The sequence below is a fragment of the Alligator mississippiensis genome, chromosome 3, assembly GCF_030867095.1.
Source record: "Alligator mississippiensis isolate rAllMis1 chromosome 3, rAllMis1, whole genome shotgun sequence".
Lineage (NCBI taxonomy): Eukaryota > Metazoa > Chordata > Crocodylia > Alligatoridae > Alligator > Alligator mississippiensis.
Window position 1 is genome coordinate 49,993,542 of NC_081826.1, and position 121,896 is coordinate 50,115,437.

The following is a 121,896-nucleotide window of genomic DNA, read 5'->3' on the forward strand; positions in this document are numbered from 1 at the left end:
GAGTTCAGTGTTATTTGTACCCATATCTGTGAAGACTATTTACCATCTGTGCATTTAGGAACTTATGTCCAAATCCTATTAAAGCCAACCTAACAGAGTTGAGAAGGAGAATTACATGTCTTCTTATAGAAAAGAAAATATTCTGAGTCATGTTCACCAGTACACACAGGATGCTGATGTAGGGCCAAAGGTACAGCCAGAATAGACTGTCATATCTGGCCCTCTAATTTTCATTTCTGCTGATACTCTGTTTACCTAATACAATGCAACCTCTTTTATTACCTTTGTCTTGATAGATTCCATTTCTTCAAGAATTCTTTTCATTTCTCGTTTAAGAGTTTTCCCTACCTGTAATGCAGAAAGCATGAGCTGAACAAGTAGTTTTGTCAGATGATGTATTTGTTCACCATATCTTACAACTGCATTAAAACAGAATGTAAATTGTATCTCTTGTAAGTTTAATTAGCAACATTCTCAGAACATCTTGTATGAAGAAACAAAAGTATATCTGATACTGGGGAAAACATCCTGAATAATATTAAAGTGAATTAACTTAATTCTAACAGTATTTGCTAAATATTCATATAAGACTCAAATATGCTACAACATGACACCCATTGGCTTCAGTGGGAGAAAGTGATTCTACGTTGTAAATAGGATTAGAATATAAATATAAATAGGATACAGAAGAAAAAATGTGATTATTTACAAAAAATGTACTTTATATCTCTCAATTTTTTCTTAGGAAAGATAGAAAATGTATGGTTTGTTTAGCATGCATCTGTGCCATTGAATGGTAGCATTCCTGCAAAGTGTATACTTTGGCCCTTATACAGTTGCCTCATTTTATGAAAGAATAAAACGATATGTTGTACTGGTGTCCAGGGCAGATACAAGCAGAAAGTCGATAGCTTAGCAAAGGATATCATCTCAGGAAAGTAAAAAAGGAGAAGAGCAAAGGAGGATGGTATCACAGCTGTATACAGTACAAAAGAAGGCCCTTAGCAACAGCATCTAAAAATAAGATAGCTGCTCACTAGGGTTGTGCAAAGCTTCAGTCCCTGATTCGGTGGCCAAATCTCCAAATCCAAACTGAATCAGAGGACCCTTTAATCTCTCCAAATCAAACTGGAACCCTCTGAATCGATTCAGAGAGATTCAGAAAGATTCAGCAATTCAGACATAAACACAGTTTTAAAAGTTTTTTCTATATACCTCAAGGTAGCAGGTGGCTCATGAATGCAGCAATGCTGGGGCAGATGGCCCCCATAGAAGTGTAGGGGGCTCCCCAGCACACTTGGCAGTGCGATGGGCTAGCTGGCAGTGACTTAGCCCAGGGGTTTTGAAGGGGTAAAAGGTGATTGGAGGACTTGGGATTCCCTTTCCTCACCAATCAGACCCCAAAGACTCACCCTTCATGACCCCTGATTGGCCCCTTGGGTCACCTGGAGGGGGATAAAAGGGGCAGTGCAGCTGACTCAGGAGAGACCAGCAAGGGACCACAAGGAAGAAGCTTAAAAGAGCTGGTAAGAGCAGGGCCAGTGGGATGGGAGCAGTTGCCCCAGAAGCACCTGAAGGAGTGGGACCTGCAGGCAGCAGTTGGACCCTCAGCAGCACGGCATGCGGCCAGTAGGAGAGGCTCCTCAGCTCCAGCAAGGATCTGAGCAGCGACCTGAGAGGTTCCCAGCCCTGCTTCTAGCTCCTCCAATAAGAGGCCAGGAAGCTCAACATGAACCCCGAGCAATTTTACATAGTATTAACACTGATAGCTGTGTGGTAGAGTTTCTGCCTACCATGTGAGAGCTCTAAATTCAAATCCCAGCTGGGGTGGCTTGGGATGAATGATGTAACAGCATAAAATTCTTGTTGCAGTGGAAAGGGGTCATTGTGTTTTCCTCTTTTCTCCTCCTCCAGGCACCTAGGCTCTATATTCCTTGTTATTTGACATTCTGTATTTTGTGCCTTTTATATTTCACCAACCAGTATTGCTTGTTCTCCTGTTTGTTTTATATTTTGTTAACCCTGTCTTTTGTCAACTGGATGAATATGTCTATGTAACTGTGAGGCACAAACAGTGGAAGTTGTGACCTCTCTCTAGTCTTCTTTTTTATATCAGCACCATGCCAGGCAGCCTGATCACAGCCCATTCTGCCCCCCTGAGCAGCATCTCCAAGCCACCCCGCTGCCGTGAGCATCCAGCCCAGACTTGCAGCTCGCCCCCGCCACTCTGTTCTGCCACAGTCTCTGTGCTTTCCCAGGATCAGCATTTCTCAACCCACAGCTCATGAGCCTCTGAAATCTTCTTGAGACCCACTTTTGGGTTGTGATCCACGGGTTGAGAAATGCTGCTCTAAAGTGACCTTTGTTCACAAGTTACTAAATGCTGGAGATGAGGCACACAGGAATGAGTGCATTTTAAGAGTCTCTCTGCATACAACAAATTATAAGGGGACCAGGTCTCATAAAAACTTCAGCCTATGCAATGTCTTCCTATAATGCAAAGCAATGCAAGGCTGTACAACAGAAACAGCTTTCCCCCAAATGGGCTACAGTATATGTACCGTACTACCAAAAATAAACTTACTTGCAGAAAAACACCCACTATAGCCACTCCATCACGTTGTTTCAAAGCTGGAGCAAAATTACCATGTTTTGGATTCCAGTGCACCATGTGAAGCTGGGAACAAAAAGAAGCTGGATGTTATCAATTCTGTTATGCAATATAAAGCTATCAATGACACTACCATGCATTTCTCATGCACCCCACTGAAACCTGAGTGCACAGAGAATGCAGAAAATATGAATAAAGTACATCCAATCCCTGCTACAGTTTTTTCTTATGCTTCCCATAAGTTATATGTTAACAATTTGCTTTTTAAATGTAGCATAAAAAATTGACCATGGAGCAATGCAGAGAATAATAGAAAACTTGCTTAAAATTAGACATATAATGCAAAAGAGAAAATATTACAGATGCATGTAATATTCATACATGTAACATTGGAGTTTCCTATTGACATGTTTTTTTCCTTAGACAGATTTTCAGGTTAGAGAAATTCCAACCAAAGACTCTTGATTAAGCAGTGCCTTATAAAATACTGTGCTACAGCTCCTGATTCTACTCCATCCCCACTGGCAGGGAATTAACAAGATAACAATTCTCTCTCATCTCTGCTCAGGGCATTTTTCAGAACATTTTTTTTTTCTAGAGCAGCAGTTCTCAACCTTTTTTGTACCAGGACCCACTTGTAAACATTGATGTCCAGTCCTGACCCAGTAAATAGTTTAAGTAGAAAACAGCTCCCTGGCCCTGCCAGTGCCTGTCACTCCCAATCTGCTGCCCCTCATCCCAAGCGGCAAGACTTATTGCTGCTGCCACCACTGCTGGGACCCCTGTGCCAGCTGCACCATCAGCAGCTTGAGGGGTAACAGATGCAGGAAGGGGGACCATACTGCCCTCACTTCCTCCTGCCACCAGCTGCTTGGGCACGGGGCTGCAACTCTACCCTGCCGCCATGGCCCAGCTGCCATCACCACTCCTCTCAGGCCACCTGTGCTGCCTGCCACCCCAGCTCCTCTCTGGGATAGAGCTGTGTCCTGAGGTGTGTGGCAGCAGCAGCTGGTCCATGGAGGCAGGGTAGAGCCACAGCCCAGCATATGAGTGGCTGGCATTAGGAGGAGGTGAGGGCAGCATGGACCCCCTCTCCTCCCCAATTCATTGCTCCTCATGCTGCTGGTGGTGCAGCTGGTGCAGGGTCCTGCCGATGACAGCATTGAGGCTTGCTGCCCCACTCTGCCCTCCCACACTGGGTCCTACCCGCTGGGCAGCAGAGGCAGATCCCACCTGTGTCAATCTGGCCAGGCTGCAGACCCATGCCTGCACATGCCTCCACCGTACCCCTGCAACACCTTGCCTGTGAGCCCCCATCCTGCTGATGCTTTGTCTATGCCCCACACCTCCCCCCACCCCATAGACTTACCTGGAGCTGCTCTCCATGCTGCCTGGCTGCCACATGAATGTGGCATCCCATGCCTGACCACCCTCCTCTCACTCCCCCCAGCCCCAAGCAGTCCCTTGGAGGCTAGAACTCTGCCAGCTTGCAAAGGGAAACCCATTGTTTCCCACATTTTCCTCCTTTAAAGGACAATCCATTTTTTTAAGTTTATAGATCCATTTTTGAAGTTTCTTCACAACCCTTTCATTATATTCTTGCGATCCACTTTTGGGTCGCGACCTACAGGTTGAGAAATGCTGTTCTAGAGGACCTGTCTGTATAATGATTAATACAACAAGTGTCCCTGGGAAATACCTGAACATATGTGGAATTTGTACATATTTGCATGGACTATTAGCATGGTATTATTGCATTTAGACTGTAATCTTGCAGGAGACTCTCCAATAGTTTCATTCAATTTAGTCAGTGTAACCATTATCATAAAGTAATGAAAAAAGGCCCAACATTCTCTCTAAATATGCAACATAGAATACTGCTTTTTGTCAGTGCCAAGCTACATGACACTGTTAAGGATAAAAGCAGCCTAGCCTCAGATCTCCAAATGAATTTAAAAAACATCATACATTCCATGTGTTCTATCTTCTGTACAGAAGACAAGGGCCAAGTCTTATTTCTGCAAGTAAAGGTCAAAGAAAAGGACTCTCACTGATGGAAACAAGGAGATATTTGGGGAAATTGAATTAATTGGTTCAAGCAGCAAATAGGAAGTAGGTTGACTATGGTTGATACTTTCAGAATGACTATGGTTGATATTTTCACACAGGGGAGGAGAGAGGAAATCATTCACAGCCTTTTCCACAACATTTTATAAACCAACCTGAAAAATGAACTTGGGCAGTTTGCCCAGCTGCACCACACCACACTTAAATTTGCATTATATGTTAACAGAGAAAAATTAGAAAGGGCCCTACCTCTGCTGCATATTTCACTCCATCCACAATGTGCTCTGAGCCATGGTCATCAGAAGAACCCCAGTGAAAATGAAGTTGTCGCAGCCTGTAGGCTCCTTGAATAGGTCCACCTCTCAGAACTGCAAATGATAACATACCTCAATGGTAGGCCTTTTTCAAGAAGATTTGCATGCATTTCCTGCATCTTCAGGCCCCCCAAACCTGAAAAGGTATTGAGAACCTTCAAAAATGAATTCAGTGAGAGTTGAGGGCACTTTGCAAATCTAGTAGGATTTGTCTTGTATGGTCCTATACATAAGGATGACGCAGTAAATATGGATTAGACTCAATAGGTATAAAAAGTCACAAATACAGTCAAACCATAGAATTAGTTACTGGCTGAAGAACAGGTCAGATTTCTCTAACAGTAGCACATAGAGCTTGTGGAGGAAAGGTGCTCATTATTCTTCAACAACGATCATGTCATGAAGTTCTAAAGACATAATAGGAATATGTCTAAAATCAGCTTAAAAGGTGTGTAAAGTACTAAAAGCTATGTGCCTCATCCAACTTATTTATTAGGTAAGAACCTGCATTCTGAATAGATAAGGAATAAGTCTACTTTCATCTTTTTTACTGAAATATTTAAAACAAAGTATTGGAAAGATGCCTATTTTAATGCATTTTTATGGACATATAATACAGGGTATTTCTAAACTGTAATAAAAATACCTGCTAAGGCCATTAATTTGCCATTAAAATAAATAGACAGACCAAGTTATACTTTTCTAACACTTCATTTTAACTTATGGGCTACTACAACTTATTTAAAATCTGTCATGAGGTGAGGTTAGAAGGCCTCAAGAAAAAACAATCATGTTTCCCTCATCTATAAATATGGCTTGACTTGTACCTGGTTTTCAGACCCAACAACATAAAAAAACTAAGGTATCTGTAAAATGTAGAAAGAACTTCCAACTGGATTCCTTCTGTCATCTTGATTTTGTTTAGAAAGCATGGTCCAAGACACACACATGTATACCGTGAGCGCACAGAAACCCTGAAGGCAAATGATACAACTTTCTATGCTCTCATCAGGAAAACATTAAAGTTTACCTGTTTCGCAGCCCAAATTCCAAGGATAAAACAAAGGGTCCAGAACAATCTACAAAGTAGACCTGGCTCAAAAGTAGTGAAGAGGGACCCTTATTTTGTTTCTGCTTGTAACTGAACCCAAGGTCTTTGAAGCAGTTTTCTATTATTTGAGGTAGAAATGAAAAGGAAGCTCAGTTTTATTAAGAGTAAGGACTAGTGATCAATGGTTGCAAAAGAAACATATGTAACATGTCCCTTGATATTGGATGTGAGGAAGAGAATGAACAGTTTTTAAAGTCCAGTGTAGTCTGTTTTTATACATTTTATACTCAGAGCCTCCAAGCTATATTTGGCTACATGCAGCAGTCCTGTCAAATAAGTGGGTGATAACATCTCCACTATGTGAAAGGCTGTGTTTAAGTCTAGATAGATTAGATCATTGCCCTTGTGTAGGAAGTAAGTTATACTTCATAGGAGGATATTAGATTGGTCTGATATAATCTTTCTTGGATAAATTTATGTTGTGTTTTCTCCCATTATCTTGTTATTCTGGGATGCAGATTATCCAATTCTGTAGCAACAGCAAACTGAGATTTACTTTTACCTCAGATATAACAGACTCTTTTCCACCCCACTCACATGCCACTTAATTAAGCTCAACTAGAAGCCATGGCAGGCAAGCTCCTGAGTAACAAATGCTTCTAGTAGACTCTCAAAAAAAAAAAAAAATCCCAGTGATTTCTATACCATCGGAGGCAACAAAATACATATTACCACCATGCAGACACAACAGCAAATACACAAATTCATTGATCCTGTGTAAACAGGAGCTGTTCCTCCATCACCAAAACACTCCAAATCAAATGTCCCTGTTAGCTGTCCTGTTTGCTAGCTCACACTAGTCTTTGGCTCCCAATGGTTGCTGGTATTCTTTTAAGCTGGAGGGGATACAGGGCATGACTACATGTGCACTTTACTGTGCAGTAGTATATTCTACTGTGCATTAAAGTGGTGCATAAAAAACAACGCTAATATGCTAATGTGCAGTAGAATAGGCTACTGCATATTAAGCATTACCTAAAAAGCATGCACTTGCGCTACTACACATTAGCACAACCTAATGCGTATTTATTTAGTACCTCATAGTATCTCATATTGGAGGTACTAAATGTAATGCACATTAATAAAAGTGCATCAATGCATGTGTAGACACATCCAGTGACTTCTTTGTTTTGTCATCTATAAACCAAAGAGTAGAACAAGACTGCAATCTATTTGTCAAACTCCAAAACAGAAGAATTTCACACACTTTAGGCTTCTCTTCCTCCACAGCTCCTTCCTTTTAAATACTTAACTCTAATATTCTGGTGGCTCAGCAAAGGGCTAAGGAAGATGCTACTGTTTCTGGTATTAGAGGGAACTTAGATTTGAGCTGTATGGATTTGGTTGGAGAGGTCAGCCTATGCCAAGTTCCCTGGTCTTAGTTGTCCCAGGAAAACAGAGACAGAAAAGTATATTTTGGATAGGGGTGATCCTGCCTTGGATAGGAATGATCCTGCCTGAGGCAGGATATTTGGCTAGATGACCTATGGAAGTTCCTTCCAGCCCTACTTCTCTATGATTATGGCCTTAGTGGTCCCCTTGACATTTTCCACCTAGAGAGGAAATTTTTCCCTTTCTGCAAATAATTTTACCTGATGTTAGCTATTGAGCAAGCCCTCTTTTGTCCCTCTCAAGTACACTCTTAAGATGACAAACCTGGCACCTTCTTCTCTTTCTGGTTGAAAACACCTGCCCAGCTACTCCAGTGATAAAAACAGCTACAGCCCAGATTTCCAAATGTATAAACCAGGGACGTCAAACTCATCTGGGTCCACAAGCCGGATGAGTGGTACACAGGTGGTCCACTGGCTGAACTGGGCCTGTGGACCTCTTCCCCACCCCCAGCATACCTGTTCCAACAGCTGTTCCAGCTTGTCTGGGACCTGTGGTGTGTGCAGTGTGGATACTGCAGTGGCTGGAATGGGCACCATGTACAGCACAGAGTGGTAAGCGCTGCACACAGTGGCCACCCAGCAGCTCTGGGACAGCACCACACACGACCCTTGCTCCAGCCAGTGCTTTGGCCTTCCTAATTTCATCCCTGCTGGGAGCAATACTCTTATCCTAGTTGCTTGTTCAAGTTTCCACTTCTTGTAAGCTTCCTTTTTGTGTTTTAGCTCATTGAAGAGTTCCCTGCTAAGCCAAGCCAAGATAGTCTTTTGCCATACTTGCTAGTCTTTCTGTGCACTGGGATAGTTTATTCCTGCACAGGACCAAGCTGAGTTTGTTCTATGAAACTAATTTCTTCCAGGAGTCTGTGATACTGGCTGTGACAGGCTTCTTTACACACAAAATATTTTTTTATTTTGTCCAAAAGGAACATAATACACAGAGCAGAGGGGGAAAGCCACAAATAATCCTGTAGGTCTACTTCCCCAACCCGGGCCCTTCATCTTTTCTAACAAACAATTATAAACTCCTTTCCACTGAGAAAACCCCTATTCCTGGCTCAGAGAAACTGACTGTTTGCAGCAGAATCTCTCTGCATCTCTCTTGCATGCCTGTCAAAACTAACTTATCCCCTTTGATTCTAGACTTAGCCTTGGAAAGAGTAACTCATTCTTAGCCTGGAAAGCTAAGTCACAGGTATTCCCAGTCTTCCCTGTTGTTTCCTGAAGGATTCCTGTTTGCATCTGTGTGGCCTTTCCCACTTGACTCTTAACAATCTCTTTGGTCCCTGGCAGACGCTACACTTCAGACTCAATCAACCTATTAATTCTGTCTTAAATAGTAACATAGCCACACATTCAGACAAGTAATGGCAAAACAAAATGGAAAGCCAGCCACAATATTATTCCACAAACTGTGTAATATTTTTGTGGTCGATTTTCATTGTGCCTTAAACTGAACATGTGGAAGGGTCCTCACCAGGCAACCTCATGTCAGCTGCATGGTGAGGCTTGGGTGACAGTTCCCCATGTTGGCAGGCTGACAGCCATGGCATGCAGTCCTGCATGCACCCTGCTGTTTTCAGCCATGGCTCCCTGCAATCAGGAAAGTTGACTGCCTTGCTCCACAGCTCCTACATCCTAGCTGCAGGAATCCTGGCATTGTGGAGAGGTTCCTTGATCCCAGGGTTCTCATCCACTGGGATCTTAAAAAACTGCATATGCAGCGGGGCTGCAGATGAGGTTTTCTGACATCCAGGCAAATGGGCTCTGAGATGAGCCCCAGGGCAGTCACAGGGCTTGGACCCACAATCACCTGATTGTGGGTCCCAGCCCCAAAACTGCACTGGAGTTTCCTGCCAGCTCCAGTGTGGCTAAAACTATTAAGCAAATGATTGTTAGTCCCAGCCCTGAGACTGCAATAGTTCACACCAGGCTGTAGACGCCCAGCTTTCATCTTACCAGTACAGGGGGAGGCATAATTATGTCCCCAGGCTCTCCCTGCACTGGGAAATGCAGGATACAGTTGTGACCTGTCTCCATTCCTGAAGTCATGCTTCCTGCAATGTACACGACATGGCAGGAGGTACAAGTTGTTGAGACTGGCAATCAGATCACAGTGCCATTAATAGAACGTGTACCAGGGGTCTTTAATGTTTTAGCTCTTTGCATTCACACAAGAGAATATCATACAAGATAACTTGAGGAGCATTAAAGGTAAAAAAATTCTACACTCAACTCTATAATTCTCCCTATTTTCTGTGTCTGATTTTTCCCACAACACGAAATTCCTATTAAAGGCTGGTTTAGTTGTATTCAATCAGCCTGAAACCAAGAGTTTGACAGCATGTAGCTGGAGTCCTATAGAGACATTGTGCGGCCAAAATATTCAGCTAGAAGAACTGTAGACTTGCCATAAATCAATATAGCGTGTAAGGACCAGACTGTGAATATACTTCGACAGGAATGAAAGAAACTATGTGCATAAATTTGTTTTTTTAGACAAATCCTTGCCTCCAATTCTGGGCCTTTGGCCTACAGGCTACTATCAGCCAAGCTCTCAAATTCACTTTCATTTGTGACCCAAGGCAGAAATGAAACCTATGTCTCTAGGCAGAAAGCTAACAATCCACTCCAAAAGTACAGCCCCAGAGGCTTGCTCTGAATACCATGCGAGTTTTAAACACCAACAACAGCATGGAAGTTCAAAGTTAACATTAATGCAGTTCTTAAATCCTCCTGTGCCTAAGGATTGCTGGACCTAAATTAATGCTTGAGATCATGCATGTTGGATTACCCAGGGATAAAAGATGCACTAAACCCGGAGTGGAAGGCTTAACTTTGTTGTTTCTATCTTTAGTTGACATGTGTCATTGCTATAGGGAACATTAGCAAAAATGTACCGGGTTTTAATTGTGGGATTCTTGAAACTGTAAGAGCCTTTATTAATAAATTAATCAGCATAAATAATTTAGTTATATAATAATATAATATAATAATAATATAAGTTCATCACGGGGGCACAGAAGGGAATTGGTGAGTATTTATTCACCAAGGCGCCCCCGGGGGTTACAAGAAATAATGGCCACAAGCTAGCAGAGAGCAGATTTAGATTGGACATTAGGAGGAACTTCTTCACAGTTAGAGTGGCCAAGGTCTGGAACGGGCTCCCAAGGGAGGTGGTGCTCTCCCCTACCCTGGGGGTTTTCAAGAGGAGGTTAGATGAGCATCTAGCTGGGGTCATCTAGACCCAGCACTCTTTCCTGCTTATGCAGGGGGTCGGACTCGATGATCTATTGAGGTCCCTTCCGACCCTAACATCTATGAATCTATGAATATTCTAACAAAAGCCTCTTAAAAAGTGACACACAAAGGTAGATAAATATTTTCATAATTTCCATTTAATTTTCCTTATGGGGAAATTCAGGAAGAAAAACTAAAATATCTCAATGCCTTTGATGACCTGGGTGTAAGGAACTTACTGAAAATGTAACAAACCAAATAAATGGAAAAGTTGGAAAATCTGCTGGCACTGTTTCCTAACTAATACAGCTGGACCATGCCACCTGTTTGTAATGTGAGTTGTGAGGGCAGGTTAAATAGCAGGAGTTTAAAGGATACTTTTTTAATGATTTGGGATTTGTCCAATATAAAAATAAAGTTATCTTAACACTCAAAACTTTATGGAGGATTAGACCAAAATGAAAGCTTTTGGTTGAGTTTGGTTTCTCTTCCCAAAGAAGAGATGTTACTATTATTTTTTCCCTTGGACAACAGAAACATATACAATTAAACAGCTGCTTAAGCTTTTAGGTACACACTACTTCCAAAAAAGAACACTGCTACAAAAAGCTTTGGTGAGGCAGTGGAAGATCCTACAGGAAGATAGAGGGATACTTACAGGAAATGTGTCTGCACTGTGGAGATCCAAACTCCTATCCTGTAGCTGTCAAAGTCAATGGCAGGAGGGTGGGAAGGACAACTGGCAAGAGAATTTCCACCTGGGATATCAGGGGAGAAACCAGAGGTGACTGCTGGAGTGAGGACATTACAAGAGGGTGCCTACACAGGGCAGTGCCAAGCTTGGCAAAATCAGGATCTCTGATAATATGAATTTCAGTGGGCATCTTCGTAAGCTGCTTTTATTCAAGTTTGGTGGTTTAGTCCAGAAGGGCGCAACTCAGATCAGCAGTGTAAGGGAAGGGTGGGAAAAAAAATCTACATCTTCTACCCATTTCCACAGCTCTCCTATTGACTGAGCCACAGTGGGTGCATCTACATGTGTGCTTTACTGCATGGTTGACTAATTAGCTCCACAGAAAAGTTTCATAGTCTACACATGTACTGCTGTTAGGACACAGTAAATTAAGTCCTCCATAGGATAGTACTGTCTGGGACAACACTATCTTACAGCGGAGTAAGTTACTCCACCAAAATGCATGTGTAGATGGTGACCAGGGCTGGCTGGGGCACAAGGGTACTACAGTGCTGGGGCTGCCTGCCAGCTAGCCCCACACTGTAGCTCCCTCATGCCCCAGCCAGCCCCTATGCCCCTTGTTGCCACCACCCAGAGCCCGGGGCTGATTCCCCAAGTTCCCTTGCTAGCCTGGAGCTGTTCCATCCTGGCTCAAAGTGCTGCTGTACTGGGCACATGTGCAGACATTACGCCCAGGAGCAGCTGACTCTGGGGTGAATGGCACACATCGCCTTAATAGCACATGTAGATGCACCCAGAAAGACAGATTCCTTCATCCCAGCCCCTCCCTCACCATCCTCGCCAGCAAAGCCTGATGATTAGTCATTGAAACATTACATAAAATCAATAGCTTATTTAACTTACTAATGCTACAATAACATCTCATCTCAGGTAAAAACTACATTGACCTATAGATTCAAGCCTTTCTTATAAATCCAGTACGGCTGTGCGAAACAGCACCATTTCGTTCAACTTCTGTTTTGCCATTTCGAAGGGACAGCGTTTTGTTTCACTGTTTTGAAGCGCTGTTCCACTTCGTTGCGTCGAAACTGCTTTGTTGTTTCGACGCGTTTTGACATTTCACCCATAGGCTATAATGGGGAATCATGAAAATGCCTATAACTTTGTCATTTCTTTCATGATTAGAATGAAAACAGCAGGGATGGTAGCCCCTGCTGAGGCTACAAAGCCTGTCAAGTTTCAAGGAGATAGGTGTGGGGGTTTCAGGGAAACTTTACCTCAGACTACTGACAAGCAAAACTCATGCCACGTGTGTATATTAAGGCAGAGCGGGATGAAAACAGCAGGCATAGCATTACCTGCTGAGGCCATGAAGTCTGCCAGGTTTCAAGGAGATAGGTGCAGTGGTTTTAAAGAGATAGGTACATAGGTGCTGATGCTGCTGAGCTGCTGGAAGACACAGCTCAGTAAGCTGACTCCCAAGGCACAAAGAAAGCTCAATTCAAACAATAGGACATAAAAAAACTAGAACTCTTGGTTCCAAAATGATACCTTTTATTAGACTCAATGGAAAATGGCAAGAAAATTGTTTATTTCCTGCCTATGGGACTTTTTACCATCTTGTACCATCTACACTTTTCCCAGAGCCTGACAAAGGGACTTTGATCACGAAAGCTTGTAGAAAAGGACAATTTTCTTGCCATTTTCCAGTTGGCCTAATAAAAGGCATCATTTTGGAACCAAGAGTTCTAGTTTGTTATATGTCTTTTTGTCTCAGACCAACACGGCTACCAAGTACACCCCCAATTCAAACAATGTTTATTATGCTGTTTTTCTGTCCCTCCCCCTGAGCACTAGGATTGGAAAGGACCTCAGGGAAGGATCACAGTCACTGGCCAGCCATACAAACAATATCAGAGCAGTCCTACACCCCCTCCCTCCCCACTTCCCCTCTCCCTCTCCTTAGTTTCTGTTTAGCTTCAGGCAAGCCCAGCTTCAAGTGCCCTCATTTAGTTTTGAAGCTGTTTCAAAGCCTTTTGTTTCATTTCAATTTTGCTGTTTTGAGCTCAAAACGCATGGAAACAGCTTCAAAATGAAACACCAGTCGAAATTTTGCCTAGGCCTAATATCCAGTAGCACAGTGGTTACAATTGGTTTTCAAAATGGACAACTTTCATACCGTTCATAAAATGACTTATTCAAGTTCAGCACCTACTTCAGATACTTAGAGAGAACATAGTGAAATTATATAAAATAGGAACAGGTACTTTTTTTGTCAGATCTGGATTTTGTAATTGAAAAAATGCAATCTGTCAAGGCAATGTTTTCATCAACATGAAAATTGCTTTTCCCCTTGAATGCAATGCTTGACTGGACTGCAGCAGAGACAGCACAACTGACCTTTAGTTTCTCTTATTTCTACATTTCACACTTGTCATCCATGTCATTCTGCTGTTACCTTATAATTGTTCAGAAAATCTTACATATCCTAAACCCTACTGTTTATCACCTATAAACCAGGGATGGGCAAAATGAGGCCCGCAGGCTGGATGCGGCCCACTTGGCCATTCTATCCGGCCCGTGGAGCACCTAAAAAATGTAGAAAAGTATTATTTATCTGCCCCTGGCTGCCTGTCATGTGGCCCTCGATAGCCTGCCAAAACTCAGTAAGCAGCCCTCCGCCCGAAATAATTGACCACCCCTGCTATAAACTTTCAGGCTCTTATCTTTAGGAATGCTCCAAAAACTGGGTATTGGTTTATCCAGAACCCCCCAAACAAACAAACAAACAAACAAACAAAAACTAGGGGTTTTTTTTAATTATTATTATTTAGGTTTATTCATTTGCTCAACAACATTAATAACTTACTGATACTTATTTTATCATCACTTTTTCAGGTGGCACAATTACTACTTTGCTGTTACATTTGCAAATTGAAGGAAATGGGTACTATTTAAAAACACTATAAAAATTATTCAGTTTGTTGTGATAAATAAAGCGCCTCCGAGAGATCAAATCTATCATAAACATTAAGGACTTGTAGCTTACTCCAAACAATTCATCAGGTATTTTCATTAACATTTGTAAATTTCCTGCAAAACAAAATCCAAAATTAAAGGATTTGAATGAATCTTTCTGCTGAAATTCAAAATATAAAAGTTGATTATTAAAAAGACTGTTTTGAAAGATATTCAGGAAAATGATGATGTCAAGTTCTTTTGCCTAAAATATGACACTTTTAGGGGACACTGGGAATGTAGACTATTTACCCACAATTTTACGTTACTGTTGTTGATGGCAAACCCAATCAAAGACTTACTGAAGTTGCCTGATTACACAGCATCATTATGAAAGAAACAAAAGAACAAATTTTGAAATATTGCTAAAAAATGGGTCTTGACCTTCAGAATATTCACTATTCTTGCTTTGATGGGAAAGTCATATCAGGGTAAAGGTATACAAATGCTTTTAGAAGAGAAATTAAGCCAACAAATCTGCCAAGTGCTTGAATCACCAGTTACACCTGGGTTACTCACCTCTCTGAGAGGAACTCAGCAGTGAGATATGCTCTTAATTTGTAACTACATTTTTTTTGCAGGCATGATGTGAGTGTCCTGTACAAAAGGTAGCACCTGTAAAGACTCATAGGGTAAGGTTACACCAGTGGTTTGCAACCTTTTTAGACTCAAGACATCCCTCCTTAGATTCAAGGCACCCCTTGAGAATTAAAGCTAAGAGCTGGTATTTTGCTTTTGACTAATGGAAAAATAATAAACCAATTCTTCTGTTGCAAAAAATTCAGAAAGACAACAACAGGTCAGAATGGTTTTGACAATATGGATTCCCATTTGAAACCACTGGATTTATCCTACAAATACATGTAGGTGTTTGCATGCCTAACAGTGCTAATACTGTGTAGCACCCCACAGCATGCTTTAAAGTATCTCATGGCACCCCAGGGTGCTACAGAACCATGGTTGAGAATTGTTGGTTAACACTGTTTTCAGGAAAGGGCAGGATATCCCTGAACCTGTCCTACCCATCCACTCCTGCTAGCATTCACCAAATCTGGAAATACAGTAGTGAAGCTACTCCTGTGGTGTCTTTCACAGATGCTCTTGACTTTTATATGCAGCATACTTGAGAGCATCTCATAGGGGTGGCTTCCCTATTGCATTTGTGCGCGTGCAAGTGGAAGGCAGTGGACAGTGCTTTGGTTCTTGAAGGAACCACAGAAGCATAGAAACAAAGAGATCAGCCACCAGGGAACCTTGGAAAGAATCCTCAGTAATTTGGAAGAGATTCAAAGGATCCTGTCACATTTTTTTGAATGGATATGGCAATCTATTGAAGAAAGAGGGCTGTTGAAAGTTATGGTATCACCCAAAATCTTGTTCTTATTTGAGATTATAGGAATGAAAGGCTTTGCTTCCATGAACAGCTACCTTCAAAAGGAATAATGCACATTGCTAAAGGAGCTGAACTGACTGTTGATACCTGCAATGAGATTTGACAAGAGAGAAGCTTTAAGATTTTTTTTTCTCAGAGATTTTATCTAAGTACCTTGTTTTGAAAGATTTATGTGCGGAAGCATCAACTGCATGATGCGCCACCTGGAGAGCCAAGGTAATACCCCCAAAATTTCAAGATCCCATAGATGTTCCCATAAATGAACATCACTGATCCCAGATTTATCATGAACAAATAAAACTAGCGATGAATTACAACAGAGATTTTTCTAAAAATTCCAACTTATACAAAAGCTTGGCAGAAATCTCTTGCACTAGTTCTTCAGACTTCTTGAAACAGGAATCACTACATACTTTTACTTGTTGGAATTAGATGTTGAGAAAGAAAATTGAAATGATTGCCTTTATACCATCGATACATAGGAGAAACTGCAAAGAATCCAAAGAAATTATTGGTGCCGCCATTAAATTAAATGTGTCTTCCCCACATTTTTTAAAATGTCTCTTGTGGTCTTGTTGTTTGTAGCATTAATTGCAATTTAGGAGATATTTTCCCTCCTGACAGCAAAAGATGAGCCTGATCTCCTGAAAAAGGGTAACCTCATTCACCTGTCACATGAAAGTGATTTTATTTCAAAACTGAACCTAAGTGACTTTATGGAAGTTTTTAGAGGACATTACTAAGAAGGTTCCAGCTGTAGTTTCAAGAACCATCCTTACATTAGGCAGTACTGTCCTGTTAAAATCTCTAGTTTTATACTTCAATATCTTGCATTTAAAAAAACACCAGCTTGAGTATTTCTTTAATTGAACGAATCACAAACCTGTAAATTATTTTTCTTATTTCATAAAAATAAAATTTAAAATGACTTCTCGTCAAAACTACATTTTCATTAAGTGCCTCCAAAATACAAGCACAACTACTCAATTCGTGTGTTAACATCTTAACTGTGGACACAGCAAAGAGGAATGCAAGATTCATAAAGTGTGAGAGAATGAATCTATATTCCAGGTCTGAAACTACTCCTATGAAAATGAGAAATCTTAGGCTCCAGCTCCTGCTTAATGGACAGTTTATGCATGTTGCCTTAAATAAACCATTAGATAAAATGTATAAACAGTTTTGGGAGCAGGAATTATAATCCAGGCTTCCTTTCTCCCAGGTGAATTCCCTCATGGCTGGACTAAAGAGTATAAATCTTTCTTCCATGCTCCACAAGTCCAGCATTTTATTGCTGCACAGTGGCATAGCTTCAAGAAGGATAGAGACTACAGCCTCACCAGACCACATTTGTCTATATCTTTATACTTAGGGTACTAGGAAACACAGGTTTGAACCTCCTCAGGGTGAGGAGGGCTTTGAACCTAGACTTCCTCCTTCCATAGATAAGTGCTCTTGATGCTAGCCCAGTGGTTCTCAAACATTTTTATACTCAAGGAACACCTCCGAAAATGCCAGCTCCTAGTTTTGACTTGTCTTTCAACTACAGAAAAATAAAGCAATTTTTCTATTGCAAAGACTCAGAAAGACCCCCAACAAGTTAGCAATCTTTTTAATGCCATTGATTCTTATTTGAAATATCTGGATTTATCATGTGAATCATGTTTGCACACCTAATAATGCTAAACATCATGTGACACCCTGCAGCACCCTTGAAAGGATCTCAAGGCATCTCAGGGTGCCATAGCACCCTGGTTGAGATTGCTGTATTAGACTACAGGTTTCCCTTGATTTATGTGGTACATGCGTTCCTGGAGAATGGCACATAAATCGAATTCGCATAAAGCAAACCCACTTTACAGTGTAACAAATAGGGATGGTGGTGAGGGAGGGAGGGAAGGATGGAGTGAGGCTGACAGCCTTTTTTGAATGAAAGATCCTATGCTTTGTGTTAAAAATAATAATAATAATAATCAGCGCTCTCACTGTTAAGTGTGCTCAGGACCAGAACAAGCCCTCAGGGGCTTGAGGTGCAGGGATACCTAAGTTATGAATCCCAACCTGTGAGATTGACACCAAGATGACAGTGGATTTTGGGTCTGTCAATGCAGCCGGTTCCCTGTGTCACAAATAATAAGTTTGCAGCTTTCAAAAAAGATACTCATTTTAAATGTGTTGTGGGACACAGTGCCAGGGGCTTTAATTGGCAAGCTACACTAAAAGCGCTTGTGCATCATGTGCATCAGTGTCCCTGCACATCCCTATGAGGAAAAAGTGGTGGTGGGGTGCTTTGAACTAAAACTCATTGAACGTGTTTTATTTCAAAGCACCTGCCTCCATTTTTTCAGCGTGGAGAAGCACAGGGATGCTGATACATGTGACATGCGAGGCAGCCGGAGTGCATCTATTTCTGTACTGCAGCAGACTCTATTAATTGAGTCTGCTCCAATGCGCTGGATTTCCAGCATGTCGAAGCAGGCTCCACACATGTATATAGGAGCTTATGTTTGTACAGGTGTTCCAGCTGTGTGCCTCAAAGCCCAGTGCATGAAAGTTGCTTCTCATGCAGACAGCCTGAGGATTTCGGCTCAGTGTGCATGTAGCGTACCCAAGGAAGTAAAAACCCATTCCCAACTTGGGGCCAGGATTCTTTTGCTGCTCTCCCACCCTGATATTCCCTACCCACTGGAAGGATATCGGCATTGACTGTGCATCCCCTGCTCTGCCTTCTCATCTGCTTAGGACAATATTTCTCAAAAACCTTTGCTACCCACATCACACTTTTGTTCTGGATTCAACCTGCCGGCACCCTTCACTCTTACACCTGCAAAGGGGTGTGTGCATATATGCGCGCACATGTGCATACAAGACTTGCATGGTGGTGCCCAAGTTCTGTGGCCGCACACAGCTGAAGAGTGGTGCCAGGCGGGTCTGCAGGCTGGGGACAGTGTGTGGGCCCAACCCTGCCCCTGGGGCTGGCCCAGCTGGGGCCAGGTCCCTCTTCCAGGGGCTGGCACAGCCAGAGCCTGCCCTGGCCGCTAGGAGCGCAGCCATCTGGCAAGGTGGGAAACCATGTCCGTGTGGGTGGCTACCCCTCCGCACTGCCGGGCTCCCTGGGGTGCCCCAATATGGCAGCCTCTCACTTCCCGCGGGGGCTTGCAGGGGCGCTGGAGCGGGCAGGCTAGCCCCGACCCCGGCCCCGGCCCCGGCCCCGGCCCCGGGCCGACCTGAGCGGTCGAAGGTGTCGTCGAAGACCACGCGGCAGGTGCGCCCGTTGTTGAGGATGCTCTTGGCCGCGCCCGGGTCGTAGCTGGCGAACCAGGGCGGCAGCGCGGGGTCGTGCTGCACCTCCTCGCTTCGGATCTCCACCGGGGACTGCCGCTCGCCGCGCGCCACCGGGTACTGCTCGTGCCAGCGCGCCGGGCCTACGGGACGGGACGGGACGGGGCGGGCGGTCAGCGCCCGCCGCAGCGCCCCGCGCCCCCAGCTGCGCCCGCCGCCCCCGGCCCCGCTCACCGTTGTGGCTCTCGTAGCCCCAGGGCGAGGGCGGCTGCGCCATGGCCTCGGGCTGCGGTGGCGACTCTCGCAGGCAGGCAGGCACTGCCCTGGCCCGGCCCCAGCCCCCGCACCCGCCCTTTTGTAGCCCGGCGGTGGTGCCGGGCGGGGCGGGGCGGGGCGGGGCGGGGGCGCCGCCGGTCCCGCCCCGCGCCCTGCCCGAGCACCGCTGTGCGGGGGGAGGGCCCGCTGCGTTAATACCTGCAATAAACTCCGGCAGTTTCCATGGGATGGTGCCCCGCACCCTCTGCGCCCCTTTTCGAAATCCTAGCTCTGCTCCGGCAGCTGAGCCGTCAGAAGCGCCCCGGCACACGGCTGCGCTCTGCACGGCCTCCTGGCAGCTGGCACAAGTTACAGAAGACACCGTGTTTTGAAACATCTTCATCTGACCAGCCACAAGGCGGTCCCCTGGTGACGCAGAGGGGCGCACGCGGATGCACGTGCACCCGAGATTGGCGGTGCACCCCTGAAAGAAGCGCTGCAACGCTGCTCGCCCCCCCGCCCCTCACTGCCGCTGTCTGGGCAGTTGCCGATCGCCACTGGCCACCACCACCACTACTAGCAGCGTCTGCAGGTGGTCACCAACTGCTGGTGGGCGCTCACCACCGCCACCAACACCAGCACGTCTGCCTGCAGGAGCTCCCTGCTTGCCCTCACCACACCCCACCGCCGACACCGCCACCACCGTGCCCCGCCAGCCTCCAGTGGCACACATCATTCTTGAAGCGGTCTGCAGCGATGTACCTGTGTTTTGTCACAGGTATAAATTGCTTTCTATGGCCAGATCAGGCAAAAATTGTCATTTCTGTCTGCACCTGTGGTGTTTTGCATGGTAAGAAACTCCAAGCTTCCCTGTTCTGCTGGGAATGGGACAGAAGACAGCTACAGTCCTTCCCGGAGGTTAGATCACATTTTTTAAAGGGCTGCCCAAGTTATCTTAGTTCGCCCCGGTGTGGACCTTACACTTAGGATGCAGACAGAAGTGCTGCTCCCAGCTGTGACTCAGAACACTTTGCTGGGGCCAGGCCTCTCTGCCAGTGCTCCTTGTTTTCAGACTGGGGAAGGGGAAAGGCAGCAGAGCTCATCGTTGGGGCTCCCCAGCTGGTGCTGAAGGATGAGGTGGGTGAACTGGAGCTCTCCCCACACCTAGGGGGTTCCAATACACCCACTCCACCCTCGGATGATCCAGGCTGACCTGGACAGGCTCAGCAAGTGGGCAGACGAGAATCTGATGGTGTTCAACGCCGATAAATGCAAGGTTCTCCACCTTGGGGAAAAAAAACCTGCAGCATCTTTATAGGCTCGGCAGTGCTATGTTGGCTAGCACTATGGAAGAAAGAGACTTGGGGGTCATCATTGACCACAAGATGAACATGAGCCTGCAGTGCGATGCTGCAGCTAGTAAAGCGACCAAAACGCTGGCTTGCATCCATAGATGCTTCTCAAGCAAATCCCGGGAGGTCATTCTCCCCCTGTACTCGGCCTTAGTGAGGCCGCAGCTGGAGTACTGTGTCCAGTTTTGGGCTCCACAATTCAAAAAGGATGTGGAGAAGCTTGAGAGAGTCCAGAGAAGAGCCACACGCATGATCAGAGGTCAGGGAAGCAGACCCTACGATGACAGGCTGAGAGCCCTGGGGCTCTTTAGCCTGGAAAAGCGCAAGCTCAGGGGTGATCTGATGGCCACCTACAAGTTTATCAGGGGTGACCACCAGTATCTGGGGGAACGTTTGTTCACCAGAGCGCCCCAAGGGATGACGAGGACGAATGGTCACAAACTACTACAAGATCGTTTCAGGCTGGACATAAGGAAGAATTTCTTTACTGTCCGAGCCCCCAAGGTCTGGAACAGCCTGCCACCGGAGGTCGTTCAAGCGCCTTCATTGAACACCTTCAAGATGTAACTGGATGCTTATCTTGCTGGGATCCTATGACCCCAGCTGACTTCCTGCCCTTTGGGCAGGGGGCTGGACTCGATGATCTTCCGAGGTCCCTTCCAAACCTAATGTCTATGAAATCTAGTGCAAGGGGCTAAAAAGGCCCCAAACTGAACTCCCTCCGCTCCCTTTCCCCCCTCCCACTCTGAAAACAGTGACAGGCTTGGAGCTCCCCAGACACAAGTTGCAGAACACACTACATTTTGAAATGTCATTGTCTGATACCTCATGCAATAAGGGGTCAGATTTTCACCCAATCTGCCATTTTTGAAGCTGTTTGCAGCCATGCACTTGTGTTTGGTCACAGCTATAGAGTGCTTTCTGCAGCCACATCAGGCAAAAATTGTCACTTCTGTGTGCACCCGAAGATCCCTAGTTAGATGCATCTCAGTATTAACTGTACAGCAGTTCAGGAAGGTTAGATCAGCCTAAAAATGGCTGACTGAATCTAAATTAACTGTACTTTGGAGGTAGTTTAACTTAGATCAGGTCTGGCAAGATCAATCTAATTGAACTAATGTACCATTCCCAGCGCAGTCCTAGAACTGGGAAAATGTAGTCCCCAGTCCTGGGGCTGCGCTTTTCCTACCATTCCCCCCACCCCATGCTATATATAGCCCCCTGTCCCTGCACCCCACCCCCCAGACAAACAGCTCCCCTGTGGACCAGCCGCCCCCTCCCAGCTCACCAAACCCCCCATTCTGCAAGCCACTCCCAGCGCCAGTTTTACCAGTGTTTGCCAGTGCTAGAAGCCAAGGAAGTAAGTCAGGAGGACAAGTGGAATTTGGGGGTTGGTTCACTGGGGGTTTCTAAAAATAGCCCATAGTCCTGAGGGGTGAGGAAAAAAGAGCTCCTGCATCCTCCCAAGCTCTACTGAAGACCCTGCTAACCCCCGCAATTCCCCCAACTTCCCCATGAATCCCACTTGCCCTCCCAATCCCCACCAACCCCCTCCCCCCTGTAGACCCTACTAGCCCCCTGAGCCACCCAAGTCCCCTCCTAGGCTCCCCATCCCAACTTATCTTAGATTGGGTGGTCATTTTTAACTCAATCTAACCTCCCTGAATGTCTGTATGTACCCAGAGCCGTTACCAAAGGTACCAGCCAGAAGCTGAACCTCACTGTTCCATGAAAGCAACACATCTTCCAGCTTGGCAGTGAAATGGGATGTAGTGACAGCTAATTTACTCCAGACCTGACACTGAAAATGCAGAGGAAACAACTGGAAACAATGGACCACATTACGTGATGGAGATTACATGAAGGAGAAAAGATTACATGAAGAGATTTATGCCTACTAGAAATTGTATTAGTAACGTTCAATATGCTTTACAACAAATGAATGAAGATGTGCAATAAAAAAACTCCCTCAAAGCTCTCCAATCTAAAGACAAAGTGGTGAAACACTGCAGAAGGTGGGAGGTCTTCACAGCTAAAATGTTTTGCAGGGCAGGTGAATTTTCATAAGCTTATGAAGGACCAGAGCATATAGACCAGAGGGGAAGCTTAGAGACAGTGACCATGAATTGGTCACCTTCTTAGTTCACCGAAGAGCAGGCAAACCCCTCAGTAATACAGAAGTCCTTAACTTTGGGAAGGTTGACTTTTGCAAACTGAGAGAATTGGTCAGTCAGGCAATTAGAGGCCATACCCCTCCCCCCCAAAAAAGGGAGTACACGAGGAATGGTCATCTCTTAAAAACATCATCCTTGAAGCACAGAGGATAGCCATACCATCTCACAAGAAATGGAGGAAGCCCTCATGGCTGAATAAGGAACTGTTGGACCTCATTAAGCTCAAAAGAGTAGCTTATACCAGCTGGAAAACAGGAAGCATTACCAAAGAGGATTACTCTGCACTTGCCTGCACCTGTACAGAGCAGTCAAGAAAAGCCAAGGCACAAACCAAACTCAGGCTAGCTATGGGAATCAAGGACAACAAAAAGTTCTTCTTCAGATATATGGGAAGTCAGAAAAAGAACAAAGATAGCATTTGGCCCTTGCAAGGTCCAACAGGACAACTGACATCAGACGCCCAAGAAAGGGCCAATCTCCTAAATGCCTTCTTTGCATTGTTTTTTCACCCTCCCAGGAGGATCACACTGTCAGGAATGGGTACTAACTAATCTGGGAGTGGGTGACAGGCCCAAAATCAATGTGGATCAGGTGAGGGAACATCTTGTGAAACTGGGTATTCACAAGTCTTTGGGCCCAGACGGAATGCACCTGAGAGTCTTGAAGGAGCTGGCAGACATCATTGCATCCCCCTTGGCAGAGATATTTGAAAATTCGTGATGCTCGGGCAAGGTCCTGGACAACTAGAAAAGAGCCAACGTGGTCCCTATCTACAAGAAAGGAAGGAGGGATGACCCAGGGAACTATAGACCAATTAATCTGACATCTGTCCCTGGAAAAATCCTGGGGAAAATTGTCAAGGGGTCCATCAACACTATACTAACGGAAGGCAGGCTTCTGAATGCCAGCCAACATGGCTTTATGACTGGTAGGTCTTGCCTGACCAACCTCATCTTCTTCTATGACCAGGTAACACGTGCCCTGGACAAGGGAGATCATGTGGATGTCATATCTGGATTTCAAGAAAGCCTTTGACCTAATTCCCCATGATGTCCTCATGGTTAAGCTGAGGAACTGCGGCCTTGATCATCATATGGTCCGATGGCTAGGCAGTTGGCTATGGGGCCAGACCCATAGAATACTAGTTGAAAGGTGTAAATCAACATGGCGCAGGGTGACCAGTGGAGTCCCTCAAGGCTCGGTACTTGGGCCGGTACTCTTTAACATCCTCATCAGTGATCTGGATTTGGGAGTCAGATGTGAACTGGCCAAGTTCGCGGATGATATCAAATTATGGGGGAGGGCGGTCACACCACAGGACAGGCTATGGAGACAGGCCGACTTGGACACACTCTCAAGGTGGGCTGACCAAAACCTGGTGGCTTTCAATGTAGAGAACTGTAAGGTGCTGCACCTCAGTAGGAAGAACCCCTAGCATACTTACAGGCTCAGCAGTGCTTTGCTCGCTAGCACCATGACCGAAAGGGACTTGCGGGTCTTGATTGACCACAAGATGAATATGAGCCACCAATGTGATGTGGTGGCAGACAAAGCTAACCCTACTCTGGCATGCATCCACCGATGCATCTCAAGCAAAACCAGGCAAGTCATCCTCCCTCTTTACTTGGCCCTGGTGAGACTGCAGCTGGAGTACTGCATCTTGGGGCCCCCACTTCAGGAAGGATGTGGAGAAGCTTGAGAGAGTCCAGAGGAGAGCCACTTGTATGATCCAAGGCCTGGAGGGAAGGCCGTGTGAAAAGAAGCTGAGGGACTTGGGACTTTTCAGTCTGGAGAAGAGAAGGCTCAGGGGAGACTTGGTGGCAGCCTACAACTACATAAGAGGGGTACATCAGGACCTGGGAGAACAGCTGTTCACCAGAGCTCCCAAAGGGATACCAAGGTCTAACTGCCATAGACTCCAGGAAGGCCAATTTAAACTAGACATAAGAAAAAAAGTTCTTTACGGTGCATGTGTCCAGGGTCTGGAACAAACTCTCCCCAGAGGTGGTGCAAGCACCTACTCTGGACTCTTTCAAAAGACAGGTGGATATATTTCTTGCTGGGTCACTTGATCCCAGCTGACTTCCCACCTATGGTGGGGGGGGGCTGGACCTGATGATGTCATGAGGTCCCTTCCAGTCCCTAATGTCTATGAAATTTATGAAATTGATAGGCCATCTTTAGGAGCATAAGTAGTGTCGGTGGTACAGTATAGAATTGGGAATAAATATTAAAAGCATTTAAAGTCAGAGAGACTTAGCTATTTCTCAGTCAATCTTGAACATGAGAGCAGATTACTGGACATAATTAAATGCCTAGTGAGGTTTTCAAAAGTGCCTAAGATATTTGGGATAACTAAGGCCATAACAGGCACATGAATGCACTGGTGGCACTGACAACCAGAAGTTACCCCTACCCTGGAGACCCAGCTGCCCTGGTTAGGCATTTTTATAAATCCTAGTAAGCACCAATTTGCACTTCAGACACGCAAATACCATCACTTTTAAGCACTTAGGGAAATTCTATCAACAGTGGGAAAGAAGTGGAAAGGCACTGTAGGCCATTGGGAATGTTTCCTCCCTAGCAGACAGCTGGACTGGCCAGTTCGAAAAAGCCACAGGATAGAAACAAAAATAGAAATAGACATCCGTAAGTATGGATTTGAGAGTGATAATATATGGCCATAATATAGGATACAGAAATTCTATCACAGCCAGATCTGTACGTGCATGACTCCCAAAATAAACAAAAGAATGTGTAGATTATGCTGACCTCTAACAGCATAAAGATATATTTAATATTCCATGTTATTCACCTTTTTTCAGAGAGGTCAGAAGCAAGTCCTAGCAGAACAGCTGTTCAGACCCTTTCATCTCTGGCCACAGAAACTTCCCACACCATTCCCAGACTGCAGCTTACAAGTTTGACAAGGGACAATGGGGCTACAGAAATGCATTTCACTATCTCACTTGGATTATACATGAACATTTTAACTACACATTGCCATATGCTTTTTCATTGAAAAGTAAAGGTTGGGTGCCCTTGTGATACAGATGCATCAATACTATCACTTGAATTTATTCCACATAGCTGGAATGTGGTCCCCTACTAAAAATTATATTGCTTAGGTATTTACTATTTTGCAAATATCAAACAACAAGTATTAAATCCTCTTAACATTCCTTATATGCTCCTTTGAGAGAATGAAAAAATAAGACCACCAAGATCAAGATAAATAGGCAACGATTAAAAAAAACTCCGTATTGCAAAGAAATACATTGCTTCTAGTTTGAAACTAAAGCACTTGTATTATTATACAACTTCTTATACAACATCATTGAAGACTTAAATGATAAGCAGTATTATTTCACTTTTGTGTTTTAGCACATTCATATACAATTTACACCTCAATTGCAATTTTAATTAATAAATCTTAGCACAAGAATGAATCCCTCAGGCTACTTCCTCATATGGTCAGGGGCCAGAAAGATTCGAGATGATCATATTCCATTTAGAACAGTTCAAAATTTTTCAGTCCTCAAAAACTAACAGCTTTGGAAGTCTGGGAAGGCTCAAAGAAATACTTAAGAAAAAAGGACACATTTTTAGTTCTAGAAAGAAGAGTGGAATCATTCACTGATTTGGGGCTTTTTAGCCATTTACATTTTTAAAGGCTCTGAATAATCTCCTCCTACAACCACAGGGCACCCTTAAAATACAATTTATAGGAAAGCATGTACACGATCCCTTTGCAGTTCCAGAGGTGCTTGGTCTGGACTCTCAAAGCCCACCTATAGTTCATCCAGCTCTCAGTTGGCACCATTTATTAATTTAAAAACATCTTAAATACCAATTATGTGACATGGAAACTGCTTGTTTTTTGTGTTTTTTTTTATGCTAATGTTGGATCATATAAGAGAGTTATTGAAAAATTGATCCATTCTGCTCTTATATCTGCATGTGCAAGGCATCAAAAAATGAAAGAATCCAAGCACATTAGTTTTTAATATCAGTTTTGGTAGCATACTACAACAATCATTCATACACAGATCATGTACACAGATCATCAAAATAAGATTAAGTATATTTTGGCCAAACACGTGGTTTTAGTTGTGCGCCATTTATTTACTTACCTCTGTCTGAAATCGGTATATGAGAAGAAATCACAGTGCAGCAATATGTGTCAGGAACTTGTTGGAACAACACACACTGGCCTCCTCAGATGTCGACTTGATAAGGAAGTGTCCAGCAAAATGGGATTTTACACTTCTGTCATCTAAATTAAAGTTTCAAATAAAAGAGCCAGCACTAATTAACATTGCGTGGATATGAGACTTGCCAATGGATTTTCAGGCCACATGCAATTTTCTCCTCCAGCAGAGTTGCAACAAGAAAATCCTACATATCTTAGTCATACAAATAGCTTTACAGAAGTCCTTGGGGCCATTGATCAGGGGAGTGAGAGTGGCTAGGACTGAACATTTGAAATTCTGGGTATTGTTTGGGGAGTTTGTTTTTTTTATATTATCTTTTAATATTTTATTCTGTTTTTATAAGTTATTTTGTCTTTGATTGTAAGCTGCCCTGAGCCTTCTGAGGAAGGGTGACATACATTTTTTTTTAATTAAAAGAAAAAGAACAACAACAACAAATTGTGCAAGATTTGACAGAATTTGAATTGCAGTCCAGGTCTCTGGCTGTAAAGAGCAACACACCGTAGAGAAGAGGAAGGAGTGCAGAAGTGGCTCTAAAAGTCTTTACTCTCCCCCCTGTCATGTATCTGGTGTATTCTGGTTCAATTCTTTAGCAGGCCAAAGGCTAAACTAAATTGCCAATAGTCTCCAGGCCACAACAAGGCAGGTGAGACTGGCTTAGCCATATCCTCTTATGCATCAAGCAGAGGCCATGTACCATTCAAGAATACATTTACAGTGGGGTGAACTTTTCATGACCAGCCACACTGATTTTAAAGCTACTATTTTAGAGTTGTGGTGCAAAGTAGCTGTACTACCATGCAGAATGTAACCCTGTATTTTCTAGTGTAGTTATAATAATAAAATACTAACTGTAAATAAAAATATAAAATACCTCTAGTAGAAAGAGAAGAGAGAAGGAAGCACAACAGGGTACAGAGTAGAGTACTGAGATTACAAAATGTTGTAGTATTTCTGTAGTCCAAGGGGCATATCACAACCAAAAACTTGATGCATGTAGGATATAAAAAGCATAGTAGACACGCATAGAAATTCCATCAATGCCCAAATCCTTTCAGGAAGATTTGACAAAACAAAAAGCTCAGTATATACCGATAAGTTTTGCTGTTTCACAACATACAGATTTACCACATTTTCTTTACTGGACATAAGAGCAAGAGCAGAATCCAGTGGGAGAGCTGGGGCACCAGCTCTAAGGGAGCACTAGGATGCCCCTCACCTCCCTTCCCCTGGTGTCCATGCCACGAGAAGTACAAAGTCTGGCCATAGCAGCTGGACAGGTGCAGCCTCACACCCAGCAGTGTTTCTGGGGATAGGAGGGTGAGTGAGGCGAGTAAAATGGCACTCTCCCCAGGGAGTCTTTGCCACAGCATTCATAGCTTTGTGTCCAACAGCATAACTGGGGGAGCGTGAGGAAGAAACAAACAGGGCAGCTTCCGGGGAGCCCGCATTGCAAAGCTGCTGCAGTCAGCCCACACTGCTACAACTGCAGCTGCCTTCAGAGTGTGGAAAGGTGTGCAGGCAAGACACCACAGGGCCCTCCCTCTCCGTTTCCCGCCTTCCAGTGGTTGGCATATTACCTTTCCCCATGAGTGCTGAATCATCATCCAAAAGCAAAGCTACAATATACCTTTTTACAACTTTTTTGATTCATTAGAAGTACAGTACAGCAACACGCCTTCAGCAGCGCACACAGCAAAAGACTTGCAAAATCCCATTGGAGTTATGCTGTAGGTCAAAATTTTAGGCCACTACTTTCATTACTTAATATCTAGGATACTGCGTAGTTTGCTAATCAATTCTATAGAGCTTCTGCAGCACAAGTTTTCTGTCTTTTTAAAACACAGCTTTCAGATACAATAATAGATTGAACTGCCTGATCTCTGTGAATAGGTGACTATTAAACTTTTGTCATGGGGATTTCTTTGTACGACATGCACATTGTAATCTAAATCTCTATTTAGTGGTGAAAATCTAGCTAGGCTATCTGGTTTAATACATTCTGGCACACACTGACTCTGAATAATCCAGGAATGAGAGGCTGATCTAAGCTGTTTGCTTTTATAAGCTCCGGATGTGACTGCTCTGAAATTCCAGCAGATTGGCAACTCTTCTCTACCAAGGTACAGCTTTATGTCTGACCTTGATCCAGTGTGTTGGAGGCTGACAAGAACACAGTGTACTGTATTGTTAAAACAGAATGCATAGCCTCAGGACCACCACTGCTCTCCTCCCAACGCCCCCCCCCCAACCAAAACCAAAACCAAAACCTATTACATGTACTTGTAGGTACTTTTTCCAACTTCAGCAATGCTTGTTAAGTATACAGTGCAGTGAGATTAGCAGCCCCCAGACTGATAGTTCCCACAGTTTTCCAGTACTTTTGGAAACCTTGAAAATGAGATGAGCTGGTCAATTTTGGGTCTGCTCTTAGAAGTCTTGACAATAGAGGAATGGGGATAAGCAGTCAGGATACACACTGTTTCCTATCATTTCCAGGCTTTGAGAGTGGTCCTTTGACAGCTGCTTGCACTTCATGATTTCTGACAAGGTTAGAGAATACAACTAAGTCACAAAATAGACATTGGGTTTATGCATTTAAACAATATGCAGTTAACTAGAGTTTGTTACAAAATAAGCAATAGGGACTGTCTGTGTGTTATGCAGTTAGATGGATTATATACTTAGAGTGTACTGTACTCAAACACTTGAGTGTTATTCTAACCAACTAAACATACTAGATAAGGCCAGAAAGACTAAAAAGATATGAATCCAGAGCTTCTTCCAAAACAGGGAAAAGTATACTTTGCAGCATATTCACTAAGGCGACAGATTAGAAACGTTTCTATTTCCACAATACCTAAACAAACTCAAGTTACATCAGACAGGGAAAATATCACAATAAAACACCACATGTGAGGTGATGCCCACCACCATATTCTCCTCTTGTAAGATTTTTTCTGGGGTGAGAGTTGGAGTTTGATTCTCCACAAGCTCTCTAGAAATTACTAATTGCAAGAGGGAAGGTCAATGGTGCTCCTCTACCCACTCTTTCTATGAATGACACTCCCTGTTCATTCTTCCTGCAAGACAAAATGCAGCCCCAAATTCAGAACTGTGTCTACATGGAAAACTTACTAGGCATGTCTACATGTGAATATTATTGCAATGCAATAAGCTCTGGCACAGTTTGTGTCCAAGTTGATTGCTTGCAGGTGCAATGTTTACATATGTGCCTTGGAACACAGCATGTTGAGCTGGGGCGAGGCAGCCCTGGCTGGCAAGGAGTCTGGGTCATCAGCCTGCCAGCCCAGGACTGCTCCCTCCCAGCTAAACATGCTGCAGAGGGGCTGGCTGGGGCGCAAGGGTGTTTCACTGTGGGGCTAGCCAGCAGACAGCCCTTGCACTGAAGCACCCTAGCACCCCAGCCAGCTGGAGCAGTGTCTATAAATGCATTGTGGTGGAGCAAATAACTGCCAAAGGATAGTACTTTTATCTGGCAGTTCTGACCTATGGCAGAGTTAATTAGTTTGCTCTGGTCTAATAGCTCCACACATGTAGACTGGCAATGCTTAACTGCAAAGCTAATTAAGCAACTGTAGTTAGCGTCTCATGTAGATACACCCACTATGTCCTACAGTGTCTTCAAAACACACTTCTCAACTACAAACAGTACAAACGCCTCCATGTGGCAATATAAATAGATCAATTACCATGGGGTGAGCTAATTGGCACTGTCACTCCATAGAGATAACTAGCTTTCCCGCAGTGTTTGTCATATATGGCTATGTTGTTTCTGCTACTGACATTGCCCTACATGCCATAGCCACTGAGTTTGCTCAAGTATTTTGTTATGCCTCTGCCCTATCTGAACATGCCTTAGCTATCCACTGGCAGGCCAGAGTCCCCTCCCATTTGCCTTGACATGACTTAATTAAACCAGATCCTACTCCCTCTTACTAAACCAGACAGACTGAAAGATAAAGAGATCCAGGGGGCTGGCAGTTCATAAAGGGCATCATAGTATTGGAAGCTCAACAAGAAGCAGTTCCAACATAATGGAAACAAAAAATGTCAGGAGGCCAAAACAGCCACACAAGGAGCTTCTTGGTGACTCAAAATCAAAAGGAAAATATGTGGAGGCAATGAAAAGAATGGCGAGTCACTAAGGAAGCATATGAGAAAACAGCTAAATGTAAAAGGGAGAAAGTCAGGAAGGCAAATTAAAAAAAAAAATGCACCTGGTGAAGGAAGTTAAAGACAAGGAATTCCTATAACTGTGTTGGACAGAAAAGAAAGAACAAAGAAGCTATGGGTCTACTACTAAATTGTCAGGAAGAACTATTAACAGAAGATTCAAACCAGGCAGAGCTGGTTAACTGCTACTTTGCTTTGGACCTAGCCAAAAAAAACCAAAATGTTGCAACAAGACAGCTAACAAAAGTGATACAAATAAAGAAGAGGAACGATTGAGGTTCCTGACAACTAAATACAATATCCAGGAGCTTTTGATTAATTTGAATAAATTTTAGCTTGATTAATTTAAGGTTAAGTTCATCCCAGGGTGCTGAAGGAACTGACAAAAGGGATCTTGGAGTCTTTGTCAATTATATTTATGTAGTAGTGGGAGACAGGTGAGGTTCCAGAGGATGGGAAGAAGGCTAACATAGTGCCCAGATTCAAAAAAGTCTAGAAGGAGGACCCAGGGAATTTATATACTAGTCAGCCTGACTTCAATACCTGGGAAGTTACTGGAGCAATAATAAATAAGTCAATGTAAACATCTGGAGCAGCACTGTAAAACTGGCAGTCTATGGGTCACATGTGGCCTGCAAAGGGCTGCATGGGATCTCCAGCCTACAGCTAGCTCAGGGGTACCCTACTGTCCTGGTCCTCCAGGAAGTGCTACATTCAAAATAAAAGTTCTTCCCTTTCTGAGAAAGCCAGGCAACTGGTTTGGACACGCCGTCAATTGAGGTGCACACCAAACACCAATATGGTATGCGTTAGTACAGAGGTGTAGCAAAGTAGGTTCACTCCACAGCAGCAGCATGCCCATTGTGGTGACAGCTGCTTTTGAAGCTTCCCACAAAGACATTTATATACTTACAGCAGGACAGTTCCATTGTGTCCAAGTCCAATCTCATTCTGTTCTCCAATGCTAAAATAAGATGGGCTCAGAATTGGGGAGTCCTTCTGCATGGGCTCAGCTGTCCCACTGGCTCTATCCTGACCTAAGGCCCTTCTCCCCTTTCCCCTCATTCATCATGAACACACGCCAAAGTGATGGCACAACCTTAGTCTCTGCTTTCTAGTTGCACTCTCCCAGTAGCTTATTCACTCGTGATCTTGCAGGTGATATACAACCAATCCCATACCTTTGTTCTGGAATGGTGTGCCCTCTGTACCAATGTGACTCATTCTTCTTGCCTTCTGGAGGGATGGTTACTACCGCTATGAGGGTCAGGAATGCCATAGGTAATAACTCACAGCCACCCTAGCTCCATGTTTGTTTTAAACCAAAATGGGAGCTCTGAAGGAGATTTATTATCAAAAGCATTAGTGACCATGGACCAAGGTCAGTAGGTTGCACCCAGGTTATCTTAAGCGCTGGTTTTGTGAACTCCTGTGGGATGTTCTCTCCATAAAGAGCAAAGATAAAATGTTGAGGGAAAAGCATTTTTAGGAAATAAAGTCAAATGGCTAGGCGCTGAGATTGAATTTTTTCATGAAGCAAACATTGGAATGAAAGGCTCAATTTCAATTTCAGAAAAAATGAAACTATACTAAGGCTGCTAATCTGAATAAATTGAGAGTAATGAGATGCTCCTCACTGAATTGAGTGGAAGTGAAAATTTTCCTATAGTAGAAACAACGTATTATTCCAGGTAAGTTGTATTGAAAGCTGAAAGTGAAGAGTTACAGAAAAATCTTACAAAACTGAGTGGGCAATAAATTGATCATTGAAATTCAGCATAGATAAATGCTAAGTAATGCATGGGAGGAAAAATAAGCCTAAATATATAAACACAGTGATTGATGTGCTCTCAGTTAGCTATTCCTTTTCAGGAAAGAACTCTCAATCATTGTAGATCAGTGGTTTTCAACCTTTTTTCATTTGCAGACCATTAAAACATTTTGAATACAGAGAAGGGCTACAAAGAAGATCAGGATGGTTTCCACTCTATGGGCACGTCCACAAATGCAAGCACGTGCTTGCAGCAGCTCAAATAGAAGCAGTGCAAGTTTCAGCCGGGGCTTTTTGCCTCAGTGCACATGCTTGGACATGCACTTTGGTGTGGAGCAAATTGGCCACTTGGGGCAAAATAACCCTGCCTGGCTCCTCCCGGATCTGAAGGCAGGGGGAGCCAGAGCCCAGGGCCAGCACCTGTTCTGTCCCTGGCAGTATAAAAAGCTGCCTTGTCCTGGCCTCAGCAGTATAAAAAGCCACCCTGGCAAGTAGCTCAGGGCTACTATCTCTCAGGAGCTTCTGGGGCCTGGCCAGTTGGTACCTGGGGACACTACCCCTTGTGCCAGCTGGACTGCTGAAGCATCCCTGAGAGTTCCCTGCATCCTCTACCCACTGCATTAGTCTGGCAGTAGGGACTGCTGCCTGGCTGTGACCTGCTGTGCATCTGCCAGACCCAGATGGAGACCGCACAGCCAGTAGAGGCATCTGCCCCTCTAGGCCAGCTGTCAGTGGACTGCGGTTGCAGGCTTGGCTTCTATGCAGCACTACTGCCATGTGTGTCCCCTGCCCGGCCATCTGGGCAGCTATCACCCAGAAGATGTTCATAGATTCATAGATGTTAGGGCCGGAAGAGACCTCAATAGATCATCGAGTCCGACCCCCTGTATAGGCAGGAAAGAGTGCTGGGTCTAGATGACCCCAGCTAGATGGTTATCTAACCTCCTCTTGAAGACCCCCAGGGTAGGGGAGAGCACCACCTCCCTTGGGAGCCCGTTCCAGACCCTGGCCACTCGAACTGTGAAAAAGTTCTTCCTAATGTCCAATCTAAATCTGCTCTCTGCTAGCTTGTGGCCATTATTTCTTGTAACCCCCGGGGGCGCCTTGGTGAATAAATACTCACCAATTCCCTTCTGTGCCCCCTTGATGAACTTATAGGCAGCCACAAGGTTGCCTCTCAACCTTCTCTTGCGGAGGCTGAAAAGGTCCAGTTTCTCTAGTCTCTCCTCGTAGGGCTTGGTCTGCAGGCCCTTAAACATACAAGTTCTGAGTGTTCTGAGTGTGGTGGCCTGCTTTGAACTGTCAAAGCATGTCCTCCTGGCCCCATTTGTCCAGGAGGTCAGCCACAGCCAGCTGGGTCCAAGGTGCCAGCTCTGAGCAGGCAGGGTCCTGCCACTGGCCTCCCTAGCAGGAATTCTGGTTTTCCCTATTGGAAAACTGAAAAATCCCTGATAAAAAAAATCACAAAGTCACTCTGTAAAATACCCCCAAATCCATGTTCCTCCACAAGTAAAACAAAAGAACACTGTAAAGAGAGAGTGAGACAGAGACAGCAATCAGTTGGACAATGTTTTATTGATATATCTTAGTGTTAAAGCAAGTCTCTTATCATAAAAATAAAGTGAACTGTAAATACATGTTTCCTGAATACATATTTTGCTGCCCTCCCACAGGGCGATGGCCCCCACACAAGGATTTTGGCCCCCCAACAGGGGGTTCAGCCCCTACACAAGGGATATGGCACCCACACAAGGGGTTTGGCCCCTCAACAGGGGCTACCACCCCCCTGCAAGGCCCACATGCCCCACCCCAGCCCCTCAATTGCTGCCCCACCTGGCCCCATCCCCCACTAGCTGCTGCAGCCCCCCACCCAGCCCCAGTCCCACTCCCCCAGACCCCCAAATGGCTGCCCCACCCAGCCTCACCCCCCAGCTTGCACCCCCAGGCCCCCAAAGCTACCCCCACAACCCCAGGCACCATCACTTAAAAAAAAAACAAACCCAGAAAAAGAACAGAAAAAAAAAGGGAAAAAAAAGCCTTTGCAGAGCCCCCCCAGGCAGTACAGGACAGCAGGGGCAGAAGGGCCCAGGCTGGGGCTGTCAGCCTGCCCGGCACTGTGCAGACAGGGCCCCAGTCACCTGACGGCAGTTGGTAAGTGCCAAGTTTTTTTTTTTGGTTGTTTTTTTTAAAACTATGTGGGGGGGGGGAATGGGGTGGCTTGGGGGGATGGGGCTGACCAGGGCAGGGGTCAGGGGCTCGGGGGGGCAGCCAGGGCAGGGGTTGGGGGGGCTGGGCCATCAGGGTCCCCCCGCATGGTCCCCTCCCCCTTCCTCCAGCACCCCCAACCCCTTACTCACCAGCACCGGAGCCCTACGCTGAAACATGCGGCCTGGCAGGCTGCGTGTTTCAGCACCAGGGCGAGGGGCCAACCATAGAGACGCTCTGGCTCCAAGGAGGACGCAGCCTCCGGTTGCCTCAGGGCACAATCCGGGATGATGCCCTGCTCTGCTTTTTTAAACTTCAGTTTTTTTAGACCTCTGGATATCCAGGGGTCTAATTTTCTCCCCACACTGCAAACTTGCACTTATGACCAGGTCACAAAGTCCTTGGATGTGGGCATTGAGGTGGATGTTTAAAGGGTTACATGGGATGCTGTGCAATATTATTGCTCTGGCCAGGTCCCCTCTATGCAGCATTGGTCAGACCACAGTTGGAGTACAGCTTCTAGTTCTGGGCGCCGCACTTCAAGAGGGATGTGGCTAACCTTGAGAGGGTCCAGATGTTTTACTACCCTCCTAGTGAGAGCATTCTTCATAATATCAAACCTAAACTTCCCTTGCTGCAAGTTGAGACAGTTGCTCCTTGTTTTATCTCCCACCACAGAGAAAAGTCTAGCTCCATCCACTTTTGAACCCCGCTTCAGGTGGTTGAAGGCTGCTATTAAGTCCCCTCAGTCTCCTCGATTAAATAAGCCCAGTTCCCTCAGTCTTTCCTTATAAGTCATGTGCCCCGGCCTCCTCACCATTTTTGTTGCCCTCCTCTGAACTTTTTCCAATTTGTCCGCATCCTTTCTGTAGTGGAGGACCCAGAACTGAACACAGTACTGCAGATGTGGCCTCACCAATGCTGAATAGAGGGGAATAATCACTTCCCTTGACCTACTAGCAACACACCTACCAATGCAGTCCAGTATCCTGTTAGCCTTCTTGGCAACAAGGGCACACTGCTGGCTCATATTCAGCTTATTGTCCACTGTAACCCCCAGGGCCTTTTCTGCCGAGCTGCTGTCCAGCCAGTCAGTCCCAGCCTGTACTGGTGCATGGGATTGCTCCATCCTAAGTGCAGGACTTTGCACTTGTCCTTGTTGAACCTCATGAGATTCCTTTTCTCCAATTGATCTAAATCACTCTGAATCCTAGCCCTACCCTCCAGTGTGTCTATTACTCCCCCTGCTTGGTGTCATCTGCAAGCTTGCTGAGGGTGCACTTTATGCCATCTTCCAGGACACTGATGAACACATAGAACAAAACCAGCCCAAGGACTGACCCCTAGGGCACTCCACTTGATACCAGCTGCCAACTAGACATGGAGCCATTGATTACTACCCTCTGAGCTCAATGCTTCAGCCAGTTTTCTATCCACCTTACAGTCCATTCATCCAGCTCATACTTCCTTAGCTTGCCTGTGAGAATATTGTGGGAGACTGTATCAAAAACCTTGATAAAAATCAAGGTACACCACTCCTGTCAGTCTCCCTGCATCCACAGAGCCAGTCTTCTCATCATAGAAGACAATCAGGTTCATCAGGCATGACTTGCCCTTGGTGAAGCTGACTCTTCCTAATCACCTTCTTTTCCTCCAAGTGCTTAGAAATGGCTTCCTTGAGGATCTGCTCCATGATTTTTCCAGGGACTGAGGCAAGGCTGACTCGTCTGTAGTGCCCTGCATCCTTCTTTTTCTCTTTCTTAAATATGGGCACTATGTTTATCCTTTTCCAGTCATCTGGGACCTCTCCTGATCACCATGAGTTTTCAAAGATGATGGAGAATGGCTCTGCAATCACATCAGCCAACTACTTCAGCACCCTCAGGTGCATCCCATCCAGCCCCATAGACTTGTATACACCCAGCTTTTCTAGGTAGTTCCTAACCTGTGTTATCAACACTGAGGGCTGCTCACCTCCTCCCCAAACTGTGCTGCCCAGTGCAGTAGTCTGGGAGCTGACCTTGCCTGTGAAGACTGAAGCAAAAGTGGCATTGAGCCTTTTCTGCATCCTCTGTCACAAGGTTGCTTCCTCCATTCAGTAAGGGACCCCCACTTTCCCTGATCTTCCTCTTGCTACTAACATACTTGTAGAAACCCTTCTTGTTACCCTTCACATCCCATGCTAGCTGCAACTCCAATTGCACTTTAGCCTTCCTGATTTCATCCCTGCATGCCCAAGCAATGCTTTTATATTCTTTCCTAGTTAATTGTTCAGGTTTCCACTTCTTATAAGCTTCCTTTTTGTTATTTAGTATACTGAAGAGTTTTCTGCTAAGCCAAGCTGGTTTTCTGCCATGCTTGCTAGTCTTCCTGTTCATTGGGATGGTTTATTTCTGTACTCTCAGTAAGGCTTCTTTAAAGTACAGCCAGCTCTCCTGAACTCCTCTCTCCCTCAGACTGACTTCCCAGGGGATCCTACCCATGAGTTCCCTGAGCGAGCTGAAATCTGCTTTTCTAAAGTCCAGGGTCCTTACTCTGTTGCTCCCCATCCTTCCTTTTCTCAGAATCCTGAAGTCTATCATCTCTTGGTCACTGCTGCCCAAGTTGTCATCCACAATTTCATTCCCCACCAATTCATTCATTTGTGAGCAGCAAGTCAAGAAGAGCATAGCCCCTACTTGGCCACTTCAGCACTTGCACCAGGAAGTTGTCCCTAGTACTCTCCAAAAGCTTCCTGGTGTGCGGGCCAGGAGCGGTCCGAGGCTTTCAGGGGCGCGCGGTGGGCTGTGGCCAGGAGCCCGCAATGGTAGGGCGGGTACTTTTGCACGACGGACTAGAATTAGGCATGGACTCGTAGCGGTTAATTAAAGATTGTTTTACTTACACCGTAGGTGGTCGCGGTGCAGGCAGGAAAAACTTTCTTGAGTTGCAGTTACAGACAAACACAAGTGGAGTTTGCTAGGCTCCACTGAAGACACACGCATGGAGTTTGCTAGGCTCCGCAAAACAAACATGACAGAGCTCTGGATACCCTTGACAAGCGCGCAAAACCATAGATACGTCTTAAGAATTTAGCGAACGAGACGGGAAAAGGTTGGTGGTTGATCAGGCCGCCGAACTCCTCTGAGACACACAGAAAGTTTCTATTACTCTGCCGCATGCTCAGAGTCCCCACGAGATGGTTGTGGAGTCCTCTATCAACTTGGGCGGAAACTGCTCAAACCTCTTATACGACTAGCAAGCCAATCGCTAGCCGCCACGTGGGAATAATTTAGAAACAGCCAATAGTGGGAAACAAATTTACATACGGGTGGTGGGAACTCCTTTGCACCGGGGTTTTCTCTCTGCAGCTGAGAATTGCACCGTGCAAAGAAAGCTCCATGTGGCGGGAAATAATTCTGCAGTGCCGAAGCGCACACACACAATCATTGGGTCATGACACCTGGATTGCCTGTGCACTGCTGTATTGTCCTCCCAGCAGATGTCAGGGTGACTGAAGTCCCCATGAGAACCAGAGCTTCCTCTAGCTGTTTGAAGAAAGCATCATCTACCACTTCCTCCTGGTCTGGTGGTCTACAACAGACCCCCACCACGACATCACCCTTGTTGTTCTCCCCTCTGAGCCTAACCCAGAGACTTTCAACAGGCCTATCTCCAGCTTCATACTGAGCTCTAAGCAATGATATGGCTCTTTAACATAAAGTCCTCTTTAGGCAACTTATTAGAAGTTACTTACGACCTTGGCTACAAGTCTCCAGCTTTTATGCTGGTGAAGAAAATCCTGGAGTACAGAACAAGTAAAACCATGCAGAGTGATCGCTTCTGAGTTTGCAGGAGACAAACTTACCAGCACACTTATAAGCTGGGAAACTCCCTTCTTGAGAGCACGGTGGCAGAAAGAGATCTTGGTGTCATTATTGACTCCAAGATGAACATGAGCCGACAATGCGAGGTCACGGTCAGTAGGGCTAACCGTACCTTGTCGTGCATCCAGAGGTGCATCTCAAGCAGGGCCAAGGAGGTGATCCTCCCCCTATGTGACACTGGTCAGGCCGCAGTTGGAGTACTGCATCCAGTTCTGGGCGCTGCACTTCAGGAGGGATGTGGACAGCATTGAGAGGGTCCAGAGGAGGGCCACCCACATGATCCAGGGACAGCAGGGCAGACCCTATGAAGAGAGGCTACAGGACCTTAATCTGTTCAGCTTTCACAAGAGAAGGCTGAGGGGGGACCTGGTAGCCATCTATAAACTCACCAGGGGGGGCCAGCAGGGTTTGGGAAAGACCCTGTTCCCCCTAGCGCCCCCCCGGGGTAACAAGGAATAACGGCCACAAATTGTTAGAGTGTAAGTTTAGACTAGACATCCAAAGGCACTACTTCGCAGCCAGGGCGGCTAGGATCTGGAACCAACTTCCAAGGGAAATGGTGATGGCTCCTACCCTGGGGGTCTTTAAGTGGAGGCTTGATATCTACCTGGCTGGGGTCATTTTAGCCCAGTTCTCTCTCCGGCCCAGGGCAGGGGGTCGGACTTGATGATCTACAAGGTCCCTTCCAAACCTACTTCTATGAATCTGTGAACTCCAGCTCTGAGACGTAAACAGCCCCATTCATTTTAATAGATGCTAACTTCGGCTTTGTCTGGGCTGAAGACTGCAATAGTGTTAAGATATCCTCCTTTTTGTAGGGCAAATTAGTCTGTGTTGAGCTCTGTACTGCCACAGTACATACATGTACAGTGTGATGCACTTAAACCACAAAAATAGCCAATTTTCACCATATGTACAAGTGCTCTTAAGTGTTAACTGCTCTTTCACTGCCTGAAGGATGCAAATAGAAGTAAAAGTGTGCTTGCTGAAATAGGAAGGATATGAAAGATTTGAGTGTCACAGGATAGTAGGGTCCTTGCCTTACCTTTCCACCCTTGACCTCATCTTGGATAGAGCCTGCCTTTGTTCCAGTGCCTGTCATGCAGTTTTGGTTCAGATGAGTTGGTGATTTGGGAAGGGAGGCTGCTCACCACTCATGAGGATGTTACCTGGAGTGCACCTGTCTCTTGCTCTGTAGTCCTCTTATTTCTTTAGTCCAAAACACAGTCTGTGAGCACCAAAATATCCCTGTCTTTGGAGTTCTCATCTCTATCAGCAGGATATGGCTGTACCCTGCCTCTCTAGGTGGGCTCTGTCCTAGGTGCCTATTGGGCTTCTGCCTCCTTGCTCTGAATTCCTTAACTATCAATAGTCTTCCTGCTTTGAAGCTCCTGGAGGGACCTCCTCTTCACTCCTTATTAGTCCCCCACTCCTCCAGGAAGTAAATAAAAATCAGGCACTTCTAGCCCTCTAAATAAAAGATACTTCCTTTTGAAGCATGTTGTCCCTTTAAGGCTAGGATTTTCCCAGGCCTTTCCCTGTCTGACCAGCACAGACACCCTTAAGCATCTTTCTCAGCTCTAGCTTTTCCTCTTAATTCCTGTAACTGTTTTATCAGCCCTGGAACAGCTGCTAATCAATCTGCCCAGGTGTCCCTCCTTAACCAGGCGGTCCTGAGGCAGTTTCCCACTCTCTGCTTGTTAATCCCCTAATCCAGGGGTTCTCAAATGTTGTGAAACCGCGACCCCATAATATAATGTATAAATTTATGCAACCCCCTCCCCCCCATGTTTAAAGCTATTGATTAAAACCACGGGTTCTCAACCTTGGCTGGTGTACCCCCAGCAGTTGATCGATGAGCAGGGGTGGGGAGAGGTGTCCCCAGGCGGGAGGTTAACAAGTGGGGGGGAGGGAGTCACTTGTGCAGTGTGGCAGTGAAAGCAGAAGCACCAGTGGCACATGGCAGCAGAAGTGGTGCAAAGTGCTAGATGGTGGGAGGGAAAAGAAGTTTGCAACCCCCTTTTAGTTGCTCCCCCCCCCAGTTTGAGAACCCCTGCCCTAATCTACCCTACAGGGTTGTTTGTCTTGCCCTCCCCTCCTCATATTCTGCTCCCTGCCACAGAGAGGGACTGAAGTGGAGTATAGACCACTGGGCAAACATAAAATTGGGGGTCCTCTCTAGATGTGCACTGATATAGTGGTTGCATACTGGAATGGCACCAAAAAAAGGAAAAGGCACTATTTTTGGCCAGTGTAGCAAATTAATAATATCACCAATAAATGCCATGTGCAAGTGGCCAGGAATACAGCTAGGCAGTGTGGAGAGCAGTGTCCTGCCAATAAGTCTGTGGAGTAGGGGAATGGGGGAGGGAAGGGACTTTGTGGACCAGATGGAGGCCCCCATGGTAAGGGAAGGAATGGGGCAGGGGTAGGGGCTGGGGCAGATGGAGGCACAGCTCAGCCAAGTAAATGCATGGGCAGTTAGTCCTGGGATGGCAGGGGGTGCAGAAGGGGAGTGGCTCCCCACTGCTGTAGGCACCCTGGAGGAGGCATGAGGGGATGTGCCCCCCAGATTTGTGCATGGGGTAAGGGTGGGCTGCCCACTGTAGGCTAGGGGCTGCACCAGCTTTTTCCCAGGAGGGGGGCTGAGCCAAGCAGCGATGGGGCTTGCAGGGGTGGCTATGGGGAATTTTCGAATGGCCATAGCCCCTTGAGCTCCACCTAGTGCCACCCCTGTTTGGGGCTCCTTCTGCAGCCTTTCCCTTAGAAGCCCCATGAAGAGCGCTCCAAGCAGGAAGTGCCTGCTAGCCTTTATCCTCGTGGCAGGGGAGGGGTGCAGCTATAATGCATTCTATGGCTACTGCTAATAGGGCCAGACACAGTCAGGGGTCAACCAGATGACCACCTGGGGCCTGGACTGAAAGGGGGCCCAAAAGTGGTAATTATCAAATTATTATCATTATCTCTGGCAACAGAGGGCCCTGTATTTAAAGTCTGCCCAGGGCTGCCAGGAATTTAAGTATGATGCTGACTGTTAAGGCAACATATCTTAGGGTGCTTTAGTATGAGCATTGAATGAAACAGACCTAAGGAGATTGTTAATGTGAATGTGAGCACTTCCACTTAAACTACTCCAGTTTCTTGAAGTACTCCAGTTGCAGTGTAGGTTTACAAGAACCTAGTTTGAATAAGGGAAGTGGCTGAGAGAAACTGAGGAATGGTAAATATACACTTCCATTTATCACCTGGGTGTATGCTAGGTGATCCTTGAGCCCACTTAATTGGACACTGCTAAGGCATGAAACTTTTGGTTAAGGGCTCAGGACATGACATGCATGCACAGTAGGAACATGTATACAGACAATTACTGGTATAGGAAGACCTGATATTTCAGGAAGACTTATGTGAGCCACTACACATGATTATGAGCATCAAGTAGCTCAAGGATGCCCAAGATTTGTGTTAAATCCAGAAAAAGGTGGAAAGAAGTATCCAGTTTTATGCTAAGCTACTAGAAAGTAGGAACAACTAATAATCAAACAGGCATTAGAGTGTCATGACATTATTTACAGTGACGTAATTTGATTACTGATCACCATCCATTAACATGATTAAATCAGATGAAAAACGAAAGAAAAAAAACAAAAACTATTTTTGTAAACAAGAATCTTATTTTAATTTGACAAGAAAGCTAGAATGTGCTCTGGACAACACCTGCCCCTGATTAGAACACTTTGCTAGGAAGTGTAAGACAAAGGTTCAAGTCCCTTCCGAGATTTGAACATGGATTTCCCACTCTGTTGGCTAGTACCCTAGCTGTTAGTCCCTTGAGCTAAAAGGTTAGAGGACCCTCCATTTTTTTGCCTTTGGGCCATTATCCATATCCCCATGGAACCCTCTTCTGCCAAAAGTAGAAATATAATGCAAAATCTGCACAAGTACCAAAACTTGTATTTATACAACCACATAAAAGTGTTATTTAAGTGTATAAGGGTGAACAAGATTTGTCCCTGTGGGTTCAAAACTAAGTGATTCAAGAGAATTAGCAACTCTTTCCTGTTGTATTAACAATCTATTCACTATACAAACTTAAACTGTAAAGCAGTATTTGACTGTTTCAGGCAAAATTGGATGAAGTTTGTAAAATTATTAAGTTTGAGATTTCCCTCCCAAACTGCAAGATTGACAAGTGAAGTAGAAATAGCCCAAAAACTAATCAGGAAAAAGGAATCACAGAATCAGTGCAGCATGCTTCTACCTGTCCACCGGCACCCCTTGGAACTAGTGCGACATAACCAAGGATCATGAGACTGGAGATTCATTAGAGGGTTGGGGAAAGAAGTAGCTGCTTTACTCTTCCATTAACAACAAAAAAGTTTTAATTCTCTTTCTGTACCATTTACTTGGAGGGGTCAGAATACACTTCCCTCTCAGAAGGGAAAGTGGCAGGCCAGGATGGGTGTTAGATACATTGAGAATTAACAGAAGCAGCAGACAGGCTTCATTTGTGCCAGAAAAAACAATCAATGTGTTTGGGACCATTTTTTTTTTTTAGGACTACTTCATTAGAGAGTTGTACATAGTCACTTCTGCCATACCGTGGTATGGAAGGGGAGAAAGCAGGTTGATCAGCAACAGTGCTAGCTTGGAGCTGTCACACCCTTAGCACTCCACCTGCACAGCTATACCTTGCCACTAAGTGCCTGGTGAGCAGAGGCAGGACTAGGAGCTGGAGCTGTGAGTTGCCAACAGAGGTCTAGTGAGTCAGCACAGGCTTCTATCCCTGGTCTACAGGTAACAGTGAGAGAGATCCTGGGATACTGGAAAACTTCAGCTTGGGTGGCACATCCATGGGGAGTAGCCACACCTTAATGAAACAGGAGCTGGGTAGCATAGATCAGAGATGATCCTTCCCTGGAGTGGCATTAACTTTGAACCACATAATCAAGTGCTTGGAACCACTTTAAAGGTTTTAATATGCAGAAATCCAGGGGTTAAGAACTCCAGGAGTGGCCCAAAATTACTGTGAACAAGGCCTTGACAAAATCTGCATGCAGAATTCTTGTCCTATCACTTCTCACAGTTTTCCAACATTAGAAATGAAGACAAGACCACTATTTCTATGAGTATTTATTGGTTCTCTTAAGCTGGATATGCTCTTACTTTAAGTGCAAACAGATAATCCTATTTTACTGTTTGAACAAACAAGAGATAAGAACATCACAGTCAGTTGCATTTATAGAATAGGAGTCAAGTTTTGATCTCACCACTTGCATTCAAAGCTCAATGACACTAGGACCAACTGCATCTACACTTGAGGACAGAATTTGGCTTTGCCATGTAAGACGTGTTACAGTAGAAAAATGAGCTTAAACAGCTCTCATGTTAAAGCCATTTTCATTCATTAAGGGGAGACAGGGATTTGGGAAACTAAAGAAAACTTAGGATTTCACAAAGTTTGCTATACTAAATTGAAATGATGCAACTGAAGAGTTCATCCAGTTGCCAGAACAAGTCAGTTGTTAAAATAACTGGGGGGGGGGAAACTCTCCACAGTGCCACTCTCTTTATTTAAACACCTTAGTTTCCACTTTTCAGCATAAAAGTTATTCAACCTTAAATATATTTGGGCCATTAAAATCCCTTGCTTAATTAAATCAGTTTGATTAGGTATGTGGAAAGGAAACTGATAAATGGAACAGCACAAATCTGCCTTCAGTTATATCCAGGATTCCTGGGATTCTAGTGGTACACCCAAGAGCAGGATTTAGTCTATAATAAATTCAGCAACTCAGTTTTGTCAGTTGGAAGCCTTGATGCTCTGGTGAAGAATATAAGGATAATAAAGGAAACTTATTTCTGCCTATTTGTAACCAGACCTTCCCCCTTCCCTCATTTTTAGACATAATCAGGCATACTACCATAGCAACTTGGCAGAAGGCACCCTCTTTGCCATCTGTCAGTAAAGTGGAGGGAGAGACAGGATAAGCAGATCTCATTTGCATAGGCAATCCCAACACCTCCAAGGTGATCATTTTTGGACATCTGGGTTACAAATTAAAAATTTGAAGTCTTGGCTGTTGAGGCACTGAAAAGTTATCCTTACTGCATGACTAGACATAGCAGATTTGTACTCTGCTTGCCCTGTGAAACCATACCCATGTCAAATTGCTGGAAAGAGAGTCAAGAGGCAAGTGCTCCTATTTAGTAAACAGCTGTTTTATCTACATGCCATTTGAACACTGTATCCCTAACAAAAGGGCCTAAATGGGCAGAGAGTCACAATAAAGCTCAGCAGATCCCATTGGAGATAGTGCTTGGATGATGAGAGACTTAAAATCAAAGTTGCCAATAAATGGGCAGAACTTCAGGCCTGAGCTTGGAAACAGCAGTGAGGTTGATAAATGATACAGTGACAATAGGAAAGTTCCTCCCAAGCAGTTAAATACCTATTATTTGAAATTACTAAAAGCAACCACTTTAGTGGAGTCTCAAAAATTTGGACTCTGCATTGTACTTGGAAACTGTGGTGCTGAGAGGCAATACAGAAGCAGCAGCAAGCTGCATCCTGTGCAGAGCAGTAGAATTTTAAGTCACTAAACTGGGGTGGTGGGAAATGCTACTGCTGCTATTCCAAGACAAGAAAAAAAAAAAAAAAGGTAATAGATTTAGCAGAAGCAGCAAGAAAGCAGCAGCAAGGCAAGAGAGATAGGGATCTGATGCAGAAATGGCAGCAAGGCATCTTTTCAAAGCCAGGCAACACTTTATCCTTGCTTCACCCCCAGAGCTGGGGGTGATGAACCCACCTGAATGCACACCCAGGCTTTAGTACTTTGCTAGTCTAACAATGAGGTGCAGAGGAAAAGGGAAGTGGCATATGTTCTCCACATTACAAGCAGGTAAGGAGCACAAGGAAAAGGATGACTGAAAAAAAAAAAAAAAAAATGCCCTGAAGGGTGCTTTACTGTTTGCAAGCCATTGATCCACTGTTGCTGCTTTTTCCTGAAGGAACAGTGCTCCTCCCCTGAATAAGCTGTCATTCTATATATAGACCGTGCTTCTGTGTGGGGAAACTATCATCATCTAGTGCTTGTGGGGGATCAGAGGACAATACTAGCTAGGCTTTGGCATCTGGGGATTTCCTCACTGAAACCTCTGCTGAAATTGGATGTTTCTATTTGAAGGAGGCTCTCAAGACCCTGCCCTTCAGAGGCTGTGGAGGACGCCAGTTATCCACCAGGGGGCAAAAAGGTTCATTCTCAGCATTCATGGAAAGGCTCCGCAGCTTTGCCATCTACAAAAACCCAAAAGAAAAAGGTTTGCATGGAAACATGGAACATATTTGGGGCAAATCTAGACCATAACATCTCAACCTGGTGATTAGGGAAGAATTTTCCTAGGAAAAAAAAAAGTCATAGGAGAAGAGAGCTGAAGCCTCACAGCTTGAGAAGCCCTTGTGGATCTTTACATATGGCAAGTCACTTAGCAGAGGATACTGCTTCTGGCTGCTTCTTTGTAAAGACTGTATGAGGGTTATGAGTAGTCCAGTGTACATAGGATGATCATGCCTCGTGTAACTCTGGTGCTTCAGTCAAGTTGTTTGCCATGAGACTACCCACCATGCAAGAGGTAGAGGCCAGTGTATATAGGATGACACTACTTGTGTAAATATCATACTCGCACAATTAGCAATGAAGTGTGCACCAATTGGATTATTAATCTGAATTAGTGATGAACCCAATCGTTTTTACTAACACTTCCAGTGAAGGGATGAAATGCCATTGAATTGGCTACAGACTGGTTCCAGTTTGTGCAAGATCTGTCCAAGGAGGCATAAAAGGAGGTAGCTACTTGACTAGATGGGGTAGATATTTCTGGCCTTGTATCTCAATACATTTAACCAGGATTTAGCATAAATCACCTGGTTTCTGCATTAAGGCTCTTGCAGGGGTTTCTGGAGGAAGAATGTTTTGTAAATTTAGAGAACTACAAAGACCCTTGTGGCCAGCATGCAATTTTAGAGAGCATTTCAAACTTCCAAAGTTTGGGTTTAGTCCAATATGGAAAAAGAACCCCACAACAATAGCTTGGGGAACATCCTCTTTAGAAAAGAAAGTTTAAGCTTTTTCCACATGCTCCTAATTCTGTCAACTGATCTTACTGCAGAAGTATCTAGGCTAGTGGCTGGGTATAGGCTGTAGCCTTGTTGGTTTAAGGACATAGGCAGACTAAGGGTATGTGTACCCAAAAGTTTGCAAGGAAGAATTTTTCCAACCATTTGAGTTAATCTAAAAAGATACCAGATTTACCCAAGGAACCTCATCTGCCTAAGCTACCGACTCACAGTAGCCAAGATGCTGAAGATGTATCTATTGTTATTAGAGTATAGCTTTTGGTTTTGTAAAGCCCATGTGAAATAATGCATCTGAGCCATATCCAGGACCATCCTTGCCAACAATCAGGGAAGAAAGGGAAAGAAGAGCTAGCACCCTTTGAGGTGGTGCAAGTCCCATTCATCTTATTCCTCAGCCTGCACTTATTCCCCACCACATTGCCATGCCACCAAAACCCAAACCTTTATTCCCTGGTTGTCTCCTGGCACCCTGTGATACCCTCCTACCCCCAAACTATTTACCTTCACTAAATATGGAGCTCCCTGGCCTCTAAGTGACCTGATCTTTCCTACCAACACGGCCTAGGAAGCCAGAAGCTGGAACCAAGAGTTTTCAGAGGCAGCTCAGGGTTATAGTCTCAGGGGCCACCCATTCAAGTCAGAGAAAGATTGAACTGGGGCACGTGAGCAAAGTGGACATGAGAGATGCTGTGCCCATAGAAGACTGAAGTCCCATGCAGCACTTTTAGGGTCCCAGTCATGCTCTAATCAAGTCAATAAGATTTTTCCATCAGAAGGACTCAATCAAAAGTTCCCACCCCCACTACTCTATTTCAACTCAGTTGACTCATGCAGTACTACAGCTCTAATGGACCTTTTCCTTACTGGAAGAGCAGTCAGGATGTGTCATGTACATCATCTGCCTAAGTGTCATGAAAGCGAGTGAATCTCTAGTGGCAGTTTACCTGATCTGGGCTGACAACAATAGGCTCCCTTAGAAGAATCCAGGTGATACACTCTTCACAAGGAGGTGTAGTGAAGGAGCCCTCATAGGTCCAGTAGTCCCGAGACTTGGGGAAAAGGATTGATGGATCAAAGTGATGGAAAGGAGCCTCTTTCCCCTTAAAGAGAGAAGACAGAAGTCTCTTCAGTAACCAATGGAGATCCCAATCCTTCTCAAATGGGGAGTCAAGTTACCAAAGGAAAAAAAAAACAAACAACATCTGTATACAAGGAGAATGTCTCCATCTGCTGTCACACAACTGCTCTGTAATTGTGGCTATGCAAATAAGTGATGTTTCTTGGTTCAGCTGGCACATTTTAGTGGCGTGCCCTAACCACCAAGCTACCAGGCAAACTTGAACAGTCATTGCCTTAAGGACTATTTTCACCCCCCCATGATTATCAAAACCATGCTTTTAGTGAAGAGAATCTGGACAGTGTCAGCAGTCAGGGTAGTGGTGCTCAAGTTTCCAGGCTTTCCTCCTTTGACAGCTTCTGTTTTCTGCTCCTGGGCACAAGGTGGGGTGGCACAGGCAAGGGAGCATTGAGGACCTGGGACTCTGTACAGTACAGAAGCACCAGCATGGTGAGGAGGAGTGGGGTGGGTGGGCGGGAAAGAGAAGAGATAACATGCAGCATGGGGGTGGGGGTGGAGGCAGGGACCACAGTGCAGTGCTGCACAGACAACCAGCCACTTAGGAAGTTGGATAGCCCTACACTAACCTATCCTATAACTACATCAGCACTTACAGCTGTTTGCTTACAGACATGCAGCTCCCCACTAACTCATGGCACTTCACAAAGTGCCATGAGCTACAGCAACCCCTCCTCCCCCCACTGGACCCATAAATGTTCACTGCTGGGGTAGGGGAAATTGAGGTCCGCTTTGGAGCCAATCTAGGAGAAGCTGCAGGTCTGTAATCTCTCTCCACTAGTCCTGCTGCCCCCCCACCCCCCTTCCCAACTGCAGTGCTAGCTTCAGGATGGGAATGGGGTTCTAGTTTGGGGGTTGCACAGCCTGCACTGGAAGGTGGTGGGGGGCTCCAATCAACCCCCTCCTGCGCTGCTTGGGAAAACCTCAGACCAGAGCTCCCTTCCCTCCCTTCTCCCCATCCCATTCTGCAGACCGTCCTGGGGCCAGAGCTCAGCAACATCAGTCCAGCCCTACTTGTGCACAGGGATAAACAGAAATTAATGAAGGAGCACTAGATGATGGTTCATGTGTCATGTGATCGATCACTTTTTAAAAGCACTCTGCAACCATGCACTTCTGTTAAGGCACAGCTGTGGAATGCTTTCAAGGGACCAATCATGCAACAAATATCATGTCCGTCAGTGCCCTTTTTTCAAAATCATTGTCACATAGCATCTCACATTTTAATTCTCAGTTCAAGATCCAGTCTCTCTGCTTGTCTCAAATGGTTTCTCTCAGAAGAGCTACAACCCCAGTTTCCATTTGTGACATAGAAGTAGTAACTAGATTCCACTATCCAAAACTGAGTAGTTATTTTTTAGTTCATACTAAAACAAAGTATAACATCTGATGGCTAAAACATGCATCAGATGCCACATCAGAATGGAGAAATGTTTGGGGGGGGGGGGGAGGGGTGGTTGGAGAGAGAGAGAGAGAGAGAGAGAGAGTTAATATCATACGTACACTGAAGTGTAAATTGTTTAAGCGTAGAAGAGAAAGGATCCTGAACTTGGTCATGGACTACTAACTTAGGCAAACATCCAGGGAGTACATTTCATTCTACTATGAAAAGAAAAAAGCCCGATACTGTAACATTGCTACAAACCCCCTGCCATAGGAGTTCTGCCTCCATAATGGGAATGGAACTAGTTTCTTAGACAATGAAAAACACTTTAACCTAGGGATAGCGATGACATTTGTGCTGATATGAAAGAGCTGGAAGTCTCCAGCTGGTCCTTTTCATAAACTCCATCTTAAAACTGGTTAGATTGGCTGCCCCTAGGATTATTGAGAGATTGTTCTGAAGGAACCCACTGATCTGATAGTTAAAAGCCTTCTAAGTTTCAGGCTACATTTATTTCATGGGTGACTTGCATGCATTTGTTATGCCAATATTATCCTTTTGTTTAATCAGCTCATCTCCCTCCCCCCCCTCCCCATTTGCTTCCTAGATTGTACATCAGAGGGCAATTTCAATACTGGCTACTTGACAGTCGATGAATCCAAAGCCATCATGAAAACCATTAGGGGAGGAAAAGAGGAATTAAGTGTCCACCTGAAGAGAAGAGACTCCAGTCCATGTTCCCCAGAATGGTTTAGCTGCTTACACATTGTTGCAACAGTGCAAAGCTGCTAGACAACCAAATCCTGTATCTAATATAGTTCTGCTACTATCCAGTTAACCTACTGTAAAGCCATTTACTGTTACCTTTGTCTTAACAGTATCTATGTCTTCAAGAATTCTCTTCAGCTCTGGTTTGGGCGTATTCCCCACCTGTAAATATAGAAAGCACAAGAATGTAGTTATGCCAGATTATTTTTCTTCATCTCTCAGCTACACAAACAAATGAACTGGACACATCCCTTTAACTGGTTTAGCTGGCAACATTCTCAGAAATCTCATACCAAACAGAATGTTTCTAGGATGGAGAGAAGATCCTGACTGTGGTCTTGTATTATAGGTTGACCTCCCTCTGCCCACACCAAAAATCACAAGTCTCAGTTGGATCATACAAGTCAACGTGCAGAATCATTAATGCCATATTCTGTGTAGCAGGGGTTTAGGTTGTAGCTGTGTTGGTCTAAGGATATAGGCAGACAAGTTTCCTTGGGTGAATTTGATATCTTTTATTAGACCAGCCTAAATGGTTGGAGAATAGTTATAGGAAGTTTGCTTCTGGTGGTGAGGTTGGCAAGGTTCGGTGCTTGTCTGAAGGCTAGGATGGGTGGCAAACTTCCTCAACCCTAGAACACACCGAAAGGATCCAGACCGTGCCATGACAAGAAATGCAAAACCTGCCCCCACATCTCCACCACCTCCACTATTACTACACCCCACAACAGAGCCATCAGCATCCCAGGATCTTACAGCTGCACCTCCAGGAATGTAGTATACCTCATCCAATGCACCAAATGCCCTGATGGAAGATATGTAGGAGAGACCAGACAACAACTGCGCACCAGAATGAATGCACACTGGAAATCCATCAAACACAGAAACACCCAATTACCAGTGGGGGCACATTTCTCACAGGAGGGCCACTCTCTCTCCCCAATTTCTCAGTCCTGATCCTCAAGGGAAACATACACAACACATCCCAGAGACGAGCCTATGAGCTCCATTTCATCAACCTGCTGGATACTAGAGATCAGGGACTAAACATAGACATTGGATTTTTGATACATTACAATCTGCTGGCAACTGACTCCCCAGCCCAGCCCAGCCCCTGGCTTCTTTACGTTTCATTCCATCCAGGAAGAGCACGCAGCAACTGCTGCAGCGTCCTTAGCCTGACGAAGGGTTTTTGAACCCGAAAACTTGCTTAGTAACTATTCCCCAACCATTTGGGTTGGTCTAATAAAAGATATCAAGTTCACCCAAGGAACCTTGTCTGCCTATATTCTGTGTATGGGTTCTGTAGGAAAGCTAATGTGGCCAGTACACACAAAGTCAAGTAGTATGGGCTCTTCTGTTTTCCCACTCTTAAAAAGAAATGCACAGGGTCATCTGCTCTGCTACCATCATACCACAGCAAAGTGGTCCTGCATAGCACCCTTAGGGGTAGTGGAGCAAGTGACCTTGCACCAGACTGGGAGCCACTGCAAAAAGCCTAAAGCAACAAAAAGCCTTGAGCACCCAGCTCTTGGTAGTCCATCTGGCAGGATCCTATCCTTAGTTATTTAGTTCTCCCATGGGATTTTGGGAGGCCAACAATGGTTAAAGGACATTTCCCCCCCACCCCATATAAGTGGATAATGACAGACAGAGCAAAGAAATACTATAACCATGGGATTCTGTGTTTCAGAAGAAGATAGCAATTCATGGGAAGGCTTGGGCAGCAGTGTCTAGACAAGCAAGTTGAAATATTGCACTGTCATAGCATAAATAAGACCTCCAGGGTGATCAACTCCAGTACTGTGCTATTACAGGCACCCACATCACATAGCCCCTTTTGTACATTTATGAAGCCAATTCATCCAAGCCTTCCTCTTACAATTCTTATATAAAGCCAACCAATGAAGCTTGGCAAAAGAAACTACAGCCTTAGGTTTCTTCTCCCAAGTCCACCACAATTTGGCTGGTCAATATTCAAAATTATCTCAGCAAGTAGGCTGCTGAAGTGTGACCCTTAAGGTGCTTTTTCCAGAAGCGTTAGCAGATGAAATAAGATCAGATGCGGTTTAAAACAGCCAGCACTCTTGATGCCTCATTCTCATTAAGGGGCACAAAAAAAAAAAAAAAAAAAAAAAAAAAAAAAAAAAACACCAAATAAGGAAGAAAAACAAACAAAAAAAAAATCAATAAAATTAACTATAGAAGTTTAATATACTTGTTCTGATGGACTTGCACCAAACAACTTCTTACTGAATTCCTCCAATATCTTATTGATATTAGACAATCAAATACAATGTTGCTGTTTGTCTATTAACATGGAGGACTAACATGAACCAAATCTTGGATCAAATTTCAGATTGGGAGAAGTTTGAGTCTGGGCCAAATCCACAGTTTATAATCCATCTCTACAATGGCTTGAACAGAAACCTTTCATGTCAACAATGAGAAGGTTTTGAGGATGATCCCCAATATAAAAAGCGTAAAAGATGAGGTCTAATTAATTGATATTAATGATAAAAGCACTGCCTATCTTATCAAGGAAAAATAAAAAGATGAGAAGCTACATGAATACTGGTGGTAGCTATGGGATAAGCTGCCATGAACAGTGGAAGCAGTGACCCTTCTGGTCATCTTTATTCATCAGGTCAGACATAGTAGGGTAAAGGCTCAATAGCCTCTCACCATAAATAGCAGACATCCATCAGTTCTATCAGAAATGGCCATGTAAAAGGGCCAAGAGATGTTGCAAGTGTTTCATGCTGCTTATTTGCAAGTTTTAGCTTTCAGGGAAGTTTAAGGCAGCTCCCTGACATACAAGTCAGTCAGCAAGTAACAAAGCAAAGCTGACTGCTCCTGGGCAGATGTGTCATTGATGCTGCACTTGCAAAGCAGAAGGAAGTGCTCCCTCAGTTCATATCACAAGCCAAGGTCTGTGGTGTAGATGTAGCACGTGTGACTTGTTCAAGCCTACTAAAAAAAAGTCAGGGATGAGGCTCAAAGTGTTAAGGGTGCAAGTGCATTAAGTTACAAAAGAAGCCCAAACCTCAAAAACACAAAACAAAAACCCTCAGCCTATGCACCATTCTAAACGTCTTCCCAATGTGATACAACACACAATTTTCCCTAAATTTTCAAAAGAATAAAGCATGTATAATACTACCAAGAATATACTTACTTGCAGAAAAATGCCCACCACAGCTACTCCATCACGTTGTTTCAAAGCTCCAGCAAAATTACCATGTTTTGGATTCCAGTGCACCATGTGAAGCTGAGGACCAAGGGAAGCTGAATTTTATTAATGCTGTCAATGACAACCCTGCTTTCCTCATGCATCCCACTGAAATTTGAATGTATGGAGAATGCAGGACTTGGCATAAACAGAAAATATATATATAAAAAGTACATCCTATCCCTTCTACAAAATTCCTCCTTGTGCTTTGTGCAACAACTACTTATCAGTCATTTGGCTACATTAAAAATGTATGGAGATTGACAAAACAGAAAGCTTGCTTCAAACCAGTCAGATAACGTAAAAGAATTAGTTATACATGCATCATTCACTGTTGGAATTACCCATTGATGTATTTAGTCTCAACCAGATTTTCAGGGTTGAATTTTTCAACAAAAGCCTCCCAATTAAGGGGTGCTTTACAAATTACTGTGCTACAGCTCTTTATTCACCTCCCTACAATAAAACTAGTAGAAAAACAGAGCTCCAAAAATAAATTTAAATATAAATACAATAAAATAAAAATAACCACACTATTTTACTTTCAGGACATCTTTCAATAGGTTTTTATTTCTTCTTCCAGAGGCATTCTAGACCCACTTCTCTTTGTATAGTTGAGAAAACCACCACCACCATTCTGGAATGTCAAAATACGCAACAGGGTCATCAAAGATATGGCCTGCAGAACTTTGTTATCTGGCCTGATGTGCTGTGTGTGGGTCTCTGAATGAACCTGCATGCTGCACAAAGCCTGTGCTGTACTGGCCCACATGCAGCATGAGGGCCAGTTCAGGTCACAGTGTGGTCCTTGGACCAACAGCATGTGCGCCTCATCTGGCATGCAGGTCTACAGTCCCCAATTAGCCCATGCTATTCCTTCAGCACATAGGGCCTGAGGAGTGAGACACCCTGATGCATAGAATATTTTACTAGTGTTTATTTCTACTATTGACTTTCTAATGAAAATGACAAACAGCACAGGGATTCAAGATTCCCTTTTCCCAGAGCAGTGTCCTAATCATTGGGCCCCATACTGCTTGTTCTTCTAGGACTCTTGCATTCTTGTCAATGCAATGATCAAGAAATTGGGCCAGAATGGGATTCTCAGCTTGTCAACTATATAACCCTGTGGCTAGAGCACTCTCCCAGGAGGTGAAAGTGTAGATTTGCATCCATTTATACTAAGGACTGCCTCAAAGTCAAGTTATGTGCTTAACATGCAGCCCTTGGTCACATGTCCAAATTCTGGAGAAGCATGGCTAAACAGACACCTCTGTGCTTAGTGTTGCCCATCCCTCGGTGCAATCAGTTACCTTTAGAGATGGTCAGACATCTGCCTTCTTTTTAAGAGAGCTTATGAACCACTTCCCTTTGCTAACACTGCAGAGAGCCTAGGCACCCAATACAGCCTATTTGGATTGCCATCTTGAGGCCAGACACTTTAATTTTTAGGCACTGGAATAGGTAAGTGGAAGCTTAAGGAGCCATTCTGGGTGCTGTTCAAGGTCTCAAAATTGTGCACTAGCTAAGCCTTTGCTTGGCAGAAACAAAACAATGCATATCCTCTGCTTATAAATAGGAAGGGGTGCATGTGTATGCACATGTGGCTGATGCTACTAAACATGGAATCCACAAGGAAAAAAATAAAGTCACTCATAGCACTATTCACACGATTATGGGCTAATCTACATTTTCTTTGCATGAGAGGCAGATAGCTCTGCCCTTGTGGTTGAGAAGTCAGAACACTGACATACCACTGAATACCCTTCATACAAATTAAAATAAAAGTAGCATTTCCATGACAGGGAAGCATAAGGCCCAAGCTGTTTCCCCAGCAAATAAAGAAAGAAAATGGAACATGTTCCAATACCAATTAACTGGTAACTTAACCCTACAACAAATGTTGAATCAAACCCAACAATTAGGGCCAAACTCCTTGAATTAGAGTACTTTGGCACATTCATATTAAAACAAACCATTTCCTGAAATGGCAATCAGATGCTAAACAATTAGCATCTGAAGGATTCCAATAGCCAGTTAAACCAACTTAAATAGATCATTTCTCATATCTGGAAAAAAATTGGAACACTTATAACAGCTGTGTTTTCTGAAAAAACAGCAAGCAAATCTTGAAGCATTGATTATTTTTCAGGCTAGGGTGCATTTAAAGAAATTATGATATTGCTATTGTGGCATTTTGTTGGGCCCCCAGACATCTCTTTGTACAAATGTAAATCATTTGTACATTTGATATACACAGAAGTAACAGATTTCTTTAAACAACTATTAAACAGCCATTCAACAAACAGAAATACAATACTTCTGAGATTAGAATTATTCTATGAGGGATGGGGTAGGGAAGAGAAGAAAGGAAAATGAAAAAAAAAAAAAATCCTACCTCTGCTGCATGTTTCACTCCATCAATAATATGCTCCGAGCCATGATCATCAGAAGAACCCCAGTGAAAATGAAGCTGGCGTAGCCTGTAGGCTCCTTGGACTGGCCCACCTCTTAGCACTGCAATTGAGAACATCAACATCAGACTTTTATAAGAAGTTCTACTGCACAGTGGTTATACACCTTTATTGTCTAAAAGGGCCCAAGCCTTATGAGAACAATCAACAAGTGTCAAGCACTCTTTACAACCTAAACCCCTGCAAGCACTCCTTAATCCCATTACAAAAAAAAAAAAAAAAAAATATTCACCATCTCACAGGTGGGCCTGGCAACATTACAGGTAAGAATTACATGTCTGGATCTGGGCAGAACCAAAGGGGTATGGAAAGAAGTCAGCTTCTATACGTGTGTCCTCTCAGACATGTAATACTGCAGGCTATTTGTAAGCAGTGCCCGTAGTAGTCACCAAGACAAGTAATTCTGTTTTACACCTCTGTGCCATCACCATTTTTTAAAGAGTATCTGGCACAGGAAGACTGTCTAGCCTCATGCCAAAATACTTCTCTCATCCAAAACAGAGGATAACTTCTCCCTAAACTGATTTTCAATGAGGTACCAAGGGAAAAAACAAAAAAAGAACAACTAAGAGCACCTGTAATCCATAAACAGAATTCCAATCCTCCCAAGAGGAGGAAGGGATTTTTCTATTTTGTTGGCAGCATGGCATAAAATAAAAGCCACCAAAAAGTCCATGTCATGACAATATAAACAGTAACTCTAAGGGCTAAAAGCATCTCTTTCAGGCCATCATCAGCTGTAAGAACATAATTTTAAGATAAGTTTTCCAGGTTGTGGGGTAATGAACTCCCAAGGATCGACTATAAAGAGCCCAGAACAAGTATTCAAAGACCAAGTTCAGGTAGGAAAACATGGCTCAAAAATCTGGTTCATGAACAGGGATATTTATTTTGTTGTGTGTTAGGGCTTACAGCTTAAAGGCAAGAGCCAGCAAGACATGGCATTGTTGAATGTTGCCACACCTACCTTTCAAGTACCTGGCCACAGCAGAAGATTCCACAGTCCTAAACTAAGCACCTAAAAATCCCTGTAGAGTGCCTGGGAAAGAGGTACTTTCCCCAGATTCACAACAGCCAGCACAGGGAGGCAGGAACCTGCCAAGGAAATACTCTGCTTAAATCCCATCCCTCAGGAGCTCAGTTCCATACCTTAGACCAGGCGTACTCAAACTCCGACACACAGACCGTGCAGCATGGCATCCAGTCTTGCACAGCTCCTCAAGGGTCAGGAGAAACTTGGTGACAGGAAAGCAGTGGCAACTAAGCTGCTACCTGCTTTGCTGACAAATGCCTAGGCCCCACAGGGCCAGGCCACACCTCCCCCCTCCCCGCCCCCAGCAGGATTGGGACTTGACCCCTTTCTCCCTCATGGGCTCAGCCCATGACCCCTCCCCCTCAAAGGCCCAGATCAGGACCAGGCTGGGCTGCTGCCTGACCCTCTCCCCAAAACACAGCTGGATCACACCCCACCCTGCATGCTGGATCAGGTATAGTGGCCAGATACAGCCCACTGATGGACAGAGCACCATCCATCTAGCCCCAGGCTGCTATTCACAGCTTTGTACCAAGGATAGCACCCAGAACCTTCTCCTACAGCTCATATTCTGTATTGTATTCCCAAAGGGAAGCCTGGCTAAATTCTCTTTTAAAATCAGATAGTGGTGGTGCTGTCAGTATACTGTTACACATCAGTTGGAACAAGTGGGAGGCACAGATTCAATACTCTTCTCACCCTTAGGCAATTAAAACCCACTTTACCCTACTCTCAGGGGAGCGCTCTCCCCACCAGCATAGTGCTGCCATGCATGGAACAAAGCAGACAATTTCCACCGTCCAGTTGAAACCGCTCCAATGTGCAACAAGAATTCTGTGGTCCAATGAATCTCAAAACAGTAGTGAGAGGGAGAAAGGCTAGATTAGCAATCTGAGCATTTATATAGGAAAGGGAAACTTGCTTCCAGGCCTTGCTCTGAAGGCTATTTATGCATTTTAAATGAGACAGTCACTATGATATACAAAAATAGTCTTCAGAGCACAGGTCCATGAAAGGGACGGAACAGCAAGAGGTGCTTATTGAAATGTAGACCACTGCAGCAGCTGGTGCCAGGAAGGGTAGAGCTGGGTACATCCCACCTACCAAGTCCACAGACACACACGAGCCCCAGAAGTTCACTAGCAAAGCTATTCCAGGCTCATTCCTGGCAGCTACTCAGAAGCCCTCAGAAACCAAGGGCTCAAAAGAGCTTAAAGCAGCCTCCAGTCTCGAGTCTGCAGGCACTCTACAGACCTGGAAGGGATTGATGTACAATCCTGACTGGCAGGGTTTTTTTTTTATTGGAAAAATATGGGAAATATAGTTATGAGGTTACAGTTTGTCAGTTGATTATTCTTAATAATGCAAATAAAATAAGACGCGTTTCAAGCCATCCCGCCCAACAACTGCTTAAGCACATTTCCAAAGTTTATCAGAATTTTGCTGAATTCAGTGTAAATGAAGTTCTCTTCTCTCTCTCTCCCCCCTCAAGAAACGGTTCGAAGAAAAAACAAAACAAAACAAAAAACCCATAAAAAACAAAAACCCCAAACTTCTCAGAAATAAGGGGTTTGGGGAGGAACCAAGCTTCTTTAGATTTGTTAGTACACCCCAATACCAACTTAAAGTAACAGGCATACTGTGTTGCAAGTTTGGGCCCCTTTTTGAGCAGATACCAGTATTGGATAGACTCCAAATTCATGCTCATTCATGACTGAAAGCAAGACTAATACCCATGCCTCCCGAGGGAGAAAGCTGATAACCCACTCCATGACTGCAGCCCCAAAAGACTTGGAATAAGGCTTGACCTCCAACAATAGCTTGTAAGTTCAAAGTTAACATTGATACAATTCTTAAATCCTCCTGTGCCTAAACACTGTTGGTCTCAATTAACACTTGATATCATGCATACTGGATTACCTAGGGATTAAAGGATGTGCTAACTACAGAGGGAAGGTTTACTAGTTGGCATACATCCTAGTCATTGGGGTACATAAGCAAACATTGTGCTGGATTCAGCTGTGCAATTCTCGTAACTCTTACTGACTTTATAATACATAAATAAATCATCACAAATAAATTTTCAGTTTTAGAAAGCCTTTCATCAGGAGCTATCAACATATCATCTCCATTTCATATTTACACGTAGGAAAGTTGAGGCAGAGGTTAAGACCCAGATCTTCAATGCTATTTAGGCATCTTGTTCATTTACTTGCAAGAGCAATCAATAGCAAACGTTGGAAAGTTACTTAAAACAGTTTTCTAGCTGCTGCCCTGTAGAATAAATTATGGGGACAACACTGTAATGGTTTGTTAATTTCTTTAATGCAAGTGTTTTTTTTAGCGCGGGGGTGGGGCAGGGCTGGTAACAGAGTAAAAAGTTTGAGGGGGATTAGATTAAAATAAGATCCTGTGTTTAATTTAGGTTAACTGCAAAAGGAAACCTAATCAGGGCTGAAACCATTAGTTATTCTTTACTACTTCTATGGCCACAGAACCCAGCATGTCCACTTGTTCATCGTAAGTTGGTAAACGTTTGTGTCAGAGGAAGTGCTGGCCTAAGCATTAAAGAGCAGAACTAATATAAATAGTTTATGTACATGCTACTTCCAAAAATAAAAAAATTGCTAACAAGTGCTTTGATGAGGAAATGGAAGACAACTTGCAGGGAATGTGTCTGAACTGTGAAGCTCCAAAACTCCTATCCTACAGCCATCAGGACATCAATGGCAGAAGGGTGGGAAGTATAACTAGTAAGCAAATTTGCATTTAGGATATCTGGGGAACAGAGGGGGTGCATCTTTGTCCAAAAACCTACTGAGCAACTCTCCACGAATAGCCGAAGTGTTTATTTTTTTTATTATTTATTTAAAGAAGCTCCCAGAAGTTTGAATGTTAAAAATATTCCTGGCAATGATGGGACGAAAAACAGGTTGTGCACTAAAAAGATGCAAGATGAGATGAACATACTTTTTTGCATATTGTTTGCAATATATTGCATGGTCTTGAAATCTTTCCATCACATACCAGTTGTGTGTGGCTGGAAAGGGCCATAAATATGAATATGGTCACAATTATTTAAATACAATGCAAATATTATTGTTACTATAGCTTACAAGGTATCAAAGTGTTCACTTGTGGCATCATAGTTACTTAACATGTATATTTTGTGTCATCAATGCAAGTGTTGCCTTTTTACAAAAAGAAAAAATACATAAGTCTTGCCCCAACTTAAAAATGTAGATTGAAAAAACAAAAACAAAAAACAAAACAAAACAACCAAACAAGCAAACAACTAGAGGCAGAACATTGGGGCTTGTCCCAGTGGTTTTGTTATTACACTGGGGGTAACCCAAACCAAATCTGCATTGCAAATAGATTTGGTAAGACAGACAGAGCAGTAGGCATAGAATACTCTGCCTTTTGAGCTTTCAGTTATTTACTTTTTCCAAAATCAGCAACTTGTGAACACTTAGTCAAAACTGCACTGTTGCAAAAGCTTTTTTACTCTATGGCTGACTGCACACACTGTTAAACAACAAGTCTGATACTAGTGTCCAAGGACTGCAGACAGACATGGGCCCCTTTATTAGACACTGTACAAAACAGAGATGGACACTATCCTAAATAGTTTACAATCCATATCAGAGAAGAGACAGCACCAGGTGGATACAGCAAAGTAGAAGCCCAAGGAAATAAAGATAGTTGGCATGGTAAGCAGTAGTTAGTAAGGTCTTTCAACATACTGCAGCTACATTTCTTTAATGAAGTAGCTTATCAAGAATAGAATGCCAATGCAAATGCCACCAAAAATAATCCAAGGGGGGGGGGGAACCCAACATATGAGCAAGCAATGGTAAGCAAAGCAAACGGTATCTAGGAAGTAAATTAGTTATCTAATAAAAGGAGAAATGAATCAAAATTCCTTTGGTCTTGAAAATTCTTAGCATGATAGAAGTATTGAAAGGCTGACTGCTGTTGCCAGTCTATAGGTATAACTGTGCACAAAAATAAAACAGCTTTGAAAGTGTGGAAGTTATGAAGTATTTAAATCAGAACAGTGCTACAACATTTTCCATTTTTTCTGTTTTAACTAGATAATGAAGCCGTTTCAGGGAGTTTGGTCATTAAATTTCACTTGGGAACAACCCATAGTATCACTGCAAAATTTCAGTTGTAAAGGAAACTGAAGCTAAAAGCCTCTAGTACTTAAGCAGTAATGGGCTCTCATATTATAGATGCTTACATTTTATATACATATAAAAATGTATGTAATGTCTTACTTAAAGATAGGACTGTACACACACACACACACACACACACACACACACGTAATGTCTTTAAGAGAGACATTACATACTCAACTATTTGTGTGCAGTTCCAACAAGGTTTTTGGGTGATTAGACTAGCAATACTGATAGTGCAATGCTTATTTAACAAATCTCAATCATAAGTTTATCAGCCCTTTCCTTTGATATTTGAAGTCTCCTTTACACCAAAAATATTTGTGGTAAACGCATAACCTTTACTGGGCAAAGGGCAGGCTCTACATCAAGTTTTGCCTAATAAGGACTGCAAGACTTTGTACTATCTATAGAGCTGTTTTGTTTTTTTTTTGTTTGTTTGTTTTAAATAAAGGAAAGACTATACTTTTTGGATATGGTTATAAGGTTGGAAACTGTTAGGTATTGCTCTACATGTAATAGAGTTGTACAGTTCCATAAAGCTCTTTCACGGAAATATGTAAGCAAAACATCAGGTCGCCAAACCCAAAACGGGTGACTGTTCAAGTATTTGAATCCTCTGGAAGAATGGTCTTTGACTCGATGCTGCTTCTGAGACAGTACAATAAGACAGAGAAGAAAGCCTGAACAAGCCATGTAATATGGTCCCAAAGAAAGGACTAGAGAGAATCTTTAATCTGAAAGAAAGTTAAAAGCAGTAGTTTCATGTTTGTCAGTTCCTTCTTTGTTCAAGAAAGGTTGAGAGATTTCCTTCATCAGAAGTTGGATATGCACTGGTCAAGGATATTTTAGCAGGGGGTTGAGCCAGATGACCTTTGAGGTCTCTTCAAACCCCTATGTTTTTTTGTTTTTTTAAAAGCAAGTAGGACCTTGCACATGCTTGTGAACAAACAGAATTATGTTGAAGATCTGACTATCAATTTCTTTTAACAATCGAGGAAGCCCCACATTTTTGCTAGCTGCTCAGATCAAGTGGTTACACTGTTGTCAGTATGAGATCCAGCTTCCAAGGAGAACAACCGTCTGCCTGCTGAACCAAGGAGCAAATAAAAGGTGCTCACTAATTTCTTCTTGCTGCTTGAGTTCAAACAACAATACAGGAAGTAGCACCCAGAGTTTCCTAAAAAAAAAAAAAAAAAAAACAACAACAACTGACTGATAACTTGCATGTGGAGGTGGAACCTTTGCTACTGATAATTATAAAGTACCTGCACTGATTGAGAATCCAGGCTTTGCCATTCCCAATCTGTAATAGAAAGACATCAATACACAGCAATCAACCTCCTGATTGCCACAAACTAGGCTTTTCTTTATAGTGGTGGAAGACAAGTATCATCCAAATAGAAAATTTCTATTAGAGATGAACTGAAGCAAGAAATTGCAGAACTTAAAAAAAAAATTAGCTGCAGTAGGATATCATAACTACAATGGAAATGATCCAACTGAACTAAGAAATGAGCTAGTCAGTGGGCTTAATTAAGACTGAACAATTATTTCAGTTTTCTATCCTGCTTGTAACCTACAAAAGTCCAGAGGGGAGAAGTTGGGCTGTTTCAGCAAAAACAACGCAAAGCTTCACCATATTTTAAAACTTATTTGACTGATAGTTCAACAACAGAGATGAGTTCTGCTAGTGAACTTAAAAGAGGTTTTCTAACAGCCAGCTTAAGTGATCTACCAATGCTGCTGCTAGATTTCCCCCCCCCCTTCTTGGTGGAAAAGCAGCGAGTGATTCCAACTTGATGCAAGCCTTTTACATATGGCTTGGAGCCAAACAAGCTGGCCACAACCGAGCTAAAAGCTAGGAGAGGAAAGAGGAAACCCTGCTGAACTGGAAAGTATACAGAAAGTTTAAAGGCAATGACATCAGGAGATACCCAAGTTACCACAGCATGTGCTAGCTTCTAAGCCAAAAGGCAATAAAATCAGTCATGTGGTGAGGCAGCTAAGCAATTTGCTCAAGTACCTCTGCACAGAGCTGCCTTGGGCTGTTTACCTGAAGAGGTCCCAGGGAGACTTGTGTGAAGACTACTGAGACACACTGCTCCACAACCCATTTGCATGAGATGGGCTGGATTCACATTTGCAGGAACGAGCAAAGCTTTACCCCATAAAGACCTTCCCGTGGCACATCTCAAGATCCTTTAGGTGAGAGTCACTTGTCTCCTACAAAGTCTGAAAAGTGTGGGCTTCAAGCATAACAAGGCAAGGTGCAGATGCCACATAGGCCCTGTTACACATTCAAATTGGATAGAGATCAGCTACGGAGTGGTCAGTTTCCAGCACTAACTTAAAACAAACAAAAAAAAAAGAAATGTGGATTTGGACTCAATTTGACTTGGAGCACAGAACAAGTCAGGCCTGAACTGTAAGTGGCCCTACAACTGGCAAGCATCCTCCACCCCCACCAGGGGCTTCAGGTATTTCCAAAGTCTTTTGGCAGGTGTCCTACCTGGAGGCCCAAGCTTGGGGTTTGGATGCCCCCAGGTTTCTCCTGCCCTCAGCCATATGGCCGCAGGAACAAGCTAGGGAGAAGCTTCCCATTTCCATAAAATGGGCATTAAGCCTAAGCACTTGGCATGGTTTAGTACCTGCCAAAAAGAAGTTATCCCCAGGAGGCTTAAGGAAGACTGCCTTCTTGGACCCAGGTTCATGGTGCTTCCCCTACCAGATAAGTATTTTTGGACAAAAAGCAAATTAGAGCCCCACTCCACAGCAGGCTGGCTCTTATGGCTGGGGTCACCCTGGTCCTGTGATGTCTACAGGGCAGGGGTGGCTGCTACCAGCGCCCTGCGCCTCTTGCAGAGTCACCATGCATGAAGGACGTGACCCCTGTGGTCCATCTCACTTAGTGGCGCAAGAGCCTAGTGCGTTGGGGGCTGGATGTAGCATGTAGCAGGGGCCTGCCCGCTCCCAGCAGTCACAACCCCCCTCCCCACACCGATAGGGAGGACTCACGCCCGGCCCCGACCCCGGCCCCGGGCCGACCTGAGCGGTCGAAGGTGTCGTCGAAGACCACGCGGCAGGTGCGCCCGTTGTTGAGGATGCTCTTGGCCGCGCCCGGGTCGTAGCTGGCGAACCAGGGCGGCAGCGCGGGGTCGTGCTGCACCTCCTCGCTTCGGATCTCCACCGGGGACTGCCGCTCGCCGCGCGCCACCGGGTACTGCTCGTGCCAGCGCGCCGGGCCTGCGGGGCGGGACGGGACGGGACGGGACGGGGCGGGCGGTCAGCGCCCGCCGCAGCGCCCCGCGCCCCCAGCTGCGCCCGCCGCCCCCGGCCCCGCTCACCGTTGTGGCTCTCGTAGCCCCAGGGCGAGGGCGGCTGCGCCATGGCCTCGGGCTGCGGTGGCGACTCTGGCAGGCAGGCAGGCACTGCCCTGGCCCGGCCCCAGCCCCCGCACCCGCCCTTTTGTAGCCCCGCGGCCGGGCCGGGGGCGGGTCCCGAGCCCGCCCGCTTCAAATGGGCGCAGGTGCCGGTGCCACCGCCCCCGTCGCCGGGGCGTCCCTGTGCGCCGGCTGTGAGCCTCGGGCTGGCTGTGTACAGCTCGGCTCCAGTTGCAGCCCGGCCGGGGCGGACAGTCCCTGTGCTCGGCCCGTGTGCGGGGCTGCACCGCCATCCCCCCGTGTTATCACGCTTGGCCGCGTGGAGGCTTGTGGACATGGGAGGTGAGTCCTGGCAAGTCGGGCTGCTCTGCCAGGCGAGACCAGAGAGAAACAAAAACTAAAGGAGATGCGTTTCTCCCCCCTCCCAGCACAAATCTGGGTGTGAACTCGGGTCCCAGCATAGCCACTCGGCAGGGCTCGCTGGTGCAAGCTCAAGTGCGCAGTCCCGCAGCCCCAGCGCTGCTTCCTAGGAGGAGTGTGGCTAAGCTGCAAGCCCCTCACGGGCACGGCGGTGCCAGCTGTCAGCGCCCCGCAGACCAGAATTCCTGGCTGTCAGACCAGATGCAGATGCAGCCTTGACTTGGATCAGTTCGTTCCTAGTTCAATAAGCAGAGCTGTGTGCATAAAGCTCCAGTTATCCTTGCTGGTGCAGCCTGGACACCCAGAGCCTGAACCACAGCCACCATTCAGAAAACGAACCTCACTGCTTGCTCCCTGAGAATAACAGATCCCCCTCTTCTAGTATGGTAATGAAATGGGGCACAGCAGAGGGCTAACTGGCTAAAAGTGCCCAGATCTCTGTCAGGTGATAGAAGAAGGCAGAGGTAACAACTAAGGGTGATGGAGGGTTGCATTTGCTGATTTTTAATTGGTTTTGCAATTAAGAGTGTGATTAGAAACCGCTATGAGCAAGGGTATCCCTTTTGAAGGTGAATAGTGCAGCCAGCACCCCTCGTTCTCTTCAACAGACTCACTTTCCTTGCTGAGGAGCTTCTACTCGACTTCCAATGTAATTTCAGGCCACTCTGAGGTACAATAGATACACATGTTATTGCAAGATAGCTGCAGGAGAGGTGCCATGAGCAACATAGAGATCTTTACATGACCATCATTGACCTGACTAAGGCCTTTGATTCAATCAGTAGAGAGGCCCTATGGCCTATCCCAATGAACTTAGATGCCCACCAAAATTTGTTAACATCATGACACTTCTTCACAATTACATGACAGCAATTATCTTAAGCAATGGCTCAGAAACAGACCTCTTTAGTATTAGAATCAGAGTCAAACAAGGATGTGTGATTACATCAACACTGTTTTCCATATATATTACAGCTATTCTGCATCTCGTTGCTGATAGGCTTCCACCTGGATTGCATGGACAACAATTTCTTCAACATCAAGTTGCATTCCAAATCCAAAATAACCAATACCTCCATTACTGATCTTCAATATGCTGATAACTGCATTGCATGTGTCCACTCAATTGAAGTGCTCCAGGGCACTCTTGGTTGCTTCTGTGAAGCATATGAAGTGCCTGGACCCACTGCCAACTTCATGATATTTTCCCAACCCACCCCAAATCAACCAGCAGCTCCTCCACATATTTCAATTAGAGGGTAATTCCAACATTTCCCCTACTTTCCTAAAAATAAACAGATGACAATATTCAGACTACATAAAATCTGCCAGGGCTGCCTTTAGACATCTTTGAAATCATGTTTTTGGATGATCATGACATTAGGACCAAAAACAACTTCTCATCTACCAGGCCGTTTTCATTCTTACCCTGTTATCTAGCTGTGATAGTTGGACAGCATATCAGAAACACCTGAAAGCCTTAGAATGTTACCATCAGCAGCGACTTCGATAAATCCTCCAAATCAATTAGAAGGACAGGTGGACCAACACCAGCACCCTCGCTCAAGAAGACACCACCAGCATTGAAGCCATGCTTACACAGCACCAGCTTTATTGGCTAGCATATTCCTAATGTTGCCTAACAACTGGCTCCCAAAACAGGTCCTGTACTTTTAACTCACCAGTGGTCACTGCTCTAGAGGAAGGCCAATCCAAAGAAATGTAATATCAGCATTAGTACCCGGGAGACTCAAAAACTGAATTGTCCCCAGTGGCACCATGAGAAACAACAAAGCATCCATCTTTCACTATGGAGGCAGATAGATGAGAGGCAAAGGGAAGAGCAATGACCCAACATCACCAGGATCTACTCCTTCCTTCCAGAACTATTTGCCATGTATGCAGTTGAACATGCAGATCTTAGATCAACCTTGTTGATCGTCTACAGACTCACTGATAACCAGGGATCCTGGTTTTCTCTGATAAAAAAATCCCAAATTTTTGTATTAAAAAAGTAACCCAAAGTCACATTTTTCTGTGATTAAAATGTGTGTGTGTGTGTGTGTGTGTGTGTAGTGGTGTTTCATTTTAATCACACAAAAATGTGGATTTTGGGTTACTTTTTTAAATCTTAAAAATGGGGATTTTTTTTTTAAATCAGAGAAAACCAGGATCCCTGCTGATAACTTCCTTATTTACTGGAAGATTGCCATTCCCATATTGAGGGACTGCTGACATGAGTGCATCCAGCTTTATGTATGACTTCATCTGGAAGCTTGTATTGGTACAGCACCCCTTACTTACCAATTACTTTATATTAGCACTCTATAATCTCCCCTGGTTGTTCACTGGCTTCAAGTAACAATTTTAATAGTTTTTATCAATAGAGCTATAGCTAAATGGTCTTCACATCTGTCTACCTAGGAGGCCCCCCTTTCTCCATGCAGCACTGTTATTATTCACAGAGACACCTGAGTTTGGAGTCTAATTCAACTTAAATGGGATGGAACTTTCTCCAAGGGGACCTTAATTTCCTTTACTTCTTATGGTACAAAACAGCCCAAATCTGTTGACCTTCAGGGCATCTAGTAACTCCTTTGTCTCAGGTATTTGGAAGGCAGGCAGCAGAGGAAGAAGGGCTCTTCTGTGGAAATATTTATCAATCTGGTTTACATGTATGATGCATTTCTCTGGGAAGCTGTGCTAAGTATACTGGCTTCTTGTAAATTTGTATTTGAAATATGCTTTAGCTGATGTTGTATTTGATTGATATCTAGTGCTATTTGGCAGATGCTCTTTATTAGTACAGGTTTCCATCGATTTATGTGGGTTCTTTATATGAGAATTCGCTCTTATGCAATGAGCATATTTAGACCCATAATTCATTATATGCAAGGTAAATTCACTCTTATGCGATCAGCATAGATACCCACCCTGTCCAAGCAGGTAAATCTGTGGGGGGAGGGGAAAGGGCCACAGCCCCACTCACCCCAGCCCTGGCTGCAGCAGCTCCCGGAGCAGCCGACACCAGCTGCCTGCACCAGGGCACAGCACAGCCCAGGAGCAGAGGTGAGTGGGACAGGTGGAGCACGGTGCAGCCCAGAGGCTGCAGGCAGCTGGTGCCAGCTGCTCCCAGGGCCATTGCAGCCAGGGTTGGGATGAGCACTGCTCTGTTTCCTCTGCTTTGCTGCCTTGTGCAGCCCCAGGAGCAGCACCTCTCCCTCCGCACCTTCTCTAGTCAGTCCCAGCTTCACTCGTTCCCTCTCTCCCCCACTGCCATGGGAACCTATCCCTATTCGTTACATTGTAAAGGGGGTTCACTTTATGTGAATTCGATTTATGTGCCATTCTCCAGGAATGCAAGTACAGCATAAATCGAGGGAAACCTGTACTTACAAATCTTAATACAAAAACCCAAACATTTAATCCCAGACACTGACAGCAGATGCATGGTGTGCTTATCTATAAACCTCTGGGAAAAAAATCTTCCCAAAATATTTGGCTCAGTCATGTTCCCTGGAAGAAAGTTCTACAGCTTCATTGTTCCTCATGTTGAAAAGTGTTCCATTCTGCTTTAAATTTATTACGTCTTACTGTCAACTGCCCTACTGTTTTTTATATGATGGAATTATGAGCAGTATAAAAGGGGATTAAAAAGATACCATAGAAAAGGCATTGCCCACAGGTTCTACACCATTTTTCTTTTGGACAAAGGATACTTTCCATTAGGTATCTTTGTATGTCTAAGAATTAGTGAGGATTATGCATGTTTTTGAAAACAGAAATATCCCCAATAGAAAACAGATTAGTAGGATAAATGTCAAAACATATTTTACAGTAAGTTAAGACATGATGAATTAGAAATGATGATGATGAATTAGACATGATGAATTAGAAATCTGTCTTAAAGACTCTTTCAGACATAACAGTTCAAACACAGAAAAAGCAAATGCTTCACAAAATAAGCAATTTTTCCACAGTTCAGTGCAAGATAAAATTGAATTTAATATACACTACTTAAGAGGCTGTTCCAAGCATAGGGAGTATCAAGACAAAGAATTTGGAGTAAGACAGAGAGACAAAAAGGGTTGATTTTTCAAAGCACTGAAAATCCAAGGGACTTGAATTCTTGAGTCACTTTTGTGGATGTAGGGCTGCTAAGTGACTTTAGGGATATATTATCTGTATTTGAGTATGTAAAAAGGTAGGCAGAATATTCAGAATCACTTCAGCAGGTTATGAACCTAACTGCGATTGATAAGTTAGTAGGGCTTGGATGCCTAACCTGATTACGCAGTTTTGTAACCAGCAGTTAGGTGTCTATCTTTGCCATTAGGCACTTTGAACATCTGGCATTTAGGCACTTCTGAAGATGTGAGAATGTGAGGGTGGATCTGCAGCTATGAAGACCAATGGTCAAACATTCTGTGTGGTTGGTGGTAACGTGGGCTTTGGGTACACAGTTGCTCCAGCCTATAGAACAGTGATTATCAAGTGTTTAGGTTCAAGGTACTCCTTGTTAGACTCAAGGCACCCCTCTTAGTTTTCACTTGTTATTTGACTATGGAAAAACTAAGAGCCAATTTTCTGTTGCTATGAGCTCAGAAAGCTCACAACAGGTAATATGTTTTTAATACTATTTAAAATCTCTCCGTTTATCTTGTGAATCATGTTTGTACCCCTAAAAATGCTAACTTTGTGTGGCATCCACAGCACCCTTGACAGGATCTCAAGGCACCTTAAAGTACCGTGGCACTGCTACACAGCCTTTGGTGGGTGTGCTCATGTTTCACACCCTACTGTTATATAGTAGGATTCCATTCCTGTCAGCCCTTGCATAGCTCCCCTGCAGAGTCCCTTTATTTGGACATTGCTCAGGGGACCAGAATTAGCATTAAGTCACTGACTGAGTAGCAGACTAACACATCTATATTTTGCCTCCCGTTGTGATTTAAAATGCATCATAAATATACAGTCCCTATACAGAAACATGGAGGAGAACCTGGAGTCTAATTTAGACGACAATGCTAATGCAAGAAGAAAAAGGACAGACTTGGCCATGAGATCAAAGCCTGAAAGTTGTATTTCCTTCTCATACATGTTGTTTAGGTACTACAGTTCAGCGAGATATGTCCCTCATGTAAGACTAGTCACTATCAGTAGGAGAGCTAGATTAGAACTGGTGAGAAAATAATGGGTAGCTCACCTTCGTTTGGCCAACCTGAACAAGACACAGGGGAAACACATATATAGCTATAGATATATATTATTATAATATCATTTAGCACAACATAATTATGGAAATCATTTTCCCAGCCAGATTTGTGCTTGCATCTCTATCAAAATAAACAAATGCATATGTGTAAAACATACTTTTAATATTCTGCACGATTCACCTTTCTCACAGAGATAAGCGAGCCCGAGCAGAACAACTGCTCAGACCATTTAGTCTCTGGCTACAGAAACTTCCCACATCAGCATTTGATTGAGAACACAAGAGTCTATGAAGATGTTATTTAGATTCATAGGTGCTAGGGTCGGAAGGGACCTCAATAGATCATCGAGTCCGACCCCCTGCATAGGCAGGAAAGAGTGCTGGGTCTAGATGACCCCAGCTAGATGCCTATCTAACCACCTCTTGAAGACCCCCAGGGTAGGGGAGAGCACCACCTCCCTTGGAAGCCTGTTCCAGACCTTGGCCACTCTAACTGTGAAGAAGTTCTTCCTAATGTCCAGTCTAAATCTGCTCTCTGCTAGCTTGTGGCCATTATTTCTTGTAACCCCCAGGGGTGCCTTGGTGAATAAAACCTCAACAATTCCCTTCTGTGCCCCCGTGATGAACTTATAGGCAGCCACAAGGTCGCATCTCAACCTTCTCTTGCGGAGGCTAAAAAGGTCCAGGTTCTCTAGTCTCTCCTCGTAGGGGTTGGCCTGCAAGCCCTTAACCATACGAGTGGCCCTTCTCTGGACCCTCTCCAGGTTATCCACATCCCTCTCGAAGTGCGGTGCCCAGAATTGCACGCAGTAGTCTAACTGCGGTCTGACCAGCGCCCAATAGAGGGGAAGTATCACCTCCTTGGATCTATTCGTCATGCATCTGCTGATGCAAGATAAAGTGCCATTAGCTTTTCTGATGGCTTCGTCACACTGCCGACTCATGTTCATCTTGGAGTCCACTAGGACTCCAAGATCCCTTTCCACTTCCGTGCCACCAAGCAGGTCATTTCCTAGGCAGTAGGTGTGCTGGACATTTTTCCTCCCTAGGTGCAGCACTTTGCATTTCTCCTTGTTGAACTGCATTCTGTTGTTTTCTGCCCATTTGTCCAACCTGTCCAGGTCTGCTTTTAGCTGTTCCCTGCCCTCCAGCGTGTCCACTTCTCCCTACAGTTTTGTGTCATCCGCAAACTTGGACAGAGTACATTTCACTCCCTCGTCCAAGTCACTGATGAAGACATTGAAGAGTATCGGTCCAAGGACCGAGCCCTGCGGGACCCCACTGCCTACACCCTTCCAGGTCAAAACCGACCCATCCACTATGACTCTCTGGCTGCGACCTTCTAGCCAATTCACCACCCACCGGACTGTGTAGTTGTCCAAGTCACAGCCTCTTAACTTGTTCACCAGTATGGGGTGGGATACCGTATCAAAGGCCTTCCTGAAATCTAAGTATACGACATCCATTTATTTAGCTTATCTGGAGGGTCAAATTACAGTCTATGAAGGTTTATAACATGGGACAGTGTTACTCATTCCAGTTTCTTGCTTAGATTATGTGCAAGCAATGACCTAGGAATCCTTATATTATTTTCCATTGTTCTTTTGCTAAAAATGCATGATACCTTCATTTCATATGTTCTACACTGCTTTAGTCCTCTGCTAAGAATTTGTTTTGCCTTGGTGATGCCTTTAATGACGCTATTACACAAGAAGTATCTACTCCTAGCACCATTATACTAGACAGATCTGCTCATGACAGGAGTTTCCTCTATGTTCCCTTGGCTGAACAAAATCAAGAAAAAATGGGCATTGACTGAAATAAAACCTCACTATTGAGAAAAGAGAAATAAAATTTCAAAAGGGAATCACAAGAACAATTGTATCATCTTATACAAGGATGTCAAATATATGGTCTGTGCAAAGTGTCATCTGGCTCCTAGAGGGGTAGAGATTTGGGGCCAGGATGAGCAACGGAGACATTAACCCCTGGAGATCCCTGAGTGAACACTGGTTCAAGAACCCACAGTAACTAATGCTGCCACTGCTCAGCTCACCCCACCGCTGAAGGTGGGTCTGAATCTGACTGGAGAGGAGCCCTGTGGTCTGGATCTGACCTGCTAAGGCAAACAATTTTGACCCCCCTGCTCTAATATGTTTAGCTCGTATCATATAACTTCATTTGTTTTTTAGCCCATCTTTATAAAACAGATAACTGTTGCAATTTAATTAGTAAATCACAGAGATATTAATACCTTAGAAGTGGTTCCTTCCTCCCCTACCAAGAGACAGGAATGTTTATGAGATCATCAAGTTCTATCTGGAGCCCACAACTTTCAGTGATCATAAAGACAGCTTTAGCAGTCTGGTGTATTGTGGACTTAAAGGGATATTTAAATTATTTCAGATACAAAAATAACATGTTCTAGAAATAAAGCAGAACTCTTAAGGAAAAATACTTTTTACTCTTTCAAACCAACTCTTATGGACATCTTGTTTCATTTTATTTTTTAATATCCTTTGTTATAAATGCCTATCACCACAGGAAAACCCTTCAAATTTTAGTTTCCAATGGGCGTGTTTACACAAGATGCTACTGTGAGTGGTTACTGCACATTTATTTAGTACTTGTATAAGCAAGCACTAAATAAAGGTGCAGTAACCAGAGTTACTGCACAGTAGTGCTGGCGAACACCTTTTAAGTGGTGCTATTGCACAGTAGCCTAATCTTACTGTGCAGTAGTGTCTGGGCATGGTTTTTGCCATGCAATGCTACTGTGCAGTAGTATCAGGTGCCAGTGACATGTCCCTGATTTCACTGCATAAGCAAAATGAGTTATTTGAGAACCACAGCAAATCTTCAGTATGGAATTATATGCAAGTCATAAATGTAGGCTTATTACTACGTTAAGTGGAATCAGTCATTAGTAGCAAGTTGTTTTGTATTGTACAGCTTTAAATTTATTTTTGTTACTCATTTGCCTTTATTTTTATTTAGAAAATAGAGTATTGATACATTTACCTGGATCAAAAAATAAATCATAGTAAAATGGCTTTGGAACAATGCAATATTTCCCCTCTTATTCAGATACTGGCACAAAAATGTGTTGATAGCTAAGAAACTGTAGGTCACTTCTGGAATGGAGGAGGCAATCTAGTTATGAAAGATGCAGAGAAAGCTGGAGTATTTAATGCTTTTTTTACTTCAGTCTTTACAAATACGGGCAGCTACCAGATGACAAGCACAGTTGGCTGCAAAGATAGGGAAGGAGACACGTAGCCTACAGTAACTGAAAGAACAGGTTATGGATTACTTAGAGAAGCTAGATGCTTTGAGTCAGCAGGACCAGATAAGATGCACCCTAGGGGTGCGTCCAGACATGTGTGGACACTTGGTTCTCCGGGGACAAGGTGCACCACTGCTACTTTTCCCTGGGAACACCTGTGCCATGCTTTGGCATGCAGCAAACTGGCCCAGGTGAGGTAGGGAAGGCTGGGGCTAGCATTAAGCTGGCTTCAGCAAGTTTACCTGGGGTCTTGGGGGGCCTTCTGGGGCTGCAGCCATGATAATTCTCCTGTGCAGAGTCTGGCCAGCATCCACAGCACAGCTCTGGGAGGCTTGGCTCCACTTTTCAGCAGCATGCACTGGTTTAGCATGTGTGGCCCTGGGGGTTTTTTCCTGCAGGTTTTTTTGACCCCTGGATATGTCTCCCATTAAATTCTCATTAACATAGAAAGGAAATACAGACTAGAGGAAAGTACTGTAAGGTAAAAAACTGGTTGGATCACCATGCTCAACAAATAGTCATCAGTGGCTGAATGTCTAACTGGGAGGAGGTATCAAGTAGAGTTCCCCAAAGGTCTGTCCTGGATCTGGTATTATTTCATATATTCATTAATGATTTGGACAATGGGATTGAATCCATGCTTAGCAAATTTGCAGATGACACCATGCTGGATAGAGTTGCAGACACTCTGAAGGGTTGTGCTAGGATCTAGAATGATCTGGATAGGCTGGGAAAATGGTCTGAAATCAACCAGATGAAATTCAGCAAGGACAAGTGTGAAGTCCTGCACTTGAGATGAAATAATTGTGTGCACAAAAAAAAAGACTGGGGAATGACTGGCTAGGTTGCAGTACTGCAGAAAAGGGGTTACACTGGACCAAAAGCTGAATATGAGCCAACAGTGCACTCTTGTTGCAAAAAAAGACAACAGTATACTGGATTGTATAACAGAAGTGTCACTTGCTGTGATGGGACCCTGAGTTGGTCATAGTCATGAGGGTCCTGCTGACGGCAAAGCCGCAGTTTGTCCCTGCTTCTGGCAAGGGACAACCCAAACTGGGCTTGTCTGCCCCGAGCGGGAGTTAGCGCGGGAGTTAGCGCAGGAGGGTGAGCAGGAGGGCCCGAGGTTCTGCCAGTACACCCTAGGGAACCTAGTCCCATCAATAGCCAGCCTACCAGTGGCACAATGTGGATGGGCACACATCGCACCCTGAGGGTCTTCTTGGAGTCTGTGGCCTCCCCCTCTGGCACCTCGCAGACTTCCACCCAGACGGAACCCATGGTTCCAGGCTCCACACAGACAGAGCCCCTGGCTCTCCACTGTGGGGGCTGCCTGGCACGTTTCCAGGCATGTCAGACCATGAACATGGCCATCTCCCCTTGTGAGGTTTGCTCCACTTTGGAGTCTCTGGGGTGCCAGATAGAGAAGCTCCAGGCCACAGTCCAGAGACTGCGTGCCATCAGGGATGGCGAGCAGGAGATAGACTCCTACTGCCAGGCCCTTCACCTGCTGGAGGTGGAAGGTAGACCAAGGTCACCTTCCAGGACAAGGGAGGACTTGGGGATCTCCCATATTGTCCAGCCAGGGGATTGGACCAAGGTCAAGGGGCCCAAGGCCCGCCGCACCAAGGTCCCCTCCCTTCTGGGGCTGTGCAACAGGTACAAACCTCTTGCAGCCCCAGTAGAGCCTGAAGAGATACCAGCTCCTGCAGGCAAGGGAGGATCACCCACCCCTAATCTCCCTAAGATGAAACGCAGAGTGGCCATCATGGGAGACTCCCTTCTGAGTGGTACTGAGGGGGCAATCTGCCACCCCAACTCCCTAGCTCAGGAGGTCTGCTACTTCCTGGGGGCCCGCATTTGGGACATAGCAGAGAGGATCCTAAAGATTATCCAGCCCTCCGACCACTATCCTATGCTCCTTAGCCATGTGGGAGCGCAGGTGGTCTTTTCCTCGCTCCTCTTGGTTGTGGTTCATGGGCCAAGGAGTAAGAGACGGGTCAAGGTAGTCAACCAAAGACTGTGGTGCTGGTGTCATTGTGAAGGCTTTGGCTTCCACAACCACAGTCCACTCTTTGGTGAGAGAGGCAGTGGTCTGCTGGGGAGAGAAGGCCTCCACCTCACTCTGCTGGGGAGGAGGCTCTTCTTAGCCAGATTGGCTGACCTGCTTGACCAGGCTTTAAACTAAGCCCGGCGGGGGTGGGGGGGATTACCGCCACTGCAAACCCACTGGGCAACCTTTGTAAATCCAGCAGGCTAAGGCACTTAAGGGAACCCACCCCTACCCTAGCCACAGAATTATCTGTGGGGAAGCCAAGGGCCACCAGTGGGACACTTGCCTGCCTGTACACCAATGCCAGGAGCTTGGGGAATAAGCAGGAGGAACTGGTCCTCCTGCTAAACAAGACTGACTACAACATCATAGGGATAACGGAGACCTGGTGAGACTCCACCTTATATTGCGCCACAGGTATAGATGGCTATCCCCTGTACAGGCAAGATCGTGCAAATAAAAGGGGTGGAGGTGTAGCTCTCTATGTCAAGAGAGCTACATGTCCCTGCAAATTGACACTGGTACCCAGGAAGGATGACTGGAGTCTCTCTGGGTTAAAATATGTGGGGAAAGTGGTGCAGGCGACATTATGGTAGGAATTTACTATAGACCTCCTAACTAGAAACAAGAGCTGGACCAGGAATTTGCCAGGGAACTGACTGAGACTAGATGCTCTCAGTGCACGGTTGTCACGAGAAACTTTAACTACCTGAACATCTCATGGGGTGAGCACTTGGCTAAATCCAATCGGTTGCAAAACTTCCTCATGTGCGTGGATGAGCTCTACCCGACTCAAGAAGTCTATGGGCCAATGAGAGGTAAAGCATTACTGGACCTGGTACTGGCCAAAGGGGATGATCTAGTCAGTGACCTAAGAATCAATGGAAGCTAGGTGAAAGCGACTATGAGCTGATCGATCCATTGCAAAGCTGGCAAGTCAGACAGCAATGCAGGAGTCCTCGACTTCAGGAAAGCTGACTTTGACAAGCTCAGGAGGTTCGTTATCAAGGCCCTAAGGGACCATGACTTGACAGGGAGAGGAGTCCAAGAGGAGTGGTTGCTCCTCAAGGGAGCGATCCTGACACCACAAGGGATGGCCATCACATCTCAGAGGAAGGGTAGCAAAAGGGCACAGCAACCCCCTTGGCTCAGCAGGGAACTTGAGGACCTCTTGCACCTCAAAAGAGAGACTTATAAAGAATGGAAGGCTGGAATTACCACCAAGGAGGAGTACTCAGCACTAGTCTGTACCTGCAGGGAGTGAATCAGGAAAGTCAAGGCTACAACTGAGCCCCATCTGGCTTCACACATCAAGGATAACAAAAAGTCCTTTTTCAGCTAGGTAGGGAGTCAGAATAAAAGCAAAGGTCTCCTGCTGAACCAAACGGGACAGCTGTTAACTGACACCCAGGAAAAGGCCAATCTGCTTAATGGGTACTTCTCATCTGTCTTTCATCAGTCCAATGGGACTGCCCTGCCTAGCAAGATGTGGGACAGCCAGGGTGAGGGCACATTTATACCCAGTATCGGTGTTGATCTAGTAAAGGATCACTTTGAGAGGCTGAACACCTTCAAGTCAGCTGGTCCTGACAGATTACACCCTAGAGTACTCAAATAGCTGGCGGGTGTCATAGCTCAACTATTGGCAAAAATATTTGAAAACTCGTGGCACTCGGGTGAAGTACCTGAAGACTGGGAGAAGGCCAATGTGGTACCCATCCTCAAAACAGGGCAGAAAGTAGATCCCGGGAATTACAGGCCAATCAACTGGACCTCAATCCCTGGTAAGATTCTGGAGAAAATTATCAAGGAGACCCTTCTGGATAAGCTGGCTGAGGGCAACATCCTGAGGGATAGCCAGCACGGGTTTGTTGCAGGTAGGTCTTGCCTGACCAATCTCATCTCCTATGACCAGATGACATATCACCTGGACAAGGGAGAAGAGATTGACGTCATATATCTGGACTTTAAAAAAGCCTTCAATCTGGTGTCCCATGACCTCCTCATGGAAAAATTGGCCAACTGTGCCCTCAGCTACACCACAATTCAATGGCTGGGAAATTGGCTCCGAGGTCAGACACAGACAGTAGTGGTTGATGGTAGCGAGTCATTATGGCACTCTGTGACCAGTGGCGTCCCCCAAGGCTCTGTCCTTGGACCGGTTCTCTTTAACATCTTTATCAACAATGTGGACATTGGTGTCAGAAGCACACTGGCTAAGTTTGCCGATGACACTAAACTTTGGGGCATAGTGTCCACACCTGCGAATAGGTTAGTGATCCAGGCTGACTTGAATAAACTTAGTGAGAGGACACAAACCTGATGAGGTTCAATACAGATAAATGTAAGGAACTCCGCCTTGGGAACCCCCCCCCCCCCCCCCCCCCGCAGCATACTAATAGGCTCAGCATCATGGCTGAAAGAGACTTGGGGGTCATGATTGACCACAAGATGAACATGAGCCACTAATGCAATGTTGCAGCTGGTAAAGCAAACAAAACTCTGTCTTGCATTCATAGATACTTCTCAAGTATATCTCAGGACGTCATCCTCCCCCTGTACTCGGCCTTGGTGAGACCGCAGCTGGAGTACTGCATCCAATTCTGAGCTCCGCAATGCAAGAAGGATGTCAAGAAGCTTGAGAGAGTCCAGAGGAGAGCCATGCACATGATCAGAGGGCAAGAGAACAGACCTTATGAAGAGAGGCTGAGAGCAATGGGACTCTTCAGCCTGGAAAAGCACAGGCTCAGGGGGGACCTGGTGGCTGCTTATAAGTACATAAGGGGTATACATCAGGATCTGGGAGAAAGTCTGTTCACCAGAGCACCCCAAGGAAAAACAAGGACCAAAGGTCATAAACTCCTCCAAGACCATTTTAGGCTGGACTTAAGAAAACATTTCTTTACTGTCCAAGCCCTCAAGACCTGGAATAGACTCCCTCCAGAAGTGGTGCAGGCACCTACTCTGGACTCATTCAAGAACTGTTTGGATGTTTATCTTGATGGGATCCTTTGACCCCAGCTGACTTCCTGCCCCTGGGGCTGGACTTGATGATCTTTGACATCCCTTCCAGCCCTAACATTTATGAAAACTATGAAATCTAAATAAATGTTTAAAGCCCATTACCTCCTAACACTTTTCACTCTGCTCCTTTGCTCCAGCCTTTTCAGTTGCTGTCCCCACATGGCAGAATCCATCTGTCTCCGCTCTCTGGGGCTTCACACCAGCAGACTTCCAAGGACGCCAGGGATACATCCAGATGAGTGCACATGTGTTGTACGTGGTGCAGCAAACCACACATGCCACATATACAGGCATTCACCACGCTGCTAATTTGCAGTGCAGCAAGGTTTTCTGATACCAGGAGATCCCAGTGTCAAAGAAACCTGCACCTGAAAAAAGTGGTGTGGCAAGTGTAGATGTGGCGGCAAGCATACACCACCTGAAACCAGAGCCTGGCTGGCTGGAGCCACACTCTGGCTACCACCCAGGATCCATGATCTGGATCACCGCCATTGGAGCCCTGGGAGTCCCCCAGGACCCTAGCTAAGGCTGCTGGGGCCAGCCCAGGTGGTGGCCCCAGCCTCCCCTACACCACCTAGGGCAACTTGCCATGTGCCAGAATGCATGTGCATGAGCTTTCCCCAGGGACAAGTAGCAACAGCACAACTATGTGATGCTGCTGTTTATCCCCAGGGAACTGCTGGTACAGTTGTCCGGACGCACCCCAACATGCTGCAGGCTGGTGGGCACTAAAACAAGCATGAACAGGCACATGCATACTACAACTTTCTGACTTGTGTCTTGTCTCACCCCACACACACCAGCTTGTAGGAAGATCCAGAGTTCTCAAGTAAGGAATCCTTTCAGGGCCATCCAGAGGATGGAGTGCCATTAGCCAGGCCACACACTGCCCCTCTGCATTCCAACCATTACCCCTGAAGAACAAAACCCATCCAAAGAAACTTTTTCAACATATACTTTCCAAACAAACAATACAGCCACATAATCATCACACTTGCAAATGAAGGAACATGATTCTTTCACTCTATTCAGCACTGGTGAGACCTCACCAAGAATACTGTGTCCTGTTTTAGATCCCACATTTTGACAAGGTTGTGGGCAGATTGGAAAGAGTCCAGCAGAGATCAACAAAAAATGATTAGAGACCTGGGATGCAAGACTGAGGCTGAAAGAATTAGCGTAATTTAGCCTGGACAAGAGAAGACTGAAGGGGGATTTGATAACAGTCTTCAGATATCTGAAGGGCATTTATAGAAAGATTGGACATGGGTTTGTCTTTGTGACTGTATTGGACAGGACTAGAAGCAAAGGACTCAAGCTGCAGCCGAGGACATTTAGGTTGGAGATCAGGAGGAACATTCTGAGTTATTGTTGGAAATAAAGCAGCACTTTTATTTTAAAGAAAAATACCTTTTACTTTTTCAAACCAAGAAAGAGTGGTCAAGCATTGGAACAGGCTACCTAGAGAAACTATGGAATCTCTATCCCTGGAATTTTTTCAAGAGCAGGTTGGAAAGACACTTACTTGTCTGGGATGGTTCAGTCAGGGATGTTCCTGCCTTGAGCTGGGGTTGCATTAGGTAACGTTGTGACGTCCCTTCCAACCATATTTTTCTTCGATCCGATGTCCACATCTACTTTCTCTTGGGTGATAACATATTCGGCAGATGATGAAATTAAATAACTCCAGTAAATCACTGAAATGTCCAAAGTTCAAGTTTTAAGCATGCACAAGTTCAGTGCAACAATATGTTTGCTAAATGTCTCAGGTGTTCCTATCCAACAAGGACCCTGAGATCGTAAAGACATATCGTAAAAAGACTGTTTTTGATCACTATCAAATTACTTTAGAATTCCTATGCGTTTGGATACATAAACCCCATCCTATAAGTGCCATAACACATTAGTGATAGTATCCTTACAACTTGACAGGGTGAAATGTTATTATACTCATCTCACAGATGTGGAATTTGGGCACAAAGAGTTTAGGGATGGAATTTGAAGTAGGGACTGGGATATCACTTAGGTCATTTTTGGAAATCCCACCCTAGGGAATTTTCTGAGGGATTCAAAAGAGAGAGGGAAAAGCAGGGAATACAATCCAGGTATTCTGAGTTCAAGTCAAGTGCCTTAACCAAAATACCATGTGTGTCCCGTCCCGTTCCCCACCCCCAAATAGTAACTTGACATGGTGGCACTACAGTAGTTGGAGTTTAGTAGCAAGTTAAGAACTCCTTTATCTAACTTTTGCTAAAAGGACAAAATGGAAAAGTGGAAATAGGAGAGAAAATGTGCAGAAAAAATCAAACTGAACAAAGACATATTATAGCAGCATTGCTAGAAAATAAATCCAAAGAATGTTTGTGAGGTTGTCATCTGTAATTTCCCTTTCAGAAAGAAATATGTACAACTATGCATCATAATATTTTTTTTATTTATTTACTTTATATGCTACTCTCCCTCAAAAAGGCTCTGAGGGACTTATAATAAAAACAAGATAAATTATAGAAACATAAAATATTAAAATGAAGTAATTAAAGATCTCTTGCCAAAGTGCCCTGAACAATATCCCAGAACTTAACTTACCCACTAAATGCTGCTGTAGCAAAGGGTCTAAGAGTCCAGAAGATGTCCAGGCTTAGGATCTGACAGGCTTCTGGGAGTAGGGCATTCCAAAACTGAAAAGCAAATACTAAGGATAACCCGGTACATTATTTTGCCAAACAAACTTGATGCAGAGACGGAACTTGCAAGAGATGCCTCTCAGGTAACTTTAGGGACCATGATGGGACATAAGGTGGTTCCTTAGGTACATACTCCCTTTTTAGTTTAAAAGATTCAGTTCAATAAAATATGACAAAAACAAATGACATTGTCTGCAAATTGTTTTTTAAAGGAATGTTACAAATATTGACTTCTAAAAAAGTTACTGGCAGGCAGCTCAATTTTGTGCTCATATATGCAAATGAAAAACATCAAAAGGGGGAAAAATGCAAACACAGCAGATGCTAAGCTGTTTTTTTCCTACAGTACTACATTCATCCATAAAGAGAAATACTGTCAGACAGAAACACGCAAATCATGCACTCCTTTCCATTAACAAAAGTAGATGGGGTGTAGCTTGGCTAAACATGGCAATTTTTGCCTATGGGCTCGTTATATGCACACATTCTTGTTTGAAACTAGTTTATGGAGAACAAATTACAGGATTTCAGTATATTTCAAGAACTTGTTGGAATAAACAATGCATAGAGACTCCTTAGATGCCTAGTCAATAAGGAACTGTCCATTCACAAAGGGATTTTGCACATCATTTAGTTGAAAGATCCAAGCAGAACAACCAGTGTTGATTAATATTGAATAAATGCAAGACACTTCTTGGTGGATTGACAGTCCATATGTAATTTCTTCTCTGCAGAGGTGTAGTAGGTAAAATCCTGCTCGTCTTGCCCATGCAAGTTACTCAAATGAAGCCAGTGAGAATACTTTTTTGAGTAAGGTAAGCAGGATTTGGAAGAATATGGATAGTGGTCAACATCTTAACTTTATCTGAATTATCTGTCAGTTAACTTCTGGGCTATAAACTAGAATATTACCAAGGCTGATTTAATTTAATTTATATCATTTGCCATCATAGTCTCTGGTCAACATGGTATTTAAGAATGGCTGATTTGCAGAGAAGACCTGGCCATACTACCTGATGCCAGCAACTAGAAGCATAAAAGTTAGTATGATAGCTGTAAAACTTTCAAGGATCCACTGAGAATAGGGTGATCTTTCCATGGTCAACCAGACTAGCATTAAGGCTAGTTTACATTGAAGATATAATGCTATAAAAATGCAAAATGAGCATACACATTCTTACATAGTAATACATAAATAATCCACCATTATTATTCCTTACTAATTAAAAAATTACACCTCATTTTATTTAAACAGCATGTGAGAGAAGCAAAAACAGAGTAGAAGTTTATTACAAAGAAAGAAATTGTGAAAATTTCAGTACAGGCAACCCCCACTTAGCATTAATTGGTTCCTGAAAAACTGAGCGTTAAGTGAAATGAGCATGAAGAGAAACCAAAAGTATTTGACAACCCAAGATGGCGACCACAATTGTTCTTAATGACCCAAAATGGTGACCAAGAGCGTTATAATGAAACTCGCTGAGCGCTAAGTGAAATCAGGTATAAATTTCAAATGAGCGTTATAGTGAAATAGCGCTAAGTGAAACAGCATTAAGCAGGGGTTGCCTTTATACTATATGCAGTGTACCTGGCAGTACAAGAAAAATCTGTCATACTGTGTTTTTGATTGAAGAATTTAATATACTAGGTGGCATGACACTGAAAAAGCCAGACTGTCATGTGCATTTCACTTCACTGAGATGCATGCCAGATATGGACGGTATGGTAGGCATGGATGGAAACCCCATCAACAGCCAGATCTATATCGAAGATCTGCCAAAGCAAAAAGAGCAGGATATGGAGGTAAGTTTTGCTGCATTTGTAACACAGATAATTATCTAGGTTTTCTTGATTTGATCAAAACAGAATGAAACACACTTAGCCAAAAATTAGGTGTACCTTTTATATGCTCTTTCATTTCAGTATCTAATTTATCACTTACATTATTTACTGTTTACTCTGTGAAAGGTAAAGTAACATGAGGACAAAAATGAGTTCATTTAGCATCAGCAGAGATAAAAGAGAGTTTTCCTTATGGAAATTTGTTAAAATGAACATACAATAAAGAAAGCATCACTATAAATGCTTCTGTTAAAACAGTTCAGCCTTATACAGCACACATATTTTCTGGTTTTTTTAAGACACAGCTTTCAGATTTGATCCAAAAAAGTGCATAATCTCTCAAAGAAGGGGACATGTGTAGTTTTCTTATAAGAATTTTCCTGCATGATGTACATGCTGAAATCCAAATCTCCATTCAAGAATGAAAATCTGAGCTGGGCAATCTGGTTTCATGTACTCTGGCAGTCTCTCTTGGAATAATCCAGGAATGAAAATCTGACCTAAGCTGTTTGCCTTTATAAACTCTGGACGTGTCTACTCTGAAATTCCAGCAGATTGGCAACTCTTCTCTACCAGTGCACAGCTTTATGTCTGACCTTGATTTCAAATGCTAGAAGCTGACAAGAATTCTCAATACCTGAGAACAGTTCTAACCAAGCACAAGATATACTTAGATGAACCCAGGAAGATTAAGAATATATAAAGCCAGCACACTGACTACATTACCCCTGCAGAAACATATTTACAGCATATTTGCTGATGCTACAGATTAGAAACATTTGCCTTTCCCAAAAGTTTGAATGAAGAGAAAGTAAATTAACTCAAGGTAGGTCAGACACAGGGGATACCACAACAAAACCAAAATGAGACACATTTTGTGATGGACAACACTAAGCTCTGTTCCAGCTGAAGTCTTGAGGGGAGGCTTTTCCTACACAGTCTCTAGGCATTTTATAGACAACAGAATTATGATGAAAGGTCAAGGGTGATCCCCTAAACTGTTCTAGGAGAGATGCTCCTTACACGGCTTCTCAGTAAAACAATTGTGAACTCTCATCTGTCTCCAAGAGTTAGGCTGCAACAGTGGCGTCAGCTCAGAACCATTCATAATGGTAAGCACCTACAAGTATTGTTTGAAAGAACTGAAAAGAGTTCACTCCTTGTATGAGGAGGATGAGGAGGTGGTAGTGGCATACTACAAAGAACAGGAAACTTTGGTTCAATTTCCTCATCAGCCTAAGAAGATTCAAATGCATATCTTCTTAGAACATGCCTTATTTATTATTAGGTTATGTGCTAAATTGAGTGAGAACATGCTCCACCTCTATATAGACACTTTACTGTGCAGTAGACTAATCTACTGCACAGTAAAGCATCACCATTTACACTTGTGCAGCAGTTACTGTACAGTAAATTAGTCTACTGTATGGTTGGCTACTACCTGTAGATACAGGTTGTAGATTAACTGTGCAGTAGCTAGTGTGCAGTAGTGCACATGTAGACAAATGACCAGGAGCAAGTTGCTTCTGGTCAGGCCAGGCAGCAGGGGGCAGGGGAACTGTCCCCTCCCTTGATCAGCTGTCTCCCAGCCCTGTGCTCCAATCAGCAGATTGGGGCATAGGGCTGGGAAGCAACTGCTTGGAGGAATGACAGTTGCTGAACCCCACACCCTGATCGTCTAACAGCTCCCCTCATCTCCAGAACCCGGCCAGCCCCTGGTGCACTGTGACAGCCTGGGGTGGGCACCCAGGAGAGCCTGGAGCTCCCTCTGGCTGCTGTAGAGAGGCAGAGCAGAGCAGGAGTAGCCCTGCACTGAGCTGCTCCCATTGGGAGCAAACTTGCTCCCAATGGGTGCACATGTAAATGCGCTTCCGAGGAAAGCTTACTGCGCCTTACTTTAAGACATTACTTCAAGGTGCAGTAAGCTTACAGTGCATTAATGGCATGTGTAGATGTGCCCACAGTGAAGCAAGATTCACAGTGCCTTGAGGAGAGCAAAAGGGAGCATGATTCTGAAGACAGCATGACTACGTAAATGAGTAGTTAGGCAATTTGTGTGGGGGGAGGGTTGGTCTCTGCCGCTACACTGTTCATGTATTTTAAATGAAACAGTTTCATAGTAGCTAGGGTCAGGAGGGACCTGAACAGATCATGTAGCCTGACCCCCTGCCACAGGCAGGAATGAATGCTGGGTTCACAAGACCCCAGACAGGTGATCATCCAACCTCCTCTTGAATTTGCCCAAGGTAGGGGTGAGGACCACTTCCCTGGGAAGTTGGTTCCAGATTTTGGCTACCCTTACTGTAAAAAATTGCCTTCTGATCTCTAACCTAAACCTATTCTCCATCAGCTTTTTACCGTTGTTCCTTGTCACCCCAGGTGGTGCTTGGGAGAAAAGGGTTCTACCTATTTGCTGTTGATCTCCCCTGATGAGTTTGTGGGCAGCCACCAGGTCCCCCCCTCAGCCTCCTCTTGCTGAGGCTGAACAGGTTCAGATCCTTCAGTCTCTCCTCGCAGGGCCTATCCTGCTGCCCTCTCACCAAGTGGGTGGCCCTCCTCTGAACCCTCTCCAGGCTGGCCACATCCCTCTTGAAGTGCGGCGCCCAGTACTGGACGCACTACTCCAACTGTGGTCTGACCAAAGTTGCATAGAGGGGGAGTATCACCTCTCTGGACTGGCTTGAGATGCACCTTTGGATGCATGACAAGGTCTGGCTGGCCTTGCTGGCTGTGGTCTGGCATTGGCAGCTCATGTTCATCTTGGAGTCAATAATGTTTCCAAGATCCTGTTCCGCCTCTGTGCTTTCAAGAGGGGAACTCCCCAGCCTGTATGTATGCTGTGGATTCCTTCTCCCAAGGTGCAGCACCCTGCATTTGTCTACGTTGAACCCCATCCTATTCTCATCTGCCCACTTTTGTAGTCTGTCTAAATCTATTTGCAGCCTCTCTCTCCCTCCAAGTGTGTCCACCTCGCCCCACATCTTAGTGTCATTGTAACAGAGTCCCGGCTGCAACTCTGTTACTAAGAAGGGTTGCCAGCTGAAGATGATTAACACGGCCAGGAAGAGAGAGACACCATGCCTGCAGGAGCCAATGAGGCTCCGGAAAGAGGGATAAGAAGCAGAGAAGACCCACCAGAAGTTGCCTTCGGGTACTTGCAGAGTGAGAGATGCAGGCAAGGATCTCTGCAGCAAGAGGCCCCGAAGAAGACCCCAAGGCAGGGGCTCACCGACGGCGGCAGACTTACCAGATAGACTCATTCCAGAAAACCCCAGCTTTGGTGGTGAGTCACAGGGGCGGAGCAGCGGCAAGGGGAGAAGCCGTGGCTTCCTGCCCAGGTGCAGAGCGGGTACGCGAGAAGAAAAGGGGGTGGAGGGGGGAACCCTCGACTCAGCCCTGAAGAGACAGAACCCCAACCCCTCACTGGAGGAAGAGAGGGTTGGGGCCAAAGCGAAAGACTGAGGAGGAGCTGGGCTTTCCACGCCGGCACGAGATACAGCTGGGGAATCCCGGGGCCGCAGTTAATCAGCTACTAATGAGGTAATTAGTGGCTGATCACCAGAGCTACACATAAAATGTGCCGCCCGAGTAAGTTGGCGGGGATTGTCTTGCTCACTAAGGAGGGGTCTCCCCTGAGGGCCCGCAAGCTGCCTCCCCTTGTAGGGAGGTCTTGGAAAAGAGTAACCCTGACTAAGGATAATAAAGCACCTTTACCCAATACCGGTTTGGCATAGTCCTTCCCGCGGGTACCTGCACGGTTAACACCTCCTCCCCTCCCATTTGTTTGAAGATCAGAAGTCATGGCAGGCGAATCCCCACTGCTCACGTCTCATCGGGTTGAGTACAACCCGTCCACCAGTACTCTCTGGGTGCGCCCCATCAGCCAATTTTTTACCCATCCAACTGCGTAGGCATCAATGTCACAGTTGCTTAATTTATTGACGAGGGTGGGGTGAGAGACAGTGTCAAAGGCCTTCTTAAAGTCTAGAAAGGCTACGTCCACAGCGACACCATCATCCAAGGATTTAGTCACCTGGTCATAAAAGGCAACCAGGTAGGTCAGGCAGGACCTGCCTTTGATGAACCCATGCTGATTACCCCTGAGCATGATCTCCCCTGCTGGCCCCCCATAGATGTGCTCCACGATGATTCTCTCCAAGATATTCCCGAGCACCGAGGTGAGGCTTACAGGCCTATAGTTACCTGGGTCCTCCCTCCTGCCTTCCTTGAAAATTGGGATCAATCCCCTGGCACCTGGTTTCTAATCCCCCAGCACCTGGCCAGATGACCACAGATGCTCATACAGCCAGGCCAAGGGCTCCGCGATGACCCCTGCTAGCTCCCTCAACACCCTTGGGTGGAGGTCATCTGGATCGGCAGATTTAAAAATGTCTAGCCCTTCCAGAAGATCCCAAACTACATCTACGCTGACTGAAGGCCTGACAGAGCTATCCCCGAGGTTGTCCCTACCTCTGGTAGGTGGGACGTCCCGGTCCCTGTTCAAGAAAACAGAGGCAAAGAAACTGTTAAAAATATCAGCTTTCTTGTCTGGCGTAGCCACAAGATTACCGTTTGCATCTTGCAGGGGCCCTACATTGCCTGATGCCCTCTTCTGCTCACAATGTACTTGAAAAATGACTTGTTGTTGTCCTTAATCCTGGATGCTAGCCTGTGTTCCATCTCTGCCTTGGCCTTCCTAATAGCCCTCCTACACTCGCGGGCTGAGGAGGAGTACTCCTCCTTGGTGATAGCTCCTCCCTTCCACTGGTTGTATGCCCCGCTTTTAGTCCTCAGGCATTGCTGAATGCCCTTGCTGAGCCAACGGGGTTTCTGAGCACTCTTACCTTCTCTCAGGGACTGCTATCCTTTGGGCCTGGAGGATCGCCCCCTTAAGGTACAACCATCCCTCATGGACTCCCAACTTCTCTACCTTCAGGGCCCTCAGTGCCTCCCCCACTAGTCTCCTAAGCTCATTGAAGTTGGCCCTTCTGAAGTCAAGGGCATCAGCCTTGGTGTAAGCCCTTGACACCCTGCATTGGATAGTGAAATTCAGCAGGTGATGATCGCTATTGCCCAGGTGATCAAGGACCTGCAGTCCCCTCACCAGGTCATCCCCCATGGCCAGGACCAGGTCCAGCAAGGTGTTACCCCTAGTGGGGCTGTGCACTTCCTGGATAAGGTGAAGGTCTTGTAATACAGCCAGGAACCTATGCAAGCGGTCAGACCTGGCTGTCTGCTCCACCCAGAAAAAGTCTGGGTAGTTTAGGTCAGCCATGACAATAACATCTCTTGACCTAAGTGCCTCCATAAGCTGACTGGAGAAGTCCTGGTCCAGCTCTTCCCCCTGGTTGGGTGGTCTGTAGTAGACACCCACCGTAAGTTCCCTTTCACCACGCCCACCTTGTAGTTTGACCCATAGTGTCTCTGCCCGACCCTCCTCTACCCCGAAGCTAATTCTTGATGATGTGAGGTGCTCTTTGACAGACAGCGCAACCCCCCCACCTTTCCTCTCTGTCCTGTCTCTTCTATATAGGGTGCATCCCCGAATGCCCACTGCCCAGTCGTGGGTAGGGTCCCACCAGGTTTCTGTGAGCCCTCCTAAGTCTGGGTTCTTACTCACAATCAGGAGGCATAGTTCCTCCTGCTTACTCCCCATACTATGAGCATTAGTGTAGAGGCACCTGAGGCCTCCTGAGGGTGCACGTGCCTCCCTCCCACTCCTACGACAGTTGTGGCCCCCTACTCCCAGGACTCTTGAGGGTGCACGTTCCTTCCTCCCACTCCCAGGACAGTTGTGGCCCCCTACTCCCAGGACATTGATGCTTACCTCGGCTTCCCTTCCTCTTGTCACCCTGTGTGCTTGATTATTTGTTACAAAACAGAATTAACCAGCAGAGTCATGATTCTTGCTTGTTTTTTTCTGGCACTGGAAATCTTTCCTTGTTGGCTGCACTGGGCCTCCCAGCTTTAACAGAAGGGGTAGAGGGTACCACAATCTTTACTATCTTATTGCCTGATTAGGCCATTCAGCTAGAAAGTGAGATATGTGGGGTAGAAGACAGCCTAAGATTGAGGTCTCTCCTTGTTGGATGAGTGTTTTAACTGCTATGCAATTTCTACAATGCAGCTGCTTCTACTCCCCTACAGTTTGAATGAAACTGGTTGTGCAATCCAGTATGCACTGGGTGAACTCCAAGCACATTTATCAGATTAGGCCCTTCAGGGATTTAGGTGCTGCTCCTTCTATGTTTTAGGTCCAAAAAGGGATGAAGTGAGAACTAGGGATCTAGCTGCTTGAATTGAAGCAGTTAAGGGCATAGGCAAAACTGTAGGTGCCTACAGAACCTTCAGGTCCAAAAAAGGCACTTACTGCATCAAACACCTACAACAGCAGGGGTATCAAACATATGGTGTATCAGCTGGATCTAGCCCATGAAGCAGCATGATCTGGCCTGTGGGTCTCAGACTGATGCCACATGCCACATGTAGAGCCAGTTCGGTACGTGGGCTGGACTTGGCACTGTGAGCACTGCCCACAGCACAGGGAGGCAACACAAGCCACATACTGCATGTAGTGCCCCACTAGATGGCCCTCTGGTATAATGGCCTGGAGCCTGATTCTGACTGTCCAGAGCCTGCATGCATGCAGTGTACACCCCAAGCCAGATCGCTGTAGTGCACAGCCCAGATCAAGGCCAGTACACACTGAGTGAGGGGGAGGGGGCCATCATAAGGGGTGTGCAGCATGCAGGGCCCCCTCAGTTTGGCCTCATGCATTGACTCCAATACAGCCAGATCCAGCCTGAAGACAAACCCAGAAACCCTCATTTGGCCTGTGGCATCACATTAGTTTGACACCCCTAACATATAGGATTAGGTGGTATCTGAGCAGGAATTTTTTGGGATTGCAGTTTTGGACTTAGATGCCTAACGTTCACCTAACTCCTAAATCCTTTTTTGTATCTGCTTGTGAATGAGACTAGTTTCTGAAGAGCAGCTCCGCTTCATCAAGCATTTTTTGACACACAGAGAAAATAAAGCTTAATAACAAAAATGATGCTATCAGCTCTTAAACTGCATGTAGGCTGCACTACACTTTCACCTCCGATAGATCAGTATAAATGAGATATATGAATTTCTAAAACCCTTCATATACATATTGTTAACAAGGGCAATATTTCCAACTCTTTTATTTAAGCATATTTTCTCACCTTGTCCAGCTTACCAACAGGTATCACTTGGAGGCATGATTGATTCACCACTAGGTATTCAGAAACATGAGGCTATAAGATCTCTATGCAAAAAATACTAAATGTTTTACTTAGAGAAGCACATTAGGAAGTGGAAAATAAACTACAATGTCTTTTTCTTTGTAAATCCTCAAAACAAACAAATATAAAGATTTAAGATGTAGCTTGTAGATGTCTATCTCTAGCTTCAATAGACCAATTAATCATTTCATATTTGAAAAGTTAATGCTATTATCCATTACTCCAATTATCCAGGAGAAGAATTTGCCTGTAGATGTTAGGGTATATCTACTCTACTGATGTGGTCATATTTAATTGAACTGGTTTCTGACACCACAGGTTGAATCTCGTCTATGAACCATATCTTTGGCACCTTGATTTAGACAACTTCTCTCCCTCCATCTCACACACACGTTGTGGTAAGAGGTTCTCATCTGGAAGTGTCTTGGCACTTGCTGCTGTCTGTTGGCTGCTCCAAAGAAAGTTAGTCTTGAATGTGTACCAACATATCAATGGACTTCTCTTTCTATGAGTACTAGACTAGGTTTCCAGGGCAGCTGCCATACACAGGGACAGTGGTGACTTCTTGTTGTAACTGCTATGATTGTGCAGCTGCAGCAACAGCTGTATTTTTCAACTCCCCTACCTTCCATGTTGGCACTCAAGGTAGTTGCCCCACCCTGACTATACCACTGGAGCTACTCACATGATGAACATAAGTCCTTTTGTAAAAGTGCTTTTCAAATTGGACCAAAATTTGGATCAGACCCTTACAAGACTAAACCCTTAAAACATGAGCTGAAGGCACGTATGCAGGTAGCATAAAAATGAGTGAAATAACTTGATACAATATTCATGTTGAATCTTGGGTAGTTTTAAATTTAAGAGAGTCTAGCTACAACTGGGGGACTGTTCCAGAAAAGGGACATGTATTTTCTTAATTCTATGCTTCTGCCTAACTGAAGGTTGGTTCAGTACAACAACAAAGAGCATAGGGGCCCTCTTGTGATGAATCAGAGAAGAACTAGGAATCAGGCCTGAATACTGTAGTGTGAAGAGAGGAACCATCAATATAGTTTGTCCTGCCTATGGTAGGATTCTAGAACAAGCAGGAGCAAACCAAACAATGACAATGAGGGACTCCCTTCTACCAGCAGAGTGATACAATCCTCCAGAACTGAAGTGGAGAAATAAAAATGAAATAACACCAAAATAAAAAAAGCAGCAGGGAAGAGGAACAACCTCCTAGGAAGTCTTAAGCCAATCAGTGCAAATACTTTAGAATAATACCCAATGCATTACTCATATTTAGTAGCTCATATTTACATTGACAGAAACCTGAACTATATGCTGGTATCTCCTTCTTGATTAGTCTTTTTCTTTGCATACCTGCCTTTACTATTATTTTATGGGTTCCTGTAACTATGCCCTTAGCTTAAGATAGACATGTATGTGATTAATGCCTGTTGTTTCTCATAGTACTCAGCAGAAATTATAGAAAAGTTCATAAGGCATTAGGAACGGAAAATATTCTTTCAGAACTTACACCTCGGTACCTTTTCCTACAGCTGCCATGAAATCAGTGGTTTAATTATAGATCTTACACACATTGTTGGGCAACAAGTCAACAACTTTCCTGTGTTTATTTCAGGGGTAGTGGCATTTGTTTAGCTATAAATTCAGATATGCTCTATTGTGACTGAGAAAAAATATGTGCTTTGATGATGCTATCTCTGAGCAGCTTAATTAAAGAGCAATCATACTCTAGAGAGTAAACGCTCATAAAATTAGGGATTTATAAATGGAAGTGAGAAGCTTAAAAAAAAAGGCAATAGGCAAAAGATTGTTAGCCAAAACAATGGTGGTGTGATGCTACATGGACAGAGAAAAGGGATATATATGGGTAAAGCTGTGTCCATGTAACGAATGAGTGTAACAAATGTATCCTTCGTTCTTGTTTCAGAAGGTCTGGACAAAGTACCACTGGAAATATAATAGGGAGTAATTCTACACTGGCAGGGGTGTTTGGACTAGATGACTTTTCCATCCATCGTTGTTGCCAGCTGTTTTATAACATGGTCAAATAAAACTGTAAGGGGTGACAAGGATTCCTGCTGGACCATTTTCCAGCGCTTGGAAACATAAATTTCATTGCAAAAAGTCCATGATGCATAATCTACTGTTGAAGTAAAATATACCAGCTTTGTATATGAAAATGTATGCAGAATCTCTAGTATTATCACGTCTTGAATAGCAAAAATCATTGCAAGTCATTCAAGGTGGGTAGACTTTAGCTCTGCTTGTCTCAAACAGTGCTATTTAAGTAGCACACTCTGCTTTGTTTGGTGGCTTAACAAAATTAAAAGGAAACTTTTATGCTGACCAAAACCATTCTTTTTTCCAGTTTTTCTCATTAAAAAGAAAAATAAAAAACAGATTTCTTTTGGAGTCCATTTTACCTCTTAAATTGAGCCTCATTTTGAAATAAATATTTTAAAACAACAGTGCCCAACCTTTTGGCCGCGCAGGCTACAGGAGTGGTATGGGGTTGGTCTGCAGGCTGGATCCAGCTTGTGGGCCCAATCTGGAATGCAGGGCTTGGGTCTGATCCAGCACATGGGGCTGGAGCACAATATGACTCACGCGTCTGGTCTAGCTGTGGCCCAGTCCAGCTGGCACATGGTGCCAGTCTGGCTAGGGCCTAATCCAACCAGTGCCCAATCTGGCCAGTGTACAGGAACAGCTTGGCTGGGGCCTGACTCAGCCAGGGCCTGATCCTGCCAGCATGCAAGCCCAATCTGGCTGGCCTGAAGGGCCATCCCAACCAAGGCCTGATTCAGCTAGCACCTGATCTGGCTGGAGTGCAAGGCCAAGGCCTTATCTAGCCAGTGCCTGGACCTGGCCAGAGTGTCGGACCAGTTCAGCTGGGGCCCAATCCAGCCAGCTCGCAATCTGGTGCATGGGGCTGGTCCAGCAGATGGCCCCAGCCCCACGTGTTAGCTCAGGCTCTGCACCAGATCACACCCATGACCCTGACCCTGATGCACAGGACCATGCAGGGCTTGGAAATTTGGCAAGGGAGGAGCAGTATCAGTGTTAATTGTCACCACTTCCTTGCTGCCTGACTTCCAGTCTCAGGAGTGCCCTTTAGGCTGGATGACATAACCCCATGGGATGGATCTGATCCACAGGCCAGAGGCTGAGCACTACTGTTTTAAAATGAAAATTCAAAACATAAGAACATAAGAAGTTTCATACTGGATGAGACCATCTAGCCCTGTATCCTGTCCCTGACTGTAGTAAATAGTAGATGCTTTATACCCAGAAGCATTAAACTCACCCCACTCCTTGGACCAGATCTGACCTGCGGGGCACCCTCAGTACTGGCTCACAAGTTTGGCCCCACAGGGTAGGTGCCACCAAATTCAGTGTTGTTGTATCCTGGTGATGATGGGATTTGGCAGCTCTGGGCAACAGTGATGGCTGATTATTAAAGCAATGCTGTCTCATACCTTGGACTTAACTTGTGGCATGCTTGCCAAGATGGTTGGTCACCACTTCTTTAGAGGGAGAGCATATGAATGACGCACATTTAGAGTGATCCATTCCCTCAGTATCAACTATAAAAAATATTCAAACCAAAATATTTTGTCTTTTTCTTCATTTTTTTCAGCCAAAACTATTAGGCATATGTGTTCCAAGTTCAGGAATAGGGCATGACCCAAAACTGCAATTTGCATTAAATAATCTACTGATAAGAAGAAAAATTTGGCCAGCCTTAGTTTCATGTTTCATAATGGAAAACCCAGGAAACTTTATGAGACGCCAAATGGGATTATCACCTTCAGATAACAAATCAGGCAATATAGCTGAGGACTCAAAGAATCTGTAGTCTAAGGGTCTGTCTACATTGTAAGGTATCCACGTTTGGCCTGGCATTTTTGCCTCTATCATTCTATCAGCTACACACAAGTCCTTATTCTCATTTCTTTGGGTAACTATAGCTCAAACTAAAAGGACGTACTCAGGTTCTGGGAATGTACCAGCATGATCTGCTATTCTCCTCTCTGCACAATCAATTTCAGTGTAGTTGCAGCATAGTTGTGTGTTAAAGTGCTTGAATACAAGCAGTCTTTTTCTGGCATTCCCACGATTCCTTATTCCCATGTATCAGGACCTCCTGCACAGCTCTCTCCCTTGCCTCTACTCCCTAAAAGAGGGACAGAACTTTACAACTCCCTGTATTTAACCCATAGTCCTCCTCATAGACTGTTCCAGGCTTTTAGCACAGCCCCTGCCAACTCCAAATTGCCGGCTAACTCCTGCTCTGCCAAGATGAGGACATGTTCCCAACAAGTGCCTAGAATATATGCCTGTCTTGTTGACTTTCTGGAGGAATACTCCAAGCTGTAGCAGGAATGTTCATCATTATAAGGAAATGCTGGCTTATCTGGGCGTACACAGAACTGGGCAGCAATACCAAGATCAAATCAAGCACCTCTAACAGGTGTATAGAAAACAAGGGACACCAAACAGATCCAGTAATGCTCAGCCATCTGCTCCATGGATATTCAGGGATTATTCTCCCAAGACCTGTTTGCCAGCAAAGCCACAGGTGCCGAAGAGGAAGAAGCAGAGAAACCAGTCTCACGCCAGTAAGTGCTGCCCTATTTGCTATAAATTTAAGGGAATCTTGCTGGGAAAGGGTGTGATTTCCTGGTGAATGACCAGGGAATTCACAGTTACAGGGACGGGAACAGGATGAGGGTAGGGAGGGGATTGGTGTGATCAAATTCAGTTAGGGGTTGAAGCAGTGGACACTTTGCTCAGTGTCTTCTCTCCTTCTCTGCCTTTCAATTCATTCTCTATTTCCCTGGCCCCACAACTGTACCCCAGTGTGCCATAGTGGTGACCATCATGTACACACAGCACTGTTTTATCAATTCTAATTACAATTACATGGTGTCAGTGGCTGCTACATTAAATGTTTTTTTCTAACGCAGTGTTATGATCCATAAAAAACACAACTTTCATGGATTACAGTTCTAGACTCATATAAAAATATGACTGCCTGTGAACTATACAGTCCCTTCAATGAACAAAAATCTGTCATTTCGTTACCAGAAATCAGTTTAATCCCTGCAGGTCTCTTTCCATGGAAGCTACCCTCAGGGAGGGGACAGCTGCTGCTTTTTTGGCAAAGGTCCTACTGAGCATTCAGCATTTCTGTGGATGTAAGTCACTGATTCCCTTAATAGAAAGAAGTTGGACTTGTTCAGTTTTTTGCCCTCCCAACTGTCCTCCCTCTCCCGTGATTTTTCTGGGGTGACTGGGGTGGGGAAGGGAATGGAGAAGGAGTACAGCTATCAGTCTCATGGTACTTTCTCCAGCAACTTATCAATGTATTCCAGGTCTTTGCTCATTCCTGGGAGTTAATGCTTGCAGATCTGCCACACAGCAGAAACTCTGGTAAGTCATTTGGGTCACTTGGCAGGTTTTCTGCTTGTCCATGTAAGTTGCCTCCTCCATTTGCTGTGCTGTCGTGTTCTTAGAGCACTTCTTCATAAGGTTGAAGAAACCCCTCCACTGGGTAAAAATGCCACTTCTCTTCTATTGAGGAATTTACAAAATGTTTATATCTTCATTGAATAGTAACAGGAAACCCAAGGTAGTAAAACAGGAAGTCCCTTCCAAAATGTGTACCATGGATGGTAAATCTGATACCCAATTCACGTTAGGGAACTTTTTAAATATATGTTTTTAAAATAATCTTCCTCTGATAAAATTAAGATTTCTCTTGCTAAGATTTCACCCATAGACTCAGCTTGCAAATGATCAGTAGCTAGGGGTGAGTGGGGCATCAGCCCCAGGAACCAATTTAGACAGGGTGCCAGAATGGTGGTCCCCAGGGAGCCTGCTCTGTGACTGCAGCATGTGGAATATGCCAGTCCAGCGCTAAGCACTCCTTACCCTTCCTGCAAAGAGAAAAACTGGGAGAAATTGATGGAAAGAAAGACTATAGAAAGCAAGTGAGTATAACAAATTCTACATGATACTGAACAGGTGCAAGGCCATTTTGAGCAGGCCCTTGTGTACAACTCTGTACAGGGCCAGGATCTGGTTATGGTCTTGACACAACTGTTGTACAACCCCACAACATATAGACAAGAAGAAAAGAAAAAATGGCCACTGCAAGCAGCAAATATCACCACACTATGGCTGTTGGATTTGTTATTGTTGTTGTCTTAGCTTTAAGCATGCACTTTGGTTTTCCAAATTGCACCTTATTCAATAGCTAAAGCAGAACACGGTTTTTTTGAGCGGTTAGCAGGTCCAGCTGTATTGTTCCCAAGTCTTTTCTTCTAAGTTTCTGTCAGCTTAATAAAATGCTGTCTGGGTTCAAGTACTTGTTGTCCACTCAACTATAAGAAAACAGAAAGCTGCAGCTATTCCAAAAAGGCTTGATGGAAGTGTAAATTAACAGGCTCCATGTCACCAGACAAACAAACACAGAGAAGCACACTTACGCAATTATTCAATTCAGCAAACAAACAGACCTTCATCTAGTCCAAACCGTAAAGTTAATAAGGAACACCATACCCCACATAGGTTCTCAGTCCCCTGTGAAACAAAGCACTTCAAAGCAAAACAAGCATTTCAAATCTCTCATCAAATACCTCAGTCTGGTTCATGTTATTTTGCTAGACACAAAATGGCACATTCATTAGGAATCAGTAACTTATTAAAACTGCTATATGTGTTATGGACATAAGCACACATGGCATCCCTAAATTTCCTTGCTTTTACATTGCTTACGGAAGTATTTTCTGATTGTGCAAATCAGCTAACAAGTCCATCAGTGTGCAGGGTCCACTCCGAATAAAAATACTTGTCTCTTTCTTCACAGATATGCATGCACCATGCAGCACCATCTTGCCTTCCACCTTTCTGCACTCTATCACCTTTCTGCAAATGCTTACAGCATGACTGAAGTGTCTCTGCATTCACATGTTTCTCTTATTCAGCTATGGCAAGAAAGAATAGTTAGGGCCCTCCAAAATCATAGGGAGAACCTATATTCCATTGATGGCCATGTTACTGGGATAAAATAATGTCCCAGGTTACAAATGCCAGAACCCTGACATCATGCCCTTTGACAATTCCTCACTCACTGCTGTTCACGAACCTGTCTCTGTGGTCCTTAAAGGCTGGCTGAACCAGAAAGAATCCTCCTTGCAAGTACCATATGCACTAGCCTTTCAGTTGTTTAATCAATAGGCCCCACTAATGTGCATCATTAACAGCCTCCATGAAATTTGGAAACCCCAGTCACCGAAAGCCAGAAAGAATATCAGGAATGTGCTTGATGCTGACAACCCCACAATTCAACAAGTTCCAGAACAGGATTGTATAACAGCACGGGTTCGTGGCAGGCAGATCGTGCCTGCCCAATCTAGTTTCTTTTTATGACCAGGTTACGAAACGCCTGGACACAGGAGGAGGGGTGGATGTCGTATACTTAGACTTCAGGAAGGCCTTCAATAAGGTATCCCACCCCATACTGGTGAACAAGTTAAGAGGCTGTGACTTGGATGACTACACAGTCCGGTGGGTGGCGAATTGGCTAGAGAGTCGCACCCAGAGAGTCGTGGTGGATGGGTTGGTTTCGACCTGGAAGGGTGTGGGCAGTGGGGTCCCGCAGGGTTCGGTCCTTGGACCGATACTCTTTAATGTCTTCATCAGTGACTTGGACGAGGGAGTGAAATGTACTCTGTCCAAGTTTGCAGATGACACAAAGCTATGGGGAGATGCGGACATGCCGGAGGGCAGGGAACAGCTGCAAGCAGACCTGGACAGGTTGGACAAGTGGGCAGAAAACAACAGAATGCAGTTTAACAAGGAGAAATGCAAAGTGTTGCACCTAGGGAGGAAAAATGTCCAGCACACCTACAGCCTAGGGAATGACCTACTGGGTGGCACGGAAGTGGAAAGGGATCTTGGAGTCCTAGTGGACTCCAAGATGAACATGAGTTGGCAGTGTGACGAAGCCATCAGAAAAGCCAATGGCACTTTATCGTGCATCAGCAGATGCATGATGAATAGGTCCAAGGAGGTGATACTTCCCCTCTATCGGGCTCTAGTCAGACCGCAGTTGGAGTACTGCGTGCAATTCTGGGCGCTGCAATTCAAGAGGGATGTGGATAACCTGGAGAGGGTCCAGAGAAGGGCCACTCGTATGGTTAAGGGCCTACAGACCAAGCCCTACGAGAAGAGACTAGAGAAACTGGATCTTTTCAGCCTCCGCAAGAGAAGGGTGTGAGGCGATCTTGTGGCTGCCTATAAGTTCATCACGGGGGCACAGAAGGGAATTGGTGAGTATTTATTCACCAAGGCGCCCCTGGGGGTTACAAGAAATAATGGCCACAAGCTAGCAGAGAGCAGATTTAGATTGGACATTAGGAAGAACTTCTTCACAGTTCAAGTGGCCAGGGTCTGGAACGGGCTCCCAAGGGAGGTGGTGCTCTCCCCTACCCTGGGGGTCTTCAAGAGGAGGTTAGATGAGCATCTAGCTGGGGTCATCTAGACCCAGCACTCTTTCCTGCTTATGCAGGGGGTCGGACTCGATGATCTATTGAGGTCCCTTCCAACCCTAACATCTATGAATCTATGAGCCTTTACCACCAGCTGCCCCGCAAGTGACTTGTCACCATCATAATGGTTAGCCAAGGGCCTGTGGCAATCAGAGTAGGCCATTTTCAAATGATGATAACAAGCTGCTCCTCTGTTGCTATATGCTCAATCAATCATCTCTGGTGTCAGAAGTTGGACAAGCTCCTGACATAGGTTGCAAATGCGTGCTTTCTCATGTGGAAGTTCTGGAGCTACTGCTGGGCATTCCATGTTTGCAAAACAATATGATCCCATCATCCCATGCTTGCTGTCCTGCTTCAGTCAAATCTGTGCACACAAGATTGACAGGGATAGGAAGGCAAATCTCAGCATCCTTGGAACATTCCTCACTTCAGGCTATGGTTTGCAGGAAGAAAATTGATCACACAGATTATTTCAGAAACTGGAGCTTGAAATCATAGAAACATAATGTTCTCTGTCAGTCAGTGAAGTCACTATGATAGGAAAACCCAGTACTAAACCACATCTTGATAATTTTAATGCTTCCAAGCACAGAAACATGGGACCATTGAATCCCGTCCCTTGTAATTGCAGGCAACTATTTACTAAAGGGCTCCCCCAAATTGTCCCTCCTACACCACAGCCACAAGACAACCTATGAAAATTTTAAAAAATTACCTACCACATGCCACAGGTAAAGAAAAGGAGATGACAGCAATGCCTGTCCATTATTTTGGACTCCTATCCAGTACTGATTAGCATACCTAAACTACCTGGCCAGTGCCTTTTTCTGGCTAAGGACATCTAGCACTACAGCATGACTAACATCACATTTAGAACTTTATTTCAAAAAAAGGAAACTGTCATTTAAATACTGTCATTAAATCTAAATGCAGATGTGCAGGAGGGACAATTCATGGTGTCTAAGATTATAAAAGCTGAACCAAGCTGAGGATGCAAAAAGGAAGGTAGATGAAAGGGCCAAAGGAGCCTGAACATAGTGTAGCAAATCCTTAGGGCCTTATTTTTCACTGGGCACATCTACACACAACACTATGTCACCATAGCAATGCGCTAGGGTGACGTAGTGTCCGCGGGCAAAAACTGTGATGCCACAACTACGTTGCCATAGCAATGTGCTCCCTCATTATAGCATGATGCTACAGGGATGTGGTGCCTAAAAATAACCATGTGCAGCGTGCAGTATGGGCTGTTACTACGCTGTCTTTTAGTATTTCCAAAAGGAAGTACTAAATGATGGCGCAGTAACTACGGTGCCATGGTGGCACGTGTAGACGTGCCCACTCAGTCCTAATGCAAACAAGTTGCTGTTGCAATCAAATGGAGGCTGCTGGCATTTTGACTACATGAGAGCTGAGGATATGGTCCTTCAGGATACTAAGTGTTTCTGTTAAATTCTGAGCCTTCTCTACTCCTATTGAAACCAACACCCTTAAATGAGCTTGGGGAAGGAGTTTGGACTTTATCCTCTGGGCTGACACTGGTCATGGAGTAGAGAACCCCAGGGGCTGCCAGGTCCTTGTCTTGTGAGATGTGGGCATGTGCAGCAGGCAGGTATGTGGAAACAGAGATATGATTTCACATTCTTGCTAAAATCCTGTGGGTACTTTCATAGGGAGTACTGAGAATGCCTGACTCCCTGAGAAATGGTATTGTGAGGTTGCTTTACCTGGCAATGGAAACAATAAAAATAGGGACTGAACCACATGGGAGAGTGAGACCAACAGCTAAACCTTGGGGAGAGATTATAACATCTAATTAATGCAAAATAGGCTCTTTTATTGATTTTTGACCACAACTAATCTAAACTGAAGAGTTGTGTTTTCACATTTCAAATGATCCTTTGGGAGGATTTGCATTTCTCAGTTAAACCACAATTAGGTCTTAAACATACGATTTATTTCTTTAGGGGTCAATTGTGCCTGTGGACATGACCTCATGTTGGGAATAATGCTGAAGGCATGCCCTGCTGGATCTTGTGGTTACATTGCTGCGTCTTCTGACAAAAGGGTTATATTATATTAGCAACAAACTGGTGTCTCATCTTCTGAAAATCATCAGAATAGCAGTAATGACTCAATCAAAGAAAGGAACATCCCCCTCCCTAACATACTTGAACAAAAGTATCCAATACTATCGTGCTAATGGACAGTGAACCCACACCAGACAGCAGAAACTGAAAGCATATCACAAATGAGTATTTTAAATTGCTCATTACTTAAGGAAATCAACCTCACAAACTACCAAAAACCTGTTTCCTTATACATTTCTATCTTTATTAATGAAAAGATAAAGCTAAAACCTCTGCCCTGACCAGTCCTCATTTTTGCAGTTCAAGTCTTTCTCTGTTAAGTGAAGTTGGAAATTTGAATACTGGGGAACTGACCCCCTCCAGTGGAGGATAGACATCAAACAGCAGAAATCATAACAAGAAAGCTTAAAGGAGAGCTAAAGAGAACAAACAACATCAAGACCATGAAATGTTTTCTTCACCTGAATAGAGAAAACAGACATTGGGACAGACATGCACAGTTCTCCAGTTTACAGTCTGTTAGTGAAGCTACATCATATGAAACACAGGCATAACTTTAAGCATTGAAGTAGTCTATTTTACTTTGGTGTAGCTACTCACATATCTAAAAGTTATGCACTAATGCACTTTGCTGCATTGGGGACATAGTTCTGGATCAGCTAGGAATATCAACATTTCTTGAAAACAAGCTTTCAAATTTAATGTTTAAAATAACTAAACTGTAGTTCTAAATTCACTAGCCATGTAGAAATTCTTGGTTTGGGAAAGGCCTTGGGATTTTGTTTTTAAAAAGTAACAGAAAATGCATCTATCCTCACAATATGTACATGCATGTCTTAATTACAATCTTGCAAAATCTGCAAGCCATCATGCAATAATGTTTAAAGCTTTGCTACCTGACACTTTGGGCCCTGAACACCAAATGTGTCAGGTCTTAATGCCTGATTACAGCACATAAGTGCAGGAGATAATCAATTATGTCTATTGAAATATAGATGCCATGGGGTTCTCAATATAATTCTTACTTAGGAGTTTTAATATTTATCTTAATGACATGGAAATGGGAGCTAACATTTCAGACAGAACTTTCAATATGTAAGCCAGATCTGTAGCACAATTTGTCCTACAAGTCCTAGAGCTAAATAAATGAGGGGGTACAATGATAAGCAAGAGATTATTTTCTTAAAAGAGCTGCTCCAAAATATACTTCTTAGCTTTAAATGCTGCAGAGGCAAAGCTATGACAGGTGATGGAATCCCTTGCTGAATGGCTTAGTACTGATGTTGAACCAACACCTTTGGCTCCAAAAACGGGCAGGTTTTGTTTGTCTGGAGAAGGACGGGAGGCTGGAAAGGGAAGACTGTCCTGGGAGACATAAACAAATGGAGGAAGTCTGGGATCACTCCTGCCCTTGGGAAGGCAGAATCTGTCCCTACTACGCTTACTTGGCAGATGAACTGACACTGGAAAATAAGTGGCAAGGCTAAAATACACGCAAGTGCAGCCCCTTTTAACCAAATGCAGGAGAGTGACGTCAGGGGTGTGTGAAATTTAAAAGAGATGCCGGGACGCCGGAAAGGGAAGGATGACTTCAACCACAGGGAGTAGTGGATGGACCCCGGTGGTCAGGTTGACGGACAATACTTACTGGTGCTGGCGCAGAGACACTGGTGGGCAAATGCCAGAGCAGTAGGTTCAGCAGATGACACTGGACAAAGATGGCTTGTAGGAGCTTCCTGGGCCGCTGATGGCACAAGACTTTCCAGATGTGCGAGACAAAAGGAAACTGAAAGTGGCAGTTTTAGGAAGAAACTGTAAGAAGTAATAAGCTAAACTCTGGATATGGGGCGAGACATGATCAAGGTGTTGAGAACCCTGACTGGGGAAGACTATAACTGGTAAGTGGCAGTAGCCCTTGGGTAAAGAAATAATTCGATTGAGGAGATAGGGTTGTTTCCACATTATGAGCTATAACAGCATGAGAAAGCATCTCTGTCTCTTCAGGAGTGCCAAGGAGGGAAAATGGCCAGGTGGTTGAGTGTGACCAGTGATTTTTTGGCTTACAACAGCCTGGATTGTAGTGAAGAGACCCCAGGACACTGCAGGCAGGGCCCAAGAAGCTATCTTGCAAAGAGGAATCCCAGAAAGAGGAAGATTGATAAAAGGATACTGACTCCTCATTGTGCGTTGCTGATTTGGTTTGCTATTATGAGTGATATCAACTCTTTACTTCAAGTTATTACCTTCAAGTTACTACCTTAGTAAATGCAGGGAACAAGATGCAGAGATTGGTAATTGTCCGTAACTGAGCATCTAGGTCCAGAGAGCAAACAAGATCCTCACAAGCCCTAACTAAAAGATATGTTGACCAACCAGTGCTGTTAAGACCTGAGGGTGGAGATGGACACGGTGTAGGGAATGGTGGAACCACATACTTAGATCCCAACATCAGGACTGCAGACCTAAGGCAGTCTTCCCCAGTATATTTTTCCAACAATTAATACATCAAGGCATGGCAAGAGAGGGTGAGACAACCTGCCCACACAGGAGAACTCCCTATTCCTGTTACCCAGATATTAACCTACTTATTCATTTCACTGAGGGTTTTCCCTCACAAGCCCTCAGGCATCAGGCCTCTGGCTCTTCAAATGTAGTCTAACTCAAGGGTCCCTTTCCTCCCTCCTAGTCACTTTACATCGCTTCATATGTTTGGGGCTGGAATAGTTTCAAACAAACAAAAGCCATTTGGAATGAAACCGAGTCTGCCCTGTTAACAATCCTGTGCCAGCTCCCCAGCATTTATCTGCTTCAATCTTGGAATGAAGTAGAAACATTTCATAGCACAAAATGCAGTGTTGAGGTGGGAAGAGACTGCACCATTTGTAATTTCTATGACAACACGCTGGAGAAACAAGCCCGGCAGATTTCATTTCTAGCATGCTCTGATTCAAAAGCAGGCTCAGGCATATTTGGATTGTAACAGAACTCTAGAAGAGATACTGTTGGCATAAGAAAGGAAATAAAGGTAGCAATTTAAAATATTAAATATTGATGTTAAATTGCTTATGAGCAATATTGAGCCCTTGGTTTGGTATGAAAGACCCATGTGGCCATTCATTATCACTCCAGAAATCATTTAGCAGGAGACATTGTGTGGGCCCTTATTTGCTTCCACTTGGATTGCATTAATTCCTTATAGCTCATCACATTTCTTCACATTTATGTACAAAGTATTGGACTGTCTGCCTTTGCAACATTTCAAAAAATAAACAGGACTAATATGAGTTTTAGTCCAGCACAAAAAGATTCAAATGGCCAATCAGCTACAAAGAGCAGAAGCACTGGCATTGCCCTTACAAACTGCACTGAATTCCAAAAGTTATTTCTATGTGTTGACTAACAGCAATTCTTAGATTACTATTGCCAGGTTGCAAATTAACAGATTTTGAACAAGCTCCAGTGAAAGAAGAAAAGTACTGACAAGCAAGCCACAGTTTGTGTTTCTGCCTACCTTCCTTTTATTTAATCAATGCACCCATACAGATTCCCTCTTTAAATATGATATTAAAATATATTTTCATTCCCACCTGTTATGCAAAGATTTAATCTATGGGGGGAAAGGGGGAGAATTATTCTGCAGATGTCATGAATTTCTTGCCCTTTTTCCTACTCCCCTCCCCTTTTCTTCTGTTAGTCCCTTTGATTACATGGAGGAGGCCCAGGCAAGTAAGAAGTCTAAAACAAAGTTATATGACTTCCACGACTTATCACCAACCAATTGAGCTCAAAATGTGAAAAACTGGAATGAAAATTTGCCATTCAACATTTCTGAAGACATCTTAATCTCTCGAGTATTTTTTATGCAAGATCTAACCAAATACATATATGGGAAATATACATGCAAACATATCTATATAAAATTAGATGTTATACAGCTGCCCACATTCCACAGATATTTCAGGGCAGGGAAAATAAACATACTGCAATTAAATGACACTCTTTGGAAATATTTCACTTAAGTAGACAGCAGAGGGCAGAGTTTGCTTCTGAAAACTTTCAGAGCACTCCTTTCTAATTTGCCTCATAATATCTAAAACTAACACAGGATTTACCATGCTGAATATCACCATTTATCCCTCATATCCAATCTCTAGTCTCCAGGAGTGTCCAGTGCCTGTCTTCTGAGGAAGATTAAAATCTGTGCTAACCTAAATATCTAGGGGTATGTATGGAGAGAAATACCCTTCCTTACCCACCACAACAAGCACTTGCACACCAAAGCATGAGATGAGGCCACACACTGACATTAAATTTTATGCCTTTCTCCCAGTACAAAAAAAGAGAGCATCGCCATTCATGGGCTTTCCTGCAGAAGAAAACTAGCTGTTTCACAAGACAGTTCTAACTCTTCCAAGCAGAAAAATCTTTCTGCTCTTGTACTAACATGAATGGCTGTATGCTTCTCTTGGGTGCTGAGGACACCCAATATCATCCATAGTTCTCTGTTCTCCTTCCCTTTCTCCAAGGAAGCCCAGGGGCAAACTGTCAGAAAGCCTTGTGGGAACTGTACCTCCTGTTCTACCAATCAACTGATTGGTGGGACAAGAGGGGCCACTCTTCTGCAGTAGGAATCCTCCCAGTCCCAGGAGGGGTTGCAACACTGAAGAAGACTTCTTGCCATGTGCAGTCCTCTGGTTCAACCCAGAGGAGTGGTAGCAAGGGAGGCAGTTGTGCCTGGGGCTGGAGCTCCCCCAGAGCCCTAGGAGCAGTTCAACCCCAGAAGAATGCCCCCCTCCCCGCCCCCCCACCAGCTGATGGGTGGGATGGGCAGAGGGATCATTCTTCTCCAGTAAAGCCAATAGGTAGCGTCTCAGAACATGATGCAGGATCTGGCCCTATATACATTTTCAGTGTCTGGTTTTCTATTGAAATCATTAGAAACTAATTAGTTTCTATAGTTTTTAAAAGTTTAAAAAGAGTATTAAAGTTTAACAAGAGTATTAAAAATGTTCTATGACACTACAAATGTGTAAGCCTTGCTTGCTTCCCTTCTGCATCAGTCATATCAGCCTACTGACAGTGATTAAGGACTTTTAGTTATACTGTGTTGTTTCTCTAAGGTTAATAAGATCTACATATGGTAAACCAGGGACAAAGCTGAACCAGGTGGGACTGAGGCCAACTCAGCCACCCACACCACGAATATCTGAAAACTAAAATTAACTCCTCCACCTAAAAAACCACCAAGATCATGAAATGGTTATGATTTCAAGCCAATCTTCTAGCAACATTGTATTATTTTTGTTTGCTTGAGCCTTTAGGTTGCTCTTCCTTCCGATTTTCAAGCGTTCTCTGATGACAAGAAACTTAGCCCTTTTATTTTTTCCTGCAAGCTGAAAGTCCCAGCAGCTGAGAGTTTTATAAAAATACTAAATAATGCAAGACTCATGATAAAATTACAAGAACTGGCAGGACTAGTAGAGTCATAGCTAAAACGTGAAGTTCGGTACAGGGAGAGAGGTGTCAACAGGAACTACATGAGGAATATGAACCAGCCATTTTAGGTTTCAGCAAGCAAAACAGTTGTCTTGTCAGTCAAGACTGGTCCATAGCTTTTTAAATGGAAGTCCTAGGATTACTTCAAAGGTTGGCAGATGAGACACTAAAAGGTCATAGCTCTGAAATCTGGCTGCCCTGCCAAAGGGATATTTTTTTCTGGGTCGGTGCCATGCTCACCTCGCAGAGAAAAAATAGTTTTCATAGCCAGAAAACTGTCATCAATTATCTGATGAAATAAAAGATACTGTAACATACTTTTCCAGATTATATTCCTCTTGTATCATTCAAATAGGGCAGGATTTATGTTTCTTTGGGGCGTTATTCTTTATCTTCTGTTTGTTTCAATTATGTATTAAAGCGTTACACAATATCAGGACAATTTATTGTCCTGATATTCTGTTTGAGCAGAAGGCCTATTACATGAATTAATTCAGTACAAATGAGAAGCTCTGAACTCCTTGTGGAACAATATTATCAATGTTGGTGTTTTGCTTTTTTCACTGGTTTATGTCACGCAGATTTCAACACCAATGCTATGGCTAGAATGGAAATAAAGAAACTTTTTCTGAGTTATTTTAAGGGAATACTATTGACACTAGAGCTGTTCAAGAGCTCAAATTTGCATGCTGTGGAAAGTTCCAAATCTCTGAAAAAGAGATTTTATTTTGACACAAAATTGACACAACAAGTGGAATTTCATTGTTTCCCATGGAAGAGAAAGTCTACTGAACATTTGTTATGAAAAACCAAAACATTTCATTTAAGGAATTTAATATCAGAATGCACCTGTGAGCCTATGTCCTGAGGCTTGAGCTCAGCTAAAGATCTCAGAACTTCTACACTCCTGACTCCCCATTAGCACAAACGGACTGCCAGGGAACTGGAAGTATGAAGACGAGGATGCCAGTCTCTTGGCCCTGCAGCTGAGAGCATGAAAGACCTGAGAATCCCAGCATGAACTGTTGTTTTCAGAGCTGCCAGGCTTTCTGCTGCAGTGTTATAGCACATACTGCAAGAAGCTGGGACAACCAAGGCTGCCAGTCCTAACCTCAAGAAGGTTTCTTAAGGCTTGCATGCTCTTTTTTGATCTTTTGTGTCAAAAAGATCCTGACAGGCAGTTATAGCCAATTCTTCCAAGGTTTTCCAAGCTGGCAGGGTCTACACTCCTTTTCAAGGAGTCTAAAAGGCTGAAGGGCCCTTTGTTTTCAGGGCTTTGGGGTGCCCCAGTAAGGTAGCTAAAGCTGGCATTCCCAAACTTCCAGAATCTGTGACAGGTAGTCTGATATTCCTGGTGGCCCTGACCTTGGAGCAACCTTCCTTGCCAGGGTCTCTTGAGGGGCCCCTCATCTAAGTAAGATATTCTGTGGTAGGGCAAAAAATGAATCTTCTCTCGGTTGCCTGCTGAATGAGTGGACAGGAAGTCAGTTGGGTAAATGCTTTTATTCTGGTAGAAGTTTCACTGATATCATTCTGAAACTGAAATATTTCGGTTTCCACAAATCAGTGTTTTCTGGTGAATATTTGTTTTTTTTGGAAATTGTCGACCAGACCCAAGACATGTATCGCAATATGCTGTACGTTTACAGGAATCAACGTGACAAATTCCAAAGGATAAGAAATGACGGCAACATGGCAGTATCTTAAATTCCTTTCTTCAGCTGCATATGTCTGTGTGATGCTGATAGCAATTTACTACCAAGAAAAAAAATGTCAGAAATAACAGGAAAATGTAAACAGGTTTACATTTTTGCAACTCAGGATGACAGGGCAGTGTTTAAATAGCATGTATTGAACCTTATTTTATATTGAAATAATTATTGGCTTGATTTCCTATTTTCAATTAAAGTAGATACATACAGAGATATTAGCAAAAATATTGAATTTTATTGCAGATTTTGGAAAGTGCAAGGTCTTATAAATGGAGTCATACCACTAAGCATTTAAAGACCTGTTTTTTCAGTTTTTACCCAAGGAAAATCCCATTGATATAGCAGGATCAGGCCAACACACATTGTTATGGGGAGCGGAGAGGATATCATCATACTTAATGCACCTGAAATTACTGGATAAATAGCGATATAGGACCTTTTCAGGACAGTACTTAAACACATACTTAACTTTAATCATGTGCTTAAATGTGGTCCCAAATAGAGATATATTCATGATTAGGGGCTGGAATGCCTAGATTAATGCCCGAGATAAATATCTATAGGTTATTGTTAAAAATTATTTGTAATATAAGATATTGCCTCCTGCAGAAAAAAAATCATGGATCTCTGAGGATCTGTTTGTGGAGTCTGCCCCCGACCCACTTTATGCTGCTGTGGAAGACTGAAGTTAGTATTGCTCCCAGGAAAATCTGTCTCAAACCTTATACATTCTCCTGAGTCTGCAGACCCTGAAACCTGTATATTTGGAACTGAATTATTATTTTGAAGAACACTGCTGTTAAAAATATTAAGCCTGTATTTGAAATGGTCATTAACAAATTTATCCTAAAAAATTAAGTTTCTGTTATTTATTTTACAAAAATACTAAAGCTACAGTTCTTAAATATGAGTGCTCACAATTAGGCTCATGCATCCATATTTAAAATACCTGAATAAGTGACCTAGATTTTCAAAAGTTTTGAGCATCCACTGAATTCAATGCAAGTTGCAAATTGCACTGTCATACCTAAAAGCAGATTTTAGTTCTGGATGTTTATGGTTGTGGTAAACATAACCTTTGTCAACATTTGAACAAATAAAAGATTTCAGTTTTAAAAATCCTATCCAACTTTACCACTATTTAATTCACTATACTCAGCAAATCACAATTCAAATAATACAATGCCAACTTCTTTTTTTCCTTTTTACAATCATTTCTTTTTATTATGGCTTCTCATATCATTCTGAGATCTCATGACAGCAATAAAGGCCTCTTAAAAATATATTGTCGCGTCTATCATGTGGTCATATCTATAAATCCCTAGACTGTTTATTGCAGAAATTCAGCAGTAAGGTGAAGCACTGATCTCATTGCAGAATCGCCTATTATCAGAACCACCAAATTGTGAGGAAGACAAGATCTCACAAGCAAAAGACCATGGCAACTCTGAACTGGGGTTATGAGGGCAGCAATGGTAAGGATAAGTTTCCTTAACAGCAAATTTATTATACTGGCAGAGGTTTTCTTTTCTTTTACATAAAAGGAGATATGAGAGATTTGTCTAGCTCTGCAAAATTCTATATGTGACAATTTAAAATGATTTAATTTATTACTTACACCTGCCATACCCAGGGATGATGTCATAATTCAGTATTAACTCACAGGAACTAAAGTGGCTGTTAAAAACTAAATACGTGTATTTATGTTTGTCTAGGACCTGACCAATGGCACAAATTATACCCTATTGCCAGTGGAGATCATCAGTCTCCTATTGATATCAAAACCAAAGAAGTAAAAAAAGACCCATCTCTAGGGCGTCTCCAGATCACTTGGAATTCAGGCACATGTAAAGAAATCATCAATGTTGGACACTCCTTCCATGTGAATTTTGAAGACAAGGATAATCAATCAGGTTAATGAAGTTTTGTTTTTTCATTAATTCCCATTGAAAACAAAGGTAAATGGATCAGAGGTGTAACTGGGTAGTTCCATGCTCTGGGCAGCAGAGGCATAACAGGATACGCTGCTGCTGCAGGGTTAATGTGGAAGCTGATGCCAAAGCTGACATTCTGCAGCAAAAAAAGGAGACAGAAGGGTTAACTTACTCTCAGCACCAGTGGTTTGTTCTGGGAGTGAACTTCTGGCTGTCACCCAGTAGTGAAATGGATTTTCAGAAGCATAAATATCCATTCAAGTGTGTCAATTTTGTATGTTATAACATGCAATACTGTCACTTTATACATCTTGGAGGATCTCAAATATTTCAATTTAAAATTATGATTCATTGGCAAGTGTTTCATTTTTAAAGGCAGGCACATTTCTTTGGGTAGATGTGACATCTTTTATTAGACCAAGTGAGTAGTTGGAAACAAGTTCTTTGCAAGCTTTCGGGAGCAATCACCCTTCTTCTCCCCCTCGCAATCACACACCCTCTCCTTGGAGTCTCAGAAAAGCAAAGACTCCCTACACCTGACGAAGGGTAATTGCACCCAAAAGTTTGCTAAGAACTTTTTTCCAACTATTCAGTTGGTCTAATGAAAGATATCACATCTACCCAAATAACCTTGCCTGCCCATGTCCTTAGACCAACATGGCTACAACCAAAAACCCATTTTTAAAGAGAGTGTTATAGTGGTGCTGCTGCCATGACGGTCCAGGAATTGTGAGAGAGGCAAGGATTTCTTAGGGTGGTGTCTTTTTATTGGGCCAACTGCATAGCTGGGATAGAGTTAGACAAACTTTTGAATGCAAGACGAATGTCTTGCATTTGAAAGCTTGTTTAACTCTATTCCAACGCTGCAGTGTGCCCAATAAAAGATATCACCCTAAAAAATCCTTAGGTCTCCCATTTTTACAGGAAAATACAAGCTTTCCCATATAGCCTGGGAGTTTTCAGGTGGTAAAATATCTATGATTGCTGCTGTTTTCTGGTCAATTACCTATCAGTTGTTATCTACCATTATATAAATTAAGGATTTTTTGTTGCTTTGAAAGGAAGACTCCATTTGCTGGTTTTGATTTAAAATATGTGCCTTGCTTGAATCATTCAGGCATGTGATTCTTAACATCATGTGTATGCATATGCAAATCCATATCAGCCAGACTTAGTATTATACCTTTGCGTATTAGTAATTAGAGCATCACTTCTGGTGACCTACATCGTCAGTTACATTGACATTTAGACTCACCTGCAAAATCTTACCAGAATAAAAGCAAGACTCAGAGAATATCTTCGACACACAATTGTCTTTTGTTGAACAGAAAGGCAATTTCAAGATCAACTCTTGTCTTGTTTCACACATCCTCCAGTGATGAAATACCTCCCATGCTAAGAAGGAATGGACTCAATGATCTAATAAGACCTTTCCATCTTTTCTACTGGGATCCTAGTTCTGTATTTAAAGAACTGCTGCTACAAAGTATTCTTCTTTCCTTTTGTTTTCTCTTTTTCTCTCCAAATATAATTTCTGTTTACAATTATTTGATGTAATTTTTTTAGCTGAATCTGGGCAGAATACTGATTTATTGTAATTAAATTCAGGAATACATATCAGGAATTTTTCATTTCTAAGGTTTTAACAATACAAAATTCTTTATGATGAAAATTGTGGGTTGAAATTATCTATAAATAGTTCCAATATAGCAATGTTTAGCAGATAAGTGTTTGCATGTTGCAATTACTTTACTGCATTTGGATTTGATTATAACAAGTTATTTTATGTGTTTGCAGTGGTGACTGGTGGACCCTTGACTGGAAGCTACAGGCTGCGTCAGTTTCATTTTCACTGGGGCCCAGTTGATGATCGTGGTTCTGAGCACACAGTGGATGGAGCCAAATATGCATCAGAGGTAGAGTCAATGAAAGAAAAGTCAAGGTCATACTTTCAAAGACTGAGTAATCAATTTCACCCTCAGAACAAACCACAATGCAAATGTGCATGCCAAATTCTATGTAAAATCTGCATCATTTGTGCAAGGAATAACCTGTGCCTTTTGTACATATTTTGCAACATAAGTTAGGACTTGAGACCAATCTCTACAATTTGGGTGCCTAAATTTAGACCATATAAATCTATATTTAAGTGCCTAAAAACAGTTGATTGCTGAAAACACACAAATATAGACATTTAGTCTTGAGTAGTCCCACAATGTCAATGAGGCTACCTACATGAGCAAAGTTAGTCATACACATAGCTGTTTACAGAATCAAACTCTAATCTGGCAGGTTATTAGAGGGTCTGATCACCCACAGCTCCACTAAAATTGAGACCTGTATATTGTGCTTTTTCTCTTCTCCTAGGAGAGAGAAAAGAAAATCAGAAGAAAATAGGGAAAGAAAAGGTTTATAAAAAGATGCAGTTAATAGGGCTTTTAAGTGCTGTCAGATATATTATCTTCAGTTAACAGAATTCATAAAGAAATAAAGGCTGCTCCTAAGCTGACTGCTTGCAGTTGCTTTCCAGTGTGTTATGAACATGACAAAAACAAATCAATGTAACTATCTTTAGCTACTATTTATATTTTAGAAACATTATTGCATGTGAATCTAATGATACAAACTGGTGTATCTGTTTGCAGGTTAGGCATTGCCTCACAGAATCAACAGAGTTGTCTTTTCCAATTTTGTTTGGAAATGCAAAATTTTCCACTGTTGCTGGTATAGAGCTATCTCATTTTATGCAGACAAGATATGAAAGGGGGTGTCCCTTTAGAATTCCTGCTATAACTAGATAACGCACTTGGATTGTGTTTGAGGGAAACACAAGTAAAATCTTTATTATAGATTGGTTCTGGGTGTTTAAAATATTTTAAAACAAAGTCAATGTAGTTGGAAAGACTGAAGTTTAGCCATGGCAGGGAAAATCCCATTTTTTTCCTCCTTTAAACCACAATCTTTTAAACAGATGGTGTGCAGTATGATCATTTCCATGCTTTGTCCCTTATTGATCCATAATTTTCATTTTTTAAAAGTTGTCATCTTTCGATAAAATATTCTATACCATTTATATGTGGTATATACACTACAACTTTATATTTAAATAGTGGCTAAGGAATTTCTAAATGTAATATACATCAGTCATTTTCAAGGAACAACTTAATGACAATTAAGAATTGTATGATTTCCAAGATGTACATACTCCCAAACACACCTTCATCAATTCTAAGGAGTAAAACACAAGATATAATAGGCTAATCCTTAGGCTGAACAAAAGATGCCATAAATCCCTTCTTTATTCAAAATGGTTAAAGTTGAACAGTCACTGAAATGTCTACTTCTGTTGCCCTACAAAAATGCCTACTCATATAACAACCATGCCACTAACTTTGTTGCAATAAACAAGATTATTGAGTGAGCACCTCCTGTGTGTTTAATAGATGCATGTATGAAAATAGTGTTTGCAGGGATAAAGCTTAAAGAAAAATTGCGCTTATGGCATCCACAACAGCCAGTTAATGGAATGATTAGATCACGGGTTTTCAACCTCATTAGACTCAAGGCACCTCTCAGAAAGTGCCTGCTCTTAGTTTCCACTCAACTTTTGACCACAAGAAATATACTAGAGCAATTCTTCTGCTACAAAGAACGCAGGTAGCCAACAACAAGGCAAAATGCTTTTAACAGTGTAGATTCATATTGAAAAGATCTGGGTTTCTCATGTTTGCACACCTAACAATGCTAACCTTGCACGGTACCCCATGGCACCCTTGAAAGTATCTCAAGGCAGCTGAGAGCCCCACAGCACCCTGATTGAGAATCACTGGCTTAGATAAATACCCACTCTATTTGTAAGTTATAGTTTCTCCCAAATTTGCTTTCAGGAAAATTGTGCAGCTTTGCATCTTACAATATTAGCCATCAGGCCTGTCATTGACAGTTCCTGGGCAAACCACATGCTAAAGTCAGTAAGGCACCAAAATGGTTGGGCAGTTCGTGAGTAAATTGCCAGTTGCAGGACTGGGGGCTAAGAATGCATCTACAGTCTCTGGGCTTTGGACAATATTTATCTGTAAGAGAAATTGAAAAAATATACTTCTGTCAATTGTTTTTTTAGCTTCATCTGGTTCACTGGAATTCAGATAAATATTCAAGCATAGCTGAGGCTTCAGATAAGCCAGATGGTTTGGCAATTGTCACTGTTTTTCTGAAGGTGAGTTACACGGCATACAGAAGACACTTTTTCTCTCTTTCCTCTGCCCCTCCTTTAAAAATTTGCTTTATTCCCCATCTTATCAAAATACTAAGATCTGTAAGATCTGAACTAGAGAAGTAGCACCTATTTGAACTGAGACACGCTCCTTCTGACTATCCCTGAACATGTCTGTTGTCTAATCTTTGTCCATGTCACTGCATTTGTTTTTCCCCAAAAACCTATCCACACAAAACTCCTTAAACACATGCTTACTGGTATTATATTTTGAACCCCTGGTTGGTTGTTAAGAATAGTTTAAAAAGTCATGTCATGGGCAAACACATTGTATCAGGCTGTGTTGGATCAAATACAAATTTATCTTGCTGAACACTTGGGAAGACTGCTTCTGATTTTATGTCTGAACCTTTGATCTGTTCCCCATCACCATTGTTTTACTGCAGCTATAACTACCTAGGCTCTAGTTTTTATAGAGACAGGTAGTTAGCCATGTTAGTCAGAGGTCAGGCAGAAGGCAGGGTAGAGGTTCACCTTATAAACTAGCTAAATCAGAGCTATATAAGCTTTTGTTACTCATGAAACCTTATGCATCTCTGATTCAATTAGTCTATAAGGTGCACCTCTACCCTACCTCCTGCCTACAGTATTCGCCATAAGGTTATTTCGATATGTATTTCTATAAAATGTTCTCTTCCAGTCAGTGGGATGGTATTGTGGAATTGATGCCTGTAACTAAAATTAAACTTAAGAAAATCATAAATAAGCTAAAAAGGAAAAAAAAATACAAGAGGCTGAACAATAGAGAGAGTTTAAGGGAGAAAGTATGTTCTTTGCCTGAGGAACAAAATGAGGCATCAGAAGACATGAGTTCTGCTCATATTTTTTTATATGACCTTGGGCAAATTACTTGTACTCAACTGCTGATAGTTCATCTGCCTGTAGAAAGTGTGTAATAAGGTACAGATAGGCTAATATTAACAAATGCTGGGAACATTCACTCACATTTTACCTTAGTCATATCTTCACTTGTTTTCACACAGCTTTGTGTGACCAACTTCTGCTGTTATGAACTGCAGCAAACCTAACTTTCAAGGTCACATTTACAAGTATTACTGGAATACACCTATGAAAAACTTGTGCACAAGAATTCATGTGAGAAGTATAAAAATAATACCATGTGACAAAATCTGGCCCTCACAAAAAAATTAACATAGTACAAATGCTGAATATCCAATAATAATATACGGATTCATAATCAGTCCATATCATAGGATTACAGAGAAGTAGGGCCAGAAGGTACCTCAAGAAGTCATCTAGTTCGACCCTCAGCTAGTTAAACCAAATGGGTAAAAACATGTCACTGTATGCCTTCAAAGAAAGAATATGTTTGAGGAAACTGATTTTCCTGCAGAGTAAGAGAATATACATGTCAGATAAATGATCAATTATAGCCAAATTCTTCCACTATGACTTGCATTAAGAAGAACTTTACTCTGCTAAGTAGTACCATTGATTTCAGTGTGACTATTTGCAGGGTAAATATTTATTTCTTAAACTAAATTTTCTCTAAGTGGGGTTGTAGGGCTAAACCAAATAATATTTGTGAAGCATATTCAGATCCTTATCTGGGAGGTGCTATGTTAGGACAAAATAAGTGTTAAACATTTATGATTTAACATTTTTATTGCTATTTTGATTTTTACAGGTTGGTCCCCCCAATGAAAAACTACAGGAAATTGTAAAGGCTTTAGGTGCAGTAAAGACCAAGGTAAATATCATTATTGCATGGTCACAGTGGACCATGGTCATAGTGAGAAGCTGGGGTAGAATCTAGCAAGCCCTCTCTAGAAGCAGAGGGGTATTGCCTACTTTAGCAGTTCATTCAGGACCAATATGATCTCCTAAATCTAGGAGTTGATACTTCCATCATGACCTTTTAAAAGTTTTCAGAAAACTAATTTACAGTATCAGAGCTCAATCCTGCAATGTACCAAAGGCTTTTTACAAAATGATAAGAGCACTGAATCCAGACAAGACAGATGGTGGTGGGCAGAACACCTGATTGGGACACCTATCTTTTACCTTTCAGCTCTTCTACGTATCCATCCATCTAAAGTTTAGGTCTAGCAGTCATCACCAGAATATCCAAGCACTGATTGGACTAAATTTTGCCTCAACTCTTTAGTTTAATTGAAGACATATACACTCTCCAAATGCTTAGTGAGCATTTGGAAAGCTCACCAAATGCTTAAGTAAATTTAGAATATGAACTTTTGTATTATACACAGGACTTAAATCCTAAAGGATTTGCAAAAGGCGGTAGGTCTGATCTTGCAAGGAATGAAAAACCTTGAGCCTGAATCCACAAAGTATTTGAGACTATGTGCTGTTTTATTAACTTCAATAGGGTTTCAAAGGCTTAAATTATATGCTTGTGTGCTTTGCTAGATGAAAACTATAGATTCAGAACCTGTATGATGAAGCCTATAAAAGAATACTAATATATTCAAATGAATCTTACTTTATTCTGACTTAGAAAGATAAATAAATTATGCAAGTAAGGCTGAATAAGTAAAATCTTATTATGGACATTTTATCTATCTTTCTCATTAAATTAAATGCATCTTTTTAGGGAAAACAAGCTCCATTCACTAATTTTGACCCGTCAACCCTACTTCCTAAATCCATGGATTACTGGACCTACAATGGCTCTCTGACTCATCCTCCCCTTTATGAGAGTGTTATCTGGATTATCTTTAAGGAACCTATTACCATCAGCTCAGAGCAGGTATAGTACTTACTATGAAGTAAACAAAATATTTCTTCATACAGAAACTGAAAGACAGTATCATTTTATTATCATTTTATTATGGTGTCCATCTTATTTTCAGCATAAAACCATGAAAGATTGCCTATATCAAGCACTAAATAGCATTTGATGGATCATTAAAGCTTTGATTCAGCAAAGACATGATGAGACTACTAATGTCCTTAAGGTCACACACATTTTAGGTTTTCTGAAGCATCAGATATTTTAAAACATCCAACAGAGACAGCCTGAAATAACCAACCAATTGCCTTTTTCTGCCAGTCCAATTTTCTTATCTCAGTTCCCATAAAACTTTATGTCTTTCAAAACTAAAGTCACTCTTACAGCTTTCATTTACTCAAGCAGGTGGACTTTATAGCCTGCCCTAAGGTTACTGGATTCAGGCTATTTCAGATTGAAGTGGGAAATAAACTCCACTGTGAAGAGGTCCTCTGAGAGAAATGCCTGCCATAATTCTACTGATAAAAAAGTCATATGAAAAGATCTTGAATTGAAGGATGTTATATTAAAATATAATAAACCTCTGTGTAAATTGTTCTGTAAATCTTTTTGAAACAGTGAGATCCTTTATTATAGGATTTCTAATCTACCCTATAGAAGTTTATAACCAGGCTAAAACACTCCATTAATGTTTATGTAATAGTTTAAGGATGTTATGTTGAAGGATGCTTATCAGTCTCTATTTTATTTTATAGGGCTAGGGAAAATATCATCCAAGTAAGGTATTTTCCACCCCTGTCCTAAATTTTGGCATAGACTCTTTTCTGCTTCTGAATTGGCATCTATCATTCTAGAGGTGGTTGTATGTCAGTATGTACACCAGTTTGTAAAGTGCTCTTGGATCTTTTAAAATAAAAAGTACTGCATCTCTACAAGATAATTGACCATCAAGAATCTTAACATTTATTTAAGGGATTATAAACTGTCCATTAATGTGTCTAATCAACAGCATTTAGGAACAAACAAGCATTTTAAATAAATGTTTTAAAAGCCAAATTAGGATTAAAATAGTTATCTTGGAAGTTAAGTTTTACAGCATACTTCTATGATTTAACTAAAAATTAGCCATGTTTTAAAAATAAGACATTACAGTGTGCTTGCTGCCTGATGAGGAATGAATGAAAACTTACTTTGTTTCTAAATGTTTTGCTAGACTGTTTACTGGACAGCAATTGTCTTGCTGGGCAACCAACAGCTGATAAAGATTATTGCAATTGCTAGCGACAAAGGTGATAATATATAATAAATTGCCATATCATCATAATATGATCAGTAAACACATGTCCTGATTCAACACTGCTTAATACCAATTTTATGCAGACATTATACTATTAAGTGTGAAACCGGCCTAGGAAATACCATTTTTTTTCTTTCTAACCTACCATATTTAAGTTTGAAGTCAAATGGGTCTTTTTTCCCTCCTTTCAGCTGGCCCAGTTCCGGAGCATCCTATCTTCTGCTGAAGGTGAAACACCTTTTCCCATCTTGACCAATCATCGACTTTGTCAGCCACTGAAGGGCAGAGTAGTGAGAACCTAAAGACAGACAGTCAAGATGACTGACCAGGAGTGGAGCCATTTTATCCAAAGCAAAGTTCCTAAACATAACACCATGTAACAGTTCACAGGAATCAGGAAAAAATAAATTTGCTTTTAAGCTGCACTACTCAACCTGCCATGTGCTATTATCATTTCATTGTGCCAGTATGCTGATGTTTTACCAAAATGAATGTATGTCCTCATGCATTATGGATCAAATACTTTTCAATCTGTGGATTTTAGCTGCTAGCATTTTAAAATATTTTTGCAATAATCTTAACATTTTTATTAAATTGGTTAAGTAGTCAGGTGTCAGGGTGGTGAGCAGCCACATAAAATAAAAACATGTTTGGAATCTTCCATGATCTAGCTAATGACTAGAAGATTCATAGTAAATACTTGTGTTATTTTTACAAAGGAATCACTTCTGCTAATCTAAACCTTAGGTGTTACCAATGATTTGGCCAATGAAAACTGACATGCTTGTCCTTTCTATCCGTCTGACTTGTACTTTATTAAGCTTAAATACTAAGTATTCCTTTTTTCAAGAGAAATTGGGCAAGAAAGTCTGTTGCTTCAAAAAAGCCCTTTTCCATCAGACCTGTTTATATCAATTGCCTAATGCAAAAGCACATATACAATGGAAAGTCCTGTACTTCCTGAGATATAGATGTTTATATTAATCAAGGACATGCTTTATTTCTATGTTCAAGAGGAAAACACCTAACTGAATGTCATGCGATCAGATTGCCATTTTCATTAACCACACAAACTCCTACTAACTTTTCACTAACTGCTGCAAATGAAGCAAAACCAATGTGGATCAGGGATTGTCAACCAGGGGTATGCACACCCTGGGGGGGGTATTTGGGCTAGTCCTAGGGGATACGCTTGGATGGGTGGGGACAGAGCATCACCACCTCCCAGGAGCAGGGCTGGGGTTGGGTGAGGGCATCAGCACTCCTCTGCAGGGTGGGGAAGCTTGACTGCTGCTGCCACACACCAGCCCAGTGAGCTTCCCTGCCCTGCAGAGAGGCACCGCTGCCCTCACCCCAATCTGTGAGCTTCCCTGCTCTGCTCCAGTCTTGCTCCTGGGAGGTAGCAGTGCTCCATCCCCGCCTCCCCCGCTCATCGTTCAGCTGTACGCTAACCCCCCCCCCCCCCCCCAACTCCCGCTCGGCATTCAGCCATGTGCTATTCCCCCCTGCCCGGCATTCAGCCGCACGCTACAATGCCCCTGCCCCTCCCCCCCGCCACTTGGCGTCCAGCCGCTGGGGGTACTTAGACTAAAAAAGGTTGAAAACCCCTGATGTGGATGTTAGGTTTCTGAATACAAACCTGCAGAAAGAATAGCAAGATAGCCAACGAATCCCTCAGATTACTAAGACTTCCTTGTGAGCATTACTGAAACCACGTTGCATGTTGCTGTCTCACTGGAACTATTATTTCATTCATTTAACAGCTGTGTGTAGCATGCACAGATACATTTCTCATCTTTCTTTTTGATGGAGTAATTGGAGAGACAACCTGCACTGATACTGCCTGAGTTAAATTGAAGTGTCTAGTGATCAAATGTTTTGACATTTTGCAGCAACTTAAGCATTCCTTGAGTTGGACAAATTCCCATCTACCATTTTCCAAGAGTATTGTTGATTGGCTGTAAGCCCTGAAGAGCTCTTTTTCTAATCTTTTACCCCTCATGTATTATACCTCTCTAAAATAAAAGAAGCACTGCCAACCCTCTTCTCAGATAGCACATTAAGTACTATAGGATGTAACACCATCTGTCCCAACCACTACTTTTTTTCCCAGTCAATCCCAACCACTACTTTTTTCCAGTCAAAGATATTTTAATTAATTCCTTACATTTTCCCAAAATAAACCTGACAGTTTAATAGAACAAATGAGAAATACAAAGTTAATGTTGTACCTGAATTGCTTGTGTGATTCTTGTGTTGGAAGACACCTATATTGAACTTTGTAAATAAACCCAGAGATTATGATGGGCACATCTCAATCGCAGCCCAGCACCAAGATGGGGCCCAGGCCCTGGCTCTGGCCTCATCCCAGCTTTGCAGATGGCCCTAGTCCTGCAGTGGCACTGTCCTGGGATTGAGGGTGGGGGGGGTGGCAGTGGAGGTGCCGGGCAGGGCCGGGCCCACTGGCAGCACGTGGCTGGGCCCACCGGCAGGGCCTGCACAGGTTCACAAGCCTGGGCCCCAGCCCCAACCTCATCCCGGTGCTGCCGGCGGCCCTGGCCCAGCAGTGGCAGTAGAGGTGCCAGCTGGGGCCATGCCCACCGGCAGTGCCAGGATGAGGCCAGGGCCATCTGCAGCGCCAAGATGGGCCCAGGCCCCAGACTCATCCCAGCACTGCAGACATCCCCGGCCCACCAGCAGCACTAGGCAGGGGCAGGCAGCGGCAGTGGAGGTGCCAGCCAGGGCGGGGCCCACTGGCAGCACATGGCTGGGCCCGCCAGCAGCACCGGGATAGGGCCAGGGCCCCGGCCCCATCCTGGCACTGACGATGGCCCCGGCCCAGCAGTGGCAGTGGAGGTGCCAGCCAGGGCCGTGCAGCACCGAGATGGGTCCGGGCCCCGGCCTCATCCTGGCACTGCCAATGGTGCTGCTGACGGCCCTGGCCCAGCTGGGGTGGCCAGCAGCGGTGGTGTAGCCAGGGCCATCTGTAGCGCCAGGATGGGGCCAGGGCCTGTGCAGGTCCATGGCCCCAACCCCGTCCCGACACTGCAGACGGCCCCAGGCCAGCGCTGGCAGTGGGTCAGGGCCCTGAGCGGTGATGCTGCTGGCTGGGGCCGGGCCGCTGGCAGCAC

The 121,896-nt window shown here is 43.8% G+C and overlaps 3 protein-coding genes across 6 annotated transcripts in view; 1 reads left to right on the top strand and 2 right to left on the bottom strand.

Annotated features, from left to right (window-relative positions):
* Positions 1 to 19,470, bottom strand: part of LOC102560739 (carbonic anhydrase 3) — a 22,971-nt gene extending 3,501 nt beyond the window's left edge. Inside the window, exons 1-5 of the mRNA XM_059723924.1 lie at positions 19,356 to 19,470; positions 19,067 to 19,264; positions 4,928 to 5,046; positions 2,585 to 2,677; positions 283 to 348 (exon numbers count right to left, since the gene is read on the bottom strand). Of these exons, the coding sequence (XP_059579907.1) occupies positions 283 to 348; positions 2,585 to 2,677; positions 4,928 to 5,046; positions 19,067 to 19,264; positions 19,356 to 19,398 (519 nt within the window). The 5' untranslated portion in view covers positions 19,399 to 19,470. The remainder of the gene's footprint in view (positions 1 to 282; positions 349 to 2,584; positions 2,678 to 4,927; positions 5,047 to 19,066; positions 19,265 to 19,355) is intronic.
* A 6,730-nt stretch (positions 19,471 to 26,200) lies between these two features.
* Positions 26,201 to 119,041, bottom strand: LOC102559895 (carbonic anhydrase 3). 4 transcript variants are annotated; one of them, XM_019486855.2, is made up of 9 exons: positions 118,911 to 119,041; positions 83,153 to 83,337; positions 81,467 to 81,558; positions 80,406 to 80,577; positions 56,207 to 56,325; positions 53,755 to 53,847; positions 50,673 to 50,738; positions 48,234 to 48,389; positions 44,271 to 46,449 (listed from the first exon to the last, which is right to left on the bottom strand). In XM_019486855.2, exons 4-9 carry the CDS (start codon positions 80,512 to 80,514, stop codon positions 46,330 to 46,332), a joined length of 663 nt encoding a protein of 220 aa, XP_019342400.1. In that variant the 5' UTR covers positions 80,515 to 80,577; positions 81,467 to 81,558; positions 83,153 to 83,337; positions 118,911 to 119,041; the 3' UTR covers positions 44,271 to 46,329. The 4 variants fall into 4 exon arrangements, with proteins under 4 accessions (XP_059579903.1, XP_059579904.1, XP_019342400.1 ...); XM_059723920.1 differs by lacking the exons at positions 44,271 to 46,449; positions 80,406 to 80,577; positions 81,467 to 81,558; positions 83,153 to 83,337; positions 118,911 to 119,041 and adding exons at positions 26,201 to 27,178; positions 64,548 to 64,745; positions 64,847 to 64,955; XM_059723921.1 differs by lacking the exons at positions 44,271 to 46,449; positions 80,406 to 80,577; positions 81,467 to 81,558; positions 83,153 to 83,337; positions 118,911 to 119,041 and adding exons at positions 27,185 to 29,659; positions 64,548 to 64,745; positions 64,847 to 64,955.
* On the top strand, positions 83,287 to 119,067 carry LOC102560979 (carbonic anhydrase 1). The gene is made up of 8 exons (XM_059723473.1): positions 83,287 to 83,367; positions 108,448 to 108,534; positions 110,260 to 110,461; positions 112,280 to 112,398; positions 114,603 to 114,698; positions 116,404 to 116,466; positions 117,331 to 117,486; positions 118,957 to 119,067. The coding sequence occupies exons 1-8, from the start codon at positions 83,287 to 83,289 to the stop codon at positions 119,065 to 119,067; spliced, it is 915 nt and encodes a 304-aa protein (XP_059579456.1).
* Positions 119,068 to 121,896: the final 2,829 nt, after the last annotated feature.

Coding starts and splice junctions, on each gene's coding strand:
- LOC102559895 (XM_014610173.3), bottom strand. CDS start 64,889: ATGGCGCAGCCGCCCTCGCCCTGGGGCTACGAGAGCCACAACG. Junction 64,746..64,846: donor GGGCTACGAGAGCCACAACG/GTGAGCGGGGCC, acceptor CCCGCCCCGCAG/GCCCGGCGCGCTGGCACGAG. Junction 50,739..53,754: donor TGGTGGGCATTTTTCTGCAA/GTAAGTATATTC, acceptor CTATATTTACAG/GTGGGGAATACGCCCAAACC.
- LOC102560979 (XM_059723473.1), top strand. CDS start 83,287: ATGGTAGGCATGGATGGAAACCCCATCAACAGCCAGATCTATATCGAA. Junction 112,399..114,602: donor GAGCCAAATATGCATCAGAG/GTAGAGTCAATG, acceptor TTGTTTTTTTAG/CTTCATCTGGTTCACTGGAA. Junction 116,467..117,330: donor TAGGTGCAGTAAAGACCAAG/GTAAATATCATT, acceptor GCATCTTTTTAG/GGAAAACAAGCTCCATTCAC.